The following is a 135,548-nucleotide window of genomic DNA, read 5'->3' as shown; positions in this document are numbered from 1 at the left end:
TCTAATAAGGCGGTAATACAGTAGGGCTGTCTTGTATCTAATCATGAGTTACATGTTCATTTTTACTTGTTCGGCTGCTATGTCACTACAAAAAAGCTTTGACTTTTGTAACCTGTATTTTCACGGAGCTCGACAAATGCAGCTGAAAATCTCAACCACCAGTGTATGCTGTGTAAATGGTTTATGAGAACAAGACAAAGTCAAAGTTCATTTTTACTTTCATTAATTTCCTCACTTGTTCTGTCTTTCTGTGATTTATATCTGCATGCATGAAAAGGGCCAGGCCTGAAACTCTTTACTGAGCACACCCTCCGGACACTTGATATACCGTGTAGAGCAATGCATCTCCAAAACTAATATTGTAATAAATTGGATCTGTGTCTACGTGTGTGGCCCAACAGTGGACTGTTTGCGAAGATGTCCCAAAAGCAATACCTCCATTTCCAGAATCAACAGACCCCAATTTAGCATTCCCAGATCCCCTGAAATGAAACTTTCATTTTTTTCCCCACAACCATCATCTCCGGCAAAGCATTGCGAGGGAATTGGATCTGTCTCAGCACAACCCCTCTCCACTCAGATCTCATCAAGCGTGGGTTGGAGTCACCCCTCTCCCACGGAAATTGCTCTGAACGGCAGGAAAATGTACATCATTGAGATGCCGACCAAAAACGGCTTCGCTCCCCTTCTCACACAGACAGCAGCCCCCCACTCAGCATTCGTCTTATAAATCCTTAAAAAGGGCCCTGACTCCAATGTATGGCAACACCATCAATATTGATGTGGGAGAAAGTTCTTCCAAAGCTGCCTCAGTCACAGAACATTAATATTGATAGTGTTGTGCACCAGCCCGGACGCTCGGTGTGACTCTAAAATGGTAATGGCATCTGGACCGAGGGTTAGAGGCCAATATCGTTGCTGAATATGGACATAGCTGTTTAGCTGCAAGCAGAACAGGAGGCCATGCCAATCACTGCGTCCTCTTCGTCAGCCTGACCAACCCAAGAAAGCTATGTCGGGGTTGCTGACAAACTTTGACTTTTACTTCATTTGATTTTATTCTTCCAGCGAACTTTCACATCGTGGACAGGCCCTGTGGGCTTACAGATGTTTTTTCATAAGGGGGATTCAATTAAGGTGTTGCATTATGGCACAGGCATTGACTGTGTCAGTGATTAATTTACCTTTTTTCTCTTGTGGAGTGCTTCTAAAGCACACATGTTACTATGCACATGGAGTGTTTAAAAGGAAACCAGTGCAAAGGTACTAATGGGCAGTTGAGGCTGGGTGTAAAACTGAATTAAGTGTCACAGAGACCAACATACGATAGAATAGCTTCATATTGTCATTGTACATGTACAGTAAAACAGTGGGTGCTTCAGACTAGCTGTGCAGGAAATTTAGATTTAAAGCATTAAAATCAGCCTAGTATAAAAACGGTTTTCGGTTTTATGGATAGTTTCATCCTTCATAACAACTGCACAGTAGTTACATTTTTATATCATTTTATTTTTTACACTAGACTGTACCCGTTATCCTTGTATGCGCTGGCTGTCCGCTAGGTCGTACCTTTTCTAATCCAGTTCCAGCTCCAAGCTGTTACTCCATTCATTAAAGCTGCTGTCCCTAAAATAATCAGGGGTCACTGTTGGCCTCCCTGGCTTTTTATTAGAACTTCATGTGCAGCACGTCTTTAAGCTCAGTTTTTAAAACCATATGATGCAACTGCAGCTTGAACACTCACAGTTTGCCACCAAATATTTGAAAAGTTCAAAAAAGCTAAGTGTGATTTCAATGCGTACATGAAGCTCAGGTAGGATCAGGAATTTTTCATATGAATCATTCAAACCACACAGCAGCATATTATTGACTAACCTTATGTTAAGGATGAATCACTTCAGATGTTCTCGTGTCTGAAGTTTGGTCCATTTTCAGAAATAAAAGAAATTTGAACCCAAAAACTACTACTAATGAACTAATACTAATAAAATGCTAATAACTACTAATGACATAAGACTCAAGACGCTGGCTGAAGTCATTGAACTGGACTGCTCAAATCTCTCTTTGGTGTTTTTACATAATTATTTGACAAATAGTAAGACTAAGGGCAGCACAGTGGCATGGTGACTACCACTGTTACCTCACACCAAGAAGGTCCTGAGTTCGACTTTACCATCTCAGCAGGGCCTTTCTGTGTGGAGTTTGCGTGGGTTCTCTCTGGGTACTTTAACTTCCTCCCAAGTATTTGATTAGTCTGTTACCTAGCACTAATTAGAAGACATACTTAACCTACATAACCATGCACCTGCACAGTCTCTAGGTGCAGGTTGCTAATCCAACTTATTAACATTAGCGAACTTAGAACTGCAACTCCAGTCTAACGCGTCTAGCTCCAAATACAGCTTCAGTCAGAACACTAATGTTAAGACTTTAAAATGCACAATACAGAAACTAGTGGGCAAGTTTATGGATTTTATGCCGCTGTATCCTTTTTTTTTTTAGCATTTGAAGATGCAGACTGAATCATGATAAATGTAGAGTGCATTTTCTTCAGGTTGAGCCGTTCTAGGGCTCTAAAGTCATAACACTATGCCCTGATTTTGGCAATTTGTACTTTATTCTATTCTCCTTTATTTCAAGAATGTAGGAGTAGTTATGGCTTGGGAGAGCGGTCATCCTCAAGTCAGAAGTTTGGTAGTTCTATTTCTAGCTCATTCAGTCTTCGTGTCGATGTGTCTTCGGGCAAAATACTGAAATTCCTAAAGTTTACTCCGTGTGTCAGTGCATGTGTGTTGTATATATAAAAAGTGCTTTATGAATAGTTGAATGTGACTTTGTAGGGATGCAATATCCTTTAATGTTAATCACTAGACGACCCTCTGAAGAACATTTTACAGCAAATACCTGATTTAATCATTCACTGCATGATTTTATCAAACTTAAATAATTGATAGACATGCTTTGTTTGCATGTGACTTCAGTGCATTTACCTGTGATGCATACTATTAAATATACTGTGCTTTTCATAATAAGAAATAGCCCACTGGCCCCAATGATATCATGGCTCCATGTTGTGTCCTCTGTTTGTGCAAACATTAGATTATGCTGAGGTTGTTTTCTGGGTCAGTAAGTTAAATATTTCAGATGGTTTATTTTTAGCGCCGTCTGTTTCCACTTTGTGCATGCTCTGCACGTTTGCGTGTTTGTGTGTATGCGTTGGTGCATCTCTTGCTCTGTCTGCAGGCTGCATTTGACCCAGTAAGTCATCTTCACGTGCCCCTGGGGTTTATCAATTGAGTGTTGTATGCAGAAACAGGCCATCACAATTAGTGGCCAAATAACTGTTAACACCTCTGATAGGGTACAGTGGGGTAACAGAACTCTTGAAACATCACATAGATCTGTACAAAGCTACTTGTATTTATTGTTGTTCTGTTGCTTTCACCAAACTAGTGCAATCACAACGCACCTCGGTATAAAATATCCAGTGTGCTTAAAGCAGTGGGGAAACCAAATCCCATTAGATCACTTGTACATGGCATTGAACTGTCACGGTGCAAAGAGGGCACTGTAATTGCTGCACAGACGAGTGGTCATTGAACTGTAAAAAGCAGGGAGGGTTTTCCACAGATTATGAAAAACAGAATGATTGGAAACTGCCCAGAGGCAGAGCTCCCATGATAATTTCTGACCCTACCATGTATGTGGAATCAATGCAGGGCTCTGTTGTTGACCTTTGCTGTTCTCTGCAACAAATACCGTTGCTATGTTCTGTAAAGACAGCCCTCCTACAGTATCTCTCCTACTCCTTTCTTTTCTCTTCTTCAGCTAACCTTTCTCTGACTTTCTTTGTTTGTAGTTGCTTTGATCCTTTGATCTGTCTCACTTGAAACTTTGTGGAAATCAGGTTTTGTATCTCTCTGAAGTACACCTCTCTTATCTCTGTTCATTCTATTGTTTTTTTTTGGTTTGTTGGGTTTTTTGTGTATTTGCAGTGAAGGAAACAGTATTGTTTCTGTGGCTTAAAGTTCAGAACAATGTATTGATTGTGTTGGAATATTACTTAACAATTAGATTCTGCTATTGTATTTTTTATTACTGAACAATCTGAAAGAAAACACATAAATAAAAAGGAAAAAATGCTTTGGAGCAAATTTAAATGCAGGAGAATGACTTGATTTAAGGGCTTTTAAAAACACTATGGAGTTAAGTATGACAACACTGTATATTTGCAAAAATGTTTTAGCAGAAATGAGCATACATATGTTTTTAAAGGGCAACAGAAAAAGGTTGTTTGTCCCACATTTATTCTGGCATTCTCAGCACAGGTAATCCCTGAAGTCTACATCATAATTTGTTACTGTGACTTTATAACACTAACTGTGCATGATTCAAAGGTGAAATAATCCTGGGTGTACATCTTAACCATTAACAATCTGAAATGAGTTCCTCCTGCTTTCAGGTCACCCTCCCTTTACACCAGCTTTCATCTCATTGGCTGTGCTTTAAAAACAGAAGGATGAACAGCAGTTAGGTTTCCTGCTGTACTCAGAGAGAGATTTGTGAGATACCTGAGATAGCGATGTTAGCAATATATTTATTCGCTCTTATCTGAGTTCGTGCACATCTAAGAGTAGAAAGTAACTCTCTGAAACAAGCATTAAGAGCAGTCAAGCTTTTGGCTTCCAGGGATTGTTAGATACATAGACTTACCTCATTTTAAAGTTTAAATATCTTCCTTTGGCCATTTGTTACAAATGCAGTGAAATAAACTGATATCAAGAAACCTCGAATGAAGCTGTCTGTTCTTAAAAGCCCTGTTTCTAAAGTAGTTCTAGCTGAGCAGTTCTTCTGTGAATGGCCTTGCAGCCGTTCCAGGCGATGCCACAGGGCTCCATTGTGCCTCTGCCAAGCTGTGACAGAACCATGTCCAACTTCTCACCTGCAGCATTGTGCACCCGGAGAGCTCAGTGCAGAATAATTGGGAGCTGAGATTCCAGGACAAGTTCCTTTTTGTCCATTTTGTGGGAATTACTGACCCGGAAGTTTGAGGTCACAGCTGTGGTAATTGTTGTTGGGTGATGCAGCTGTGTGTATCTGTCCCTACATGTGTGTTTGTGTGTGTATACTTCCATCTGTGTACTATTTTTTCTACATTACACAGGGTGTGTATGGACAGTATTAGCAATGCAGACTTTTTTTTAGATTGAGTTTTTCCCAGATTTGCTGCATCTGTCTTTAATCTGCAAAGATGGGAGCTGATTCTCTTTATGTGACATGCTACATTTTAAATTCAAGGAGAACCAGCAGCGAAGTAAATTTGTTCCACTAAATATGATGCGATGTACAACACAATCACTTCTTTATCCACTCAAAAGTGAACAGAATGATGAGAAATTAGACTCTTAATTATGGGGAAAATCAAAAACCGAGCCTGGCTCTTTTCCAAACGGTGTCTTCTCCATCTGCGCTACTGAGTGTTACTCTGCATGAAGTCACACTCGCAGCAGTGAAGGACACTCCAGATTAAGGTTAAGGGTATAAATAAACAGGTACTGTGGGGCACACTCGCTTACTATTCATCATGAGCAGGAAACAGTATACTATAGACATTCACGGACTCCTTGACTTTATTGTTATTCATTTTTTCCTGCTCATACATGTAGATTAAATGCAGGATAACAACATTTGGGGTTTCTTTAAATTTCTTGCACTGTACAGTTAAATGTGTTGTTGTTCTGCACTTTTAAACAATTTAAACTGTTCCTTAACCTCATCCTTAATTCCTTATTGTACATTTTAGTTTCCTACACTTGTTTGATCTTGTCAGCACTGGCTGGATATTTGTTCACACTAGTTTGGCAGTCTTTTTTATGAAATAGTGGCATTTTCTCTGACTGTGTCCAACAAAAGACATACTAGTGATGCACAAGTGTCATCAAAATCCCAGCTTGTTACCTCTAGTGGCCCTGTTATACTATTAGCACCCTTATTCCTATTGTTCAGACTTTGGTGCTGTTAATGTGGTACCTGATGTCATTAAAACTCCCCCGTGTTTGAAATAAGTAGACAAAAGTGAATAATCTCCATGATTTGCATGTAAGCAGCTTTAACATACATGAGACACATTGTAAAGTTGACTTTTTAAAAGTCATGCATTGTTTGCATCCAGTTATTGGCTTCCTCACCTCCTTATAATTATATATGATTAGATTTCTTGGCACATTACTGCCACAAACTGTCAGTCTGAGGAACAGCACAAGGCCAACATCAGGATTGGGATCATGTTGTGCTCTGGTCTCATTATGTTTGATACAAAGAAAACAGATTGTCCTAGCAAAAACATCGTTTGATGACATTACCAAGAGTCAAAAGGGTTATAGAATACCTTTAAATACCTTTCATTTCCACACTTTGGCAAAGTTTGAAAATTGATCCATGAAGACGCTGCAGCCAGCTAACTGTTTGGCATAAGATGGATGGCCAAAATCCCTGTTTGAGGAACTGGTGTGCCATCTGTAAAAGAGAAAATGGGGCCAAAGTAACATCATACAACAAAAAAAGAAATATACATAGACATATTCCAAATGATGAACAGATTAATTAATAATTATGGTGGTTTATGTGTTAAATCTACACAAATCAGAAAGTGTATAGATGGATTAGTGAAAAGTTTTCTATGAGAGCTGCATGGTTTTAACACAGTGGAGAGGTGGGTGGGCAGAGACAACCTCAAACTAGCCTCTCTCCAGGCCCCAAAGCATGGGACACCCTGGTTCTGTAGGTGCATGTGTACCACTGATGATATTGCTAAAGGTCTGTAGGTCTGGAAACAGACCACAAATCAACAGTAGGGCAAGTAGAAGCTGTCAACAAAAATTATACACATGCAATTGAAGCCATCTGTTAGCACAAAAATGTTGCTTGACGATGGAAACTTCTTGGACCTGGACGCACTGACCCCTCTTTGGCCCTGGAGGTGAAACCCCATCCCAGGTCAGGATAGCTGCTGCTGACACCAGCCTCCCCCCTGTCAGTCTACATGTAGCCTGGGTGTTCACTGCCTGATCTCCTCAGCAGTTGCTTGCATTAGCACGGCTTTGGGACACCACCACCTGTCATGACCTAGGGGAAAACTAAATACCGCTTTATTTTTAATTTCAACATTTTGCCTATAAACAAGCATCTCGCTATATGAGTGAGGCTTTGCTCTAGAGATGTTTACAGTAAAAATCTGATTTTACTTGATTCAAAAAGATCTGTTCAAAATCCTGTACTGAGAAAAAGACACGATTTTCTAGGTATAGACTAATCCACTTTACATTATGGGATCAGGGTTTAACAGGGGGTATTGACCCGTGGATGGGTCAGTTTACCTCGAGCTGTCAACAAAGTTGCCAGGTCACTGCCACTGACAGGCAATCTCTGTGCTCTGTAAAGTAATAATGGAAAAAATGCTCAAAAAAAAGGAACCACTTTTTGAAAGGTTTCATCACATGATAAATCTGACCAGCCAAAACTATTTAATTTTGATCTGCAGTGACCCTTCCCTGTGCTATAGAAGTGGGAAATTAATTTCCCCACAGAGCTACAAGTACATGTTGGTATATGTTTTTCCTTTATTTTGACACCTATCTGAATATTACAGCTGCATCATGTTAAAATGTGGTGATTAAGAGCAGTGTTTATAAAGGCTGAGGTACTCACAACATGGTGCCAGAAAACAGTAACAAAAGAAAAACAAGGTAATTTTCTGCAGCAGAACCATCGTGATTACACCGAAGACAGAAAGGAAGAGGGATACTGATGTAGCACTCTCATGTTAATGGACATAATACATTACACAAAGGCTATTACGCATGACTGGCAATTTGAAAAGGGCATAATGTAGCGCAGTCAGAGGATTTTAGCTTAGTGCAGTTCACAAAACAAGGAAAAAGCTTGAAAATATACATTTTTATAGTTTCTGGGTTTTTTTTTCATGGATTCTGGGATTAATTCAGTTAAAATATTCATGATATGGTGCATATTTAAAAACACTTTGGTATTAGTATTGTAGCCTGTGGATCCACCGGGCATTTTCCCGGTGGGCTGACAAACTTTTGGGCCATTGGCCCGGCCCGCTGTGCACCGGCCGTACAAGCACTGACAGCAGCTCATTGGCTCATTTTTATTAGTGACACTGTATTCTCCAATCTGATCTCTTAATACGAACGGCCTCTACCCTGCCTGCACTGTGCACTAACACAGGTTGCAGAAAAGGTTTAATGTGGAAGAAGGTGGAGCTGAAAATCTGAGAAAAAACAATAAAAACTAAAAATAGATGCAGCAAAATGTGTCAGATTAACAGACATGTTAGCTGTAGTAACAACAACAACTAGTAACCTCACAGTCACTGTAGGCTGCTGCTGCTGGCACCAGCTGTGGAGAAGTGAGGGAGATGAAATTAATGCAGTACGAAAATAGATGAAGGGACATAATCAGGAAGGGAGAGAGTCAAGAATTCAGGTAAAATGAGCCACTGCTAATAGCAAAAGTCTAGCTTTTAATTATTGTCACATGCCGCAGTGCAACTAAGAAATAACCTGAACCAGATAACTGTACCAACCTGATTAAAACCTGTTTCAATATGTGTAATCAAACAAAATGAAATATATACTTAACATGTGTCTGCATTATCTATATAGCATTTAAGGTGGGCCACCTGGACGGAAAATGCCAGGGCTCTGACACACACTGTCAGTCTATAAACAACAGGGTCTCCCGGCCATACCTCCAGGGATGGCTCGGTGACCTTTTCACATACAATGTGTGTAGTCGCACAAGTAACACAACTTGTTCTGGCAGAACTGATGGCCTCCAGGCTGGACACCAGCATGAGGTCCATGTGTGACTGACACACACACACACACACACACACACACACACACACACACACACACACACACACACACACAGACATGCTGTCACTGTCATCTCTGCATCTCTGGCTGACACACTCTGTGACCTTAGAGGAGACCAATGTTAATGCAAAAGACAAGAGATCAATGGGAAACAACTGTCTTAATAACCATGTGCACGAGTCTGAAATGCATAATATCCTTATGCTCATTAGATCTAACTAATATAATGTAATCTACGGTTGTCTAGACCACACAAACCCTTACAGTTTAATTAGCTTTGAATATTGTTGAAAAATGTGTGTCTGCTTCTATCTTAGGAACGCAGCCACAGTAATCATTTTGAATTGTTAGGTTTTTATTTTTGTTACTATAATTGTGTCGATGGCAGTAATGTTATTGCACATCTTAGATTTATTTCTCCACTATAGAGAAATATGTGCCATTTATTTGTCTAGTACCATAGATATCTGAAATGCTACACTCTAACAGTAAAGTGTTAGACTTCACAATTTTAAAAATGAAGCCATAAAAATTAATTTCTCATTCCTGGTGGACTCTTATTGCCCATCCTACTTAATTATTCACATTTATTCTTATTTTTTTTTAACATATCTTTTCTAAAGTTCTTAATTATCTTGTTTTTTGTGTTTTATTGGTAAATCGTATGACAAAATAACTTTTATTTACATTATTTTCAACATTTAGCTTTTTGTAAAGTATATATTTTGTGTTTTCATTAATAAATAGATCCTAGGTGCATTAAGATACACTGACATTACAAAGATGTGGGATTAAATGATAGGTCAATGTTTTAATTAGAAAAAAATGAGGTTTAATCCAGTGTCTGTTCAGGTGTGTGCAGCGAAGTACAACTACTTCACATGTACAAGTAAGACAATGTAATTGAAAGCCATAATTCAATGGATGTTTATGTATTTTTGACTTCCTTAAAAAACATAAAATCAACCTTGCAGGCTGACAGAAGAGGTGAGTACACCAGGAAAACAGCTGACTCAGACTCATCTGTAACAAAAGCAGAACAAAAAGCAACATTTTAAAAACAGGTGGCTGGGAATGCAGTTATTTTAAGCTCTTGCACTCTGAGTGCTGTATTTGTGCATGTTAGGCTTCTCTGTTTCATGGGTAGATGTTGAGATGGCAAATACTAGAAAGCTGAAAACGCTCAGCGCTCAGCCATAAAAGCTATAAAAATAAAAGAGTTCTGAGACATTTTACTGAGCGTGAAAGCCCATCATTGTCTTTTGATTTTCCTGCAGAGCTGACCTTATCTGAAGCAGCTGGTATGAACATTAGTTAGTCCTACCCCCGGTTTCGTTAGTCTTGGAGTGATGGCACACAGATGGGATAAAGCCTCGATCGCCATTGGATTATTAAGGTTTAAATTCCAGACAGTTTTTATTTGCCCACAGGGATATTAACTCCGATAAAATTAACTAACTAATAATTTTTTTTTCTTTACAAAATAATTTTAAGACTAATCTGCCAAACCTATCTTGTCCTGATTGCCTTTCTTCCTTTTTATCTCCTTTCGAAACACTTTGCTGTGCTGCTGAGTGTTACTATTCAAATACACTTGCACTGCCTCTGCACTATAACCAAGGACATTATTTCTGTCTCTGGAACAGCTCTGCCTCTAAGAAATGTTTGTATAACTGAGATGCCAGTCTGCCCTTCGACAGCCACCATCAGGATGCCCTTGACCTGCCAGCTGCTCAACTGGAGCTGGACACCAGCCTGCAGTCGTGCACTGTGGTTGTACCGAGCAGCTCCCTGGAGTGAATTTGTGTAAATGTACCACTGCCAGGTATAGTGGTCCTTAAAATGAGCATGCATGCTTGAGAAAGCTGTTCTCCGGGTAAGGGTTGAACTTGAATTACCATTTTCTTTTAAGGTCCATTTGTTGGAATATATACCTCCACTTTCGTCCTCGAGTTGAACCTCCGGGATATAAAATCTGTCATTAGAGGAAAGTCTTATTTTGCCAGTCAGCTGAATACAAAAGTCAGGTCACTTCTTGTTTCCGAGAGTAAGGTGAGTCACTTGTATGCTGTAAGAGGAACCCTTTGATATATTGCCACATTTTCTTAAAGTTTGCTGTCTGTCAAACAGAGAAAGAGAACATACCACAGAGCACATGTCACAGAGTAATTTTAATTCAAAATATTCTAACCAAAATTATTTATCATTTATATATTTCTCCTGTACTTCTTATCTAATGTAGCGCCAGCATTAAACGTCAAAGATCTGAAAATAGTGGGAAAGAAGATTATTTATACATATCAGTTTTAATTAAGTAGCAATAATCTGATGCAGAATGTAATTTTTATAAGTGTTAAAACGCTACCAACAGGTTTTAATCAAGGAAAACAGAAGGTTTTTTTCTACCCTGAGCTATATTCATCACTCCTCTTCCTCCCTGTCTCTGTCTGTCTGTCTGTGTGCTGGGCAGAAGACAGAAGTGGGATCATTATATGGTGTGGTGGCCTGTCCATGACCCCACAGTGGAGTGCTGTGCCCTACTGGGTGTGCCACGGGGGGTGGTGGTTAAAGAGCCAGCGCAACCTCTGAGATGTCTGGTGGAGTGTTATGTTATATGTGCAAAAATGTGTGTGTGTACTTTTTTTTTTGTTTACACGTATATTTGTGCGTGCGAATCACACGTCTTTACGTTCAGTGTGTTACTTTTCTACAAGTTCACAAAGCCCTATGGAATAACATGTACCAGCTAAAAAAAAAGGCATGCAGGGTGAAGGTCACGGCTAACGTGCGTGCAGTGAGGATCAATATGTGGATGTTTGGGGTTGTTTTTGTGCCTGTGTGCAAATTAAGTGGAACTGGAATAGTTTTAAGAGGATTTGTTTACGCTACAATGATGATGAGGATAGAATTATTGCTGGGTAACACTGTAAAGTGTGTGCGCTTATTGTCAGCTTGTACTGGATGTGTGTGACTGTTGTGTTGTGTGTGTGTCTGAGTGAGCATCATTCTGTGGGCTAGCTGCCGCAGTTTGTAGCTCCCAGGGAGATCTGTGATGCTCAAGTTTAGGGTTCATCTTCAGTTCAGAGAGAGGTTCAACTGCCGGTCAGCGGGCCACTGTTAAAGCTTGTTCTCTCTCTCTGCTTTGATTCCCTAATACCAACACCCCCCCAACCCCAACACCACCACCACCACCACTGCATACTTTCTCTCTCCCTTTCTGTACATGCAGCTCTCTGTTTTATTCAAATTCCTCCCCTCTCTGTTTCTCTTATCCGATAATTTGCCTTCTGTTTGAACCAGGTTGAGGGCCAATCAGTGGGCAAACTAGCTCAACAAAAACAAGATGATGCATTTTGTTAGGCTACCTTCTTAGCTGAGATCCTAAATGCTGCCAGTTTGCTTCATAAGGCGATAGTCCAGATTTGCCTCGTCTTAATATAGCAAATATGGCTCTTTAAGAAAGCAAATATGTGCGGGTCTCATGCACAAAGTCCTTCACTGCCAAGTTATTTGGTAAATTAAGTGTATTTGTTCATGCCTTAACATGTTTTCACTCTGACTTGCCCTTTTCGGTACATAAAGCATAAGCATAAAAGCAAAGTGCTTTTCACCGAAAGCCAAAGGTTTTGATTTGTTGGCTTGAATTGACTCAGCATTAATCCCTTTTTTCAGGTCATTTATCCACATCATACAAATGGACCTGAAAGCTTTTGTTTTGGTTTTATGATTGGAATTTTGATGAGGACATACAGTCCTTTTCTGCTTCACTAACATGTGCCGTGAGCCCGATGACCGTTATGTCTGCAAAATTTAATCAGAAACCCCTTTGTCTCTCATTACAGGAGCTGACCTCAAACAAAGTGCAGCTGAGAGTGTTGAGACTCGATTTGTGGGCTGAGCCACGTAAAGTGGCTGACCGGAGCTGGCTCACAAGATTAAAGCCAAATGGAGCAAATCACTTTAAAATACTGCGAAACATTAAAATCTATTCAACTATGTGTTCTCTACTTATCTCTACTGATTCTGTTTTTCACTTTGCAGGGTGTGCTTTGTTGGTGTCAGAAGCTGAACAGGTGTTGCCCTTGTTGACTTCATCGGTAAAACAGACTGGTTTTCACCTATTTCTCCTCTTGATGTTAACGCAGCTTCTGCCCAAATGCAACCGCTCTATGTGCAATAACCAGGTTCATTATTTCACAGCAGCTGTTTCCAGTCTGAGCAGAAATGTTCGGACAATTGCCGTTATCTCAGACCCGAACACAGAATAAAGATTTAATCAAGACTATTGTTCCAAAGCATATAACATGAGAGCACTTACAGAACAGGACCCAATTAAATCATTTTAATTGGTCAGGTGTTTTAGAGATTACTTAAGACAGACGACCTAGGTGCGTTTGAATGCAAAGCCTTTTGGAGATTATCTATTATGTCCTGACATTTAACCTGTCATCTGGCCTTTTCTTTTGGACAAATTGAGATCCACTATGTTGCTCTTGGGTGAATTTTATCACCACCCCTGCAGCTGAAAAAGTACTCAGTGAAGAACAAAAAGGAAAATCTAAATTATGTGTCTGTTTCTCTTGTCAGTAGAAATGCCTTCCTTCTCTTGAATAGAAGAGAACTAGAGGTCTCTTCTGGTGCTTAACAAGTTTTCTAAAAAAAAATCCAAAACTTTTGTTGTGAGCAAATTTGCATAGAAACTATTTCCTTTCTATTGAACTACACCTGCAAAAATCCAGAGGTTAAGAGGTCCCTGGTTGTGACAAGATGTTTTAGCCCACTGGCTTTCATCCAAGAGGGATAATGCCAGATTGAGGGGGTGAGAGACAGGGTAAGAGTTTACCACATGATACAGCCAAGATGTGACAATGGACAAAACAAACCCAGTCTCACATTATTGGCTTAGTTAAGATGAGATGCTGGACTCTTAATGCAGCGCACTGTGGCACTAGTGTGCAAAACAAAGAGGGAATCATACAAAATATTCAATACACTGGTTTATTTTCAAAGGTAAGATATACAAACAACAACAACAATAACAATGCCCACCAAAATATAATATACATTTTGGCATGATTTTGAGTTGACAATTTTGAATTTTAATGAAGCATAACATTACATCAGCCAGGGCGAAAAGTCATCACAAACCAGCTGATTTCAGTGCATGCCAAAATCAGCTGACGGCTCAGCTACACATTCATTTAGCAACCTAAATGCTAACATTTGACATTGGTTCAACTTAAGTTGCTTTAATCTGCAAACTGCTTTGCAACCTACACCCACAAGCTAGTTCTGACTTAATGTCAGCTACACCACTGATCATTGATGTTTGGTATATCCTTTGCTCGTGCTGCAAACGATTTTTAAAATATTGAAAAAAAAGATTATTGATAAATTATTTTATGATAATTGTGCGGACAGACATGGAAACTTTATAGGGAGATTTCTTTAAACATACATTTTTAGTTCAGAATGAATATTTCAGAGTTTTAGGCATGCAGATTTTAGACAACATGCAAACATTATTCCAAGTCATTAATTCGACCACCTCTATGCACAGGCAGCATTTTGTGGGGTTGGATCAAACTATGGGCTCAGCATTGGCACCTGGCGATGGCGTTGAAGCCATCTTATCAGAGCCCAACCTCTGCTGCCTCTGCTCTTTGGCTCCCACCGTGATATCGTATTGCTGAGTCTCACTTTGCATGAGAAATCGAAGTGCTGTCCTGTTCTTTATGGCTGCTGCCCGCGACCTTTTTCAGCCCAGCGAATTAACCTAGAGGCGTATCAGCTGCGCTGGCCCTTTTCTCCTACAGCCCGTCCTATTAACTGAGTGAGCTGCACGGTGAGGGTCACACTTAAGTAACCTTATCTTGTAATTGGGTTCAAGGTTAAGTGACCCTGGAGCATGGAGGTCTGGGGGTTAAGGTCACAATGTCAGGCAGAAGGGGGAACTTTTAATCACTGATGGGGCTCCAAATCAAGACCCGGGCTTCTGCTATCTGGGTAAGCCTGACCTGCCACCCCCGTCCCCTCAAGCCTCACCCTCACTCACCCATGTCCCACACAAAGATGTCCATGCACACTGGAACAGGATGGAGTTTAGGGGGGTCGCACAGAGCAGTTGCCAGGCAACCCATATTTAAACCAAGGTCTCACAAGCTTTTAACCTTAGCGCAAATCGATATAGACAGCAATTGGTCTAATATTCATCGAGCAGATGGGAAAATTAGGTGCAAGTCTGCCTGCAGGAGAGGAGACATGCTGTCCACCCAACAGTCACTGCATCGTTCAGTATACTCAAACTGAATGTTTCTGCAGCGAAAGAAAGGTTTAGAAAGGATGACAGCATGAAGAAGATGTGACATGCTTTTTACTAACGTGGCATCTCATCGGGTTATTTTCTTTTTCTCCTAAATTGTCTTTCTTTTCATCATGCATATGACTTTTCTTACATCGCCCCTTGTTTCTCCCTCTTCTCTGCTGTTACAGCCTCATTCATTTTGTATTTCAGCTTTCCTGTTGAGATTCTATGAGATATCCAAGTTGTTCTTTTTTTCTCTAGGTGAAATTTTGCTTTTTCACAAAAATTCAGAAAGGATTAGCAATAAATCTGAGACTAATTAATATCTAAAACCCCCCTCATTTTTACGTGTTTTAGTTTTCGGTTCATTCTGCAAAATTGCTTTGTGAGTATCAGTCAACTGCTCTCTATACAACATTTCACAGCTGTCTTTAAATTTTTCTCAACCACACACTCGTCCCTCCTTCCCTCCCATACCTCTCACTCCCTGTCTTTTAAAAAAGGAGATGGATGACCACTGATGGAGGGGTTCATGCAGCGTGACCCACAGACCTATCCATTGCCAAGGGCGAGGAAATCGCCCAGATTAAAGAGCTTGTAAATAATGGCCCATAAACATCTGCCTGTTAGTTTGGCCAATCCATCTCCGTCTCCCATCTGGTCCTCTCTTTCTCTCACACTCACACTCTCTTTTGATTTCCTCACTGTGAATGGTCCACAGGGCAAATGCATCATCAGACCAAAGTCAGTCATATTCCAGTACAAACAAACACTGAGACTGACCCTGGGGTCAGGTACAGTTCACATCCCCACCAGTCGATGCACCCGTGACTCAGCCCAAAGATAACAACACAGAGGATTAGCTTTGTTTTCTTTCCTTGGATTTCCTGTGTATGTTGTTTTGTTAGAATAGCTCATATGGTAAACGTGGATGCATGCATGTATTTATGTGCAACTAATTATTACTGCATGATTACAGTTATTTTTTTAGTCCGCCCTACTCTTTGCCAAACCTTGACTGGAGGCCTTGTTAACAGGGTTTCATTAGAACCCCACCCTAATTAGTAATTAGGTATTGTTAATGTCTGGATCCCAACATCTGCCTCAAGGACTGACCACTTCACTCTCAGTTCACGATGCAATCTGGCTCGAGCTGTGTGAATAAATCCCCAGCACAGATATTAACTACCTCAGATGTGGCCCAACTGCAGGTGGCAAATTAGACCAAACAAAGGGCAGATTGCCCACAGACTGAGGCTGCGTTCCAGCCGAAAACCCAGTAAATGCTTTGCCTTTTCTGTTGCATACAAGTTCTGAACAGTTTCCCAGCTGATTCAAACATTGTGTTTTGTATTTTTGTTCAGCAGGGACTATGTCAAAACAGGCACAAAACACCAACAGCTATTTGGATTTTTTGTCCAGTCTTTATTGGGCGGGTAAACAGCTCCCTGTGGTACGTGTATGCTAACAGCAGTTGCAAAGGCCATTGATGCTTTAACAAATAAGTCAGCGAGGCTCGCATTATACTGAGCATTTGATTTTGTTTACAGATGTGCCAGTGGGTCTGTGGGGTTATACTCAAGCACACCACTGACCTAAACGCCAAGGCAATGCTTGGATGTTACAACAATGACAATGATAACATGCTAATCTTTAGCAGGTGTTACATATTTTGGTTTATGGTTTTCTAACATCTGCTGTCTAACACGTAACACAGTATAACTGAGGGCGATTGCAGTTGATGGCATTCATTTTGCAGGTGTTTGTGGATCATAAACCAATGTGGGCAACATGAATGTCTGCTCCAAAGTTCACACTAATCCTAACAGATCATTGTAACACAATGCTGCAAACACACGGGTGTTTTACAGTGATATAGCATTATCTGATATTACAGTTCAGCCTATTTTAAAAGTGTTTGTTTGTAATCACTTATTGCAAACCACAGTATCCTTTTTGTAAAATGTAAAATAAGTTTCAGTTAGCTGCCACTACAACCTCAGCATTGCAGTGTCACAAAAGAAACTCATTAACATTGGGGGCCACAGAGACACACTGTCATCCTCAGTGGGACCAGTAAAACTCCCCTTTCTGTCAGTGTAAATAGGTTTAGCTGCACATTTAATCTCAGTAACCAAAAGAAGTGCAATTTCAACAGCACGCCTCCGTTTTACTACATGATAACGAAATGCTGCTCTGATGTTCTGGTAATTTACTGCCCAGAGAAAAAAATCTTATCTATTTATTTTACTGTGGACACATCATAAAACACTGAAAGTTGTGTTGAAAAAACATAATTTTTTCTGTCATTGTTTATCTATTACACTGTGGAGTTGGAAAAGCTGTTAATTTGATCAAAATACAGTTAAAAGTCCAAAATGTATGCCCTCCACCTTTTCCAAAGGTGTCCAGTTTGCCGGGCTGATTCTGGCCCGCAGGCCTTACGCTTGACAACCCTATAATAGAGTAAAATCACATCCAAAGTCCTTTGACAACCATCTATGACTGCATCTGTGTTTGCAACAGTTCATGAGATATTTTATACTGGACCAAATAACCAGCCAATATTTGTTGCTGCTAGTGTGGTTGAAATTAAATACAAAGCTATAAATTAGTGGACGGTGTGTGAGATAAAATTTGCATAAAATACGTGTCACCTTACATCAGTGCCATGTGCATGTGCGTGCACACACATGCAGTTATTGTGCTTACACTGGCAAAGCAGCTCATTGGCATTGGAGGGGAGTGGTGTGGAAGTAAATGTGATCTGCAACGCATGCAAAATTGAAAATGAGTGAAATGCAAGCTTGGAGAATCATCAAATAATGTATTGATCTCACTGAACTTCTTAATTGTAAAAGAAGCAATCTTTTTTTTTTTTTTTAATGGCTCAGCAAACGGTGTTCAACTCAGTATTACATGTTAAAGACACTTTTTATCTGTCCTGTGGAAGAACAGTTATCTGACCTAGGCTAAATACATAATCTAGAATTAGATGTTAATTTCTGTTTTACTTCTGTTAAGGAGCTTAACAGGAACCATGAAACCATGTTTCACAAACACCCCTCAGTAGTTTTAGAAGAGCCAGCCACTTATCATTCTGCTCTCTGACAGTCAATGTCACAATTGACAGCACACACTTACCTCAACAAGACTTATAAGTTTGAATGGGAGGCAGATTTTCCAGGCAGGTGAGCTGCAACTAAAGCTTCATGATCTCACATCACTGAGGGGGACACTGTCCTTCACTTCTCAAATGAGCCCTCTAACCTCACACTGTCAAAATGACTGATATGGCATCTTAGCTCTGGGTCTCACCCAAGGTAAGGTGTCCAATGATGACATCTTATGTGTCTTGCCTTTATTCAGCTCAAAAACTGCACAGTATTCTGCTCCAGATAGTTTAACTTTTTTTTGAAACGTCATCCAATTTTTCATTGTGAAGCTGCTTTCTCCTCCAAAGCCCCATCTTCTCACTTCCCTCTTAAAGTCATGCTTAGCTTCAATTTATGAGGTGCCATTCGTGACCTAGTGAGTGACCCCACACCTTAAACACATTCCAAAGGAGCTAACACATTTATTTGGCAGATAAATCATTGCTTACCCAATGCTGGTTGTGTGCAAGGTCACAGTTGTGGAAGGGGATAAAAATGAAATTATAGAGACAGTAGGTCAAGCTGAGTGCCAATATCAACGTCCTATGTGTTGGTGCTCATAAACAGTTTAGAAAGAGGTTTGATCCTCCCACTCTTTTCTATGGATTTAAACAAATGAAGCTAACAGCGAGCAGGTCATGGTCGGTGTCCTGTTGTAGAACTGAGCTTCATACAATAAACGACTACCGTATTGATCTTGATTTGACTGCACGAAGCAAAATTAACACATTAATTCCTGACACAGGCCCATTTTGAATTTTCTCCTGCCCAACAGTCAATGTGACTGAACAATGGACTCTAACAGTAACTCTTTAGTCTGTTTCATATGAGAGCTATATATAGTTGTAATATAAAGACATGTATAAAAAAAAAAAACTCCAGATATTTTAATTAATGAAATTACAGGAGATATATATGTAATCAGGCACATAACACATAATTTCCAGCTGCAGCTAGGGCTGGCTCTTGAAAACTCCCAGTTTCAGCCTTATTTGCATTTTTCACCTTGGCTCTCTACCATCACCTGTCTTACTGATTAATATTTTTCTCGGTTGCCATAACTCTGGTACTCTGATGATTTTCTAATGCCAGTGCTGTTTCCTGCCGTGACTCAACTACCCCAACTTCTTTCTCAGTCATGAAGCAATTTCTGCCCTTCAAGGGAGCTCTGTACTCTATAATTGTTTGTAATAAATGGTTGGTTGTTATAAAGCGTCTCTGACTGAACTGTGGGAGGAGGTGACTAAGAGTTTGATATCTAACACATTACAGTTGCTGTATAAACTGCACTGTTTTTCAGTTGTTGTTCTTAGGTTTTTCTCACAAGTGAGGCGATTGATCTAAGACGCTGTTCACAGAAGGTGGGCCTGGCCCAAAGCAAACACCTCATTATTATTTATTTGACTCTTAATGTTTACACAATTTACAAAATGAACACTGTGTTCTATTTAATAACATTTTAAACCAGCGACTGTCGTACATCAAGTAGACAGTAGGGTCTTTCCCCCATAGACTATCTCTTTTATTTGTGTAACCAAAGCCCCCCACCCACCCTGTTTGGCCATTTAAGGCACTTCCATTTTGGCTTATTGGACCTTAAAGTACTCGCTGTATTTAAAGCAAGTCACAAGCTACATAATGGGAGTGATCGTGGCTCAAGAGTTGGGAGTTCGCCTTGTAATCGGAAGGTTGCTGGTTTGAGCCCCGGCTTGGACAGTCTCGGTTGTTGTGTCCTTGGGCAAGACACTTCACCCGTTGCCTACTGGTGGTGGTCAGAGGGCCCGGTGGCGCCAGTGTCCGGCAGCCTCGCCTCTGTCAGTGCGCCCCAGCTATAATGTAGCTGCCATCACCAGTGTGTGAATGTGTGTGTGGATGACAGGTTGTGTAAAGCGCTTTGGGGTCCTTAGGGACTAGAAAAGCGCTATATAAATACAGGCCATTTACCATAATCATCTAGACTTCTTTCCATAGCATTTTCTTCTTGTCATCATTTCTTCTCTTTAGAAATTTTTGAACTGATACTTGATTGTGAGCTTTACAAGACTGCTATGAAGCAATGCTAATTGAAAAAGACATTGTTTCCTTGTCATAAGCACAGCATTACCCATGATAGTAACTGGTTGCATAATTATTATGCAATACTTTTTTTTTCTCGAAGTCCCATGCTGTGGTTTGCGTGCTGTGGTAAGCTTATTCTGACACTTGTGAAAGTAGATCATCCTCTTCCAGGGACAGAATGACAAAGCGAGTAATCCTATAGCTTTATACATTATCCTGTGCTGGTAAAAACCCTAGACTACAAATAGTGTTATGTCTGAATGATTGTACCATTCTCGGTAGAGCTACAGATCAAGATCTACATGCATGAATCCACCTCACCTCATTCTTCCTGGGTGGCGGTTTGGGGCGGGATCACCAGTGAATGCTAATTTGATTTGTCTGACCAATCACCCGACAGCATGGCTTATCCATGACCTCTGAACCAGTGAGTTTTCCAGTTGGCTGATCACCCCGACAACCTTCACTTGACCCGCTTTAGCCTGCATGGTAAATGGTATACTTGGGGGAGGGGCACTGATCAAACTGGGTCAGTGCAGCAGAAGCTGAAGCCCAGTAGCATAACTCAATTTGGGAATGTCCAAGTAACATGATGTCTGAGAAAAGAACACATTTTTATTAATCTGATTAAAAGAATTTCAAAGTGCAAAACTGCAAAACTATAAAATGATTACACATGAGACTAATATTAGTGATTTAAAAACAAATGTTAAAGAAGATTGGATATTTTTGCCATATGACATGCTGCAGACATCATGCGGAAAGTCCTGTTTAAATGCCAGCATGCTTCTAGTTTACGTACAGCCACAAGCAGCAGTTAATGACCAATCTGTAAACTTATCAGCTAATCAGCTGACTCAGCCTCTGGGAGAATGGCTGGAGAACAAAGAGTAAATATCCATTTCAAGACTTTCAGAATGCAAATAAAATGTAATAAAAGGCTAAATTGTTGTCAGACACTAGCTGATGGTTTCCAGATTCAGCAGAGACTCTGGCCAGAGTCATCCCTTGCACCTGATTTGTACTGGCCCTACAAAATGTAGCCTCAAAGCTAAATCCCCACCATGCATCTGATATTAAATGCATTAATGTAGTTTTTGTTTTCCTTTTTGTTTTACAATTTGTTTTGTTCTTTTTCATTTGCTCTTTCTGTTTGTTTTCAGTCATTTTTTCACAATAAAAAAAAGTTTTAAATACGCCCCTTCACAGAGGTCCCTTGCAAACCTCCACATATGATGAACTGGGGGTAGCAGACACCTTTCATTATTGCCACAACTTAATGTACATGTCAGCATCTGCATAAAAAGCAAGAATCTACTGCACAAAATACAGAGATGTCTACTGAGGCACTGGAAATGAGAACTGGCTGATGCAGGCTACGGTTAAAGCTACAATATTTTTTCTATTTGCAGAAGACTGTACTGAAATAGGGGAACTGCTGCATCCAACTAAAAAATACCAAAACATAACCATAACAAAAACACATTATATAGGCACACAATTGTAAGCACAGACAAAACAATGGATGTGTTCGAGGATGTGTATAATCCTCTGCCCGATATCGCTGATGATCGCAGGTATACAGTAAGAGGGATTTCCTGGTCATAACTCCAAAGCCCTGAGAAAGCACGCACGGCTTTACATGGAAATGCTGCGATCAGAGTGCTGGCACTCAATTAGCTACTGTTGTGGGTGGGGGTGGAGAGTGAGCAGAGGTCCAAATCCTCTCTTGCAGGCCCAGCTGGGGGGATTAAGAATGGTTCCTGTCCCGTGGCTGACCTCTTCAAAGCCTGTGCAGATGTCTTGATCCCCCCCCACACACACCCACACCGCACTCAAAAAAGCCCTCTTCTTTAAGCTTTCCCTCGACTTCTCAACCAAAACAAGCACTCAGGTGACACCTCTTATCACCCGGTGTTTGTGTATCTAATATCTCATCTGCTCCCACATGTATCTTGCTCATCAGTTCATATTCAATTCAATTCAATTCAAAGATGCCTTTTTTGCCCGGGATGCAGACATTACATTACTAAATTAAGCATATAATATTTTATATACAATTAAGTAAAATATAACCAAAAATGTAGACTTGCAGTTGAAAGGATGCGAAAAGAAATAATTAAAAACAATATAAACACTGAAAATATGGAATTTTTTTATGTATACAAACATATTTAATGATAGGGTTGTTGTTTGTTGTTATTTTTGTGTGTACAGTAAGAATGGCCATGATTGATTTCCACTTCTTACAGTGGCTGCACATTTCCAGGGTTAAACTGTTGAATAGTTTTTATTTTCATTTCCTATCAGTTGGCCTACCCTGAGCTTTCTCTGCCTGTTTCTGTCACAGCTTGTGTTTGGGAACTTATCACAATATCAATTGGGTAATTAAGTTGGAGACAACAAAGATGGACGGGCTGGGAGGCTTTTTTGGGGGTTTTTTTTGGAAGTTTACTTTACTTATAGGTAACAACAAAGTTCTGTGTGATACAGCAGAGTAATCCAAAACACAATAAAATCCTAAGAGCAAATGAATTGAAAATAAATAAATAGATCTAGCAGCCAAAAACCATAAGAGGAACTCAAGAACAAGAAGCAGCTGACTAAATACACACACCAGGGAGTGGGAAAATAAGATATGGGTGCACTCGAAGTAAAACGGAACAAAGGAAGTAAAAACACAGAAGAAAACAAAAACTAAGACCTCTACAGAAATCCAAGGAGAGTGAGGAATTTGGACTGAATGTAAGAAGCATGAAAAAAATAATCAAATATCAAAAACACACAGATGATAAGCACAAGCAGTGGCAGTATTGGGTAGTTTTCCTTGTAACACATGGTTTCACTTCACTCTGAAGAAGTTCTTCTATCTTCTGACTTTTGCTATCTCTGCAGCAGGGGCTAAGGTAAAGGACCAAGCACAAACATATTTGGACACTGCCCCCGGTGGCAGTACACAGCTACAACATTGAGACAATGGTTTGCTAATGTCAGCAAAGGACAACAAACACACAACCATCACAGGCTCTTAAGAGTCTTTCTGCAGGAGGACGATTCCTTTCTTTTCAGTGAGTTAAATTTTAATTCTCTCTTTTGAAAAGGGTATTTAAAAATGTAATGGGAGTCAGAACTTTCAGTGTTCTGGCCCCTCTTAAAGATTAGGGTATAAACTTTCATTACTGATAAAGTTTATTGTTAGGATCGGCTCAGGTGACCCTGAATCCTCACTTAGTTCAGCTGCTATAGGCTGGGGGCTTCCTATGACACTCAGAGTGTTTCTTCTTCACTCACATTTCACTTTCACTGTGCCTCCCTGAGCCTGGTTCTGTGGTTTCTTCTTGTTAAAAGGGAGTTTTTCCTTCCTGCTGTCACCAAAGCGCTTACTCATAGGGAGTCGTATGATTGTTGGGGTTTTCTTCGTATTGTTGTAGGATCTTTACCTTGCAGTATAAAGCACCTTGAGGTGACTGTTGTCTGGATCTGGTGCTATATAAACAAAACTGACCTGAAATGAACTGAAAATGGAATTGAATCTGTATAACTTGTAGGTATTTTGTAAATTAGCTTGTGAGCCTCTGACCTTGCCCCCAAAAATAAAGGAAATGGAAACAGGTTCTGTGACTATACTCTAATGTTATAAGCTAGTTTGTGATATCCAAACTGATGATCCTTTAATCCAAGGATCAGGTTTTGTTAAAGTAGTACAAACTTTCTTTTTCTTGATCCCTTTTTGTCCCTCTCTTCCCAAAAGAGGTTCCTTCCGGCCTCAGCTGTCCTTTAATACTGAGCATGGTCAGATTTCTCAATGACTGTAGCATGGAAATGAGTCTGTCACTTTCAATACACTGCTGCCCTTTGGTTTAAGTGTGTTTTCAAAAAAGAAGCCAAGGTCAAGAGGCAGTGGCAGAAACACTGAGTGATGCTGAAGGGCACATCTAGGAAATAAACACTTTCTATGAAGGTTGCTGAGTGGCCCGCTGAGATCAGGGGCTACGGTCATATGTTTACCAAGATAATGACCACCCAATCGGAGCGCCATTTAACACTAAGACGGACACAATGAACAATGAATGGATTTAATTCCTTTTGGGTGGCGTGGGGGCACAATCCCAGATTACTTTAATCAAAAGACTCTCACGAATCTGAAAATAATCCAAATGTGAGATTAGTTATGTAGAAAATTATATTTCGTTTAAGTCCCTGCCTCGATGGGCTGAGACTTCAAAGATGGCGCCGGTGAGGTCGGCTGCCGTCACGACTGCTCCGACCACTTTTTCTTTGTTTTTTAAGTTAGTTTTCAGTGTTTCTAAATTGGCAAAATCACCACCATTGGGTACATTAGGTATGACAGTGACACTCTTGTTTCTATTGGTTTACAATGTACTCACAATTCGAAGTTTTTAACTTCGGATCCGAGCTGGCCGAGTGAGATCTTGAGGGAGAACAAAGGGAAGCGGCGGCGGCCTAGAGGGAAGCGAGCCTGCGTCAGGAACAGGCTGAGAGCTCGTGCACACCGCACACCTCTGCCTAGCATCCTGCTCGCCAACGTCCAGTCACTGGAGAACAAGCTTGACGACCTCAGGGCCAGGGTAAAGTTCCAGAGAGACATTCGGGACTGCAATCTCCTCTGCTTCACCGAGACATGGCTGAACCCAGCGGTGCCGGACCACGCCATCCAGCCGGCCGAGTTCTTCTCGGTTCACCGCATGGACAGGACACGGGACTCGGGGAAGTCAAGGGGAGGCGGCGTGTGTTTAATGGTGAACAACAACTGGTGCAACAGTGCGAACGTTGTTCCTCTCACACGCTCCTGCACACCAAATCTGGAACTACTGTCCATCATGTGTCGTCCTTTTTATCTACCTCGGAAATTTACATCGGTCATTGTAAGTGCCGTTTATATTCCACCACAAGCGGACACGGTCACCGCCTTATGCAAGCTGCATGAGGCACTCACACAGCACCAGACACAACACCGGGACGCTGCGCTTATTGTGAAGGGGGACTTTAATAGCGCCAACCTCAAAAGCGCAGCGCCGAACTTTTATCAACACATCTCCTGCCCCACCAGAGGTGAAAGGACACTGGACCACTGCTACACTACGGTCAAGGACGGCTACAAGGCACAATCCCGCCCCCCGTTTGGCAAATCTGATCACGCCGCCATCTTCCTCATCCCAAAATACAAACAAAGGCTGAAACAGGAAGTTCCGGTTCAGAGGAAGGTCGCGCGCTGGACGGATCAATCGGTGGCCGCGTTACAGGACGCACTCAATGACGCAGACTGGGGCATGTTCAGAAACAGCTCCGATGATGATGTCAACGTGTTTACAGAAGCGGTTGTGGGATTCATCGGGAAACTAGCGGATGATACCGTGGAGACAAAGACTATCACAACGTTTCCCAACCAGAAGCCGTGGGTGGATAAAACCATCCGCGACGCTCTGAGATCCCGCACCGCTGCCTACAACACGGGACTCACGACGGGGGACATGGACCCGTACAAAGCCGCGTCATATAACGTGCGGAGGGCGGTGAAAGAGGCGAAGCAGCGCTACGGGAGGAAACTAGAGTCACAACTCCAACAGAGTGACTCTAGGAGCCTGTGGCGGGGACTAAGGACAATAGCGGCCGTGACTCTGGCAGACGAGCTGAACACTTTCTATGCTCGCTTCGAGGCTGCAGCTAAGGACTCCAACAATGCTAGTGTTAGCGGCGCTAACGGCTGCAGACAGGAAGATACTGCCAGCACCGGAAACGTGCTCATCATCTCCGAGCATGAAGTAAGGAGAGCCTTCAAGAGAGTGAACACCAGGAAAGCAGCAGGACCAGACGGCATCCCAGGTCGTATCCTAAGAGACTGCGCACACCAGCTAGCTCCTGTGTTCACTGAGATATTCAACATCTCTTTATCTCAGTCGGTGATCCCCACATGCTTCAAAGAGTCCATCATTGTTCCTGTCCCGAAGAAACCCCACCCTGCTTCTCTCAATGACTATCGCCCTGTAGCCCTCACCTCAGTAGTGATGAAGTGCTTTAAACGCCTGGTCAGAGACTTCATCATTTCTTCACTACCAGACACACTGGACCCACTACAGTTTGCTTACCGTCTAAATCGTTCCACAGACGATGCCATCTCTCATCTCCTCCACACATCACTCACTCACTTGGACACTAGAAGGGGGAATTATGTTAAAATGCTCTTCATAGACTACAGCTCTGCATTTAACACCATAATTCCCTCCACACTCACCACCAAGCTGGAGCATCTGGGACTCAGCTCATCTATGTGTCTGTGGATCTCCAACTTCCTAACTGGCAGACCACAGGCAGCAGCTATTACTACCTCCCACCTGTAGGTGGGGCAGTGTTATTGTATGTGTTCTGAGCTTATGGAGTAAAAGTCCGGACCTCCACCATAGCCTCGTCTCAGTCCTCTGTGCTTGGTCTAAAGTTATTATTGACCACAACCCACGCTACACGGGCAGTTGGAGCAACACTGCATAAAGTTACAACATAGTGTGCACTTCAGAAATCGTGTTGCCCTGAATCCAAATGATTTTTTAAATTTTAGTCTCTCTGTCATTTGTCCAATGTCAGAACAAAATCATGTGTTTTTCTCAAGGTTACGATTGACTCAGTCATTTTGATCATTCGCTGTCTGGTTATGTAGTCTATAACCAGTCTGCCTTTTAAAAATGTTGTTAATGTCCCCCAGGGAGAGATCACATTCATGCATCACATTAAACGATCGTGGCTCAAGAGTTGGGTGTTCGTCTTGTAATCGGAAGGTTGTCGGTTCGAGCCCTGGCTCAGACAGTCTCGGTCGTTGTGTCCTTGGGCAAGACACTTCACCTACCGCCTACTGGTGATGGCCAGAGGGGCCGATGGCGCGATATGGCAGCCTTGCCTCTGTCAGTCTGCCCCAGGGCAGCTGTGGCTACAACTGTAGCTGCCTCCACCAGTGTGGGAGAGTGAATGAATAGTGGTATTGTAAAGCGCTTTGAGGGGTCCCGAAAAGCGCTATATAAATGCAATCCATTATTATTATTAAACATGTTTCACATCAATAAAAGCTTTTGTGTCTCAGCTCATGAACAAGGTGACGCTGAATCATGTGAGCATGTCATTTTAAGTGGGAGCAGATGGAGTTGGAAACACTTCTAGAATAATTTAGAAGTGCAATATACAGATCTCTTGAGTGCCTGTCTCTTCTCCTTCTGATCAGTCGTCAGCTGCTTGTTTCTCTTCCAATCTGTCCATCTTCACTTTCCACTGTCACTTGCGTGTTTGTAGCGTCTGCCGCTCCATCCGTCCATCTCTGCATTTTTCCTCATTCCCTCCATCTCTCCCTCCCACCCCTTCATTACCCCCCCACCTCAGCACAAGGCTGTCAGAGTTTTAGGGATTCGGTGAGCTGTGAAATCGCACAAATTGCTGTTGCTTTGCGTCTGGCCCAGCAAGAGAGAGAGAGAGAGAGAGAGAGAGATTTTATGCTTCAACACTTCTGAACCTGAATCCCCCCTCCCTGGCTGACCCTTCCTCCCCTTATTCACTCAGACATGGACAAGCACACGCACAGCTGCAACACCGCGTTTCTGCCCACTACAACCCAAACACCCTCCCCCGGCACACACACACACAGTCAACTTCTTCACCCCACCATTACCACCACCTCTGAGCATGTAACAGCACCACCGCCTTTGCCACCCTCACGGTAAAGACACCTCCACCACTTTGCTTTAGTGTGCGGGTCACTTCACAGAACAACTCAACGAGAGCCTGCAGCCCTCGAGAGGGATAAAAAGCCTTCTCAACCTGAGGAGTGCTGTTTCAGCCACCTCGACTAAAAAGAGCAAACTCCCCCTCAACCTCACCCCCCAACACACACACACTGTGCCCCCAGGAGCACCTCTCAGATATGACAAAACTGACAAAGGTCACAAACATACATGTTGTAACTGTTTTTGAACTCTTTTTTAAATGATTTCTTTGGTTTTCTTGTTGCCATTGAGAAGTTTGTGCCACAGAATGTGGACGGGCATAACTTAGCTTACACTTTTTGGTCTCTGGTATTCTTTTGTTTATTCAAAATACTGTGAAGACTACTTTTAATTTACAGTGTCTTAGTTAGGTTACGTTTGACCTTGTGCAGCAGTGGTAAATAAGACACAATGGGCTCAAAGAAACAAATAACAAACATTACAATTCAAAGTCAAACTAAAGAAGGAACCAGCAGTTTGTGGATTGTTTTCATTTTTAAAACGTTTTGAATTAAAATAAACACCCCCCATAAAAATACTACATGAAGAACTTTTCTTGTTATTCACTAAAATAAGCACGGCGGTGTGCTGATTAGCACTGTTCCCTCACAGCAAGAAGGTTCTGAGTTGGACTCTCCCACCTAGCCAGGGTCTTTCTGTGTGGAGTCTCCATGTTCCCGCCATGCCTCCGTGGGTTCTCTCAGTGTACTCCAGCTTCCTCCCACAGTCCAAAGACATGCAATTAGTGGGGTTAGGTTAACTGGTGAATCTAAATTGCACATAGGTGTGAATGGTTGTGTGTCTCTTTGTGTTACCCCTGTGACAGACTGGTGACCTGTTCAGGGTGTACCCACCTCTCGCCCTATGGTAGCTGGTATAGGCTCCAGCCCCCCTACAACCCTGTTAAGGTTAAGGGGAAGAGAATGGTTGGATGGTAAGTCTTGTTTTCAGTATCCTGTTACTGAAAAGACACTTTTCCTCTGTTTTGGATCCCTTTTCACTATTCTGTGTGAAAAATGAATAAAACCTGAGTAATTAGTCACTGGAGCAAACACAAACTATTAAAATAAACAATTTAATTACTATCTGTGTGTATGCACAAAAAGAAATAAAGCTGTAAAACTACTTGTGGTTTTACTTCCCATAAAACAAAACTGTCTATACTGCCACCCAGTGGAAAAGGTTGTCTACTGCTCCAGGCGGAGATCTTGTCACACGAAACTTTTGCTTTATGGTCGCTCTGAAAGGAAAAGTCTGAAACATTTGAGTTTGAAACACCTATTCTGTCTATTTTTTTTAATTATCTATCTTATTAACATTATAATTTATATATGCATATGCGTGCATGTATAAAATAAGAACTCTGCAGACTTCAGGAAAAAAATTAATGAAACAATGAAGTTGATTAGACTTTCCAGGAGTTTCTCTGACTACTGTTCCGCATTTATCGTCATGAAAATATTTTTAACACCTCCAAATAAAAATATTTCAAGATTTTTTAAGAACTTCATAAACCTGCAAGTTTACATAAGTAAAATTTAAAGGGACGAGCAAAGGTAGATGCGGTTATTTGTAAGTAATCACTTTCAGGGACAAATGATGAGCACACATAACGTAAACATAAACATAAAGAGCAAAAGCATTTTAACAGATGGGATGGTGAATTGTTTAAGACATATCTACTACCGAGATGCAATGTTCTTCTTCTTCTCGTGTATTATTAACAGTTTTGTCACATGAAAGTTTGGGGCTATCCAAAAACAAAGGGACAGAGAAGGGGAATAACATCGCCACAAAGGACATGTCACGAGTTTCCCTGTATGACTGGGCATCAATCTTTATTTATACAGGGAAAATTCCCAAACCATACTTAGTTTTCTAGTTTAATCTTTTTTTACTTTCTTTCTTCAGCAACTCTAAGACTGAGCTCAGCACTTTACCAAAGTGTTTTTGTTTTGTTTTGTTTTTACTATAGATAGAATCATGAAATGGAAAAATAACACAATGACAAAAAGTATATTGCTGATTGGTACACACAGCAAAGAGTGTTGCACTTCCACCGTGGAGGTGCAAAACTTGCAAAGTAAGAAGCAAGCTAGAAAGGAAAGGTGCAGCAGAAGGAGGAAGCTGATCTCAAGAGGTGAGGTCTGAGAACCTCTTTACCTCCCAAATACATGTGCAAGAAAAAATACAAATCATGACTAATATATAGTATAATATTATCAATTTTTGCTTCAGCACCACATTAACTTAGTTTAACTGACATATTAATTAAATGTTTAATAGACATTAAATATTAACTTTTACTAGAGTATTTTACATCCGTCTCCAGACATGCCAGAGCCTCCTGAATGTCTCTCACTAATAAAATCAAAGGTTGTCAAGTTGTTGCTGACTTATTTTGGCCCGTTTGTTACGGTGGAATTTGGTAACTTTAAGGAATGTCGTTGCTATAACGAGACTGGACCACACATGGGCGCTGTGTATTTCATATAGGGTCTGTAAACTGATAAACTGATAGGAAGGGGCTGGTACGTGCACCAAAGGTTCTCTTCCACTTTTTGGATTCTCAGTCTCCAAAAAAGTTTGGAGTCAAAAACGTCCCAGAGTCTCCCGGTAGATACAAATATCGTGTCTGAAAACAAGAGGTTCTCTTTTTAAAAAAAGCTGCTAATAAATTGGTGAGTACATTCAACAGGTAATTACGTGAAATTACATGAATGTCAGGTGGTGGTGACGGGATGGGGGGGAGAGAGAGAGAAATTATAGAGCAAAATTTTAAAAATTAAAAAAGCAACGAAAAGAAAGAACTGCTGGGACAAAACGAGTCTCAACATGAGTCCACAAAGTGAAAACGAAACGAGGAAAACATCGTTGCGGGCTTCCCCGGTGAGTACATGAACCATATCCAAAATTAGGTCTGCGCGTACTGTAAGAGAGTGTCGCGCGAAAAAAAGGCCCGCCAGTAAAGTCACGCATGCATTAAAACAAAACAAAAAGAAAAACAGTTTTACATATTGTATTATTATTGTATTTAAACTGTTATAATATGATTAAATGCAATTTAACCGCTGGCTTTTACAGCCGTGGTTTGTGTGCTACTATTTTCACATCTCTGATAACTAACATGGTGGCTCTTTTAATGTGACTCCTGAACTTCTTTTATAAGCTATAAGCTGAACCTTTTATATTTGTTCGATAAAAACGCAAATGTCCACGTAAAAGCTGGGAAACGCAGCAGAAGCAGATTTCAAGTGTCGAATTATTTTAAAAATAAGCAGTACAAGTCTGAATTCACTGCCTTTGCTTTTTTGCACATACTCTCTAGTTTCTAAGGAAAGAAGAACCAGAACTCAGTTAATGTGTTGGTCAAATCAGCAGTTCACATTAAAACCTGGGGGGGCAGGGGGGTTTAAAGTGACGCTCATGTACAGCGCCCTCCAGTGACTATGGAGCGTTTGTGCAAGCCTCAGCAGCTGCGTGTAAACATTTCCTGATCAATCATTTTTCAATACAGAACAGCGGAGCAGTTTATTGGATTTAGGTTTTGAAATTTACAACAAGGTAAAATATAATAATTAAAGTATATTTTCTGACAGAGCAAAAATAGGAAGAACAACCTTGTGTCTCGTGTTACACTCGGTCACAGCCCAAGAAGAGGCGAGACCAGATAAAGTGGTAACTTCAAAAATGATACTTTGTAAAAACATATTTGTCAGTGGTGTAAAGCGTACACGTACACATGGCAGAGTGTGTCTAAAACACAGAATCGTGCTGTTGCTAAGCTGGTGAACATCTGAAGGCTGGCTGTCACTGCAGGAAGGAAGACGCTTTTCTATTGCTGCTCAGTTACCTGCTGCAAAACAAAGCACAGAACACAACAAACGAAGTGGAGATTCCTAGAGATCAACACAGCTGTTATATGAATGTGATACTACCCGGCACATCTATATACTGATGATTTTCTCTTGTATCAAAAACGTAAAGCACTTCTCACTATAATGCAGAGGTCTGGGAAATCTAAAAGGCCAGCAGGCCCACTGCAAAGACAAATCAACTGTCTTTTAGATTTATAAAGAAAGCGATCTATGTGCAAAACACAACAGGATTGTCCTGTGTCTGAATTTTTATAAGTAAAAGGTCTAAATATACTATTCGTGTTGTGTGTTAGCAAAGAGGGCTGCACATCAGCTGGAAATTTGTGCCCGGTGTTTTCACTCCCATTTTCTCAGCTGCATGATTTCATAAGATTAAACTTGGTAGATTTTGTCTAATCATGCTGAGAAACATGTGGACAGACAGACAAACCACACAGGAATTACAGGAGCCATCGTCACTTCTTTTCCTATTTACATTTAGGTGTCTAACCGCTAAATGGTGGTTAGTGTTTTGTTTGAGAGTTGCACTTGAGGAAGAGGAAGACGAGCAGTGCTGCTTTCAGTGAATGCTCGGTTTGCTTGTCAAAGCTCCATTTTGCTAATAATTTGGCTTTAGCCCTTACTAACCTTTAGACTCTTCAGACAGAGTAATAAAGAAAGATATATGACTGTGCAAACGTATTGTTTATTGTATTATGCACGACTTCCCTTGCACATCTTTTGCATGTTTCTTTTTTTATTTTATTTGCCTGTCCTGTCCGGCACTGGAGCAATCAGAATTATCGTCTGAAGGCTTTAGAAGAAGTCATGGGGTGAAGTGAAATTTTAAGCTTTGCTCTGTTCCACTGACTCTTTGTTATTTTTTTCACTTTTGTCTTTTAACCTAGTTAAAGACACTGCAGATGCTTGGCTTTGTGTAATTGTGTGGTAAAATGGCATTTGGATTTGACTAATATTGATACAATGACATTAAATAGACATGTCTGCACACCCACACGGTGATGTCAATCTGATTACACCCCCCTGATATAAAGCTTGATACTGTGCTCTTTTATATTTAAGATAATAAACTGTTTACACCTGGAATGCGACTCGAGAAAGCTGCTATTAAATGGGTGAGCTGCAAATATTTAGAGCTAATTTGATTACTGAAAGCGAGTGCCGAGGGGCTCAGCATCAGCATTATGACTCATATGGCTAGACGTATTGCAGTTTGCTGGAATCTTCTAAAAAAGCCCCAATTAAGTGTTATTAGGTGGTAAGTAGGTGTGTGATGGGGTCTTTTGGAAGGTGTCAAAATTATTACAGGAATGAAACATGTTTTGAACAAATGATGCATTATTAAAGTTATATTATTATATGATATTCTTCTAAGAGTAAAACATTTTACGACAGTCGGTAAAAGAATAAAATGTTCTGGGGTTCTAAATATGCTAAAATGGATTCACCCCTCGGTCTTCAAAAATCTATTTTTGTCCTGCTTTTTGTTAAAATTAGGTGACACAAATATGGCAGCATTGTCTTGATGATAATTTCAGTTTCCTGTTGACGTTTTCTCTCTAGTTGTCTGTTGCATATTCATAGTGGTGGGAAGCACCACACTGACTCTGCTCAAAGAGTCTGAAACCACATCCTTAGTCACGCTTGTGACTATGACGCCCGACAGCCTCAGCTTTGTTCCGCTTGGCGTTCTCACACAGACATCAGCGCATCTGTGACTCTGACGCTTCGCTCACCGGTAAAGTTGCGGGAGTTTTAATTAGAATACGGTAAGATCATAATTTATTTTTCTCAGTGAAAAACTGAAAATGCCAAGATTATGATCATCCAGTATTAATTTGATTATTTTTGGATTTAGAATTTGTTAAGAAAAGTATACGGTGTAGTGTTCTTGCTAAACCTGACGCTCATCTCGTCGGATATTCATTTTTAGCCACTTACTCACTTTGTCCAAGTTTAGAAGTCAGTTACAAAAAAGCTATTTATTTATATCTTTTTAAAACACTTTTTTTCTGCCACACAACCACAGCTTTTTCTAAATTCTTCTGTGTTTAATGCAGCTGTTAGCAGCGGGTGGCCCCATGGCTCCCCAACATGTGTTCTTTTTCTTGCTGTGGTGCCTCGCTCTTTTCCTTCATGGAGGTAAGCAAGCTCTTTGTAATCTTTTTGTTTTCTTACTTCATTGATTTCTGTAGTTATTGATCCATTTATTGTATTTCGGATGCGCTGACTGTACGCTGTGGGTTTGTCTTGTCGTGGTTTTTGTGGCTACATTTTTTATTAAAATTAATTTCTTCAATTGAGTAAAACTGAGTAAAACTGCAAAAAAAGAAATGCTTTGATTTTGAAGAATATTGTTAAACTGGAAAACTAATAAATGTTAATGTTTTTTTTTTAGCATCTACATCATTTTGCAATGTCACCTGCTGGACAGACTACGATGAGTTGTTGAACTGTTCGTGCGCAGCCTCTGTGCCGATGAATCCCCTTAACATCAGTGTCATTTGCAGGTAAAAGTTGCAGTGTGGCTATTTATGCAAACACTTTGTGGAGGCTTGTTTGAAATGATTGATTGGTTTATGCATTACCAGCTTCAGTAACTTTTTTATGGTATAGATGTGTTGTCAAATCGTCCAGTTTTAGTGCATAAACTGATTTTCATCTGTTTGCCATAGTTGGCATGAGGAGCTGATCGACCAGTGTTGCATTTATACCAGTGTTTGTGAATTAAATACAACAATAATAGGCTATCTTAGACTTTATTTCTTGGTCAATCCAACCACAAGTGGACACATCAGAACTTTCTTGTGTCTATATCATTTGGGTCCAAAATTCCCTGACTTTTGGTGTCATTTCAACTAGAAGGTTGAGGATCTCCCCTGCACACTTTGCTTAGGGAGAATTATGCAAAAAAGTTTTCCCATCTAATGTGTGTGTAGCCCTACAGGCCACTCCAACTGGTGACACTGACATCGCAATTTGTGACTTGCAATAGGGTGCAGGAGATGCCAATGAAGGACCACCACGTCCTGCACTGATGACGTATTTTGTTGTTGGGGTCTCGTTGGGGACACATCAGGACACATTAGCTTTTAGTCTACAAAGCAACCCTTACTTAGCCTATTGGTGGTTGTTTACACTTGCACGAACAGCCGTCTCCGTGTGAACTGATTGCCCAAGATGGGTTTAAAACAAGTGTAAGCCTTTAATCGTTATCTGTATGTCACAGAAAACAGGTGGCACGAACAAACATTTTTAGATTTATGTCTCATTAAAGAGACAGTATGTAGCATACAGTGTATGTACCAGAGAGACAAACTGCACTCCCTGGCGGCGACACTGTTTCAACACCACTGAAGTTTTAATCGCTTTAGTTCATATTCATTATATTTATTAAATATTTAGCGCTCCTCAGTTGATCAGTTGATGCTTTTCTTTTTCATATATGATAATACAAATAAAAAATGTTTGGGTTTTTAAAAATCACTTTAAATATTTAACAGTGGGCTTCAAAAAATGTTAATGGGCTAATGAATATTTATGTTTTTATTCAGGTGTATTTTGCTTATAGAAATATTAGCGCATGACTGAACCACCTGCAAATCATCAGGACACCATTAAAAACAGTCAGTTTTGTTTTTTTAGGGGTGAAGATGAAGACGTTGATGGCAGCTGTGTTATCCGACCGCCTCAGTCCTGGTGTCAAATTGATAAGCCCTTTATTGATGTTGCATCAGTTGGAACAGTCTGCAGCACGACAGTCAGTGAAGAAGGCAGCTCATTCATAAATGAGTCATCCAGCTGGAACCTGAGTGAAGTGGGTAAGTAAAACTGATAACTCCTCAGTCTGACATTTCACTATTTGTCATCTCTGCTGAACACATAAAAAAGTCATCAAAACTGTTACAGAAAACAGCCTGTTGGTCCTCCAGTGACATTTCAGTCGCATCAAAATGTGTGTTAAAGACAAATTAAGGCATGTTAAATATGTTCCCTATTTTGGTTATTGATCACCCTCCATACATTAAACAATTTTCAACACAGATTGAGAGTTCAGAAAATCCAGAAGTTACAAGAATCATTCTGGCAACTTTCCCAATTTACCCGAATTGTTGTTTGCCGGTGAATGCCCACCTGTCTGTTTTATACTCGAAATTAAAACAAAAGCTAAAAATAATGTTCAGCTGCCATTTCTGGGCATGCACACATTTTCATAATATTCCCCTGGGGCTTTGTTTTCACAGTGAAACTTAAGCCTCCTTTAAACGTTCAAGTTGAAAACGCAGCGGAATTCTACAACATAACCTGGAGCCATGACAGCGCTGCCGCCGACTGCCTCAGATACAGAGTCCGCATAAGAACGAGCGAAAACTTGTTGAAGGTAATAGCAATATAAAAACCAATAACTTGGACGTGAGATTGAAAAAAACATTACTGTGAAATTTCTCAAAAATTCTCACAAAATTCTGATGTTTTTTTATTTTGTTCCTAACAGGATCCAGTTTTCTCCAAGGAAAGAGTGTCAGAAATGCAAATTCTGATAAACCACAATGAACTACAACCACATACCAATTATACTGTGGATGTTCAAGCCACATTTTGTCCTACATATGTCCTTCAGGGTCCATGGAGTGAATGGAGTTCCACTACAAACTGGAAAACAGAGGCGTTAAATGTCAAAGGTAGCCTTAATGTTCAAAGTAGCATCAATATTGAAGGTGAAAACTTATCCGAATTTATTTGAAAGTGTTTTATGCGTTTACGTTCTGCATGTGTCTTCGTGCATACACTTCAGTAACAGGAAGGGTGTCATTTGTTTGTCTAAGACTAAAAATTTTAAATGCCTTCTTTCCAGGTACTTGGTGGCACATCTTCCTGGCCATCATTATGGTCTTCTTTTTTTGCCTGTGTCTGTGTTATTCCCAGAAAACGTAAGTATTTGAAACACTGTTTTGTTTGTCTTTTCTTTTTTAAACCCCAGCAAACAATCACGATTAAAAACGTAATCGTTTGCATTGTCAGATTTCCGCTGAAACTTCATTAATTGCACAAAAAAGAAATAACTCAGCAGAGTTGAAACAACTTAATACTGGAGGTCAACAGTAACGCTTCCAGTAAATGATTAACAAAGCTTTAATCTGCATTTTCCTGGCATCACCTCCCACATATAGAAAAACCACTGCAGCATGTACGTGTGCAGCTCTTGCACTGAAAAGGCTAGCAGACATAGGAAGTTATGCAGAGCATCAGTGTCAGAGAACCGAGAACACCTCGCTTATCAAGTGCACACGGTTACAAGAAACCTACACAAGTTCACAAAAGCACATGAACTCTGTGCTTACATTTGTTCTGTTTGTTTTTTTTGCTTTCTCTTTCTTACCTGTTTCAAATAATGATGATGAAATGTTCTTCTCAGTGGAGTGATCACACCTTTTGATATTGGGTTTTTGAAATTATTCTAACGCATCTCTCTCGGGTACAGATGAATGGCTAACACTGTGCCAGTGGCTAACACAGTGTTAGCCACTGGCACAGTGTTAGCCACAGCTGAAAGTGATTCTACACTGATAAACCTTGAACGATCAGTTTTAGTAGAAACTGTTTCAGGGACAAACTGTTGGATTCAGCTTTGTTTATTTTAAACCTGTGGCTTGTTTTATACCGAAAAATGCTCCAAGTGACACGACATGTGTCACATGTCATAATTATTGCAGAGAGCTCTATAATAAAAAAAAGTCCTTTGTTATTATTCCAGCCCAGAGAATCATCTCAGTTTAGGCAACAAACAACGCTGAAACGTGCGTCAAAGTTTTCCTCGTCTTACGGCGGTAAAGAATCCTTTCAAAGAATAAATCTAAATCCAGACAAGGATTAGTCGGGTCATGTCGCAGCGCGGTTAACAACTTTCAAGTGTTCATTTCATAGAAAGGAAAATTTTCTCTACTACTAATAAACTTATCATTTTGTCTTATAGATAACAAATAGTCAAATAGCAAGATGTGACTAATGCATTCTGCTTAACTCTGTACAGTCTTTCACATGACATCTGTTGTGTTATCAGCATTTCTAGTTTGTAGCTGTTGCCTTTGACCACAGCTTCATAACTGCTCAGCTCACGTACTGAAAACGAAAATCACCTCCATAAGACGTGACACTGAGCTATAAATGTCATTTTCCCTTCTCTGCCTGTTGTTTGGTTTTAAAATCATTTCACATTTGTCTCAGGTATTGGCAGAGAAAACTTCAGGTGATTACGTACATCCCGAGGCCGGATGAGTTTTTCAAACCCCTGTATCACAACTACGAAGGGAACTTCAAGGTAAGACAGCAAAACAAGGTCACTCATTGCGTTTTTGTGTAATTTCCAAATTAAGCCAGCAGGTGCTGCCACAGGGGGGACTTTCTGCACATCTGGACCCTGTTTTGTGGGACTTTCCCCAGACTTCACACTAAGGGACTCCGTGATGTGAATGAGTCAGTGTGTAGGGGCTTCAAGAACCTTTTCAGATATCAGTATGAAATCTTGTGGGTTGATATTTGTGTATAAAAGTCAAACCTGTTCCACCCCAGTGGAAAATACCACCGGTGAATCTATTTTGATCTTTGATTTGACATAGTATTAGACTAAAAACAGCCTGCTCTTCACCTGAAAGGCACACAAGTGAAAAGGTTGTGGTTTGCACTTTTGAAATAGTTTTGCTGTTTCTTTATGAATCGCTTCATCTTCTATTACCCTGTGTATTTACCCTAATGTGATTTATGCTATTTTTCTTTCTAAGCTTAGGGAAATGTTGATCGTTATTTCTCCCTTTTCTTTATGTTAACTCATTTCAAATCCAAGCGGATAGAGTCTGCACTGTATTTCTAAATAGCTGGGTTAAAATGTCTCTTACATAAAGCACCTTATCATGTCTGCTTTTGCTTCTCATTTGCTGCTTCTTTAGAATAAAAACAATCCAGTACAGCAGCTTCACCACATCTCGCTTATAAAGGAGTGTAGAGCACATTGAAAGAACCTGCTAGTATAATTTAAACATACCTTTAAAATAGACCTTTTACCGCAGAACGGTTCTTCCATTGCAAATGTTCCACATCCCCAGAAAGTATAAAATTAGCCCCGCAGCAATCTTGGTGACAGACCAAAAAAAACCCACACCTCCGCCTCAGTTCTCACTCTAGTTGATGAATTTCACCCGAGTACGAGCAACAAGTTGAATTTATTAGCTTTGGCCATGAATGCAGTTGCACACATTGTTCAGTAGAGTGCGCTGCTGCAGCAAATGTCAGAAACAACATCAGGCAAGAGGAGATTATTCTTACTTGGTTTGATAAACAGTAATTATTTTATTTAACTTTGAGGAATGTAGCTGATAACATACAAGATATAGTAGTTTAAAATTACAACTTTTAAGTTACTGATTTAAACCCATTTTTACAGTTACTTTTGTTTTGGAAACAGAGTCAATGTTGACTGCATACTGTCCCACTGTAACTCTTTATTTGGCACCAGTTCTTATCAGAAGGTGGCAGTATTGTTATTGGTAATTGAACCTTTTTCGGGGGGGCTTAAAACACACTTTACTGCAAACCACATTCACCTATTCCCACACGCTTTCATAAAGAATGCCTAGGGTGCTTTAAGCACCAAACAGAGTTGATTATTTTGCTCAAGGAACATTTGAGGAGTGGGGCTTTGCACTGCTTCCCTTCTAATTGTTGGGTAACCCACTCCACCGCCACTTACCCACTTTAAGTTCTTAAAAACAATCTTTGATTTTAAAGACAGTGTAGTCTTTTTCCTTTCTTTCCGTCCTTCTTTTTTTTGACTCTGTATTATGTCTTTCTCTCAGATATGGTTGTAGTTTGTTTGCAGTGTCTTTCACCCTTGTGGTGCAGAGTGCTTCCTTTCTCTCAGCGATTTTAAAAACATTGTTGTGCTGAAGAGCTTTTTTTCCAGGATGTGGTGGCCTATGCTTTGAGAAACTGATTCATGCTTATCTGGCCATCAGCTTGCTGCAAGCCAGTGGTAATTGCAGAAAGTTTACACCTCATTGCCACATATGGGTTGCTGTAAAGGAATGTGCATTTTAAGAAAGAGATATACTTTAGTAGTGCATTAAAGTAAGAATCACTAATATTTTCTTAGAGGATAGGACATATATGCTCCTTTTGAGCTACTCCTGCAGTCTTTCCACATGCGACTAGTCACAGCTTAATTCCTGTTTGTCTAGTTTGCTAAAAAAAATAATGATTTCTAATGGCTAAAATGTCAGATATTTTCAAACTGTATTTGTATTAGTAGGAACAAAAAATTTCAGGACCTGTACCATTTTAACATTTCTGGTCCTGGCACTAACAGTTAAATCTTTTGATCCTGTGAAAGCCCCAGACACTTAGGTACTTGTCCGGATGTCTCAACCACACTTGCAAAAGAACCTAAGATAAGGACAAGGTTCTCAACATTAAAGCAAACTTGTTTTGCTTTTTTAAAAGGTGATTTTTAATTAAGTATTAGTTCTTTGGTAAAACATGGTAACAGTGAAAATACTGAAATCCATTATCTACCACAAAAGTCAAATGAACTGATATTTCCGCCAGCAGTCTGGCAGCTTTGCTCTCCTCTGGGACCTCCCCATCCTTCCACATACATACACTGAAAGCTGGAGGTGGGGAGAGAAACGGCAAGACCCCCACACATTAGAGCAATGATAATAGATATGATATTCAAATGCAAACACTTCCTGAGTGGAAAAGTGGATGTAGTGGGTTGTAAAGCAGCTTCTGCACGACCTTTTGGATGTGCAGAAGGGTAGCAGCATGCTTGGCAGGCACTCACACTGCAGCCAGTGAATGACACTGTTAGGAAAGAGAGAAAGACTTTTAATTCTCATGCAAATCATTTGGTGCACACTGTTTCCTTGAGAAGATGACAAAGCACACTCTTAAACATTCAGCTGACACTTTTTTAGCATTTCTTTAGTCCAGCATTTTGATGTTTCCCCCTTTTTTTTTCTCTTACAGGAATGGGTGAAGCCTGTATTCAGTGAATATGATTACCTGAGGATCAGTCCAAATGTTCAGATGATGAGTGAGAAGCAGCATGACATACTTCACTGGAGCGACGAGAAGCAGCGAGACAATGAGGACAACGAGACGAATCAAGGTGGCGACATCCACCACATGCTGCAGCCTCACAGCAACATGCTGCTGCACTTTCCAGACGGTGACAGTTCACAGGGCAACAGCCACTCCACTGGACACATCTCCATCCATACTGTAACCTTATCTGGAGAAGATTTTGATGAGGAAGTTACATCACAGAGCTCCCTCAGAAGTTACCAAGATGGAACAAGCTTGGGTTCCTTTGAGGAAGACAACAGAGAGCATGCCAGCTATGCTTTAGAGGAGCCTCACATGTCCAGGATGAACAGACAAAGTGGGGTATTACCACAGCATGAAAACCGCATATCCAATGACCTACTAGTGGAAAACCTAAACTTCCAGCCTCATGATCAGTTTAATGAACCAGAGAGGGTATCCCTTGACTCGTTTGAGCAGTCAGAAGATGGCTACCCTCATGTGGACCTGGACACAATTGATAGTGGTTTTGGGGAGTGTGGCAGCCCCGGAGCATCAGACTCAAATACAGCAGATCAGATCAACTCTGATTTATTTCATCAGCACACGAACTCAAATTCAAATTATGTTAAGCAGTGGATGATAATGTAGCACTATTCAAGAAGACTCAAGCCACCTGGAGAATGAACTCCATGAATCACAATGATTCAAAGTCGACTGACTGCTACCGTTTCAGATTGTTGGGCTGTGGGGCACACGTTTATTTAAGACTTGGATTTGTTGATGATATTTGAATTAGAAAAAGAACCTAGTTGAGTGGTCATGCTGTAATGTTGTGTATTTTTTATAGTTGAATGTTTTTTTTTCTTGCACTATAGTCTTGTTCCGTTATTTTAAAAGAACAGCTCCAAGGGAGAGGAGAGAGAGAAAGAGACTCTATGCCTGAAAATATCAGTAGATAAAAATAAATGAAATAAATAATATTTAATAAAAATACAGTGATTCTGTGAAATGCAAATTCATTTACATACATACTTATAAGTGTTGATTTAATTTAATAATAAAATGCTGCAAAAGTCTGATTAGTTCCATGCTGACTCAACAGAATTTAACAAATCCTCAATCAAAATTCTGCTTTGATTTAGATTGCCTGAACATTTTTTGAAATCCAATTATTTTCTCATGGTCATGCATGCTTTGTTAGTTTGTTACTATCAAAGCATGGTTTGTTAGCATGCATGCTGCCTTATCAAGATATTGATAATGTCTGTTTTCCTTGCAAATGCATTTTGGCAGAAACCACTGAAAGTCATGCTTTGTGCAATGTCAGACAAAAGTGCAAATTTGGAGCAAAATGTTATCTGAGGATGATTATTTCACTGGTCTTCATCTCATTCATCAGCAGGAAGGAGACAAATGCGTCAGAAAAACTTCATCTCCTGTTGTAAAGAGTCTGCTTGTGTGTCTTCTTTCTTCAGACATTGTGTTTCACTTGAAAGTGTTAAATGTAACTTCATCCATATTTAAAACAGTTTAAAACATTGATCAGTAAAATAAAAGTGTCAACACAATCAATGAATAATAGATGAGATGTTCTATGGTAAATGTTTTTGCATTGTTACGGAGATGTCATTGCACCTCAAAATTTAATATTGTGTCAATTTTGCATCATACAAAGTTTAAGCATGAAAGTGCAAATTTTCTCAGACATAAGTCTGAAAAAATTTGTAATACATGTTACTACATTTTTTTAGTATCTTCTGCAAAAATGTATTGGGTTAAAGTAAATATCTAGATAAAGTTGATTAATAGTGCAAATTCATGGTTTGCAAATCACTGTGACATTGTGTAACTTTTAACTGATCAAGACGGAATCAAATAAGTTAGAAAGGATATTTAAAGATGAATTATGCTGCGATCACAATATTGCTTTAGCATGTCATCTTTTAGCATCCATATAATTTTCACATTCTATCAGTGATAGCCTTGAGGCGCTTTTTACTGTGACATAAAGACCCTGCAATATTAGAGAACAAGCCCCAACCATCAGAAGGTCCCCTATGAGCATCAATTAGAGACTTTGTGAAATAAGAACTCCTTTTTATTGACAGCATCTCCAGCAGCACCAGGCCAGAAAGGGCCAGCCAGAAAGAAAAACAACTTAAAACTAGAGAGTGAGATTATACAAATGCTACTAGCATGCAATAGTTGCATATAATGGGGCTACAGATGTAAGGTACTTGCAGTCATATAGCTCTTTTCTGTTCTTATTGACCACTCAATATTTGGAATGGTAAATGGACAGATTCTTATTTAGCTCTTTTCTACTCTCCCAGAGCACTCAAAGCACTTTATAACACATGCCACATTCACACGCATTCATCAGAGAGCAACTTAGGATTGCTTAGGTTAGTGACTTGCCCAAGGATATTTGGCATACAGACTTGGGGGAGCCAGGGGTTGAACCACCAGCCAAAGAGAGCTCCCGAGCTACAACCACCCAAGTGGACTGCAAGTCAAGGTGAGAAGGCTCCTGGTTTGACCCCGGCTGGGGTCTTTCTGTGTAGCAGTGGTACAACATTTTCTACCACCTTGCCACTCGAGAGGGAAGTAGGCATGAGTGGAGTAAGGCTTGGTGCATCATGGTCCCCAGTAACTGAGAAGCGTAACTTTGGGATGGTTCAGGGTCAGTTGATCCATTTACATATCTACTATTTGCTCGATGATATTCGAATGCAGTTAATAGGCTTGAAAACTAAAATAATACTTTATACACAGAGTTTTGTGTTGGTCATCCCATGAAAAACCTTTACAAGTCAGCTGATTTTTATTTAATGTTTTTGTACAATAGCTTTATTGAGTGTACCCATGTAAACATTTACCTCCACACTAAATATTTTGAGTTACAGGTTCTGAAAGTACATGTGAATGGGTCAAATTTTTAAAACAACTCTTGATAAGTACAGGAGACTTTTCAGGGCTGAGAAACACTCTGTTTAAAAGAAAAACAGTGCAACCAAATTTACACCCACTCCAAGTATCACAATCTGAAGCCAAAATCTTGTTTCTGTTCAGCACGATTATTTCTGTAACCGACACTGAGCATCAACATCATGTATATCATAATAGTTTCAGAATCAAAACATAACCAGTTTTTTAGATTTGTGAGGGGTGGACTAGCAAAGCAAGCACTGGTATTATAAGAGATAAGATAAGATAAGATAGAACTTTATTAATCCCTCGGGTGGGTTCCTCTGGGAAATTCGACTTCCAAAAAAGCACAGCAACGACCGAAGTTACAGTTACAGAATTGTTATATATATATATATATATATATATATACACACACACACACACACACACACACACACACACACACACACACACATATATAAATACAGAGACAAATATAAATAAAATATACAAAGGGGATAAATAGAATAAATAGGAATAAAATAAAAAAATACAAGTGAATTGCACATTTCAAGTATTGAGTCTATTGCACTGTTGACTATTTACAAAAGTATTGCACAAAGGTATTGTACAGTGAGGTGAAGAGGCACTACAGCTTAGTTGTTCCCCCCTCCTTTGTCCTCCTGTTTCCCCTCCCTCTCCCCTCCAGAGAGGAGTTAAACAGTCTGATGGCGTGTGGGACAAAGGAGTTTTTAAGTCTGTTAGTTCTTGTCTTGGGGAGAAGCAACCTGTCACTGAACAGACTCTTCTGATTGTTAATGGCCGTGTGCAGAGGATGCCCAGCATTGTTCATAATGTCCAGCAGCTTTTTTAGTGTCCTTTTCTCTGCCACTGTCACCAGAGTGTCCAGCTTCATGCCGACCACAGAGCTAGCCCTCCTGATCAGTTTCTCCAGCCTGGATGAGTCCCTCTTTGCTGTGCTGCTCCCCCAGCACACCACAGCATAGAAAAGTACTCCAGCAACCACTGACTGGTAAAACATCCTCAGGAGCTTCCTGCAGATGTTAAAAGACCTCAGCCTCCTGAGGAAGTACAGTCGGCTTTGGGCTTTTTTATACAGGTGCTCTGTGTTGCATGACCAGTCCAGTTTATTGTCCACCCACAGCCCGAGGTACTTGTACTTGTTGACCACCTCCACCTCCTCCCCCTCTATCTGAACCGGCAGTGGACCTTCTCTGGACCTCCCGAAGTCCACAACCAGTTCCTTAGTCTTTGAGGTGTTGAGTTGCAGGTGGTTTGTGTGACTCCATGCGACAAAGTTCCTCACCAGACTTCTGTACTCCTCTTCCTGATCATCCCAGATACACCCCATGATGGCCGTGTCATCTGCAAACTTCTGAATGTGGCATAATTCAGAGTTGTAGCAGAAGTCAGAGGTGTACAGGGTGAAGAGAAGAGGGGACAGCACAGTTCCCTGTGGTGCTCCTGTGCTGCTGACCACAGTGTCAGACGTGATCATTTACTGGAGCCGACTTCAAAAAGTGTATTTCTGAGTATGAGCATGTCGTACTTATATGTTACAGCAATTATATATGAGAGTAATGTTTGGTAAAGTGAGTACAAGAGACACCACCTTTAGCAAAAGGTAAGCCGAGCAGGTAATGAAGCAACAATTGTGAATTCACCATCTAATGGTGCACACTCTTCTGTGTGTTCAAATTGCATTCAGGATTTTCTCTGTGCATTTATCAAATCAGAATGAGTGATGGACATTAAAAGTGAAGTAAGTGAGGGAAAGGAGAAAACATGTGTGACCATAGTCAGTCTAATAGTTGCTTCAACAGGACTTTTGGACCTGGAATCCACAAGTGGGGATAGGTTAACTGCATCAAAACATCTCAGTTTAGTCTTCATGATTAATTTGACACATTACATCCTTTAAACATAATCTCTGGCTCTCTTCCACAGCACGTCTTCCTTCTCTCACCCCAACCGGTCGCAGCATATGGCCCCTCCCTGAGCCTGGTTCTGCCTGATGTTTCTTCCTGTTTCAGTTTCCTTCCCACTGTCGCTAAAGTGCTTGCTCAGAGGTGGTCTCATGATTGTTGGGTTTTTCTCTGTATGTATTATTACAATACACAGCCCCTTGAGGTGACTGTTGTGAGTTGGTGCTGTATAAATAAAATTGAATTGAATTGAATTAAACTTTCACCTGAGGCCACAAGTGAGTGAAGGATAATAAAACCAATAAAGATTCTGAATTATCATTGCCGTAATTGCACGTGTTTTCTTTATCAAACACCTGGAAAAATATGTGAACTACTGATATTTTTAAAAATGCATTTAAAAGTTGTTCAAACTTTACCCTGGAGGTTTTCTTTTGTTTTTTTTAAAGAATGTGCTCACAGTATCTTAATTTTTACATTTAGCTGCATTCACACTGTTACTTCTGTTTATTATGAACATTTCTGACTTTTCAATAAATATTATTTACCTTTTATAACATAATGAATTAACAGCAAGGCAAAGAAGGCAAGAAGAAATTGTTAACAACCATCAATAAACAGCTGCTATAAGAGAGCTGACTTCACATTCTGATTCATGAACCTTTTTCTGAAAGAAAATCAGGAAGGAAAAACTGGGAAAGTGTGACTAATTATTAGTGCCACATTAAGAAAAAAATGTTGTCCCTTTTGAAATTTTAAAGTTAAACATGAAATGGTGTTTTCAGAGAAAAGAGGGGAGGCTATTTTGAGGAAAGAAAGTAAAAATATGGAGATTACAGTTGTCCTTTCAACCCTAACAAATGCCACGGCTTGAATAACCTCTACAAAAAGACTTGTGTCCATCTTATTGTGTCTTGTGATACATACATCCCCTTTATTTGTTGTTGGCCAGAGGGGCCGATGGCGCGATATGGCAGCCTCGCTTCTGTCAGTCTGCCCCAGGGCAGCTGTGCCTACAACTGTAGCTGCCTCCACCAGTGTGTGAATGTGAGAGTGAATGAATAGTGGCATTGTAAAGCGCTTTGGGTGCCTTGAAAAGCGCTATATACAGTGGGGCAAAAAAGTATTTAGTCAGCCACCGATTGTGCAAGTTCCCCCACCTAAAATGATGACAGAGGTCAGTAATTTGCACCAGAGGTACACTTCAACTGTGAGAGACAGAATGTGAAAAAAAAAATCCATGAATCCACATGGTAGGATTTGTAAAGAATTTATTCGTAAATCAGGGTGGAAAATAAGTATTTGGTCAATAACAAAAATACAACTCAATACTTTGTAACATAACCTTTGTTGGCAATAACAGAGGTCAAACGTTTACTATAGGTCTTTACCAGGTTTGCACACACAGTAGCTGGTATTTTGGCCCATTCCTCCATGCAGATCTTCTCGAGAGCAGTGATGTTTTGGGGCTGTCGCCGAGCAACACGGACTTTCAACTCCCGCCACAGATTTTCTATGGGGTTGAGGTCTGGACACTGGCTAGGCCACTCCAGGACTTTCAAATGCTTCTTACGGAGCCACTCCTTTGTTGCCCGGGCGGTGTGTTTTGGATCATTGTCATGTTGGAAGACCCAGCCTCGTTTCATCTTCAAAGTTCTCACTGATGGAAGGAGGTTTTGGCTCAAAATCTCACGATACATGGCCCCATTCATTCTGTCCTTAACACGGATCAGTCGTCCTGTCCCCTTGGCAGAAAAACAGCCCCATAGCATGATGTTTCCACCCCCATGCTTCACAGTAGGTATGGTGTTCTTGGGATGCAACTCAGTATTCTTCTTCCTCCAAACACGACGAGTTGAGTTTATACCAAAAAGTTCTACTTTGGTTTCATCTGACCACATGACATTCTCCCAATCCTCTGCTGTATCATCCATGTGCTCTCTGGCAAACTTCAGACGGGCCTGGACGTGCACTGGCTTCAGCAGCGGAACACGTCTGGCACTGCGGGATTTGATTCCCTGCCGTTGTAGTGTGTTACTGATGGTGACCTTTGTTACTTTGGTCCCAGCTCTCTGCAGGTCATTCACCAGGTTCCCCCGTGTGGTTCTGGGATCTTTGCTCACCGTTCTCATGATCATTTTGACCCCACGGGATGAGATCTTGCGTGGAGCCCCAGATCGAGGGAGATTATCAGTGGTCTTGTATGTCTTCCATTTTCTGATGATTGCTCCCACAGTTGATTTTTTCACACCAAGCTGCTTGCCTATTGTAGATTCACTCTTCCCAGTCTGGTGCAGGTCTACAATACTTTTCCTGGTGTCCTTCGAAAGCTCTTTGGTCTTGGCCATGGCGGAGTTTGGAGTCTGACTGTTTGAGGCTGTGGACAGGTGTCTTTTATACAGATGATGAGTTCAAACAGGTGCCATTCATACAGGTAACGAGTGGGGGACAGAAAAGCTTCTTACAGAGGACGTTACAGGTCTGTGAGAGCCAGAGATTTTCCTTGTTTGAGGTGACCAAATACTTATTTTCCACCCTGATTTACCAATAAATTCTTTACAAATCCTACCATGTGAATTCATGGATTTTTTTTTCACATTCTGTCTCTCACAGTTGAAGTGTACCTCTGGTGCAAATTACTGACCTCTGTAATCATTTTAAGTGGGGGAACTTGCACAATCGGTGGCTGACTAAATACTTTTTTGCCCCACTGTAAATCCAATCCATTATTATTATTATTATTATTATTTATTGCACTAGGGTGTAACCATCAATATTAATGCAACTGTCCATTGTCAGCGACATCAACGCTCTCGTTCAGAACTGAGGAGAAAAAGTCAAAAATATCCACTTTTTGTTTTCTTCCACTGTAGGTCCAGATTTTCTGTTCCAACACATTTACAATGAAGCTGAATTCACTTAACATTACAGGAAGTCTGGTTCAGCGCTCTAATTAAAAAGTCCTATTCTGATTCTATGAATATTATGGCAACACAGAGTTTAGATGGAGCCTAAGGATGGGTGAGGGGATTCACCCAGTACTAACTACCCTGTTACCTACCCTGCCCCTATGGTAAAAATGAGCAGAGAAAAAGTCAAAAATAATAAAACCAACTTGTAGGTCCACTATGGTTGGGTGGTGGTGGCTCCTCTGGCACTACCTGTTGGCACTACCATTTCTAACTACGGACCTCAGGGACTGAATCTTCAGATGATGTCTTCTGCTCATCGCAAGAACTAGATGAAAAAGCACAGCAAATGCCCATTTGCCTCCCCATCTCTCTTTCCTATCTTGACGGTCACCGATGTCACCTGATATCCAGCCACACTCTATCATCACCTCCATCTTCGACCTTTCACTTCTAACTAAGGCAAAGGTTGCTTCATTGATATTACGTCATTACGTTTTACTCTTTTCCATGTTATACTTAACATAATTCGTCAAGTCAGTAACTATCAGTCACATATGAATTAGGATTATGTATTATCATTACAACACTTAATACCATTTCTCTTATTCAAAATCATGTATAATGACAGTTTGGCGACAAAGTTCTTATATTTTCACATTCCTGCAGACACACACAAATCTACCAAGGTCACAGCTGGATCCTGTCCACACACAAGATTAAGACATTAGAACAGTGATTTTCGCATTTAACATATTGGCCAAACTTACATTTTGATTATATATTTGATTAAGAATAAAGATGATTTACTATTAACAAATATGGTCGAGGTCGTTTTTAGCATCTGGTATCATTTCAAACATGAAAGTCTGGATGTTGTTTTAGACTCTTAGATGCAGGGAGAGGAAAGCTACAGGGCTTCAGCCACTCTCTGTCCCACCTCTCCCGATGACCTATCTGAAAGTGATACTTAGGTATTTCAGTGATGGAGTGCCTTCAAACAGTGATGTTGATAGCTTTGGTATGACGCTTGACCTTTGATTCTAGTCTAGTGTTTTGATTTTCTGTGGCTCATCTGCATGCATTTGCAAACATGCAAACAAAGCAAAGTTTTTTTTTACATGTACTGAGCGATGTCTGTTTACTGTGAATGTGTCTTTTCTCACAATCTGATGTCTATCAGTTTCCTCTCCATGTCTAGTTCTCATTCCTGGTTTGTGAATTGTTCAACAAATGAAAACCTGCTCTTTGTAAAGTGAACATCCAAGTCTAGAAATAATAAGAAATTAAAGGGAAACCAGTGGAGGATCTCAGTCATCTGTCAGGATTATATAATAAATAAAATAAAGTGTCTAATGTAGAGAGGAGCAAGTGTATTTAAACTTTATAGACAGTTAAAAGAGCTTTTGAATAATTTCCTACAGTTGCTTAGTGCAGCTTCTTTAGCTGTGGGGAAGTGTGATCCATTTTATGTGCTTGACAGCTAGAATCTAATTTTTGGAGAATGCAATTTTTGTTTTCTAACTTCTCCTCTCTACACCAGATAGTGCCAGATAAGTATTCCCAAGAAAACTTAACAAGAAATGCATCTTGGGACTTCCTGTTTACTTTTATTTGTGGTTGTGAAACGGGAATGTTGAGTTTAATTGTTGAATTGTTGTTAAATATGCACATAACTCATTGAAACATATTGGTATAATTGCAGTGCAGTAGTAAAACGTCAGTATTTTAACAAGATGATGTATTTCTGAAATGGATGATACAAAGGACCTGTATGTGCAGCGCGGAGCAGCCATTTTCTGGCGAGGTCATCTGTGTGTTCCGGTATTGCAAGTAAACTGAGATTGCTGTGGAATATAAGTGTTTATAGAAAATGTATGTAACACTTCCACATTTTTTAAAGGAGCCTTGTGTGATTTAGCTCTTTGTAATTTGTTCTGCACAGAGAGAGGCCACTGCCGTATTTTTGTGTTTGTATTTTATTTCATTTCCCTTATTCCTCGCACTGGCGCATCTTTTTATTTATCGTTTATCCTGTTACTTTGCCACGTTACCTCTCATACTGTTGATGTTCAGTACAAGTCCATATGGCTGCCGTTTCACAAAAGTGAAGGTCAAAGGACATTTTTGTTTATTCAGTTGCCATTGGCAATAAAAACTGCACATTAAGAACCCCAGTAATTGTGTCCTGTGTGGCTAAGCATTTCCCAGGCTACATTTAAAGGACCTTGTAATAAGAATAAAAAAGAATCTAAATCTAAAGTCCCCGCCAAGCTTGTTTTTACAGTTTTTGCAAACAGCTGTGTTGTTCAAAACTTTTTCCACACCAAATGAGATTTAAATCTTGATAAGGAAAAAGGTTCAGAGACAGCCATCCTCTCGAGCCTATCTCTATCAACTTGTGGTTGGTAGCTTCACTGAAGTGTGAGAAACCCAGCAAAAGTCACAAGCAAACCAGTGCAGTAGTTCTCAGATTGGTATTTGTGTTCAGAGCTGTGTCCAGGATCTTCACTTGTTCTAGTGCTTAATTATCATTCTAACATGAAGCATTAATTCTTGTTGGGTTTTTTAGTTCCCATTTATGGGTTTGTAATTGTTGAGCTTTGGATGCCCATTACTTTACTGCACCAGCCCTATTTTGGAGTCTTTGAGTATGTTATAGCTCCCTCATGGTTTCCCTCAGTGTTCTCTCTGTCTCATCTTCCTGCTTCCCCTCTGATGTGGTTCATTCATGTTTCATTCCTTGTTTCATTTATCTAAGCTGTTATTTTCTTGTTTATTTTCTGATAACTACTTTCCTCTTGTGCTTTGTTCAGAGTTTTACTGGAGGTCTGTGCCCGTTCCTTAATCACCGTTTGTGTGTACACCGTCCATTGTTTTATCCTGTTGGTTCTGTGTATCTTTTCTGGTTTGCTCTCTATATTTTGCTGAAGTGTTTGACTTGTTTTATTTTGTTTTTGGACCTTGGACTCATCCTTCAGCTTAATAAAAAGCTTTTTTTTCCTGCATTGGAGTTCCTTATTTGTCATGGTCTGGTTGGGCACCTGCAGGTCTCAGACAGCGGCTCCTCCTCCTTTAGGCGGAGTCAGGTTGCCCCTCCCTGGCTGACCACCTGTGAGCAATCGTGCCAGCGGTATATCAGACCTGCGCTCTCAACCACTCATCGCCTGAGTATCTGCTATTCCCATGTTAGTTCAGTGGAGCATCCTCAAACCTTGTCTTAACGCCGTGTGATGACTGACCTGTCTTTTCTTGTCCTCAGCGATAGCACCCGGAGTGGAGATCTTGTTCCCCTCGCTCCCGTCCTCCTGGACCTGGGCCGCCAGCTGCTCACACAACGTGGCCTGCCGACCCACTGCTCACCTACCTGCCTGCCTCCCCACGCCTCGACCGCTTCCGGGTTTTCCGCTCCACCTGTCCCCTCCATCTGAAACCAAGTAAGGCAATTCAATTCAACTGCGGAGGATTATTGGTTGTCTGCTGGATCCCTCTGATCGTGATCTCCTCTTGTTCCAGTGCCCCGGCCCCTACCTAGTCCTGTTTCTACCTCCCCGCTGTCCCCGCTGTTCAGCCGTCTCCTAGAGGTGTCTAGGTCGCCCTCATTTTCTCAGACGAATCCTACGCGCCACTAGTGTGGTGGCGTCGCCTTGTGTTTCACCTTTGTTTTCCCTGTGGGCGGAAATAAATCATTTGTTTTCTGTCACCTCGCTTCCGGGTTGGTTTCTGCGCCTGTGTCCATCCCTGTTCCCTCGTGCCGTTGAGCCGTGACATTATTCTGTAACCTACAGCACACAGAAATTACTTGTTTGGCTCAATATTTGAAACCTTAAACAAGCATAAATTGTAAACTTGTTGCACTACATTATGGAAGACCATCAAACCACCAAAAAGTAAATACATTTAGGAAGAATAATTATCTTTTTTTTCTTTTTTGACAAAGTTGATTTTTAAAAAAAGAAACTTGCACGTGCACTAAAGCGAATAAAAATGCAACCCTAAGTGACATAAAACAATGTCTCTTTAGGTTTTGTATCACGGAAAAAAAAACTTTAAAGAACCGGATAATCTTCAGAGACTGAACAGTTTTATTAGTACAATGAAACTAAATCAAAAGCACGTGCCCAAACCAAGAAGGCAAGAGGGGGAAAAAAAACCCAATGACGTAAAAAAAAAGACTTCCTGTGATGTGATTGATAAGTTTAAACCTCAGCTCTATGTCTCATTCACCGTCTGAGACATCAGTGGCACCACAGAGCTGAGGTAATGGCACATTTACTAAAATATCACTGAACTCATGTCAGCTGGTGAATTTATTCATTATGAAAAGTTATAAACTTGATGCATTTTATTTGTTATTTTCCTATGACAAGTGTAGTTTACGAAAAGATAAATTCTAATCAATTGTAATATAGATGAAATGGTACAAATTTCATAATACTGAAGAAGTAGATACATTGTAATGCAAAATTCAAAGAGGCTTTAAACATATATGTTTTATTCATATCCACAGAACGATACCTGTGTTCAAAAAGACATGAAGTGCTGGCAGCTCCTGTTTGGGCTTTGGTGCTGCGGCATCCTTGCAGTGACCAGCGGGATCGAAGGTATTGCTCATTTGTATGGAGATGTTTTTCACTTAGCTATGGGAAGTCATTAGTAAGGCAGCTTATGGTTTATCTCATCTTGTGGCTGTATCATATCATCCTTTTCTTCCTACTATGATTAACTGCATAGCTTTTAATGTCATACATTCCAGTTGTCAGTAACAGTAGGAGGTTCAGAGGTTATGTTTAAATGTCAAATAGTCACACATGTTAGCTATCATCATATCACATGTTGTTGGTTTTGAGCTTTGATTAATATTTTGATTATTAAATATGGAAAGTAGCTTGATGTTTATCAAGTAAAATTGATTTTTATTTCTATTACTGTGGAGAAATGATGTACTTTTTTTACTCTGCTACATATTTGACAGCTGGATATGCTGGTTATTTACCAATCAAGGTTTTAAATAAAAAAATAAATAGAGTGCCTTCTTAAGGATTGAACCTTTTAAGGGAGTGTGCACATGGGATGACTGAGCTGCTAGCAAGAGATTTACCCTCTAAACTGGTGATTATCAAAATTCAATCAATCAAAATTTATTTATATAGCACATTTTAAAGACCGAAGTACACCAAAGTGCTTTCCAGTAAAATCATGATACAGATAAAAAATCACAATATAAAATATAAATTACAGATATAAATAAAATAAATAAAATATAAAATAATTACATAATCTAAATGCAAAGCCAGATGTAAATTACCCTAATTAGCCCTGAATGCCAGGTTAAACAAATAAGTTTTTAGACGTGATTTAAAAGACTGAATGGAATCTGATGCGCGAATATGAAGAGGAAGAGTATTCCATAAGCTGGGTGCAGCAACGGCAAAGGCACGGCCTCCTCTGGTCTTCAGCCGAGACCTAGGTTGCACTAAGAGCAGTTGGCCCGATGATCTTAGTGCTCTCTGAGGGCTATACAGACAGAGGAGATCAGCTAGGTAGTCAGGTGCCATATTGTTTAGGATTTTATAAGTAAACAATAAAATTTTAAAATCAATTCGGTATTTAATAGGAAGCCAATGTAAGTTGGCCAGAACAGGGGTGATAGAATCATACTTTCTATTGCCGGTCAAGAGACGTGCTGCAGCATTTTGGACCAGATGCAATCGCTGAAGAAGAGAAGATTGGAGGCCCAAGTAGAGAGAATTACAATAATCCAGTCTTGAAGTGATGAAATCATGAATGAGTTTCTCCAGATCTTTGCGTGGTATATAAGGTTTAGCCTTAGAAATTAGGCGTAGTTGGTGAAAGCTGGTTTTTACCACAGTAGAAACCTGTTTATCTAGTTTGAAGGAACTATCCATGAAAACTCCAAGATTCCTAACAGCATCAGTGAGGTGGTTAGCAACAGGCCCGAGTGTGCCGGTCAGTTGTCCCAGAGGCATATTTCTATCAAAAACAATCATTTCTGTCTTCTTTTCATTTAAAGTAAGAAAGTTACGTGATAACCAGTCTTTGACATCCCTCAGACAATCAAACAGAGGATGTAGTGAAGATGAAACATCCCCAGTCAGGTGGAGGTAGATTTGAATATCATCAGCATAGCAGTGAAAAGAGACATTATGTTTTTCAAAAATGGAGCCCAAGGGCAGCATGTACAGAGAAAACAACACAGGACCCAATACCGAGCCCTGGGGCACACCACAGCGAAAAAGGGCAGAAGAAGAGGAATATTTTCCCATCATGACAGAGAACGACCTCTCAGAGAAATATGATTTAAACCATGATAGAACATTTCCAACCTTGCCAAAAGGATATCATGGTCAACCATGTCAAAGGCTGAAGTCAAATCCAATAGAATTAAGACCACAGAGCGCCCAGAGTCAGATGATTACAAGGTTAATTGTATAAGGCACAAAAACATAGGAGTATCCAGTGTGTGTTACCTTATCATACACAAGTATAGCATTGAAGTAATCAATACCAGAAACTGTGAAATAATAATTGAATATTTCTTTTCTTCTACTTTTTCTTTTTCTAGCTGATGTACCGTCATGGATGTGTGTGACTGACTATATACACAACATTACTTGTGTCTTCAACAACATCACTGCTATTCCATTGGGAAAGAACAAAACGAACTACAGCCTATATTTCAAGGAGAACTCCGAACACAAGTAAGTTTTTCTTAAATAAATACATAAAATACTTGATTCTTCTTACAGAATTGAAAGTGTGTGTTTCTGCTTCTAAATTCACAAACATGTCCATGTTCTGTTTTTGCTCCAAAAGCCCTTCTTGTCCACTTGTGGTGATGAATCACAGTTACTACTGTGAATGTCAACTCAACAATAAGCCTTGGGCGGATTATAATTCCTATGAAATTGACATTTGTGATGAATCTCAATGCATCAATTTAGAAAATGAATTTAATTTAGCAAATCACAGTAAGTATGAATTACATTTGTAGTTGTTGATTTTGTCTTAATATGTTAATGTGCTTCATTTTTAATGATAGTCTGAAAAAAATATTATGCACCCCCTTGATGCTTAGAGGAACATTTTGATATACCTAAATATGATTTGATTGATATTTCTAATCAGTTCAGCTGAAACCTCCGCCTGAGCTTGTGGTCCAAGAAACAACAGAGACTCTCAACATTACATTTAAAAGTCGATATGATAACCATTCATACCTTGGTGGTTACCTCATGTATGAAATATTACTTCAAACACCTGAAAGCAGTGAGAACAAAGTAAGATGAACTGTTATGTGCAGTATATTTACTAAGAATGTGTTTTATTCTAAAAGAATCAAACAATAATTGTTTCTTTAAACATTTCCACAGACTTTTACGGTTCCACCCCAAAAGAAGTTTGAATCTATTAATCGGAAATTGCACCTGAAAAATAGTGAATATTGCATTAAAGCAAGATATAGACCTCAAACATATAGTGAAACTTGGAGTGAATGGAGTCAACCAACATGCTGGGAAAACAAAGCAGAAGAAGGTAAAGGACACATTTTTCATAAGTAAAAAAAGGCCTCTGTTATCTGGAGCTTTCTAAAAATATGCTAACAGTAAAATTCAACTACATTTGCTTTAGCAATTTTATGACAATGATAAAGGAATGGATTTTTAGGTTTATTTAATGCTATTCATAATCACAAACATAGGTGGGACGCTGCTCGTGTGAAGCAGCCTTTTGTTGTCTTGTGAGGTGTTTTCTCTGAACAATGTTTATCAAAAACAAGTGCTGCTCTCTTCCCTTTCTCTCAGCGCTTTTGTAAAATAGCACAGATACTTGATAGATAATGGACTTGCTGCCATCTTTGTAGTGTGAGTCAATAATTCTGTGTAATTTCAGAACCAGAAACTTTATTATTATTATTGGCCAAATATCTGTTCCCACTGTGTCTGGTTTTGGGAGCTCTGCTGTTTGTATTCTACAGTCCAGCTGCAAGGTAATTCATCTAAGCTTTGGAATGATTGCATGTCTGATGAGGATAATGTGCCTCTTATTCATATTTTGTGTCTGTGTGGCAGGATGAAGATAAAAACTCTGTCCCACACGCCATCCCCGGCTCCTTTCTTTCAGCCTCTGTATCAGCAACATAAAGGTGATCTCCAGGTAAGGAGATAACATGAGTGATTTCTGAAGAAGCTTAATTTTAACTTCTGTTAAAATCAATTAAGTGCAGGAATCCTAACATAAGGGTCACAATGGAAGCACAGTGCAAAATGACACGTTAGAAATGAGATGTAAGAAGACCACATAATTAATGATAGATGTGTATAAGCTTTATACACATCTATCACATAGTAATGATAACTTCACAGTGAATTGGTCAAGGTCCATGGGTAGGCAGATAATCTGCTGTGGTTACCCCTAACAGGAACATCTCTGGCATCCTTATTTATTTGATGTGTCAGTCAAAGACAGCGTTCATAGTGTTTGTGACACTTTAGTAACATTCTGATGCTGCAAAAAATGTGAATACCAGCATATTGTCAAACTAGAAATGCAAACATGCTGAGTTTAGTGTAAGGATGTGTTCTGTCTATCATGTTGACCATCTGGTAACTGGTGATAAAAGAAAGCATTCAGCAAAATAGGATTTTGACAGTTCATCAGTCTTACTGAAATAAACCCAGTTGCTGGAAAGCAAACCCTCAATCGTGTGACGCAGAGCTCCAGATCTTTCAAAGGATAAATAAACTCTAACTACAAGTGACTTTAGATAAAAAGTCGGCGCATCATTAAGACATTCGTCCTGTGCTACCATATTCATACCAAGTTTTATGGCAAATCACACAATTTTTGCTAACACGATTCAGTTAAAAACAGTTCATGGAAGCACAATACTCAACTCTGCACTAGAAATATGAGTTGAAGAGTTCAAGGTAATCCCCTCAGAAGCAGAATGAGACCTTTCAGTCAGAGCAGGAGTGGATGGCCAAATGATAACAAACAGTGCTAAAGCCTCACAAACAAGCATGAGAAGTCTGTTTCTGTTCATGTAGCGGTTCTACAAATGTCCCTCCTTGAGTTAGTTGTTAGACTTTATGATACTGTGTATCTGGCTGCTGTGAGAAAAAGCTTTCCCCGGTCAATAGGACCAGAAATGAACCACTCAAATATGGTTGCAATGACAGATGGTAAAAACTGCAAGTAAAAAAATAAACACCCTAAGTCAAATTTGTAACGGCAGCATGTTACCATGACAAACCATTAAACATCTATACTGCATTGGTGCTTCATATTCTGAGAGTGCAGGTAGTACACAAGTGTGCTTTTTTCTACTGCGTCACACCTGATGCATCTTCATTTTGTTTAATTTGCAGGAATGGCTTTCTCCGAAAGGTAAAAATGTACTAATGCACAAAGCCGATGAGGGCATGATAAGTGATAGAGTGGCTGTTGTGCCAAAACCCAACACGAAGGACCCAGAAGAGACCCAGACCTTCCTAAACCCTCCAGTGATTCAGCTGGCATTCCCTCAGTGCCCGACCTCCTACGTTGGCCTGCCTGGGATGGATATGGCTCCTGCTCCTATAGCTATGGTCTGTCCAGCTAACACCTCTTATACTCAGCTCCCCTGCTCCGTCTGGGAGAGGGGCAGGGAGGCAGAGATTGCCTCCTCTCCACCTGAAGATGTCCTGGATATCAGCTGTGTTGACTCTGGCTGCAGCTTTGAGGATGTGACACAAAGCCCAGAGTGCAGTTTACCAAGCAGTCCTGTTGTTGAGACTCTAGCACCATGTTACTGTAGTGATTACTGCATTCTTAACAAAACAGCTGAAGGTGTTGTTCCTGTTTTACTGTCTAAAGAGAGCAATGTAAAAGTTTCATCTGATTCCCAGCATGAGCGCGAGAGTTAAAGCAGGAAATGGTTCTGTCAGTTTGTTTGGAGCCAGAAAAATTCATAAGAGTGGTGGCACTGACAGCCACGGCTGTAGACCACATGGCAGGAGAGATTCCATGAAGTGGCTTGAAGCTGGCCAGTTCACTTGTTGCAAGTTGCTGTGTGTTCTTGATAGCAGCGGGTTTGTGCTTGAACTTCATACAACATTTACATCTGTTCAAATGTATGTGATTATCATTTTTTATGACAAAAACATAAAAAACACCATATAACACATAGAGTAGGCTTCTGCTTTGGCTGATTTGCATATGTTAACACTTGACGCATTCTGACTGCAGAATGTTAAGACGTGAATGTTTGTGAATTCCACTAGAGCTTTGGATGATATGATTTTCTGTAGCTGTATGGGGAAAGTGTTTTGTTCCGTTTTTTTTTTTTAATTTAATCTACCTTATTTGCAATATGTTTATACTTTGCATTTAGCTTTTACTAAGAAATCAACAATAAAAGAGATAAAGATCCATATCTATGCTTAAATCAGTAACTTTGTTCTTGTTTTACTGACTTATGAGAGATGTTTTTGGATCTTTCCTGGATCATTATCCATCTCCAAGTTGTTGTGCAGGTGATGCAAATATTCAGTGGAAATGATTGTTTTGAAATTTTCCTAAGGGAACAATAAAGTGTAACCTCAATACGAAAGTTTTACTATTTATTTCTCCAGTCAACATAACCAGTGCTGTTTTTGTGGGTCTTTTAGTCTAAAGCAGCTTTAATTTTTAGCCTGCAGATGACAGTCACCATGGTGGACTGGGATGCTTTGTAACAGCCATGGAAATTGCTTTTTCGTTTTATTCAGCACACATTGGTTTCTTTAACTGTCACTTCTAAGGTGAAGAATGATGTTAAATGTGACAGATTGAGAGGATACTCTTTTCATACACATGCGTACAGCACACGGTGACAAATTTCTCCAGTTTTTCACACCAAAATGAGATCATTCAGAACAACTTTCTATTGATTTTCAGTTATTTCTACCATTTAATGGGATAAGTGGCCCCAAATAATGCCAGCAAAATTCCCACTCACAGCATAACAGAGCCTCCAGAGTCCCTCATAGTACTGATAGATTTCTCGTCTCTAATTAGTATGTAGCTTGGGAAGCAACACATATGTACCAAAAAAGTCCTTCTAGAAACAAATAATAATCGCACTTGCAGACCATCCAGGGGCAGAATTATTAGTTTTAGTGTATTTTATGTTCGTTTTAACTTTTGTTTTTAAATCACGTTTGTTTCAGTTAGTTTCCAGAGTGGATCTTCTTGTTTCAGTTAAGTTATTTATTTGAGAATATTTAGTTTTAGTTAGTTCAGTTTAGTCTTCTTAATCATTACTGTATGGAGAATATATGTCAGAGGTAAGATTTAGGAAAATCTGTAGCTATTACAATAAAGAAAAGTCTAACTTTTGAAATCAAGTGAAGGTAGTTTTAATGTTTTAGCTTTTTTAATTGTATTTTTTAATAAACTAAAATATCATTCACATCTAGTTTTAATTTTCATCTCGGCTTTAATTAACTATTACAACTTTGATGAGAGCATATACAATCCATTTGTAGAATCACCATCAAATTGACTTTAGTCACAAATAAGGTTTTGATTTTTTCCCATCCTGAAATTATATTTCTACCATCATTCACTGATGTTGTGCGAGTGTGTTAAAGATTTAAACTTAAAACTACAGTTCCCTGTGACTCCTTCGGCGGCTGCGGCCGAGCGGACGTTCAAACACCACCGAAGAAGAAGTCATTCGGCAGAATGGGGTGATTTAAATGTGGAGGTTTAACTGAGCTTTATATCGTATTTCTGGCCTCTCTAAGAATTTCAACACCAGACTGTGGCTGTAGATACTTTCCTTTCCCCCGGTGCTGTTGTCATCTGTTGGCGGCTCGTTGTGTGAGTAACTTTGGGTAATAACAAGCCCGACTTCTGCGGTTGTACACCATATTTGGCCGAAGAGGAAGCCGCGGCTGTAAACACTGACCCACGTTATCTGCGGCACCTGAAACGGAAGGGTGCAGGAGCACCAGAGGATGGTGGCCGAAAGGGACAAAGACATAAGAAAGCTGGGGTCCAAGTCAGACAAAAGTAAAAGTGAGCCGAAGGTGCTGCGGCTTTAGGTGGGCAGAGTGCGGCAGGATGAACTTTCCTGCTCTGTCAGCAGCGCTGAAAACAGCCGAACAACCACTGAGTCAAGTCTGGTGGTAAGTACAATGAGTCGATATTGAATTAGATGGAATCCACCCACTCATTTTTCTATTCATCTATCTGTTCATCACATGTAGGTGCAGCTGCTCCTGCACAAATTTCCCCCAAATGCCATGACACAGTGGCGGCTTTTCCCCGTCAACACGCCCACTCTGGTGAGCCCTCACCTGTTAAACAGGACCCCAGTGGCTATCATTGGTTGCAGGTGTGTGAGGCCAGTTTGCTGGACCAGCAGGGAGGGTAAGCATCAAGCCAAGTAACATTTGTCAAGAAAAACTATAAGAAAAAGATAAGCTGGGGCTGACTGAGTAATAACACTGACTAGGCAGAACGATGCTTCTCATGCATGTTTGCAAAGTAAAACCCCCAGATAAGGCTGTTACAGTAGAAATACATTACGTGAGAAACGTGATTCGTGGACAGACGCCTGAAAAAACAGTCAGGTTTTAAAACGAACGAGGTAGTAACAGGTAATTTAGCTTCCCTCCTACACAACTACAGGTTTCAGTCGTTTGTGGTTGGCAAAGTGTGCATAGATTTACCCATGAAGAACCTGGGGCAAAACAGTGAGCTGAGACTGATTTACTGATACTGCAGTTTTAATGCCAGTCTTTAATCAGTCCGAGGAAGGACCTCCAAACACACAAGAACTTATCACATGATTTTCACTACACAATACTGCCCAAAGAACCCTAGAGAAAATCTGCAAAAAAAATTTCTACTAGTCTAAATTATCCATTCATTTATTCTCGTCCACTCATCCTTGTCAGGGTTGCAGGAGCCTATACAAGCTGTCTTCAGTTTGTACAGGTTGCCAGTCAGCCATAGGCCTAACACTTAGAGACAGACAACCATTCGCACCTATGGGCAATTTAGAGTTACCAGTTAACCTAACCTCACTAACTGCATGTCTTTGGACTGTGGGAGGAAGCCAGAGTACCCAGAGAGAACCAACACAAGCACGTGGAGAACATGCAAACTCCTGTGTGGAGTTTGCATGATGGTGGAATTGAACTCAGGACCTTCTTGCTGTGAGGCAGTAGTTCTAACCACCATGCTGCCAGTCTAAATTGTGCTTTTTAAAAAAAAAAAAAAAAAATTTATATAGTAGTTTCATGCCAAGAGAGAGCATTTTGCCTTCGTTGATGGAGCAGTGTAGATGCACTGTGTCGTTGTGGATGTGGTGCAGGTTATGGATGAGGACGGTGAGAAGGACAGTTGTGCAGCACAAGTGACAGATGGATTCAAGGTGAGGTGGGATTACATCAGGTTTTCAGGTCTGTAGTCAGATTAAAGAGGAGGTGGAGGTATGCACTGAGGAGAAGAGGAATGAAAGCCAGCAGAAGCATGACAGAATTCATGTGTGCGAATGAGACAGGGAGACGGATGTTAAGGTGAAGCAGCAATGAGAGGGAGTGTTCGCCCAGGGCGCCAAACAGGCTAGGTCCGCCACTGAGCGGGTTGGTGTGGCAGAAGAGGATGCTGAGGATTGAGTGAGGTGGAGGCTGAAGAATAAAAATGAGAACTTAATGTATGCAGTACTCATTTTATACAAAAATTATCATGAAGCTAAAAAAGAGCATCGTGACAGATATCTTGAATGCTAGGAAAACAGGGAAGTGGAAAGAAAGGGAAACGAAACATGACTTAAGTGAGCAGCAGTCTCCAGTGCTTCACCTAACGAAGCAACAGCTGAACTGTTTTTCTAGAATTGTCTTATCTCACATGTAGCAGAAAGGAGGAAATAGTCTGCTCAGACAAACACTTTGCACTACTGGAATCACTGTGCATGGTTTAGGCCAGGGAGCGTTCCCAGTGTGCTGGGAGGGAGCTCAGCAGGGGTCTTGGAGGTTAAAATCGGCTAATATCCGATTCGACCGCACTGGGTATTCACAATCTCTCTTCAGGTAATGTTTAGAAGACTTTACGGCTGCAGTGAATGTGTGAAAACTGCTTTCGAGTAACATTATGAAACTTTTGAGGGAAGTACTGAAAGTGGCTTCTTCATTTTAATGATTCATCGCATCGATGCTGAAGCACAGACAGCGCTGTGTGTCTAGGTGGAGGCTTTTCACACCATCTTTGAGTGCGACCTGCCAAAAGAGGTTTTAGCACAAACGACAGCGCTGTTGAAAAAAGATTTTTTTTAATGTATTTAGATAAACATTTCATCCTCATAACTGTGCCCATTATTAACGGCATTTAATTTTACGACATTTTTTGATCACTTTAAATACATAAACAGCACATCAGTCAGAAGGAAAACATAAGTACACTTCTAGATTTAAATTGGAGTCATTAGTTCCAGATTAGGTGACACTGTCTAATTTAAATAATGTGCATCTAGGCTTTACTGCCACTTTAAGGTACTGGGGGTAAAAAAGTGTGGGGGCATTTCTTAGAATCTGGTCAAGAGCTAATAACATGTCTAAAATATATGAAACATATCATGACACTGTAAGAAACTCTTTCTTTTGGGCTGGCTTCGTTAACGATGTAAATTTCATTAAAATGTTGCAGGAGGATTTAAACAGCAGGAAGAAAATCCTCAAACATGTTGCAACAGAGACTGGTGCACATTTATGCAAAAAACTTCACGGAAATTAGGGCCGATTGCTTTCGTGGAAATAACCTCTGGTACCAAGAATATACTAAAATGAAAAATGTAACATGTGTTTGTGTTTTTGTTGAAAACAAATTTGAGAATATAAATTTCTCTTGCAGTGCCATTTAACGATCTATAGGCACTGTTTTAAACAGAATTATCAGTTTGCTTTTCTAGTTGTGGTAAAGAAGCCAAAATTAAAGCTGTAGGATTTATTTCTTTTTAACATAGCTGAGTTTCAAACAGCTCAGTTTGTTTAAAGCTTATACATCTGACACTGTTGATGGCTGTCACTGTAAAATCAGCCTGTGAAATACATCGTCTTTAAGTCCAAACCTCTAGAAATGTAGCTTGAGGAGTTAAGTCACCACATGATCGTAAAACAGTGGTAACAAAGACATTTAAATTATAAACATAATGCACAAAATATACATTTTTAATTCAGTTACTTGTATATTTTTTAACTATCAGCCAGAACTACAAGCACCACCGCAGAATGTGTAGTCTTTAAAGTAATCTTTGTGTGTTATTTTTGCATTTCAGGTATTAGATTGTCAATACAAGTATCTAAAAATTGTCTTTTTTCTTGCATTCCTTGAAGTCCTTCAAATCTTTCATTTCAGTGATGTGTTGTGTCATTAAAAACAGTGATCATGGAGAAGCCTGTCACTGAGAAATGCATCCTTTCTTTTCCCAGTGATGCTAATGACATATCTTTACAGCCTTCTTTCTACAGCCCGGTGCACAATCTTCATTTATTTGAGTTTTCGTCAGGATTTTCTCTTTATTGTCTCTGAATATTGAGTATTTTTCTTCATCACTTCGATGAATAAGTCACTGTTGCTAACAATCGGGCTATCCTGCCTACTGCCTTTCTAGCTTGAATACTTGGAAAAAGAACGATGGTGGGCCCGCTTACTTACCCAACAAAATTTATTCTACCCTTTTGACATTTGCTGAGTCAGAAAGATGTAGGTTGAAACCTCTTTATCAAGATGCCTTTTATTAATTATAAATATTTGATTCATAATTAGCTTTGAAACCAGCTAGTTCACAGAAGATGTTATCACAGTCACTACTTAGAAAACCACCAAGTTACTGTCCCTTAAGAAAGAATTCAGACCCCTGTACTTTAAAAAAAAAAAAAAAAAAAAAAATCTGTTTTGGTTTTAGTGACAAAGTGAACTTGTGTTTTTAGAAATGTTTTGCAGGTGGCTTTAAAGGTCACAGGTCATGTTCTGGTTAAACTCTGGTTAAGTAAATTCAACCAAAAATTAAAAAGACATCATCAAAGCACAGATCTCTGGTGGTTACAACACCATCACAACCAGAGATCTGTGCTTACTGTTAAGAAATAAATCATGATACCACTACCATGCTTCAGTGTAGTGATGCAGGTTTTGGCACTACTGATGGGAAAAATAAAGAATTTATATCCCTTTAAGAGATAAATGATAGATGGATCTGAATACTTTTGAAATGACTGTAACTTCAATTGAAAAACACAATTAAATATTGAAACTTTTAAACACTTGTGTTCAGACATAAAGATTTTTTTAGATTCTCATGAGCACTGATCAAGGCCCACTGATCAATGGCCATGACTACCATTCACAGATACTCTGAAGCTCCATTTCATAGATTTTTTTTTTTTTTTACTTACAAAACTTTTTGTATGAGGTCACAGCAAATGAATCCCCCCAAAATGGGCATATATAGATGTGACTGTGAGCACAGCAGCTTGAGCCACGTGCTTTTCAAAGCTTCTGTCTGTCAAAATGCTTCAGAGAAGATAAACTGAGGGGCGTGCTAAGCCCAGTATAAAATAAATAAGGATTATTTTGAGCACTGAATAATCAAAAAATACTGCACTGTACAAAAGTCTTGAGTCACCCCTCATTTCTTTATCTTTTGTTTCCAGTAAGTCGGGCTTCCTTGTGATGGTCATAAAGTGGTCTCGAGTGATGGATCTCCAGGTGTTTTGAAGGTCTTTCCAAGTTTTTCCTTTTGACATTGGCTGTTTGTTTTTTTTTTGGGGGGGGGGGGGGGGGGGTTGGCTCATTTTAAGCTCAGTTCCTATACCAATACATTTTCAAAGGAATGTTTGTCATCACGTAACAGACGGCTTAGCAGAGATCTATGAAAAATTCCAAAGATAATACAGTATAACAGGCATAAAATAATATTTTGGCATCAACAATGGATTTCAACAGAGCTGCTAATCTCAGCATTGTGTCCGTCATATCCTTGGACAAGTGGAGAACAAAAGAAGAAGAGGGCTGGTCTAAAACGCTGTCTAGGAAACAATCCAGCAAATATCTGACACAGAACCTGAAAGATCCATCTGACCCTTCAGATCTGGGGTCCCCAATCCCAGTCCACGAGGGCCGGTGTCCCTGCAGGCTTTAGATGTGTCCTTGATCCAACACAGCTGATTTAAATGAATAGATTAACTTCTCAACATGTCTTGAAGTTCTTCAGAGGCCTGGTAATGAACTAATCATGTGATTCAGGTGTGTTGAGCCAGGGTGAGATCTAAAACCTGCAGGGACACCGGCCCTCGTGGACTGGGATTGGGGACCCCTGCTTTAGATGATCCATCTGCTGTTCACTAAAGCCTCATCAGTAGAATGATGGTAGTCAAGAAGTCATTTTTAAGAAAGTGGGTTACGTTCCACCCTTAAAGGACTGGGGATAAGGGAAAGTTACAAAAGGTTTCTGTGTTGAAAAAAAGGAGACAGGGAGCCAAAATGGTTCAATTAAAGGGTTTTAGTAATGTTTCTATTAGTAATTAACCTAAAAGAGATAGACAATCCACTATCACCTTTTAAAGAAGGAAAACAAAACCCAGGAGTTGGTCATTAAACTGAGAAGCTAAAAAGGGTTAGTAACCAAAACGGACTCCTCTCCACAGAGCAAACAGCCACCACGCACAGCTCACTAGCTCAAAAAACCAACAAGGCTCTCCAGTGCTAGAGCGCACCTTTTTCAATTAAATACTCTTAATTGCCGATTAGTCAGCTGTACAAAAAGGGCATCGCCTAAGGCAGGAGAGACGGCAGGACACGCCCACACGAGTTGTGTCATTTATAATCTTGGCTGTATTCTGTGTGCTGTTGTTATATTTTTAGTTCTAAAAATTTTTATTACCATGAGTTTTCTCAGTTAGTAAAAAAAAATGTTGGTCTTGTTGAGGGTGAAAGGTAAGTTTGTATTCACTGTGAAACCATGAAGACTCTTTGTGTTTCCCTTCTGTAAAACCCTTTGCTTGGCACTCAGACATGATTCTCACCTCCTCGGGAGAGTTTGGATAAGCCATTCTTTAAATAAAGCTGCATAATGTATATCGCTATTGTTGTTTTTTACATTTTCGATGATCAGGATTCAGTGCAGTAGCAAATTCTTTACTACTGTTTGTTTCAGTTTGATTTTTCTCACAGGGGTCTGAAAGACTGAAACTCCTGAACTTGGTTTAAAGTTTTTCTAAGAAGTGTGAGTAGGTTTGGTTTGCTTCCTCTTCCTCTTCTGAAAAGGTGGTTACTGTACTTCCTGCCTTTGCACTCAGAATACACCAAGCAAAAGTGACTCAAGGATGTGTACTAATTTCATTCAGAAGTAATAATAATAATAGTAATAAGATAAGATAAGATAACCTTTATTAGTCCCACACGTGGGAAATTTGTTTTGTTTTGTCACAGCAGGAAGTGGACAGTGCAAAAGTTATGAGGCAAAAATTAGAATACAATAAGAATAAATACAGTACACAACTGTACAGAATAGAATAAAATAATATATACAGTAGAATAAAATAAAATAAATATACAATAAGATAAAAATAGAATACAAATACAAATACTATATACAACTGAGTAAAAATACAACGATGACAGAAAGGATTATTGCACTTAGTATTATGGTATGGTTACTGTGTTTAACCATGAGTTTGTCATGTCTTATGTTTTTAGGTTTTCTAGAACATGCATATATTCTGTGTTGTCCACAGTTTATTGTCTCTGTTTAATTTATTTGCTTTTAATTCCTCCTTTTTATAATTTTTTGGTAACTTTAAAAAAAAAATTAATGCTGTTTTAAAAAAAGTTGAATAAAAATGAAATGTAAAAAACAAAAACAAGCATATTTTGAATGTAAAGTGGTTATTTTTTTCTGAGTTTTCTTTATTGTTTTACTTATTTTACCTAGTGAATAACATTTATTACTAAAGATCACAACCTGTAGATCCTCTCTAGATATGACTAAATGTAACTGCTGGTTCAGATTACAGTCTGTATATCCTGTAGTTACGCTGTACTGATAGTTACATTAATTGTTAACCACATGTCCATCCATCCATTTTCTTCTGCTTATCTGGGGCCGGGTCGTGGGGCAGCCCAAGCAGAGAAGCCCAGACCTCCCTCTCCCCAGCCACCTCCTCCAACTTGTCCGGGGGAACACCGAGGCGTTCCCAGGCCAGCCGAGAGATATAATCTCGCCAGCGTGTCCTGGGTCTGCCCCGGGCCTTCTCCCGGTGGGACATGCTGGAAAACCTCACCCAGGAGGCATCCTTGCCAGATGCCTGAACCACCTCAACTGGCTCCTTTCGATGTGGAGGAGCATCTCCCGAATGGCCGAACTTCTTACCCCATCTCTAAGGGAGAGGCCAGCCACCGTTTGGAGGAAGCCCATTTCCACCGCTTGTATCTGCAATCTCGTTCTTTCGGTCACTACCCACAGCTCATTAACAGCACAGTTAACAAAATGTAACAAAAATAATCCAGATTAATGTCCTATTTGGGGGGGGGGATGAAATAAACTGCATAACCATGTGTTTGTGCTAGCAAAATGCTATCAAGTATCAAACCTGGTGATAAACGTCTGTTAAGTAACACTTCTAGCACGTTTTAAAATGTTGACTGCTTATTGGTTCTATATTCTAAATCTAAATAACTTTTTAGACTGACAGACTGAATGTGAAGCAAAAACTCCTCATTCTCAGACAAACAAGTTGATGTGTGAAGGTACTGCTACAAGAGTCCGTCTGAATTATACCGGATCACAACAGCTACGGAGCACAGCTCCAACCTCTCCGTATCATCAAACATTAATGCACAATAGACCTTATCATGTCAGTAGCAGACGTACATCCCTATGTCAGCTCCACAACCCATGTGTGACCATAACAGTTTATATTATATTTTTGCATCATTATTCCGTATTTTGAAATCCTAATGGATTAGAATTGTTGAGATAATCTGTGGTTCTGTTCTTACAGCGTTACTGTAACATCAGGTTTCATTTTAATTTTCAGGCATGCAGAAGTTGGACCCCAAAGGCCTTCTTCCTTTGACCACAAAGCAGTGGACCTCCACTGCTCACAACAGGGTGGACCCTTGGCTGCTGATTCTTACCTTCATGCAGTTGCTCTGACCCTTCAAACAGGACCAGTTTGCCTTGAGAGCCCCTGCCATCCTCAAACTCCCTCAGAGAGTGGAGCTCTTTGGCTCACCCTGACACTCAAACCCCTCTTAGAGTACAGCTGCTGCTCTGTTTGAGATGGTCTGGGCATCTGCTAAGGTGTAAGTTGTTTCAGGCAAGTCCTGCTGAAAGGAGACAGATCCAGGACAGACTGAATGCATTATGGGGCACATTTACAAACAGTCTGCACCAGAACAAAACCCTCTTTGGCTGTTGAAAATCTACTGTCAATATTTACTAAAGAGCTGCAATGTCACTTTTCCCACGGCAGGATGGTTCAAAGCTCTGAGTGCAGTGCCTTAGCTTTGGCTGTGCCCTGTAGCGCTTCACTAATTCCTCTTCCTGAGTCTTTAGTTTTGTTTCCTTTGCCCTATCAGTGTTGTGTGAATTTGCCCAGCTTAGTATATCAGGACGTGCATCTTTTGCCTGTGCATTCTGCTACAGGAGCTGAAGTGACAGATAGGCAGAAGGAGGTCAGACTGCTACCTCCATGACTGGACTATTGTTCCACATAATTCACACATAATTATCTACTTTCTCCATAACCAACCAACCAAATATAAGGCTGCTGCTACCTGTCAGTCACAGCTTAATGAAACTGCAGCCAAACAGGAAGGAACATTTACAAATACGTAGTACTTTGGTAGATGCAGCTCCAGTCAGTCTAAGAATAGCACATAAAAGGCTTTCTGGTATCTGACAACACAAGTGATTATGTATCTCTTTTTTAAGCAATACTTCTAGAGGTTCTCGTTTCACTGGAAACCATCAAAAAGCAAAACAGCACTGTTCTAAAAATACCGCGGTCACAAAATTCATCTGCTGTGTGAACCTCCAGATGCTGAGACGCTTCCTCTGCCGCTGCAGTCGGTACAGGATTTAAGAACGTTGGATCACAGACTCTGCACTGAGCCACAGCTGAAGAAGAAAATGGTAAGTATCACCAGATGTTGGAATTTTATCAGTTTTAACTTGTGTCAGTTTTCACTAACGTTTGCATGTGATGACTGGGAAATGTTTTCTCTTTATAAGGTTTATTGATAATTTTAGAAAACATAATTTGGGCCACCATATAATGCAAGTCTTAAATTATATTTACTCCTCAGTTGTTTTTGTAGTTGTCCTTTGCTCTTGTATGCCAGTGCTGTTTTTTGGTACTTTAGCATTTTGCTTGGTGAAGTCTGATGACTGGTTGATTCTCATCTTGACTTTCTGGGCTTGGCGGGTCAAACTGAAGATGATGTAACTTTAATACAAATAAGGTGGACTGTGCCACAAGGAGGGGAGGGAGTTGTAATTAGGGCGGCTGCTGTGTTCGCTTCGTATTACTCCTCACCCCCCACCCAATCCTGTGGCTTGTCATGTCTTTCACAAAGTTGTGCTGTGGACATTTATGTGCTTTTTGTGCAGAGGAGTTTTTTTGTTTCCTGTTCTTATGCTGTCCTACCATGGAAGCACAGCATGAGTAGAGGTCTCTTTTTTTCCTCTTGTACTTTCCCATTGTTGTGTATATTTCAGTGTTTTTCTGTAACGCTGCCGATCTCCGACTTGTATCCCCATGTAATGTCTGTGTTGTGTCTATATAAGGTCGGGGGTCCCATTTCACTGCAGGGCAACCTGCATGTGGCGAATAAAGCTTTGATTGATTAATTACTGTGAGACTCTTTCTTCCTGTGGTTCTGCATTCTGGGTCTTTGTCAAAATAAACTGAATTTTTACCAATAAACATTTCTCTTTAATTGTAATAACAGTTTAGCGGTTTATGTACTTCTGCAAATGTAAGCAGCTGTTAGATGTATTTGTAATGGTGTGTTGATATGGAGTAGTATTAGTCTTGTCATTTTTTGTCGTATTCTTTCCTGGTTGATATGAACCATGTAGGACCAAAGTTTGTTATTTATAGCAATTATTATATATAGTTTTTTGGGGAGGGGGAATGCCACATGGCGTATATACTAATGAGTTAATGTGCACGTCATTCTTTCTGTGCAGATCTCTTACTTCGACCTGTCTGGAGGTTTGTCCAACAAACACAGTGTGTGGAGGACAATGACAAAGCTTTTTACTAACGCTTTGGCCAAAAACATCAACTGGAGGGGAAGAAATAACAAGCACAAAGTAGAGAACCTCACCATCAAGAGAGTTATCCTCAGTGAGTGTGCTTCTACAGGACACACAAGAAAATATGGTGTATTTTAAACAGTTAAAGCATTTACTTACTTTCATGTGTTCACTTTGCTCCCCTTTTACCCCTGCAGACGCAGTCAGGCAGAACTCGTTCTGTAAGGATGCCGTGGACGAGGAGATAGAGAGGTATATAAAGCGATGGCTGCAGCTGGCAGGAAACCGAGATGGAGGAAGAAAAAGAAGACAGGAAAAGGGAAAGGAAGCGACCAGCATGGGGAACTACTGTGTAGAGTAGCACAAAATGCATCTGCAGCACATGTTATTTTGACTCTTACATCTACAGCATGAGATGAAAAGAAAAATACTATCCCTCCAATGAATGCTCACAAGGCTGGATTCATCATGTCGTGTTTACCTGTCATGTGATGCTACATGTAAGTTAGGACCTGATGGACACAACCAGAAACACAAACACAGTTACTTTTTAAAATATTATTTAAAAAATGCTTGCACTTTTACTGTTATAGCCATTGTAGTTTGTTCGAGTTCATCATGCATTACACTACTATGCATTTTAGTCATATCTCGGCATCAGTTTATAATGCCATTTCCTATAATCATAATCATATTTATTCATTTTACTCTAAAGATTATTAATTTCATGCAGGAAGATCTTGTAGTCATCACTATTAAAACATTTATTGTTTGGGACGTTTAAGGATGCTGTCTGTTTATGTCATGTGTGAGCATGTCAGTCCCAGCCACGAAACGCACTAAAGTGGTGATATCAATAAAATTACATCTTGTTGTTAATTTTTCTACATTATTTGCTAGTTGCTTATATTTTCTTCATAAAAACGACTTCTCCTTTTGCACTTGGTTTCAAATGTGCACTGTGTGGAAACTAGTGACATCTAGCGGTGGATTCGTGAATTACAACAACCCAAGCATGTGGTAAATCAAATTCAAATTTTATTTGTCACGTACACAGTCATACACAGTACGATATGCAGTGAAATGCTTAGACAACTGCTCGTGACCTAAAGAAAAAAAGAAAAGGCTATGAATAAGAGGAAATAAATATGAAAATTAAAAAGGGTAAATTTAACTAGGAAGGAATAAAATAAAATATAAAAATTAAAGTTAAAAATGAAATAACTGTACAACACAAATTAGAATGAAGGGTAAATTTAACTGGGAAAGAATAAGATAAAATATATAAATTAAAGTTAAAAAATAAAATAACTGTACAACAAAATACACAATACACAGTATAGAACTATATAAGAATGTATGAAGAAATATAAATATATATATACACAATAACAGCAGCAGTAGATTATCTGGTGACTGTTTATAAGTTTCCACTAGTGCCATCCTGGTGTTCTCGATGGGAGAGATTCTGCTCACTGTGCAGATATGAAAGGCTCATTATCAGCTTACAACAAAAAGAAGCTCACCAGTATTTTCAATTATGTTTAATGTGACAGCTGACATAATTGAAAATACTGCAGAATTATTATAACTATATTCCATTTCTGCTAATAGAATCCTAAATCTTACACACTGTCTTCTTTTAAAATGATCCAAGTGCCAGTCAGTCTACATCCATTAAGCCCATATTATCAAATTAAAAATGAAAATTAATTCACCCCACAATTGTAGAGTTTCCAGGTAGAAGCTTTGAAGCTCCCTCACATTGGACAGGAAGTTTCAGCTCTGAGGAGTCTGCTTGTCCCAGCCACTGAAAAGCATCAGTATAGCACGATGCTGGCTCACAGAGTTTTGCACGTTCGCTCATGCTTGTGCAGATTTTGTCTGGGAGATTTGGCTTCATCCATCATCGGAAAATGTCATAGATTGCTGCTACCCAGGACACTCAGAAGAGATCTCAAGAGTTTCACTTCATGGTAAAACGAATGAAGTTTTATTTTTTATTTTTTTATAAATTCACAAATGTGCCAGGAGGATTTCCAGGACTTATACATCGGGGAAACCAAACAACCTCTGGCGAAGCGGATGGCACAACACAGAAGAGCCACCTCGACAGGCCAGGACTCTGCAGTCTATTTACGCCAGTGATGAGGGTGTACACATCCTGGACAGGGAGGAACGCTGGTTTGAGCGTGGAGTCAAGGAGGCCATTTACGTGAAAAGGGAAAGACCATCTCTGAATCGAGGAGGGGCCTAAGGGTACATCTTTCGCCATCTTACAGTGCTGTGATTGCAGCCATTCCCCAACTCTCTGTGAATGATACTCATGGCCATTGATCAGTGGTCATTGATCAGTGGGTTTTGGTCAGTGGTTGTTGATCAATGGTCATGAGAATTTGCATAATTAAGATTAAGGAACTGACCTCCCAGCCCATTGTTCCTTCATTGGGCTGGTTTCAGTCATTATGCAAATGTACTGTTTATAAGATTGGGGACACCTGCAGTCAGCTGAGACTGAAGAAGTCACTTGGATGAGTGACGAAACTTTTCCCCCACAAAACGCTACGTCCAGATGAACAGAATCAACTTTTGGAGATTTACTTTCCTGGATGATTGAGAATGCATCAAGAAATTCACAAATACTTATGATTTCAGAGTGCATGGATCATTGCAGAATAGTTTGGCCAAATGAAACCAAAAACAAGCGAGGCCTCTGAAGCAATTATTGGCAAAGCAAGGTACATTAATTTATATAGCTCGATTCAAACACAACAATAATTTAAAGTGATTTACAAGAAGAATTAAAACAACTTATTTTCTTTTTAGAAAAGAAAATATATAGATTAAGAATAAGTAGAAAAAAAAGATCCATCCATTCTCTTTTGCTCCTTTGCAGTTAAACAACAAACAACAAACTGATCTGGATGATTTTACTTCAGAAATATTTTAAAGATTGCTAAAAGATTTAAAAAACTTGACTGTGGTATGGGTGATGAAATTATGCTAATTCAAAAGGATTAGGACATAGTTTTATCCCCAAAATAAACCAAATAGTGCTGAAAATGTTGATAACCTGTGAGTTTTGGATTGAGTTATTTCCTTAACTATGAATTTTAAAAAAAACAGTCTGTCAGATAAATCTCTAGGTTAAAGAAAAACTGCTAATAGTAACTGTTAGTGTAGTTAGTCAAATGACCAGTAGTCGGTGCTATCACCGTCAAGTCAATATTTATTGACCGCCACTTGTAGGCGAAGAAGATAATGATGCCCCTGCTGCTTCTGTTGTTCAGCTAGCGGTAATAGACACGGCATCAGTGACATTAAGAATGTAACACTATCATTTTATATTTTTAATCACTAAAAAAAAGCTTTAATTGGTGTGTTAATTGTTGTTTTTTGGAGGGCGCATGCGCGCGGCTTATCGCTTCAGTGAGCCAGCGCATCCTCACATTTAACGCTAGCATCTCCCTCTAGCACAGCCTGTCAGTACAAGTCAGTTAAAGGAAACATGGATTTGGTCAAAAACAGAACTTTGCACCCACATCTCCGCGACGACGAGGCTCTGGTGGTGGAAAACGCCATCCGGCTGGCCATAGACTCTGTGATAAACGTTTTGTACGGCGTAAACAGCTCCAAGAATTACGAGTATGAGCGGATGGTGGCCGACAGGGACAAAGAGATCCAGCGCCTGGAGTGCAGACTGACAGAGATGGAGCACGAACTGCAGGTGCTGCGCCGGCAGGGATGCACTTGCGGGCTGTTCAAGAACGAGCACAGCCTCGGCAGGTCCCGGAGCTCCGGTGACCGGCAGAAGGGAGATCAGAGCGACTTTGATCCGGGATGCGTTGACACCGAGCTGACAGCGGAGCAGCAGGACTGTGAGACGAGTTTATCGTGTAAGTAAACACGAGCGTCACTTCTGGCTTTGCAGGTTTAGGCTGGTGACAAATTACAGCCTGTCAGCTGTTGCCTTGAGTCATCCCTTTGTTAGACCCACTACAGGCCACTAGTTCACAAGAAGATGAGAGTAATTCAATTCAATTTCAATTCAATTTTATTTATATAGCGCCAAATCACAACAAAAGTCGCCTCAAGGCGCTTCATAGATACAGAGAAAAACCCAACAATCATATGACCCCCTATGAGCAAGCACTTTGGCGACAGTAATGTCTTTGACAATTCATAATTGCCTGTAAAGTCCTCGGGATCATTGACCCCGAAACGCTTCCAATCCCGACTGTCTGATTGGGATTTGAACCGAGAGAGGTTTTGTTGGAATTGCTCCATGAAGGAAAGTAGATGAGAATATTAAAATGAAGAAAAAGAAAACTGATCTTCCCAAAGGCCAATGGCCATGTCCTTTTACCCCTGCACTTCATTTGTCAGGGCAGGCTAGAAAAGAGCAGCTAGTGCATGCTGTGCAGATAAATCAATTTAAAAAATTAATCTACTCGACTCATTGCCACCCACCACCTTATTACAGAACATTTCTATAATTTCCTCTAAGATTTTGTCTGCTGTTGGGGACAGGAGTCTGTGACCTCTATGTCAAGCACCGGTTATGCAATCTATATGAGACTTGCTGTAATGTCAAGGGGCCATCCTGGGCTTTCTATTCATGCCATATTCATGGGGGTTAGATTTGCAGTCCGTACTTGGGGTGGATGTAATTCTGGAGGTAGAGCAGGCAGTGTTACTGCTGTTAAGAGAGGGGGTGGAGGAAGGCTAGACATTATAGCAGGAAGGAAAAAGCTCAGAGGAAGATGTATGAGCTTCTGACCCCCTCTCCATTATATGGAAAATTGTTTAATGTAGGGCTCTGAAGTTTTTAGGCCCATATGATAACTAGAAGGGGAAACTAGAACCTTTCCAGTGGAATTCATACACACCCAGTCCCACACACACAAGCTAGTTTGAGTTCTTCCTTTTTGCTGTTGATTTATATAATTAATATATAGAATAGAATTCAACTTTATTTATATACTAAAAGTGCACTAAATCCTATGTCTCCTGTCTTTATCAATTCACTTCCAGCCATACTGAAGTTGGGCAGATATTATTTTATTTATTTATTTTTAGCATGAAACCGAAAAACAGGGCAATGCTAGCCACGGCCACCAACCAGGTTTTAGAAGAAAAAAAACAGAGCCCACAGACCACAGGGAGGTGCTCATTTCTGAAGGTAGCATTAATACCATACTGAAAATGGGTTGAAATTGTTTTTAATATGACACCTGAAAAAACTACCAGCGGCCACAACTACCAAACAAGTGGTTATAAACTGAAACTAGGCAACCGGGTTTGAGAAAAGGAAAAAACAAAAAATCAGAGCACACAAACAAGTGGGAGGTGCTCATCAACAAGACTGCCATGGAAAGATGATTCCCTTCACAGGCTGGTGTCCTCTCTGACAATTTCAGAGCCCTAGCTTACACATTTTGCCCTTTTCAGGCTCCTCAAAGGCATGTCCTCCTCTCAGCTCTCATCTTCTCGCTCTCATGTCTGGTCCTCCTCCACCTCATCTCCTGAAGTATTATTCCACTTCACAGTTTTGAGTAAAACCATTTCTCACTGAGCCCTGAGATTTTTTTTAAATATATATAGAACATGAAAATCCATTGTAGTGAGTAATGATTTACGAATATCAGAAACTTGAGTGATTTTCTATAGAAGTCTTTTGGAGTATATCAGGGAAAAGGTGCCTGTTATTGTCATTTCAAGCTCTTGTTTTTAATGCTAAACTCTACTCACACTGAGTTGCATGTTTCATAATTTACATGAATCCATAGTTGTGTTATAAGCCCCCCAGTTCATCTTCTGTGTAAAAGAAGCTGTTGTAGCTCCTCCCTCTTTAAGGAGTACTGCCTTTTGATTGGTTGCATCTAGAAAACACAGTGTTTGAACGACTTGAGTACATGTGACTGTGGATATTATGGAAATATAACACACAAAATAAGCCTTTGTTTGTTTCCTTTCTTTACAGTGGGTTTTTTCACAAGACCCCCCTCACACGTTTCCTCCCACAGCCAGGAGTCAGCTCTTCCATCTTCCCCCAGCAGAATGGTCCTGGAGCACAGCTGCACCTCCCGCTCCTCCGAGGTTTCGGGTGTAACAGAGTCAGCCAGAAATATGCCGACATCTCCCAGCAGCCTCGTGGTCAAACAAGAGCCATGTGACGTCGACACGGTCTTAATCAAGTGGGAGATGAATGAACATCAGCAGAGCACGGGCAGTCCGTGTCAGGACAAAGAGAGTCTCAGTGTAAAAAGTAATGCACTCTGCATTTAATTTATTCACATTAATATTCTCAGCACTGGAAAAGCAAATCCTCTACTTCTCTTTGTTTTGCTGTTTGCACAAATGAGAAATATTATATAAATATAGGGCATTTTTTCCACCCGGTCCTGTCACATGGTGCCGTTGGGGGAAAATGACTCGTCTGTTTTAACAATGCTAAACTCGTCAGTATCACTGTTTTCTAACTGACCCATCAAACACTGAAGATCTAACATGGAAGTCTGGTTTTGGAATCTAGCAACAGAGAAGCTTGAAAATAAATACAGCCAAAGGAAAAAACACTGTAATTAAATACAGTCATAGTAAATATAATATCAACATTGGAGTGGTACGACTAAAAATATGTTCATCTCTAATGATCCATGTAGAAAAAATGGAGACCGGAGAAGGAAGGACGTTCAGGGAGAAACCACAGGCAGACCCGGGCGGAGCTGCAATGACTGAGGCAGAGCACATGAGGTGAGTTATATCAGAGAAACTAATGAGCTGATAATCCAGCGACGCCTCAGAGGGGATGCTAATACAGAAACATAATAATTATTTACTCGGGGACTTGATGATTTGTTGTATTTTTCTCTATAGTGTTGAAACCAAAGTGCTTGTTTTTGTCTAACTAGCAGTCAAAATGCAAAAGATTCAGTTGAATAAAAGAAAGAAAAGCAGCAGATTATTGATTCATCGTCACTGTGGGAGTGCAGACTGAAGTTCTCTACAACAGCAGCGTGCAGCCATCACCTTTAAACTCATCTGTTACTGAAAGTAACGCTGTCAAGGCTGTAAAGGTGGTTGTGAGAGTTGGGCACCTGTGATGCAATTGATTATAATTTAGTATCCTCTCATTTTGTTGAACTTATGAACTCATTATTATTATTATTATTCCACGTTTCTTATATCTGTTTCAAATGAACATCTCTGTAAGGATTTACTGGAGACAACCTTTTACTTCTTTATTAGGCTTTTATTGCGATACTTCCAGGAACGTGTTATGCAACCTCTGACCAACTTTATTTGAAGAGATATGGTGCATTAGATCATCTGTGGACCCTCTGACGACAACTTAAATGTTATTCTACCACAACAGAGAACAAATGAGTAAGAGAGCGAGAACTGGGGGAATATAGGGCAACCTCAGCAGTGCAGGAACTTAACACATACAGTGTGTTTCCTGTCTCAAAACGGGACTTAGTGGGATGATTACGCATGTAAGCACAGTTTCTCTGCGGGCTATGAGTCTGTGTTACCCTACTTAACCGAAGTCCGTGCCTCGTATCTTTTTTCTTTTTTTGGCTTTCAATTTTAAAAAATGTTTAAAGGTAATTCCTTGAGACACTGATACAGGACTACAGCTTGGAGGCTAACCAAGTAAACACAGAGCACAAGAATTCCCAGGGTGTTTTTCAGTTGATTAATTTATAATATCTATTAGTTTAGAAGAGTCTAACAGAAATAATTTTGGTGTAAAATCTTTTACCTCCTCAGGAACAAGAAGAAGAGCGTGCCAATGTCGGACCTGCCAGAGGAAGCTCAGAGACTGAAGAGGGCAGCCTGGAGAGCAGCTTCCAGACGATATTATGCTCGAAAGATAGCTCGCCAGCAGGCAAACCCATCACGATCCAGCCCCTTCCCCCACATCGCAAACTCTCAGTATTCACAGCCCAGCTCTTTTGTGGATAAGAGGAGGAGGACACTGATATCGGAGCTACCCGAAGAGTCTCAGACGCTGCAAAGGGAAGCTTGGAGAGCCGCATCCAGGAGGTACTACGCTAGAAAAATCGCTCGGCACCAGACGGAGACGACACAGTACAGAAACCTGCTGGAGAACATAAACCCATCTGGAGACACGCAGGGACCCAACAGGGAAGGACCTCACATGAACACTGGAGGAATAATGTGCAGCTGATAGACAGCAGTTTTACATTTTAGATGTTTCTGTTCAGCAGATTGGAGGGTCCCTTTTACCGCGGTGTGAAGAATAATGAAATCTGACTGTTTGTGTTTTGGTGGCTTTGAATTAATGATGGGAATTGTCTCAGGTCTGAATAACATGAACCTGGTGTTTCAAATGAGTCAGCTGTGCATTTCCTCAGTTCATGACCTCTTGATGATGTGTTAGGCAGCAGGATTCATCAGAATCCTAGTACTAGCAACATCGAACCTTCACATATCACACATTTCAAAAATATATCAAACAAAGAAATATTGGAAGAAATTGTCTTGATGTTCTTTAAAAATTATAAATTAATCCGGCTCCTGTCATCCTTCTGCATCCAGGAATTTTTGGTGGAGTCATGCAGTCTCAGACTGTTATTGAAGTTAACCTTCATGAGATCAACTCTACATTCTGATCTGTCTCCCTTCATGTCAGCAATATTTGCATGTACGAAACTCTTACTGGAAAAGAGCCTGAATAAATGTATCATGACTGAGGCAATATGCATAAATCCATGGCACTAACTAACATGGCAGAACAGCGCCCCTGGAGTGTAACATCTGTAACTACAGTGTGAGTGCATCAATTGTGGCTACAATTTTAGCTCAACATCTTTGATTTCAGTGTCGGGTAAAGAATTATTAGTTCAGACAATGCTGGTAAACTTTAAAGTGTATTTTTGGACTTTGTCAAATATTAAAAACACGATTACAAAAACTGTCCCTCCCCTTTTCCCGTTGAAATGAACTCTCAGCAGTTTCTGGGTTACACTTCAGTATTTGAAGCAGGCAAACAGGGTGAACACAGAAATGTTACATTTCTCATTTTGCAGTAAATGTGTACAATAAAACAAAGTGACAACGTTTCCATTTGTTTGTATTTATTTATTCTAGAATATTAAACACATCCGCAAACAATATCTGTCTGGAGTCCCAAAGTTTACAGCACACAGAGCTGCAGTAAAGCAGCTTGTTTAATCTAGAACATAAGAATGGTGACACTGTGCATGAATATATTTCGGTGTTCTGTAGTCGAGCCTCTGCCCCGGGGCTTCAATATTGTGGCTTTCAACGTGTCAACAAGGCGCTCCTCCTGCCCCCCAGCTAACAAAAACCAAAACAAGGTCTTGCAACAGAGGTTTGTCACCGCGGAGCGTAAATATTACGCACAGCTGATCTTGCACAAATGCGGTTACTAGAGTATAGTATATGGCTGCGTGTATTCATCACACAGTCTGAAATGTGAGCCGATTGACAGCTGCGGTGGCAACTGTTCACTGAGGACAGGCGTGCGTCCGGCTGCAGTTCCGCCTGCAGCTGCGGTGCTGAATAAAGGCTGTACTGGCTCACAGACGCGCTACTGTACGACCAGCACGCCCTGAGCGTCGATGCGGACCGTTTTCCCAGCAGATAACTGAAAGCTTTGTCGTTTCTAGTGAACAGTCGGCTTTTATCTCTATTTTTCCCACTTCACAGCGCGGGGAGGACAGGGATTCTCTTGTGTTGCTGCTGCCTGAGGCTGGATGTCTCAGTGAGGGGATGCGGGGTCTCTAACCCACTCGCGGCTTGCTCAGGTCTGGACATGCTGGGAGGCAAACGCCCATCATAACTGTGGCTGTGTGCTGCTCTAAAAAGCGACGCAAGGAACGGTCGGGTTAAATGAGGAACAAGTCTGTGCTTTAACGCTGTGTCGTGCTGGTCGCTGGCAGCAGGATTTGCATGAGGTTTATTTCGGGGGAAACAGCTTCAACCGTCGGCGCAGCAGGCTGATCCTCACACCAAAGAATTCACCGGATTTGGCTGCACGTTTTTTGTGCCTAAGGTTTCCATTTATTCTTATTTAAGGCCGCATGAAGGACCAAATCATAACTATACACGATTACTTTGGCGCACTGAATGGGAGCGCCTATAGCTCAGGCTTTTTGTCTGCTAGATAGCCCTTGTTGGTCAGACAGCTCATCTAAATTTAAAAACATGTTCTACGGTGCTGTTAGTAATAACAAATGTATTTTTCAATAAATTATGTATTTAAATAAGTTAGATTAAAAAAATATTGTCGACAGTGCCATTGCGCATTTTGGACCATCTTTCTAAATGCCCTTCACTTTTTTAGTAGACTTTAAATTGGACATTTTTAAAATGCAACTTTTAATTTGTATGTACATTTGGCAAATGTTGGTTATATTTAGGATTATATTTACCTTTTACGCTGGATACAATTTTCTTTTATACTCCTGTTGCCTCTTGAGAGCTCCCTGAGCATTTGGATACACCTGTGCACTTTTGGAGATGTCCATTTGGATTCGCGGCTCACTTTTGGTTTTGTTGGATTTTATTCACGTGAAAATAGTTTTCTTCGGATTCTTTTGATCTAGTCCATAAGAAAAGGGTCCGTTTTACCAATTAATCCCACCAATGGAGTCTGTGTAGCCTCTCAGAGATGCTCCATGACTTGGCAAACGCACGAAAAGCAGCAGCAAGTTCCTAAGAGTTCAGTTGCGCACTCACGGACAATACCTCTTCAGTATTAACTGTATGACTACTGAATGGACCAAAATAAGTTGAAACCATAGGGGTAGAACAGTATATTTCTGAGGAGGGGGCTTTACCTTTTAATGCCATTTTTTAAATTATTTTTTAATGGGATATTGGAGGTCATGTTTATTTAGGGCCCAAATGGCCATTTTTAGATTTGGGGGACTTTCTGGGCTTTTTAGAAATGATTTTGTCAAATTTGTTCACCCCTACATGAGCTACAGACATGGAAGTGTCCTTTTTGCAGGGATTGCTGGGAAGAAGAAGGAGGCTGTCGAGGTTGGGACTTTGGAGAGGAAGGTATAGTTAGAGCCATTGTCTGAAAGGTAAGCAATCCTCTGTTCTGATGTGGCCAATGGTGCCTAATGTTGGCTGGAAGGCAAGTAGAGCCTCTATAGTTATTATTTAGACAGAGAAATTTAGGTTTTAAGATGTATTTTGGTGTTTTTACTGTATAATAGATCAGGGAGGGTCAGGGCATTATGGTGTGCAGTAACAAGGAAATATGGAGGGACTGCTAGGGGGAGCCAGAGCTGGGGCAAGAAGGCAGTGTGCCGGGCCTGTGCTGTTAGGAGAGGATGTTATTCTTGTAGAACTACTTACAAACACGGACGAGAACTCCGGATGGCCCTTCATTGTTGTATGTTTCTTATCAAAGTAGTTGTTTGGCTGTGTTGGCCATCAAGGGAGCACTTCCCCAGAGGAAAGCCCCACACAGGCTGAGCTCTGTGAAGGGAAAGTATCCTGTCATTTAACACGAATAAGTAGCACAAAAATAATCAGAATAAGCATTGAAAATGTAAGTGGCGTACATTAGGAATAATATTATTGGAGTTTATTGTGTAAATTTGTGCTAGCCTAGCATTGGTGACGTTATAGAAAACATTCAAGATGGCCTCTCCTCTGCTTGGAAACAGGTGAGAGCCGTTTGACATTTCCTGATTACGTCACAGAGCTGCTTTGGTTACAAGGTGTCGCCAAATGTTTCTTTAAAAGTAAAAATAAATAAATAAATACAATTATTATAATTGTTCCTTTGCTGGTTTCTGCTCAGACGCACATTAATGCAGAAGCTGAGTCACAACTACTGAATCACAGCTTTCTGTCAGCTCCTGAGAAGTGTGCAGCCTGCTGGCTGTAAGGGCCACGCTGCCACTCAGCACTGATTGGTTAACCCTTTCAGAAGGCTTTAACCTCAGGAGCTTTAGCTTCTCCACTTTGTTCACATTTAATTAGGAGTTTTATTAATTGTCCTAAACTTATATACTTAAATATGATTGAGTTTCTTCTTCAAATTACTACGAATATCTTAGAATGATGGAGACCACTTGCTAAGAAAAGGTCAAAGGTCAAGATAAGATTAATTTCATTAACACAAAGGGTTAATTTAATGCCGCTAATAGAAGCACAGCAGTCGTGCTCTTTAATTGGTGCACAATTCACTGAGTTTGTTATTAATACAGCTCAGATTATACAAATGACTTCACATCAGAAACTGATCAGGAGGGCTAGCTCTGTGGTCGGCATGAAGCTGGACACTCTGGTGACAGTGGCAGAGAAAAGGACACTAAAAAAGCTGATGGACATTATGAACAATGCTGGGCATCCTCTGCACACGGCCATTAACAATCAGAAGAGTCTGTTCAGTGACAGGTTGCTTCTCCCCAAGACAAGAACTAACAGACTTAAAAACTCCTTTGTCCCACACGCCATCAGACTGTTTAACTCCTCTCTGGAGGGGAGAGGGAGGGGAAACAGGAGGACAAAGGAGGGGGGAACAACTAAGCTGTAGTGCCTCTTCACCTCACTGTGCAATACCTTTTGTGCAATACTTTTTGTAAATAGTCAACAGTGCAATAGACCTCAATACTTGAAATGTGCAATTCACTTGTATTTTTATTTTTTATTCCTATTTATTCTATTTATCCCCTTTGTATATTTTATTTATATTTGTTTCTGTATATATATATATATATATATATATATATATATATATATATATATATATATATATATATATATATATATATATATATATATATAAATAAAAAACAATTCTGTAACTTCGGTCGGTGCTGTGCTTTTTTTGGAAATCGAATTTCCCAGAGGAACCCACCCGAGGGATTAATAAAGTTCTATCTTATCTTATCTATTTTGCTGTAGTATTAAATAATCAAAGCTTTAAAACTGCAGTTAACCCTTTCATTACCTTCATTGCTTCGCGTAGCTTGTTGTATTATGTTGTGAAATGGGGCATCTTCTCCTCCAGATCACCTTCTGTGAAATTAAGGACACAGGTTGGAGACACAATACGACATCAGTGCAAATTTAGGAGGATTTAATTGCCATCAGATACCAAAAATGAAGCAGAATAGGCCTTTTATCAACGTCATGGTAGGAAAACAGAAAGTGGAGGGACATTTACTGACAGAAAAAATGTATTTCAGCCAAAAAATGAAAAAAACTAACCACTTAAAAATTGTAAATTCCTGAAAAAATGACATTTAAGAAAGTCTTATGAAGCTCTAAAATCATCCAACGTGATTTTCTAAGTGCAGGTTTCACAAGTACTTAGATTAATCAATCGTTTCCTGTTATTTTTGTTGATTACAAGCATTTAAACTGAACATTTAAAGTTATCCTAAAGCTAAAGGGTTAAAAGTGAGCGTCAGTGCTTTTAGTCCACAGTGGTGGTGCTGAAATCAGAAGGATGGTTGCTATGGGTGGTGTTTTTATTGTGGGCATATTACCGCCCCCCCCTGGTGGTCACGGGGATTTACAAAGACCGTGCAGTGAGTGTGGGGCCTGTTTCCACTCGCTCAGGCTTCTGGTCACCACAGCGCCGCTGATGTGATTAGCTATATTAGTTTGAGACGCCACGGCACCCAACAGGTCTTTTCTGACAATTGCAGGAAAATGAGAGGGCTGAGAGTGCAGTCTTTGTAGAAAACACCCACATATAGTTCTGTTAATAACAACTGGACGTCATCAGCTCTTCACAGCAGTCAGTTTAAACTTTAAACTTCCACAATCTTCCTCTGAACTGAAGACTGAAAGCACTTCCAGAGAAGCTGCTGTTACACAATGAACGGGTTTGTCAGCTCAGTCGGCCGTGCCATGTTTGTTTTTGTTCCTGTACTGTGGCTGAAGAGCGTCTCTGTCCCGCCCTGAAGCTACTCCGGCTGTCTCGGTGCGCGTCCTGTTTGCTTCTGAGGAGCTATCTGCTCGGGCCATAGAAACACAGAGAGAGCAGCCTGGTGCTGAATGCAGCTGAAAGAGAGAGAAGCTGTTAACTCCTTCACTGCTGAAAACTGTAGCCAGCGAGGGACAAAAATCTGTTTACTTCCTGGTTCAGAATCAGTGACATGAGACGTCTTTGTTGGATCCAAGCGTGCTGTCTGAATCTGTCTCTCTGTCTTTTGTTTCAGGAATCATCTTCATCAGGACCAGCATCCATATTTTCATTGTTCCAGTGTGAACTTGAAGAAAGGAAATTTGATGTAAGCTTCAGCAGCACCTTTGTGTCACTGTCGACACACAGCAGTCCTCTGTGACGTTGGAAACTCTGTGAAACTGCCATGAAATGCTTATTTTCTGTGGCTGTCACAGCACAGCGAGCGGCAGCTGTAAATAAATGCTGCTGTTACATCTGCTTTTCTATCAAACAGCTGAGACGTTAGACTTCTGCTACACCCAATTTGCCTGGTGAATCACAGCCAGGGGACATTTATTATTATTATTATTATTATTATTATTATTATTATTATTATTATGAATGAAGGATCCACACTAGGCTTCTATGACATAAATTATATTTCACTGCATTCTTTTGCACTTTAGCATCACTTAAATGTGTTTATACAGCATTATATTTAATTAGTGTACTACAAATTGTTGACAGGTCAACCAGCATAATATCACCAACCATGATCGGGACATTTGGTCTTTGCCTCACTGAAACAATAAGCTTTTTTCTTTATTAATATATTCATTAAATTTTACATGAATGCCATATATGGGAGCCTAAATATGTTTGTTTTATTAAAAGTAAAACTACTTAAAAAAATCCATCATAGTGGATATCAGTGAGAGCAGATATCCCTGCTCCACTCAGGTATGCAGCTTTGGTGATAACCACACAAGCACCACCCACTGGCTGTTGGTTTTGGTTGGGGACATAGCCGGTTAGACTGACTGTGAACTGAGGGAGCTACTCAAGATGAACACGAACCCTTTAGAACTGTGGATCATGCAAAGCTGCTCTGGTACAGGCTAAGGATAAGACTGAAGTTGGAAATGAGCAGAATAATGAAAACATAATTCCTTATGTTTGCCTTTTTTTGCATGTTCACCTTTTAGATCCATGGCTCTCTGACTCATAGCCAGAAACTTGTGCTAATAAAACAAGCACATTATGTCGATAACTTCCTCTCATGTCAGTCATATTGTAGTCAGTCTCATTATCAAGTGACACAAAGCCCACTGCAAACCAGGATCACTGGCCCTGAGAGGTTTGAAATCCTCTTCTTTAGCTAACTCAACAAAATAGATGGTGTTTTCTTATCTTTGTTTAAGAAAAATATTGAATGTACCAACTACAGATCAGGGAAATCTAAAGCACAAGAGTATATTTATGTCACAGTAAATTCAAAGACTGTAATAATCCAACTCTGAGGTCAAACATGTAATCTAATCTCTAACTGTCACAGATCACGTCCCACTTCTTGACTCTGACCTCAGCACCTGCACCTCAGCCATGATGGATGAGGAGATCATCGAGGAGAAGGCCAAGCTGAAGCAGGGTCTGGTCAAAGTGCTTCAGTGTGTGGCCACCATCTCTTCAGCTGCTGCTGTAGTTAACCCCATCTTTGGTGTTGCCGGTTCCCTGATCCGGGTGGTGCTGCACCACATCGATGATGAAGACATTCGTACTCTGAAGCGCGAGTTTGCGTCAGTCAACCGAGGGCTGGACCAGCTCTCCCAGCTGAACCGCAGCACGCTTGTGCAGATCAAGAAGGAAACGCTGGACGGCCAGTACAATCAGGTTGAAGAGAACCTGAAGCACCAGTTCAGAAAGTTCATGGAGATGGTGGAGGCGCGGCCGCAGCACCGCGAGCGCAAGAAAGACGACTTTGAGGAGAGTTACGCCAACGATCTGGGTGACCAGAACCTGCACACGCTGTACGACGGCGTGGTGGGGAAACGCAAGCTGTTCAGTAGACCCATCCTGGAGGTCTACTTGAAATACTCCCAAGGCGATCGCCAGACAATGGAGCGACTGTGCACACGCCTCACCTACCTGTTCTGCATCGGGCTCATCGCCCTCATGGGGTACGCGGCCGTCATCGGAGACGACGAGGAGGGCCTGAGCGAGGAGTGGGCTGAGAAGATGGAGCACGTACAGGAGAAAATGCAGGAAGCTCTTAGCAGGTGCAAGTGAAGAACCGTGAAGAGTCGTCGTCTCTGCTTCATCAGTGCTTTTCTTCAGTTTTCGGACTCGCCGGTCCACATTCCTTCTTTCATTTTCTCTCCCAATGACAACGTCTCCCTTCACTGCTTTAAAAGCCTGGTGATTGCTGCACATGTGAGCTGTGTGTGAGACGTGAGCATGGCCCGTTTCCTGCTGCTTTGACATCGACTGGCTGATTCTTCAACTTAAAAAAAATGTTACTGCAGTGGTTTCAGCTCATGGCAAGAAAAGATATGTTAATCATCCATGGGTTCAGTATGCTGCGCTAAAGAAATTGCACACATAATTATACAAAAAACATTAAAAAGTACATTTTTTTTCGTTCCAGGGCATCAAATACTCCCGTTCTCAGTTGCTCACACAAGGTGTGCAGGACTTTGCCAGATAGAAGACTTTAGTTCATGTCCTTCATTGGACATTTTTGCTTGCTGATTAATTTGCACTTGGCTTAGTTTAAGCAGAGTCCCTGTGGTTATTTATCTGGGACCAGTATAACCTGATTTAAAAAAAAAAAACACAAAACACTTTTAAAAAGTTTAACAACTTGACGCCAAAATAAGAAAAAGCTTTAAAAAGCTTTCCCTCCATTGAAGTTGCACATATGTCTCTGAAATTTCTGTTCAGGATTCTTTGAGCACCACAATCTTAGTTTGGTATCAAATACAGCCCCCTACCCAGTGTGTTTAAATGTGACACTAAAGTGTCCTTTACAAGTATCTGCATGTGACGTGTTGACAGTGAGTGCGCCGCCTTGTTATAGCTTTAACCAGTGCTCGTTCACATCTGCTCTGTCTCTGGGAGAGTCTGGTGGCTTTACGGGAAAATGAACAGAAGCATTTGAAACCTTTGGAATGAGAGCTGACTGTCAATGCATCAGCTCCATATTTAAACGTAATCTATTGCAGAGCTTCCCACAGCTTTACATGCAGTCTATTCCAGCCAAATGCAGTTTGTGAAAATATATTACACTACAAGAAAATCAGTGTGACGGCAGGAGAAACCAGCCTTCAGATGAAAGAGTTCAACTAGAACTAGAGACAAGCATCTCAAAGCCTCATATCTATGAATCTAATAACCGACTACTGTGATATAATCCTTTATTGAATATAATCAATCGTGTCATCTTAAGCAAATTATCAAAATCTGTGCCACAAATGTGTTTTACTTGTTCTTACGTTAAATTTATTTTACACTAAAGTGATGCTGCTGTGCTGAGTTCTTTATTTTCTTTCCTAAGTGCAGAAAATATTTGAAACATTAAGACACTACAGATTTTTCATGCAGCACTACAGCTGCCAATAACGAGCACTTCACTGGAGCAAGAAGCACTGAATATGTCATTATTTACCATTTATGAGGTCAAATTAAGCAATGGCTGCAGTTCAGTTTCCCCAACCTGTAATACACACCTGTGGTATTTGAGTTTCTAACAGAGCTCTCGTTCTGTGCAGCTGTGCCACTCTTTTCTATTTAATGTGCACTACAGCTTTTTAGCGATGCAGGAAATGCACCAAGTATGTAAGGAGATATCAGAGGGTTTCTTTGGTGGGAGGTTTTTAACATCTGTTGAGCCGTCATTTTCTTTAAGGCCATCCTGAGCAACTATGTATCATTTTTAGCGTTTTGTGTCCTTTCCTGTCTGAACAACAGTGCCTGAATGTCCCGGTTTTTTTGTATTTTTTATTAAGGGGTTTGTTTTAATGCAGTCTTCATGTTTTGAACAATTTCTCTTATTTTTCTAGAAAACTGGTGATGCCAAGAGTATCAGATGGTTGGTGGGTTTACTGCATTAGAACACAACGTCAGTTGTCACAGTGTTTGTTGGAAAAGTTATCCAGTAACACCTCAGTTAAAATTATTTTTTTAGTATATATATATAGCCATACTTTTCTCCTACTTTTTAAACACACAGACTCTGTTACAGACTGGTTTATGGTTCTGTTGCAGTGTGCCGCCATCTTGTTACAACACTATATGCTACGTAAATATAGTTAAAATTCTGTTGATATTTTGGGAGATCATATGGCCCTCTTTTTGGTATGCCCTGTATGTGAACATGTTGCCTTTTTAGTTCTGCAAATTTGATGCCTGATTGTATATGCACCATAAATAAACAATCAATAATACTGACTTGGCATATTGAATTATTTAACAGCATTATTTAACAGCATTAAGAATGTGTTTGTGATTAAGAAAAAGTCTATTTTCTTATGTTAAAAAGCTCCTGCCACTATGAAAGTGTGCATGTATTCGCACATACAGGTGACCAGACTTCCCTTTATTTGTGGGACGCATCATGTTTTTGTTAAAGCTCATCTGTTATCCTACATTTTGATTTGATCTAACAGTCTCTTTTCTGAGTTAACACTGCTGTGAAAAAAGCAGGTATGACTGACACGATCAGGTTAATCTGTCGCCCTCTACAGCCAAAGGGAGACGATTACAGGTCACCGCAGTGTCACAGGTTTTGCAGTTTACAGCAGAACATGATGGAAACTGTCAGTGCGCCCCAGGGCGGCTGTGGCTACACTGTAGCTTGCCATCACCAGTGTGTGAATGGGTGGATGATTGTGTATAGTGTAAAGCGCTTTGGGCTCCTTAGGACCAAGTAAAGCGCTATACAAATACAGACCATTTCTGGACTAGAAACCTACTTATAACTGAATTAACCTATTTTCTGATATTCGTGGATGGAACAGCAGATTTGCTGTATAAGATGCTCCTCTTTGTGCTGATTATATTTACTTGGAAGGTTGGCAAAGTTAGTCTTTTTGAGTCTCTGTTAGATGTAAATGGCCTGTAAATGGCCTGTATTTATATAGCGCTTTACTAGTCCCTAAGGACCCCAAAGCGCTTTACATATCCAGTCATCCACCCATTCACACACACATTCACACACTGGTGATGGCAAGCTACATTGTAGCCACAGCCACCCTGGGGCGCACTGACAGAGGCGAGGCTGCCGGACACTGGCGCCACCGGGCCCTCTGACCACCACCAGTAGGCAACGGGTGAAGTGTCTTGCCCAAGGACACAACGACCGAGACTGTCCAAGCCGGGGCTCGAACCGGCAACCTTCCGATTGCAAGGCAAACTCCCAACTCTTGAGCCACGATCGCCCACAAGATGTAGGAGGACTTAGCTGGCCTGCACAGAGCCCTGACCTTTTACCCAGTACTAGTCATCAGTACCGGATGTGATTTACTTTCTACAACAAGGTTCTGCAATCTGATGGAAAGCACTTCCAAAGTAGAAAAGGTTTGGAATTTATTTCAAGAATTTTTTTTCAGCAGATTTGGGACGATTTTAGTTATTTATTTATTTCTTTTACTTTTTTGTAGTCTAAAAATGCTGAACGAGCCAAAGAACTGGTTTAGATGTGTAATAAATGTGGCATTTAAAATGTATAAACTAAGAAAATGTGTTGTGGGAACACAAATGTAATAAATTGAATGCCATAAAAAGAATGTTTTTGGTCCCAAAAATTAGATTTTAGATATATTGTTAAAGATATACAAAGATGTAACTCATTGCTCAGTTACATTAAGGTGTGTAGTGCACAAAACTAAATAAAAAAGATCAAAACTGAAAATAAAACGCTCTTTAGTAATGTATCTGTGACATGAATTATTGTTTTGTTCCAGTTTCTTTTTTTTTTTCTTCATTTTAGTGAATATTTTACTCCTTAATAATGCTGACATTTTTTTTTAAATGTATTTAACATTTTTTGAGTTTTTGTTATTTTGTCCAAATACATAAAGTCAAAACCATCCATCAGTCATCATCATCTCCTTACACAACGTGTAAATTTCCCCGAAAACAAGTTATACCTCGTTTAATTTTAGCTATGAATAAGAACTTTGTTATTACGGTTCCTCTGTGCAGCAGGCGTAAGCTGAAGTGCAGTTTACTCATTTGTACGCAAGAGGGCGTTAGTACTTCACTTGTGTCATCATTACACCTGTTTTCTCGGCGCTCCTTCAGGGTCCACGGAGTCATATCTGTGTATCAAAGCTGTCAGCCTAATAAAAGCTGTTTCCATTTTTCGAGGCCAAATAACTCTGCTGGAAAACCCGAAATTAATTTACAAACTAGTGAAAAAAAAATCGCTTCAGGTGAGGTAAGCAGGGCGCATCGCCGAGCTTAAGTCCCTCTGGTATGGCCCTCATGCATTATTATCCAGATGAACAGGTTTGACTCACAGCTCAGTGTTGGGGGATCAAAACAGGAAAATGCGCATTACGGGCATTTGCAGTGCGGATTACTGAGACACAAAGATTTTGAGGCGCTTACCTGCGCTGCAGATTAATGAGTGCTTGTGAACCACCGACGCACATCCTCCGTCATGTGATGGAGCTTTTTCTTCTCCCCTCTTCGTGATACGAGGTCCTTTCGAAGAATCTAAAGAAAATTTGTATTATTTGAAAACTGTAAGAGCTCTCCGTCACATAGCGAGTATGAATCCGTACATATGATGTTTTAGCCTCGGCGCTCAGGGCGCGTCGTGTGCGCACTGAAAAGGCGGGGGTGTGAGGTTTAATTTAATCTCAGCCTCATGAGAATGATGAAAAATGACAACATATGGTCTTTAGTTTATAAGAGATGTTTCACGGATGTATATAAATTTATGGCAAATCTGAACAGAAAATGATGACATAGTGATGCGCAGTAGTTCTAAAAATATACAGTGGGTAGTTGTCAGATTCCCCTCCCTGATTATTTAAAATATCCTTTACCGTGATGACATTTTCACAGCAGTATCAAAGCTCTTAAAGGCTCTGAGCATTGGGGTTTCTAAACCTGCAGAAGGTCAAATAAATGCGTTAATGATCCGAAAACGCGGTTGAGGTGAAAAGGAAAATCAGTGCATCGTATTCAGACGCTAAAGAGACAAAAGACAACAGTTTTTCGATCGTCTTACCTCAACTTCTGGATCATTTTCACAGCGGCTGAGGCATAAAATGGTGAAATATCTGCGACAAGTGTGCACGAACGCTGCCCCAGAACAAGAAGAAGAAGAAGAAACGCCCACTAGAAAAGCAGTTTGATTAATTTCCATTCTGTTGAAGAAGTTAAACCTTCCAGTCATTGTGACCTGACTGAAAAGAAAATGGACCCACCACACATTTCACCCTGCGCAGTTTTGCGCTTTCCTCCTCCTCCTCTCTCTCTTTCCATCTATCTCTCCTTCTCGCGCGCTCTCTCCCCCTTTGCAGGCATTCAATGCGCATCTCCGCTCTCAGTCCGGTTTTGGACCCTTCTCAGCAGTGCATGAGAGAACCGTGGGAATTTTCTCAAACTTGAAGGGGGAAACGTGTCTGCAGCTGTTGGAGCTTATCAGCCGCGAAGGAGCAGTAGAAGCATTTCATTCAGGTACAGAAAAAACACTGTTACTATAAGAATGTCATGAATGTTTATCTTCCTCCCTCATCAGAAGGGTTAACATGCTCCAAGGTGTGTCCGATCCTCTGAGGGGATTTGCGCGTAAAAAGATCCACGTTGCGCATTTCTTTTGAGCGCGCATGGCAGATAGAAATGGTTCAGTTCGGGCACATGGAATTCCCATCCTTAGAATATTTACTTAAACCTTGTTGTTCATAGTTGGTATCTTATTGCGCTCATGTTTGTCTTTATTAATACAACAAATTACGAGGCCTTTTAAAATGTAAATGAATGATGATTTGTTGCAGGTTGTCGGTGACGCAGATTCGAGTTCAGACACAAATATCGTCTGAACTGGGATTGCACAGTAATTTATACATGTCAGACTGAAAGATGAAAGCGGGTTTTTAAACATCTGCGAATCTAAAATGAGTCAGAGCCAAGGGCATCTTCTCATCCAGGCCCCCATTTTGTTCACATGACATCATCATCTACATCCTTTTGGATGCGTAAAATGAAATGTAATCCAAGGACATAATGGTGCCCATCAGAGCAGGATTAAGACGCAATGTGACCAAAAAACAAAAAAACAAACAAACACCAAATCATGCTCTAAAAATACTGAATTTCATCTTGAACTCAGATTTCTCTCCTCCACTTGTGAAAGAAAGAGTCTTTGACATAAGATTAAATAATAATAATAATTCAGTGACATATTGTTAAAATAACAAGCATTCAGCAATGTCATTTGACTTGTTTGTCAGAAAATGTGTATTTATAGCATATTTACAAAATAAATATAGAGAGTTGGCTTTAATATATTTAGAAAAAAGGTCCTTACCAGTATGAAGCAACACAGTATTAAACTGTAGAGCATTACTGCTCTTAAATTCAGTGTACACACTACAATTACTAATCAGGTAAAGTTAAAGCTTTTATTTGAAAGCAACACCAGTGTCCTTCATTTTCACACACATGCAGTTCAGTTGAGCTTTGTTCCTTCAGCATCTGTTGTCTTAATATTATATGCAGATACAGAAGCGACTTTCAAAGTAAGGACCAGGGACCCCCAGGGGTCTGCAACAAATTGCTAACAAATCTGGAAATTGATTTTCTATAAATAATATGCCAACAAAACAAACTTAATGTGTCAAATAGTGTGTTCCGACCAACACAAAGCTTCACTTTGCATTGGACCATTTTGCACTCCATAATTATTCTCATCTAACAGCCAGTGGGGGAACCATCGCCTTTAAAAGTACAGCCAACAGCTGGAACAGTAACATTTCCAGAAGTTAGAAATGTTCTATACTCTTCTGTAAGCTACCTCACTTTTCTGCTCTCTTTATAAAAAGGGAAGTTGGATCATATTTCTATTTTTAATTCTTGGTAAATCCAGGTTATGAAAAAATTGCAGCTGACACGAGGTCAAAACAGTCTGAAGAAAATTATTTGCTGAAGCGGGATTTTTTTCATCTAAGCAAGCCGTTCAACAACTTTTGGTCTGAACAGTTAAATTTATTTTTATTTATATAGTGCCATATCACAACATATGTAAACATGTGAGCAGAGTGCAAAATGTAGAATCCCACACGTGCTTGGATTTTTCCATCCTTTCTCCCTTGGCCCTTTCTCTCTTCCAAAGGACTCATTGCACAACAAAAGGAACTTTTCATTCACAGTGTGGGAATTTTTCAGAAAACTAACAAAAAAACTGGAAAAGTATTTTCATGGTGCAGAGATTTATATTCAGACCATACTCCATCTAATCTTTGACTACTGCACTACCAGTTAAATAATCTGAGAGACACTTTACGGTTTCATGGTAAAGTCTGAGAAATGACCACTTTCTCCTCATCCTAATTAAGATCATAGATGGAAAGATATTATGAGATAATTTTTTGTATGATTATGATAACAGCATAAAGAATCACCGCTTAATTTCTAAGTTTCTATCTATGTTTGACATATTTTGCTTCTCTGTATCCCAGAACATGACTAATCCACTGGAGAAGGTTGTGGCCCAGAAGAAGGAGGCCATTGAGGCAGTGATGGATATGTTTCAGAGGGGGGCCGAGGTGCTGGCCAGTGCTGTGGGTGAGCTCTTTCCTCTTTGCGAGGCTGCTGCTCCTGTCCTGCGTCTGGCCTTAGATAATGTTCAGAGCAAAGAGGTCTTCTATGTCAAAGAACAGTTCCTGACAGTAAAGAACAAACTCGATGTGCTCTCGAGTCAGCTGGAAGACATAGACTGCGAGCTCAAGAAGGGAAGACTGGACTCCCAGTACTTCTCTGTTGAGGAGAACATTCGGAACCAGTTTAGGAAGTATATGGATATACTGGAAGCAAAAGAGCAGTTTAGGGAGGTGAAGAAGAGACTTTTTTTGGAGCACTTTGCCAAAACTAGAGGAGAGAAGAACCTGCTTGTGCTCTGTGATGCTCTCATGGGGACTAACTGCTTTGGAGAGCCCATTTTAGATGTGGTAGAAAGGTAAATTGTTCTATTTTGTCACATTTATGCTTCTGGATTTACAAATCCCCACTGCACATTTCTGTGGATGTCAGATGAAAGTATGATGAAACTGCTCTTCTGTGTTGTAGGTATGTGGCACGGAACCGCCGCCTTCTGGAAGATTTCTGTGTTCGGATGAAGGAGCTTCTCTGCTTGGGTCTGATTGCTCTTCTGGGTCACTGTGCCTTAACACAGGGCCAAGAAGAAGAGCAGGAAAAAATCCAAGAGTGGAGCAGCAAAATTGAAGAAGTTGAATCCAGGATGAAGTCAGCCATTGAGTCTTGCATTGCTGCTTTCCCAGAACAAGCAAAATTAGACACCGAACGCCTCCTGAAGGAAAACCACGAAGAGAATCTTCAGGATTCAACTCAGCAGCTTTTAGAGTTCTTGGTGAAAAAGTACGACTGGGTCAGCTGGTCAGTGCGGCTGATCAACCATTCAAGCAGCACCTATCGAAACTGGCGAGCAGGGGAGCATTTTCACCATGTGGCAGGGCAGAACTGGTTCGAAGTGCTCCAGGTGAACAACATCAACCTGGTGGTGTCCTACAGCACCAAACCGCAGCCTGTGCCCCACGACTGTATCAGGCAGGTGATGGAGGGTCAGGGGAAGAAGGGAAATGCCCCAGCTGTGGTGGAGGTGTTGGAGAAGCAGCTGTGCGGGTTTGTTGTTCATGCAGTCAGTCGTCACAAGGAGTCCGCGGCTGCGTGGAGCTTTCCGGAAGACTGTCATTACTGGGAGAGGCACAAGAATGTGGCTGTGTGTGTGCACTCAGAGTAAAGCTGCTAGATAATCCAGGTTTTAAGATTTTAAGGCAGAAAGGTTTATCCGAATGAAGACACTTAACATTTTTGTTGCTGAAGGAAAAATTGATGATACTCGGCATTGATCGTCAGATAATTTATATTAACACCAATCACACAAACGAAGCATTTTCAGGTATTAAGCCCAGACCTAATGCATTAGTCGTGTGGGGAGATTTACTCATATTCTTGCTGATTATTTCCAGTCGATCTACACATTAAAGAATACGTTTAAGGGGTGAATAGATAAAAAAATGAAGTTGAAAATATTACAAAGCACTTTTGTTGGCAAATAATTATGTTGCTTCTATGCAAACTGAAACGTGCCAGCGTCTCTGACTGAAACTACATTTAATACAACAATTCTTTTAGTTTCAGCTGTAGGGTTTGTTTGTAGTGACAGCGGACTGAATCAAACTGACACTGTTGCACTTATTTTTAACATTCATTTTGTGACTGGAAGGTTTAATAAATGTGAAAGATTTCAGAATGCAGCTTATGTTTTAAAATCTTCCTTTTTTAGTCTAGAGGTGTTTTTTTCTGAATGAGTTATGCCATAGTTTTACAGTAAAGCCCTTTTGAGAACAGAATTGATTTGACACTCCTACATTAGAGCTACACATGACTGGATCAGTGCTCTGCGTACGCCATCACCCAAACCGACACGTTAGAATCAATATTGGAAAACATCCGATCAATGCAGCTCGTTCAGAAAACTTGGTTTCACGTTTTAATGTTTTGTTAAAATAATATAACCACAAATGCACTTGCAGAGCTGCGCGAGCTCTTAGATACTCTCGGATATTTTCTACATAAACGTAGTTATAGCTCTTTAAAATCACTTGCATATTACAAACTGTATTGCTACATGTCTATCCATAATGCTAACAGTTTACTTCAAAAGCATTTTACCTCAGCTGCATGCAGTAATAACACCGTCTCCCTTGAGAAACGGCTTCTCTACCTACTTACAGCTTTCAGGAGATGGTTTTGCTGAGGCTGCATCTACAGCTCTCTGCTCCCTTTTTGTCCGTGCTCAGCAGGCTGGCCTACATAACCCTGACAGGGAGCGGGGAGGTTACTTTTTCAGGCGTGAAAAACAAGAGGCTTGGAGGTTGGAAACACGACAATGTGCCTTGTGTTCTAAACACAGTGAAAGCCCTCGATGTCGAACCAGACGCGCACTGCCGTCCAGTGCTCTGCCTAAAAATAATAACACGAGTTAACTGCTTCACATAGATCTTTATGTTTTATGCATCATTTCACCTATCTCAGTGCAATTTACTTCATCTGTTAGGTATTCTTCCTGACATTAAATATTCAGTTGTTTTGTCTGAAATTTAAAAATCAACCAAAGATTTTCCCAGGAAATTTTTATGAACTCAGTTTTTTTTTTAATCCACAGCATTTAGATAAAAACTATTGCTTGCTTAAACCGCATCTGCTTTGTTACTCATACCAAAACATCTTAACCCTCTCAAGGCAGACGTTGCCGATTTGTAACAGTTAAAAACTAACAACCTGATTGCCCCACACACATATTTTATGAGTGTATTTTACTCAGAAGTACCACTGCAGGACTTGGTTGTGCATTAGCAACAAAAAGTTTAATTTGAGCCTGAGAGGGTTAACAAAATTAGTGGATAATGAATGGCTAGCATGTCTTTTTATGCTTTATGATAATTAATGAGTCAAAACAAAAAGCAAATGGATGTGTAAACACGTGTAATCTAATATCTGTCTCCTTTTTCTTGTATAAATGTGATTTATGTAGCACTGTTAGTGCCTGTGCCCATTAAACCAAATCAGTGCACCCTCAGCAACACTGACTCTGGCTAATTTAATTGATATTTACACATAAGTCAGCATTTCCTGACTGCAGCTCTGCTTTGATAGTCCATGAATAACCTTTGGCTGAGCTAATATCCTGCAGACGAGCAGCAAAGTGCTTGACTTAGCAGGATGGTATCAGTCATAATGCTCAGAGTAGGTGCAGCACGGGTGGAGATGCCCTTCATGTCATATCTCAGTGGATCTGCAGGGTCTTTAGCTGCTCGGCTTGTGTGTCGTAAATCAAGCCTGTCAGAATCCATCAAGCGCTGTTCCTAAGACCCAGTGCAGTGCAGCAGGAAGTAGACTGTGTTCAAAGGAAAACAATTGATAATTCAGCTGATCAAATTTATGTATATAAAAAAACCTAATTTAAAAATTACGCATAGAAAAGCCTAATTAAAACTATTTCAGAGACTGTTAGGGTGCAGACTGTGGGGGAGGAAACATCAGACAAAATCAGAACTAAAATCAAATCAAAAATAAGTCAAGTTTCTCCCCTCAACAAAAAAATAAAATTAAAATTAAAAAAAGTAAAAGTAGAGACAGACGAGGACTCCAATGAGACCTATGTAAGAGGATTCAATTCTGTGATGAGTGTTTTTCCCAACATCAGGGCTTCATGAAGTCAACATGAAGAAACGTATTCATTTATTAAGTTGAATTGTATAGAAATTGATAATTAATTGATCATAGTGTGCAATGTGTGTTGCACTTCAGATTTACTATTTTTTTGGTTATTCTAATAACAACAGCCACATTCCTTATTTTGTTCATATGTCTAAGACCGGTAGATGAGGTCTAGGCTGGATGCTGTGATCATATTCCACTGGTGGAAATCCTGATTGGATGCAAGAGTAAAAGAGCTTGACCAGTCTTCTCCAAAGCTTTGAACATTTCTCAAATTAATTAGTAAACCAGCACTTTATTTGTCCTAAAACAAAAAAGTAATCTGACACATAATCTATCATTACATTTCTAATTGGCATTTTAGGAAAGAAGATTAAGAGGTTTTAATAAGCAGTTTATTAAAGTTGAACAGTTTCCCTCAGTTTCCCCCTGTTTGAACCCTGGATGCTACCCTAAAGAAAACCGTCTCGAGACTGTAGCTTCATATTTACCCTGCAGCAGTGGTATGTGTATTTCTGAACACTGGAAAGTGTAGCACTAGCATTCGGTCTTTAACCTCGTAGAACCTGGCCTCCACATATGGGGACATCACATTTTGGATTGTCTCGACCATAATACCAAATTTTTCTCTTTCAAATGAGCCATATTGCTGAAAGGGGCACAATTGTTGTTTCTCATTAAAGAGTTTTGCACATCTTTACTCAGTTGTGCCAAATAACAAAGAGAAATTAAAAATGCATGCCATTAAAGAGTTCAGGTCTTAGGGGGTTAAGCTAAGATGTTAAGCTTGGCAGTGGTATCGACTTAATTTTTCAACTTTAAGTAAAACAAACAAACAGAAAAAACAGGTTTTAGATTGGGATTGTTTCTTGTTGGGCACATCTTGTACCTGTCACTGGTCTAAGATCTGCAGTCGTCATTTAATATGGATGAGAACTCAACTATAAATAGCCTTAAACCACAAACGTCTTCACTCTAAATCAAAATGCTGGAGAACAAAAACAAAACAAAGGAAAACATATCACAGACTTCCCCGTGATGCTAAACACTCCACCTGCTACCTCGCTGGCACAAAGCCTTTTTTGTCATTACAAATCCCAGACAAGTGACTAACTGTTTTACCACCTTTGATCTGGCGCTGAAAAAACAGAAAATGTGGAGCAGACGGGCGGATGGGTGTGCCAGACAACAGTGCAGCCCTCAAACACTCACAGACACAGAACCAGTCTCTGTGTGCAGACCACTGAAACGACAACACACAATAAAACAAACAACAAGCTTGCTAACGTTACACCTGTGTCTGCTGACGGTTAGGGGGTTAGGGTTAGACCGGTTTGTCTGTTGTTATTGTGCTCAATTTAAATTTAAAATAATCCAGTCATGTTATATTCCCTTTTTTGTTGTTTTCCTCTATGGTGGCTGGATTTGGATGTTAAAATTAACATGACCACCAGCAGTATTTAACATTTCCTTGGTTTTCTCCCCTGTGGAGAAATGGAAAGCAGATGCAGCCGGCACTGTAAGGCAGTGGATTCATTAGTGGTTGTGTGGGCTTTGCCTGGGTAACAACTATTGATCCAAGAGGCTCTTCTCCTGCATAAAAGGCTCTTGCTGTGGTAAACAGTCAATCCTGGCTGTCATTATGTGGAAGACGGAAAGCATCTGTTTACTGACCAGCTGGCATCTTGCAGCAGTCCGACTTGTAGTATTTTGTGGTTGAAAGGAGGTTAACGCAAGATTTTAAGAATGAAAGAGTGAAACATGGCGGGGAAATGGTGGTACTAGCGGTGGTTTGCAGACAGAGGGCGCTATCAACAAACAGATCTGAGGGTAACTCTGTTCCAAAAGCAGTCTGTTGCTGATTTCAAATAAATTGACCCATTTGTCGTTGTCCATTTACAGTTCAAAGCTTTTTATGTTTCAGTATCTGGTGAACATTTCATTTCTCTCACCATTTTAAACTGACTTTTACAATTTGAGATTAAAGTCGTCATGGATGATGACCCAAAGCCCAGCCTTAACGCCATGCTTTGGAAGCATGTACTAAATTATGCAAGTCAGTTACAATGGTTGCCCAGACTTTAGACCCCCCCCCCTTTTTTTTCTAAGAAAAACAACCAAACTACATGTTCAGTTAGCATATCACAGATGATGACTTATAGCAGGGCTCACAGGGTTAAGAGGAAATATTTGCAGACATTTCCCTTTTCTCTCCTGCTCCTACAGGCTGTGACTCATAAAGGGACTTTTAACAGCGGAAAGATGACTTTATAAAACAAAAAACCTTCATGGCGAAATTCCGGAAATAATAATTATAGAAACTTGAAAATAAGTTTACAAACCTCCCTAAACAAAAACTCTTCCCAGCATCCTCTAACACAGTCCTTTCCATCAGGCTGACTTTCCTCATCTCCAAGAGGAGATACCAGCCAATATCAATATTTCATAAACAAATGAAAGACTGGATGGAGGCTAACATCAGGCTGTCCCTGGAGGAGACAGTCAATCGATGGATGGTAGGATAGCGCTGTGAGGCGGTGTCTGCCAATCCTGTCCACGCAGGATAATGGTATTACCCATCAGTCCGAGTGGCCCATCGACCAGCCTGCTGCTCTCTGAGTGGACTAATTCAATAAAAAGCATTAAAACATTTGTTCAGTGGCACACCGACTGCAGGTCCGAACCCAGATCCAAGAACTGAGTTTTTTTTAATGGTGCTGCCAGGTTTGAGTTTCTGGCTATTAATGTTTTATCCATACTGACTGCAAAATGAAGGATCTGAATTCTGACCAGTAGGGGGCAGTGACTCTGGATGCAGTAAAAGTCTGGGTCTATAAAAGTCTGAGAAAACGATCCTACTTCTCTCTTCATTTTTGACTTCAGGACACATTTTTCTTATTTGTTTATGATCTCTGTGCTTTAGTTTAAAGTGTTCTTACTACCGTACGATATAACTTAGAAAATTATGGGCAGTGGTTGAGTGAAACTCATGAAAAAGCATGGGTACCTTCTGACTGTGACTAAGGTTGCATCGCTTGCTGTCTTCTGTCAGTTATCCAATTTGGCCATGGCAAAAAAAAAAAAAAAAGCTGAAGTCTAGGCTTCCACAAACTATTAGGACTCAAAACACGGGAAGTTAAATGAACACAGCGGCTTTATTGCTGGAAAAACCTCCATAAAATAAACCCATAAAAAACAAACCAAAACCCTGAACATGAGAATTACGAACTGAAACAATGGGAAACTAGAACTTAAACTAGACCACAAGAAAACAAACCTAGAACTGAGAACTAGGCATTTAGACAGGAACACAAGACAAGGAACTTTCAAAATAAAACAGGATACCGGCATGGAGACACGGACTTGACAAGGAGCGACGACTGACCGGAGAGACACAGGAGATGAATGAACACAGAAACACGGGTGACTCAACAAGAAACGAGGAACGCAGGAAAGGCCCGGAGAGGGAGACAGAGACTAAACAGGCTGAGATAAACACTAAGAGAGGGAGAACGAAGATCACTGAGACTAAAGAAAACCAAACCATGAACAACAATAATCAAAGAATATAATTCCAAAGTCGGAAACAGAAATACTGGGTCGCAGGCCCAGTACCATGAAAGCTAGTCAGTTTTATATAAAGAGTAAAGAGGGTCTGTCAGAAAAAGGCGTTCCAACAGATGTGATGAGTCAGTCAATAAATGCATAACTCCTAATTTTTGTTCTATTAACCTCTGTGTAGTGATACCAAATATCATGAGCAACATGGGCTATTCTATGAGTCTCAGTGGATCTCAAGGTATAGGATTCAACATAGAGGCCACATAAAGGTGGCATTTGACACATGCACAAAGGTACATCTAACCATGTAGGAATGCCATCCCACTTCTGTTACTTCAGGTAATATGCAGCTGCTAGCCACAGTTAGCCACATATTAGAAATGAACAGCTGTGAAGCTAGGACTCAAATACAGAATGGGTCATTTAGCAAAAGTTTATTTTCTCTCAAGCAGGAGGTATCTATCTATCTCTCTCTCTCTCTCTCTCTCTCTCTCTCTATCTATCCCTTCTGCAGCAACGGCCTCTTTAAAGGGCTGCAAGATGGCTGACTGCCAATGACCCAATCACAGCCTGAGAAATAAACAGTCTATAAAGAATGCTGCAAACCCCAAACACAAACATTTCAAATTAAAAGTACATAAATTTAATATGATATGCAAACAAAAGCAAACAAACAAACAAACAAACAAACAAAAACAACACAGTATGAAAGTTTTCAGAATTAAAAAAATATTCAGAAATTACCAAAATTACAAGCTTGTATTTTATTATTTACAATTAGATATTAAATAAGCTTCATCTGGAAAGAGGAATAAATAAGTGGTGCAACTTTCAAATATGTAAAGCTCATTAACAGAAGGCTTACACTTCTTGTATTCATAATATAGTTTATTTATAATATATCTTATCTTATATTACCTTTTTCGCTTGAATTATGTTTCTGTAACATGTTAGAAGATTTTTAGGTTTAGTATTTTAGTTGATGTTTGTTTGATAGTCGACACAGATTCACAAATTTTTCAGTTTATGAAAAAAATGTATGGGATGGTAACATCTCATGCCTGGAAAGTCTCATACCAACACTCATGCCAAGCAGGTTCAGTTTCAAAGTTTTCAGTTCAGTTTTATTTGTGTGCAAACTGTTGCCACAGCAACAGTCGCTCGCGCCACTCTGTAGATTAACCTAAAGACCCTGCAGTAATACAGCGAAAACCCCAACAATCAAACAATCCCCTTTGAGGAAGCAGGCGTTGGTATTACAATTATTTTTGTATGTTGTTTGTTACACAAGAATTCTTAGTGTTTTCCAACAATAAGTGTTTAAAAATCTCTGCATACAATTCCTGACTATACATTACTTCACTGTAGCGTTGTTGCAGCTTTTATGTGCATGTTTTAACATATTGTTGCAGCTTTGCAGCAATGTGTGATCAGTCACAGAGGTCTGACTTTTTTAGTGAAAGCTTGAGGACTGTGGAAATCTACTGAAAATCTAAAAGATTTCATCTTTACCGGTTTTATAGATCTGCAAAGGACTTTAAGAGTCTGAATGCATCTGGGGAATCCATCTGTCAGAAAACCTTTTAAATGGAAATCCACTGGGTGGTGAACACGTGTCTTGGCCATCTGCAATGCCTCAACATTTCCCTCCCGTCTTCCAACACTCTCTTTTCTCCTCTGATACCAGTCTCCCTCTGCAAGACCCCATGTTGTCTCACTCAAACCCCCAGCGTGTTGCAGTCTGAACTCCCCCCTTGTGCACTCATACAGAACCTCAGATTCCTTTCCTCCTCCTTTGCAGCAGGTCAGCGACCCTTTCAGTAATGAAGAATCTCAGAAAGTAAATCTGTTCTTTTGCTTTCACTCTGTGTTTCTGTTGCTGACTTACCTATGTTTGCTTAATTGTGATCTACAGCTCTTTAGCCATATGTCCCCTGATTGTTAAATACATAAGCTAACCCCCCAAAAGCTGGACAAGTTTTAAATCTTTTGAGAAACAAAGAAAAAAGGACACTTGTACAGAATGTACTTATCAGGAGGATACTGATAAGTACTGACTGTCAGTGTGGGGATTATATCATTTTATATAATTTTAATATCATGTTTATTCTCTTATATCCTTTTTTATTAAGCTTTGATTAGTGGCATTTGATTAAAACATTTATTCAATATATTACACATGTAGTTTCAATCATGTTATTACACATATTGCAAAAATGTGTTCATAAAAGAGTTGGCCTTCTGTCTGGTAAGAGGTTACAAGCTTTATCTGGTGAGGTGAGAGGTGAGACAGAGTGCAGTGAGGTCGAGACAGTTCGCCTGCATACACAGACAGTATATAGATTCATTTCTAGGGTAGAGTTAAGACATATTCTGCTTGTAACTACATTTTGTGCCTGCATAAGTAACAGTTTTTGTAGAATGTGTTTCTGATGTTCCAGAGATAAGCGAGAATAAGAAGATCAACAGGAAGCACCTGGGGTGGAGACGGAGAAAATGTCTCTTTGAGTGTGTGTGTCAAAGGTTGTCAGCAGAAGAGCTGTGGTTACTGTAACTTATGCATGTTGTGTATCTGCTTTGACACATGAGGGGGCATTATACCCTGACATATAAAAACATTTTAAGTATGCTTTTTTGGGGGATTTATGCTTAGGATTGTGATGGTGTATTTCCTCCACACATGTGTTTAATAAAATCATTGTTTTGACGCACTTGGACCAGCAGTCGTTTGTCTCACACCTCAATCATGAATCGGGACATCAGTAATTTGAAACATTTCTTGGATTAGTTGCTGGTTTTAATGTGCTGACAGAAAGCAGTAATGCTTTTATAGTTCTAAAGAAACTTTGATATTGACTAAAAAAAGCACATCCTCTTTCTTTTGCCAAATCTGTAACAGCAGTAGGTGAGTGTGGCTGTGCAGCATGATCATGAGAGAGGGGGGCGGTGAAGTTGTGTATCATGATCCCGAGGGAGTGGGAGGTAAATGAGTAAAAGCGTGAGAAAGGGGAAATGAAAAAGAGGAAAACCAGGAAATGCCACGTCACAGGGAGCTATTGCCTTCAGTGGGCTAATCCCTCACAAGCGAACTCAAATCCTCATGAGAAGACCAACAAATGCAGTGAATCAGATGCAGGAGCAGCCTTAATGGTTTAAGGGCCTCAGGGAAATACCAGCATGAAGACCTCCAGTTTTAGAATAACTGAAAAATCTGAATTCTTGATAACTGGTTCATGTGCCAGTTTACAACTCTACCCAAAAAAAAATCTGTTTAACTTTCATATGTATTTGTGTAACATTTAAGTTAATATAATGTTTGTCTCCTGAATTTTTTAGAACTGGTAAAAAAAAGAAATTTCTTTCCTCATAAATATATTAATTTGTTTTAATAAATCTGTAAGTTTTATTCTAATAAATCTTATTTTTGCCAGAATCATGCTAAAATATATTTTTAGGGCAGTGCAGTAGTTAGCATTGTTCTGTCACATGAAGATGGTCATGGGCTCAAATCCAATCTGGTGGGTCTTTCTGTGTTCTTGCTGCGTCGGAGTACTCTGGATTCCTGCCACAGTCCAAAGACTGCAGGCAGTAGGGTAAGGTTCATTAGTAATTTATTAGTGACTTGCTCATAGTTGCGTGTCATCGGCCGGTTGTGTGGCAAGCAGGAAGTGGACCTGAATGCTGGACTCTGCAAACAAACATGAACTGAAATCACAACTTTTCTGGCAGCTTTAACAAAACAGAAGGCAGAGCAGAGCTGCAGCACACTAACTGGAAAAACGAACATTGGCAGACAGAAGGGAACATAACATGAGGAGAGATCACAACAAGGGACTGAAGTAAAACTAAGGCCTTAAATACACACGAGGTAACCAGCAAACTGGAACACACCTGGGAACACAGGTAAACTGAACCTGACTAACGAGACAGAAAAAACAAAACTGAATGCTCACGAGACGGGAACTAACAGAATAAAACAGGAAGTAACACACACACATACACGTTATTAAAATCAAACATTTCAAATTTAGGATATTTTCTCATACATTGTGTGTTATCTGATACTTTTTTCTGATAAAATGGAAAGTTTGTTTTCCTCTCAGAAATTTGATTTTCTTTCTGATATATTCATGAAAAAAACTGGAGAAGACTTAGCAGACGATTCTTTTGCAGCGATCGTCTTTCCACTTTGTTAAAGCAGATTTTGAAGGAACAGTTTATTTTAGTTAGTGTGGGAGGGGATTCTGTAGCAATCACACTGTGGTTTCTTTAAGCAACAGTATAATTTAGGAGCCAGGCAGAGCATGGTGATGTGTAACCTCAACATTCAGGGAGGGGCTGGAAGAGTATAAATTGTCCCCCAGGCTTATTTATGCATCTGCAGAGAGATTAGTGACTTACCGTGGTAATTCTGTATTGAATTTCCTATCCTGTATGTTAGTTTCATTTTTAAGACCTCGAAGCTTTGACATGGAAAAATAACATATGATGTCTAATTGTCGTTTCCTTTCACAGCTCCAAACTGCAATACCTTTCAGAAGTCAGTGGAACCCAACAGGAGGCTATAATGACCAAAGTAACTATAAACCAACTACAGAACAAGTTTTTTGAGGTTTTCAGAGAATTAGTAGTAAAACTAAACGATTGAGTGAAATGCCGCAAGAAGTAATTGGATTTCCAATTTACATGGAGCTTGAAGGTGGTTTGGCTCAATTTGTAGAAGGGCAATTATTGACTTGAGGTGAATTTTCTTGCAATCAATACGCTGCCTACTTTCAGCCTGTGATTCCCCATCTATTTCCTTAAATCCAACCCGAGTTTGTATCGATCTGCTTGAGCAACAGATGGATTTTTATCAAGGAGGACAGCCAGACAGCCACCAGAGTCCCTGTTGTGCATACAGATTGTTGGTACGTGACTCAGACTGGGCAAAGTTCACTTGTGTTATGTAGTGATCCTGTAAAAACTGTACACACCAACTCAATAAAAAGAAGGCTGGGAATAGATCAGGGTTTGATTCCAACGTTTTGGTCCACTGAATGTGGTTATTGTTAATTATTAAAACTCAGATTAATCTGAGACACTACTCTCAAAGTAACAACTAAGTCTTTGTCCACATGGTTCAAGTTAAGCATATTATTACTATTGAAAATGAGCAAAGGGGAACTGGTAGCAGCTGGGTCGCTTTCATTTTCCATGAACATGAAGTGAGGAAGTACTTGTTCCTCTGTCCTTGCTCTCTCTTGACTTATTTAGACCAAAGAGATGCTTCAGTCTGTCTCTTTATGCCCGCTTCTCTGTGACCTGGAAGCATCTGGACCAGGGAGGGAAAACCCAACATTACTCAGAATGCAGACGTGAGCTCCAAAACCCACACTGGACACATTCCTGTGCAAATACAGTGTATGCTGACATTCTGGGCTGACTTCATCACAAAACCTCCCTGAAGGACATTTAGATAGAGAAATTTCAGGCATCTCTGAAATTCCAGGCTCAAGATGGTGTTTATATGTAAGTGTGTTTTAACCCAAACAAGCTGCATGCAAGGCGCAGGGAGCTGGTTGGCTGCTCAGTGCACTGCTTTGGCGAGGGGTGAAATATTTTAACAAATTTGATCTCTCAGGCACCACCATCACGTGCCATTAAAGTGATGATCCCTTTGAATTGTTGAATTAAATTATGCAGATGTCTTTGTATCACGGGTCAAATTCTCTGTTCATAAAAAACCCCAAAATAACAAAAACTCTCATTTAATTCTCCAGAATATTCTTTTTGCAATGAAGTCTCCAATAGTCTTTTCATAGAAGAACTTACTCTCTCCATCTCCGCTCGTTTTCAATGATCCAACCGCATTAAAACCCCTGAAATGTAGACACCATGGCAGACATAGCATGTCCAACATATCCAACATACCTGCTGTGAAATATATTTATATTTTCCTTTTCTATCCTCAGCTTTTTGGTGTGCTGCTACTTGCTCTGATAAGTAAATGAAAAGATCATTTTTGCATTGGACAAACAAAAGAGTTCAAACTAAAAAGGGGCACACACACTTTTTTTTATTTCCTTCTGACTTCTGATTTTTATTGTCCTCCTCTGTTTATCTTTAGTTTTATAATCTCCTTCATCATTTACCAGCACTGTAATGAGCAGTATAATGAGGTACCTAATTCATGTTATCTAACAGTTGTTCTAACAGAAGTTTTAAAAATTAGATTTTTTTCCTTTTTGTTTATCACCTTTAGTATAAATCACCTAAAACAAAACCTCCTGCTGGGCCGTAAATTGGCACCTGCCCATTCACCTTTTCCTCCAAACAGCTACCAATGACGGTTTCCACTATATATATTTTTTCTCCTTTAGTCAGTAACCACAAGACTTCGCAGACATCTCGGTGACTGAAAACCAGCTCGGCTGATCCTACTTTTCAGTGGCTTTGGAGGACTCAATAAAGACCAGTGTTACTAGGATTAGCTGATAAAGGAACAACCACTTAGTCTGAGATGTTTTAAGTATAGAGATGTTCAGTGTTAAAGGAAACAATGCCATCAGCTGTCCAAAGGATTAGGTGATTTTGAAATAGCTTTAGATATGAAAAACCTATTCTGCATGAGATTTTTCAAGAATTATTGCAGTGAGCCGATTGGGCAATCTGCTTACAGAGTTCATGCTGGTTTTTCAAACAGCATTTTAACTTGTTGGTTGTTGCTTTTCCTGATAAATCAATCATAATGAATCATTTGCAGTTACATCTGGCATTACGATCTCCAAATGAGTCTGGCTGGCTTTGACAGCAATAAGGTCATATTATGGTCTACGTGCATTTGTGGCATTGACTGTGTCTGTCTTTATTCACACATTACGTCACATAATGTGGGATGTAGCTCAACTATAACACAGTTCATTATGAGACATTATGGACAGTTTTAAATCGCTCATCTCTGTTTTTACTACACCGAGCTCTTCAAACAGCTAAACATATCCCTTCCTGTCATTCAAATACACACAGCGCAGAGAGAAAAGTTAAAAGGTGATAATCTGGACTCGAATCAACTTTCATTCTGCTGTTTCGTCCCTCTGGCAATATCTCACAATCAAACATCCATCTCACCAGGAAACACATTTCAAAGGACCTGTCTGCCCTGCCCACCTTTATTTTCCCACGGGAGTCAGCCAATGACGGTTACTAAATCCTGTCTTTCCCACTAAACAACTTTCTATTTATGAAGCAATCCTTCGACATACTGAGCTCATACTCTTGTGTGGATTTTCGGGACATGGTAGAAAATGGCCGTAAGCACCTTCTGTCTTTTTGATGTGAGTGAAGCACGTTTATCTTGAGGCATGTATTCAACATTTTCAGAGGTTTGCTTGTAGCTCTGCCAAAATGAAGTCTGAATTTCAAATTAAAAATCGTTGGCCATCTGTCTTGTTTGTATCGAGCCTGTGTCTGCACCTCTATCTATAGTTTAATATACATAATAGAAATCTTATCTTCTGAATAAGTGCTTTCTCTTGTCTCATAATTAGAGCTATTGATATTTTGAAACACTCAACCCTTCCCAGAAAATGCTGTGCATCTTCTGCCATGAGATGAACCAATGGAGCTGAAGAGACATCTTGTGGCGAGGAGAAAACACTTGTCATTGACCAAGGTCAAAATGATAAAACATGGCCATGCTTCCTTGAAAAAGACAGCCATTTATCATTTTAGCTTCCAGACATAAACAAACTCTGTGATTGGATAAGTCAAGGTAAGACAAAATGGTCATGAGCTTTGTTTAACATGCCATTAATGCATAATATACAATCTACACAAGCTTTTTACTTGTGTTTTGCTGATTCAAATATTATTCAGCAGCAGGCAATGAAGCGCAATAAGCCCAAGTTTGTACTTTCATTAAAAACAAAGGAAGGCACAACTTTCAAAGGACTTCTCATTACACAAAATCAGGAATGAGACTCCTAAGTCAGCTTTCCTAACATGCAGTGTAAAGAGATGAAACGGCCTCTTTCCCCTCAGCTGGCTGTCATTATCGCAAATATTTCAGCCATGTTTCCACCTGGCAAGCCTGAAACCACAAACAACAAAGGCCAAACTTTTCTACAAATTCAACACTTTCTATTGATGCTGGAGCCAGACTACCTTTAATAGGCCGTGTTGTTTGTTCACTTGAAAGTAAATGTCAGGACACAGTGCATGTGTGTGTGTGTTTGCTGATCATTTTCTTTGCCGGCTTAAAGAAAAGAAAAAGCAGCATCCGAGGTCTTCCAGCTGAGCGACGTCACGCTCAGGCATCTGCAGCGAATGTTTACCAGCATCAGTCTGTACCACCCATCACACCACATACTGTTGAGTCCCTGCGAAACCCACTCTCTGGTTTCCGATGGTCACAATTAGTTCAAGTGTGAGATGTGACAGAAGGACGACACAGGAACAAGGAAGCCCAGCTGACCAGCTTCAGTTTGTCACACATTGCAGTTTCTCCTCTTCCTCCTGCCTCTTTATCGTGCCTAAAGTGGCACAGATGACTGCTTTAGAAAGCACAAAGGCTCAGAGTGAACTCTGAATGTCAGAAACACAGACCGCCTGTCTGTAGTCTGCGCTGTGACGGACTGATTCTGAAAGTGCTGCCCCTGCAGGGCAAATGTCATCCCGATTTGTAAAGCTTGACTCCACAGAGCTGTAACTTTCTATTGCTAATAATCAGATTTAAAGTAAAGTAGGTCAACATTTATAAGATCACCTAGGAGTCTAGCTAACTTGCTCTGGATCCCAACTCGCTGGGAGAACAGAGAGCTCACTTTGGTTCTCAAGCATGCAGCGTCTCACACAAGTTGGGGGAGCCGGTGCAGTGGCCATGGCAACCTTGTTCGAGCCACAACAAGAGGGGTTTTGTGCTGGTGGGCCATGTAGTTGAGCCCTACTGTGACTGGCCTCCTTTTTAGTCTCTTTCACACTGCCTTTGTCTATCTTTGTCTCTCTTTCTCTTGCATTCATACTCACGCACACAAACCAGTATTTTTATTTTTTTATCTGTTCCCAGGGTGCTTGGTGTCCCTGCATAGGGGAGTGTTTACAGGATGTTATCTGTGTCAGCGCTGGTCTCTCATCCCTCTGAGTGGGTTATTTTATGGAATGCTGGAACAGGATAGAGGAGTTGCAAAGGGGGAGTGACAAGAGCCTAGACAGAGAGAGAGAGAGAGAGAGAGAGAGAGAGAGAGAGAGAGAGAGAGAGAGAGAGAGAGAGACTATATATATATCCTAAGGAGGCTGGTGCTCACAGGCACAGCTGGACTACTGGATAACTGGACTGCAGCCCATTGGACATTTAACTAAAAAGGTGAGTTTTTTCATTCTTTTCTAATTATTTGTTGAGAATCTTCATCATTTATCATTATTTTAAAGAAAGGAAGGAAGGAAGAAAGAGAAACTCATTGCCTATATCCATATAAACATTTACATTTTTCATTTCATGCTCTCAACATTAAATGAAATTTTTAACTGGAATGCCACAGGTAGAGTGAGTCTTTCAGAGGATGTGGGCACTTGAAAAACCACATCCTAAGTGCGACAGAGCCGTTAAGTCTCCGTCGCACTTAGAGGAAAAACCGGAGTTTGATCAAGTGCCTGTGTGGGACTCGCCTTTTTCTCCTCTCTTTCTCTCACCAAAATATGTTTGATGTCAAAGAAGACTTTTTGGTTTAACAAGGGAGGTTATTACCAAGTAATTACCAAGATGTTCAGTAAATACTTACTCCCTGTTTTTGTTTTCCTTCATTAGAATGGAATCTAAATCTGTTATTTAATTCCAAATTAAAATTTTGAAAAGTTAATTTTTGTTGCTTGTCATTTGATTCTCATAGAAATGCACAAAAAAATCTGTTGGTATGTTACCAAATGAAGTAAATCTAATTAGCACAGTGATAGGAAAGGCTGTAAAATGACACCACTGATCTCATCACTGCAGCAGTCACTGTGAGCTGATAAACTGTTGTTACATATAAACTTGTATTTTTGTGGTTTTTTACACAAAAGTAAATCCTCACAAATATTACATCTGGGTGCATTCAATTAAACTGAGGCTGTAATGAGGAGGGAAATGTGGTTGTATTACTGAACAAGTGCACTGGTGGGGGATTTTCTTCTCTCAGTCTTGGGTGTGCCTTTTTCTGAGCTCCAGGGAACTAGAAATTAGTTAGCTCATCTCTTTTGGGTATTTTACATAGAAAAATATAGAATCATCATCGAAGTAAATCCCCTTTTTTACCCATATTGTGAACATCTGTGTTTGCTTTGGTTCTTGGCTATTGTTAGAGAAGTAAAAATGACATCCCAAAAGGCCAGCACTGCAGTGTTGCACAATATGTCCACGTCATAATTCATGAGTACACATACCATATTTGACATCTGTTCTGTTTTACCATCCATGACTCGTTTGTGTACTTAATTTTTTTTTTTTTTTTTTTTTGGACCTATGTCAATGCCACCAGGACTTAAAAACGAGTCCCTGTCATTAACTCGTGCTCTGAGGGCGCGGCCTGAAACTGGATGCCTACATGTGCTGACATGACCTGCTGTTTGCTTTTATTGTAGAGTTTGTTTGTCAGGAACATGTTCTTAGAGAACCTATTCCTGAGACTGCAAACACTCTCCTACACAGGAGCACCATGCATGCTGAGAAAGGATTGAAAAAGACAGAGAGAGACTTTATGTTACTTATATTTGCTAAAATAAAGAAAAAGCTGAGCCATATTTTATCTGAAATGCTAAAAAGTCTCAAATCAATGAACTTCACAAGGGTTTCGTGTTTCTTCTCCTTTCAGGCACCAGCAAAGCCTTTGGAAATCCTTTTAGATTAGTTACTGTGAAACATATAGTTCAAAGATGAACAGTGTGGCAGACTGGCTCGTGAACAACAGGGACAAGATAGAGAAAGGTGTGGAGATCATGGGGCAAGCCTCTGAGGTGCTAGCTGCCACTGTGGGCCAGTTACACCCCGTCTTGGAGGCCGTGTTTGTGGCCTCAGCCGAGCTGCTCAGCAACCCGGACAGCAAAGAGGCTCGCTACTTAACTCAACAATTCGAGATGGTGAACCAGAAACTTGAAGGAATCCAAGATGAGATTGATAAACTTGCCCTGGAGCTGCAGAGGACGTCGATGAACAAGCAAAACTTTGATCGAGAGGCACAGATGATCAGCCAGTATGAGAAGTTTCAGGTCTTTGTCAACGCCAAGCCAAAGTTCAAGGAGAAAAAGATGGAGAAATTCATCAGCCATTATGAGAGCACCGATATGGATTTAAACTTGGATGCCCTCTACAATTCTGTCACTGGGGAGAACACCTCAGGAGACCCTATGCTGGAAACTGTAGTTAATACAGAGCAGAGAAGCAGAAGAGCAGTGGAGGACTTCTGTGCTCGACTGAAGAAGCTTTTTGTGGTTGGCATTATCGCTGTCATGGGTTATGCTGCCCTCAAGGAAGGAGGAGTTGGGGAGGAGATGGTGAAGAAGTGGCAAGGACGAATGGAGGAAGTGGAAAAGCGAATGAAAGCAGCTGTGGATGACTGTACAGAGAACTTTGCCACACAAGCCAAGGTGGACATAGAGCATCTAGTTCAGGAGAACCCGGGCACTGCCGACCAGAACTTCACCAACACCATCTTGGATGCTCTTGCTAAGAAATACGACTGGGTGAACTGGTCCATCAGGGCCTTTAATGACCGGGAGCGCATTTTCTTTTTTAACTGGCTAGCTGGAAAGAAGTACCATGGAAGTGGGGGAGCCAACTGGTTTGACCTTTTGACCAAGAACAAGATCAAGATTGTGGTCTCTTTCTGTGTCAACCCCAAGCCTATTAACAAGAGTCAGATCCAGGAGAAGATTGAGCAGGAGAAGTTGAAGGGGAACATGATGGCAGTTGCTCTGTCTTTGAACAAAAGCTTCCCCAACTGCCTGGTCCATGCTGTCAGCCATTACAAGGCAGTGGTGCAGTCCACCAACTTCCAAGAGGATTGTTACTACTTTGGAAAACACAAACGAGCGTACTTGTGCATTCATCCTGAGTAGGCCAATGAAAAATGTAATGTGTACCTTCTTATTGATGAATTTATGAATGTCTTTATCAGAGACTTGAAAATATCTCCATTCAATATAGAAATGTATTCCTAAATCTTGCCTCTGTTGATGTGTAATCAGCTCTGTCTGGGTTTTGCTATGTGACCCATTGTCTAATGCAACAATTTATATTCTTATATGTGTAGCTTTGAGGTGAGAAAATTCAGAGCCAGATGTGTCCATGCCAGCTTTGTCTTAGCATTAGGGTCGTGAATCTGTTCCCACTGAATATTAGCCTGCTAAGGGTGGATGACTGAGAAATATGTGTTTGTGAGCTTTCAGAGATTTTAAGATTATATGTGAAAATCTACCCTTGGAAAAATGCTGGCTTTGGATGTTCTGAAGATGACATTCGTGACTATCAAAACTGGGTTTGGATGGGATTATTAGTCAGCGACTTGGTTCTGAATAAAAAAAATATTAAAGAGGTGTTCAACAATTAAAAGAATAGTTCTACATTTGGGGGAAATGTGTATATTTGCTTGCTTAGCCTTCGATTTCTATATTAAAAATCAAAAGAGAAATCCGTCCATTCATTTTCTTCTGCTTGTCCCTTGGGCCTACCTCAGCTGTCACAGGTGAGGGCCAAGGTAACATGGATCACCGCTATATCAGACAGAGATATATTCATGCTGAGAACCACTTAGAGTCACAATTATGTGTACTGTGGAAGGAAGCCAAAGCACTCATGAAGGCTTTAAGAATGATTTAAGTTCACATTAGAGCAGTAGAGCTCGTCTAATCTCAACAAAACAATCAAACAAACAAAAAATAACCACTTAAAAAAATTCAGGTGCCCTGTTATAAAAAGATAAGATAACCTTTGTTAGTCATACAGGTGGAATTTTTTTTGTTTTGTGTGTGCACAAATGACTAATACTGTGGTAGATAGTGCCATTAATATTACCCACTCTCCAAATAAAAGCCTATTTTTAAAAAAATCAAATATTTTGCTGTGTTTGGTGCTGTGTGGGAAACCTTTCACATACGATTAATGTTTTACTTTCATCCTTAATAAACTAAAATTACGGATATTTTGTCATCCTTTGTTATCGTCGTTACTCTCTTATTTAAAGGGTCGTGTTGCGTTCAAACGAACTCAGTCAGATTAGCTCTTTAACGGTTATAATGCTGTAATAACATGCCTTTGTTTATTAGATGGGTGGAGGCCGATCTGTATACAATATCAACTACAGACTATTATGCTCACAACTGATTTTCCCTCCACCACCCAGGATTTTTTCTTTTTTCTTGTACTTCTTCTGGGTTTGACTGGGTGTGTCTGCTCTCTGTAACATGAGAGCCACATGACCAATAGGAAGGCAAACAGTCTGGAAGTTAGAGTTCTTCCGCAAACTATATGAGGTGAGTCCGTTTCTCTTGAAAATGTTTCATAGTGGACAGGCACATTTTAACTGCGTGTGAGCAGAGACATTATAAGGGTCCTGTGGCGGTAGTGTTAGTGCTGATGAGTGGAGGATCGATTCAGCTTAATCGACTTCATGCCACTCTCGTTACATAATCGAGCTGTTTTTTTTAAACCCGCTTTTTGTTCACTGCTGTTAAAAGTCCTCGTATATTTTGTTAACGCGGGTTGTTTTAATAAAGCGGAGTGGGTGATTAGACGAATCTGCAAAATTTAATGCAGTTCAGGCAAAACTTTTATGGGCGTTGGTTGCCAGATCTGGTGCCACCGCTTTACTTTTTCCAGGAAGTGCTTGTTTTTTTAATCCACTGACGCGGCTGCGCTGTAACGCAAACCTAATCTGTGGTGTGAAGCTGCTGTGTTTGTTTGTTTCTCTGCCCATCAGATGTAAAACGATACAATTACAACCCTCGCGCGCGGACTGATCGATACTTCATCCATTAAGAGAGCGCATTTAACAGAGCGTTAAGTTTTTTCCCTGCTCAGTGGTCAGACTGAGTGGTCAGCTGTCAGATGGAGGGTTTGTTCTACTGTCCAGATGAAGCTGGCACTAAAGTCAGTGCAGATAGCGCATGCGCGTTGTGCGTTTCTTGCCACTGCACAGATCCTCATATAAATTTGCCATTGGCATATCACAGTGTTTAAATTCTGCACAGTAATAATAGATGAGAAGAAAACCGTCACCCTGGCTGATATTTTTATTATATTGCTCTTTGAGACCGTATCAACGCATAAGCAGCATATTATTGGTCAGTTCAGTCCTGAGCTGACAGAGCCAAAGCTTACGCCTCTCCAGTGGGTCACACACAACTGAAAGGTCATCATAGTATTAATGTAATACAAAAAAGATAAAGACACTTTTATAATGTTTGCTGATTTGTAGAATATACTGTATTTACCCTCCTCTTTGGTCTTTGAGTACTTAAAAAGGAAAATTCATGTTTGTATAACTGTGAACAACTTAAAGATACCTGAAATGTAACTAAATAACCCAAAAATCACAGAAATCATTTTGCATTTTCTTTAGATTTTTAGTGTAAACGCTTGATCTGAAAAGCCCTGGAGTTAGAAAATATACTGGTCAAATAGGAGCAGCAGAAGAATGACTAAAACAGCATCTAAATGGCAGTACACAGACTGCGGTGTGCATCTCTGTTATGTGAGCCGCAGCAGCTCTTTGTCTATGAAAATGTGATTTCTTTAAGCACTTTTATGTTTGAAGCATCTGCGTGGAGGTGTTTCATGCACTCAGACTGCAGTTACAAAACCCACGAGACCCCGAGAAGTAGCGAAACCGAGAGATAACATCAGTGGAAACATTTTTTATGCTTAAATCAAATGAGATGCAGTAACTGGAAATGCTCTAAACCCCTGCTGGAATTTCCTACTTTGCTGTTTTTCTTAATTTTTAGAACAAAATTGCACAAATATAACATCCTACATATGTTATATTTGAGAAACAGCCAAGTGAACAGCCTTCCCGTTTCCTCTTTGCTTTCTGGGTTGCTGAACATATCATATCCTTTATATCACTTTTTTTGTTGAAGAGGTTTGTGTTTGTTTATTCACAGGTGTGACACTTTGAGGATAGAGTTCTTGTGGAGAGTTAGATGAAATTAATCATATTTCTCCATAAATATGAAGCAACTGATTAGCTTAGTTTGTCATAAAGACTGGTAAACAACATGTCTGGCCCTTTCCCAAAGAATTCTTGGCCGGGAGCAGTGACTTTGACTCCAGGCCAAAATGTAGCCAATAAAACATAGCTAAACCCCAAATTCTTTTGCGTTTAAGTTTTTGTATAAATTAATCAAACAAGATGAACATTTACTGGGCACTTTATTAAGTACAAGTGTAAAAATCTAATGCAATCCAGTGCAACAGCTTTCCCCTCAAATAAAGATTGAATGTGTTCAGTATTTGCTGACATTGTCAAAAAGGCAATATGTCTTTTTTTATATATTACTTAGGTTATAGTCAGAGATGATTACATCTAAGTTTCTTTCATTTCCACCACCCTCTGTGCTGGTTATAACGTTGTTTTATTGTGAGAGGATAGCTTCTTATCTGCATCCTGCCAAGAAAAACGTAGGTGTGTTTTCAAAAAAGGCCAAACTATTCCTTTAATCTGTGTTCAGATTTGCTAAATTCTGATCACCTGTCTAGACATCCTTCGTGCTGGTGTCTGATAGCTGCAGAGGTGTGAGATGCATCAGCCTGAGAAATGGTGCTATCTACTGCAGTTTAGCCACATAACCCCCCCTGGGACAGACTTGACCTCAGCAGAAAGATAAATGAACCTACAGATTATTTTCCATTGTCTTGTTGCCGTGGTAACTTGCTGAGTTTCACTGGAAAACGCACCCTCGCCCAGCAAGTTTAACCTCTTTACGCTTAATCACTTCCCACGCCTGCTGCTCTGATATCGACTGAGGAGAAACAGCACTGCTGCTTCTCACTCAGCTCCAAATGAAACACACCATGTGAACAAGACCAGAAAGCTGAACTGAAGAGTGTGACGGCAGATTCTTTACCGAGAGCTGCAAAATAAACAGTCACAGTGGACTGTTTTTTTTCCACACAAATGAAAGTTTCTCCCAAAATTGCACATTTCCAGATTTGCACCAAGGACATGTCTGAACATGCCCAGGAAATCAGTTAGTGTTGCTCATGCTGTGAGTCCTGGAATTTGGAAATGTTCAGACTAAGACTTTCCAAGTTCAACAGGGATCCGGTTTTTAGGCTGAAATGAAGGGAAAACTTTTTCCCCCTGCATATCAATAAATGCACAGCATGCTTTAATTTGTGGAAGGGTTATTGCCATCTTGAATTTAACCCTTGATTTTACTTGCTTGATTAGCTTTAGGAAAAGTTCACTGCTTCGACAACGTTAGTCCTGCATGTAGAAAAGTGAAGCCCATCCAATATATGAGACTAAAGGATTCTTTACAAGCCCTCATATGTCTGTCATGACCTGTTTCACTTCTATAAACCCAGAGCATCGAGCACACACACCTTATGTGTGTCGGTTAGCAGCTTTGGTGCTATGGCCATTTTTAACGCTTTGGAAATGACAGACTTTCACTACTCAAAGTGAAGCTTTCAGAAATATCACACCGTCTTCCTTTCGTTCAGCTTTTATGGGAACTGATCTGTTGCCAGAAGCTCATGAACTGTCCTGACTTCACGTGTTACACTTTTAGAGACTTCCTGATAATTTTGGCCTTGAGTTTTCAGTTTTTCCAGACATGTTTTCAGTCTTTATGTTAAGCTAAGTTGCTGGCTACAGCTTCAGTATAATGTTGAATCTATTTTATAATTTAACCCTTTGCAAAAAAGGCAACAAAATAATGGATTTCAAACTCTTTCGGCATTTAATTGTACTTTTAACTTGGAAAACAGCCCATTGAACAGTGTGACTTAAAGAGGAGATAGTTGCATTTAACAGTCCAAGTACATAATTTAGTTCCACATGCTTTTATTCTCTGCAAGTTTGCCATGGTAAGCATGTGAGCTCTGTGTTTCTCCGTTAGGCTTGGCTTGGCGTGGCTTGAAACCAGTCAGTGCTCCTCCATGTTGTCTTTGCATAATAGTCACTCTGTTGAGGAATAGCTGTTTAAGTTGAATGTAAATGTAAATGTTGAGCAGGTACATTTTACCTCCCAGCGGTTAACATATGAATAACATGCAGCAGTTCAGCCCATACCAGTCCTCCGTCATTACTGAACTCTCTTGGCATTGTTGAGTCATTGCTCATTGGGTGTGACTAGCAGCCAGCACTGAAGCTCACTTGGCTGTTTCTCTCTTTCCTTATCAGTGTTTGCTGCGTAGTAAGAAGCACAAGGCCTACAGTCTACAGTCCAACAACACTGGAACAGAGCTGTAAGTAGAGTTAGAAGACCAAAAACCGACCCCTCAATCTCTGTTTTACTTTGACTGTTGTTAATATTACAAGAGGATCAGTTCTGACTGTTTCTAAGAATGTGATTGTTTTTCTTCGGTCTGAGACAGACGTCAGCAAAGATGGCAAATCCACTACAGAAGCTTGTGTCTGAGAAAAAGGACATGGTGGAGACAGTGATGGAAGTGTTTGAGCAAGGAGCTGAAGTGGTGGCCAGCATCGCCGGTGACCTCTTCCCCGTCTTCTCCATCGCAGCCCCGATTGTCAGGCTGGCTCTGGACAACGTGGAGAGCAAAGAGGCCGCATTCATGAAGGAGCAGTTTCAGAAGGTCAGAGATCGGCTGGATGTAGTGTCTGAGGAGCTTCAGCGGATCAACGAGGAGATCAAGAAGAGCGGAGTGGATTCTACGTACTTCCCCGTTGAGGAAAACATTACTAATCAGTTCAGGAAGTACATGGACATCCTCAACGCCAAACCTAAGTTCCGGGAAGTGAAGAAGAAGCTCTTCCTGGAGCATTTCGCCAAGACCGGAGGCGACAAAAATATTAACACCCTATACAACGTTGTGATGGGAGAAAGTTTCTCTGGGGAACCTTTGCTCGAGATCATCCTTAACTATGAGGAGAAAAATCGCCGGGTGATGGAAGACTTTTGCGCCCGTCTGAAGAAGCTCTTCTGCATTGCGCTCATTGCACTGCTGGGCCACGCTGCTCTGAAAGGATATGACGAGGAGGACGATCTTCTGAAAGAGTGGGGTGAGAAGATGAAGGCTGTCCAGGGTAAAATGAACGCTGTCATTGAAGACTGCATCGTCAGCTTCCCTAAACAAGCTGAAGAAGACTCCCGACGACTGGTGAGAGATCAGCAAGATTTAACCAACCAACAGCTAGCTGATGCTATGGTAGAGAAGCTAAAGAAGAAGTATGACTGGGTGGGCTGGTCTGTGCGTATATTTAAATCTCCTTCAGGCCTGTTTGTCAACAAGAGGGATTTCCAATGCGCAACGGGAAAGAACCGCTTCCAAGTGCCTTCATCGGATGAGAAACTGAACGTATGGGTGTCCTACAGCTCCTCGCCTGAGCCTGTGGACAAGAGCCACATCCAACAGCTGATCCAGTCTCAGAAGAAACTCACAGTGGTTGGGGTCGCTGAGTTCCTGTTCGAGAAGTTACCCGGCGACTGTGTGGTTCACACAATCAAATCCACCAAAGACCTGGCCTGCTCGTGGAGCTTCGAAGATGAACTTCACTACTGGGAGGAGCACAAAAACTTCTACGTCTGTGTTCACTCAGCTTGATGTTTTAGACACTGAACAAAACTCCAAAAGTCGCTCATTCTGTGTTTGTGTTTGTTTGTGTACCACATCATCATTTCTGCACAGATAATTGGTGCACCTTCATCTTTAACCTTCATCTTGGTTGCTCCTCTGGGCAGTTATTTTGAAGCCCTTATCTAAATGAATGGGTACAAAGCCAGATTATTTGCTTCAGTGGTCATTAGAAGATAAAAAGACGTTTCTTTCAAAAGAACGGTTAAAGTGATTTGTTCTCAGCAGTTATGCTTCTACTAATGAAAAGTTTGATAATGTTACAACTCATTTAATTGCTCAGTCTGGAGTGACGACACAATCAGTCGCTGTTCATCTCACCAGCACACGGAACAGACATTTTGCATATATAAAAGGAGAAGACATGTTTAAACAGTTACAGTGGTCATGAATATGGCTAATATGTTTCCCAGGTGTTGATTAGGGTCAAAACATCTGCAGTCTTTGCCATTAAGGAATTTCATAGACTTTCATAGGTTTGTATTCACGATTCTTGTAGTACCAGTGTCTGATATTATACAGTATATGCCTTCCCAAACTGCACTTCCACAATCATTTTTTTATGCTGAAATGTTCTTTTTTCTGACATTTATCCACAAGAAGTTCACATAAACTAGACTGGAGAAAAGGCACAAAGAATTGTGAAAACAAAAATACAGAGAAATGAAACAGCAAACATGGTGGTTGATCCACGGCTGAAATGTAGTGGAGCGTGATGTTCCACAGTTCAGGTTCATGATTGTGCTTAAATTGTGTTGTGGGAGGCATATTTTTTTGTTATCTAGTAAAGCTATAGGTAAGTGTGCCATTTTCCTTTTTTTCCTGCTAACTCCAAGCATAACGATAATAAGTGTGGTATATGTGTCACCTAAAAAAGCTAAAAAGTTTTTTAAACATTATTTTGGGACAAAATTCCCAAACTCAGGAAGTATTTTCTTGCTTTCCCTTGACCACAGAAATGAATCCTGAGGCTGTCATCCTGTTCAGAGAGAAAGGTTTCAAAATAGCCCAAATGTGCCTGAAGGCGTTGCTAAGGTGGCTGCAGAGTAGTAAGACTTTTTCCAGCGTTGACCAAACACAACTGAGCTTTGTTTCTTTCTCAAGACAGATACAAGTGCTCACCTCTTGGCTTACTTTGCATTAGTGTAAATTGTATCATTTTTTATGAAAGTTGTGGGTTTGAAAATTTTTACAGAAACTTTGCCAGGAGCTAATCAGCTAATATTTTCCACTGTTATGAAATTTGGGAGGACGTGGGACTTTGTTGTTACGGTTCATCTGTCACAGAGAGATTGTGCTGGTGCTGATAAGTGCTGACGTCGCCCTGTTGAGGACATCTACACCAAAGCATTTGAGAGAAAATGATTCCAGGCAGAGAGACTGAAATGGAAACTATTCTTGTTCTCAGTTGGTGAAATAATACGGTAATAAATGTCTTCACTTGAAGCTGTACAGCACACAGCACAAGAGCTCACAAAAGAAAAGGGCTCAGTTTTTATCCACACACCCTGTTACTGACATGCTGAGGTGCTGTTTTGTTTACAGACAGGTGCCTAAAATATTCTTGTGTCACAATTTTGCCTGTGAGGTTGTGCAACATAAACTGGAAGTTTGAACGTACTCAAAACCCGACCTTCACTTTGTTGAGGGTATAAACAGTTTTGGGTTTTTTTTTTGTGAGATCAATCTTGGGTTTGGGATATGAAATTAATAGATTTTTATTTAGATTTTAATACATAAATTGTATAATCTGACCACTATATGGACTCTACTTTATAAGGACAGTAGCAGCTGCTCATAGTTTTCCACACCACTATAACCAATCTGTGTTTCTTCTGTTTCTTTATTATTTTATGTTATTATATAAGTCTAATAAATTCTACTAATTATCAATAAAATTGTATGCAACACCGATTTGAATATAAAAATGATTGACAGAAAATTCTTATGTTGCACATCTGTGTCATATTATTTCCATACAGTGTTTTGAGGAAATTAGTGTCTCAGATCAAATTTTATGCACAAAAAGCACTGAATGTAATAAAGCTTCCAAGTAAACATAATCATGCATCTTTTCTTTGTTTATCTGAATTAATTTCTTGCAGTTGCAGTTTGCGTGTTCGTTATAAGATCCAAACTGTTTCTAACTGGAAAATGTTTTAATCTGGGATCGTTTTGGCTAATTAGTGTTAAGTTCTACAAAATAATTCAAGACCTGATTTACTACTAAAACAAAAAACATTATTTATTGACTCCAATGTTGTCAAGACATTTATTCATCAGAATATGTGTCTGTTACTCAAACTTTCTATATTTTTATTGAATACTTTGCTGATTCTTGAGGGTGAAATCTCACTCAAAATCTCAATTAAAAAGTCAGCATCAGCAGCAGAGTGGCTCCAGCTGACACTGGTACTTCAGCGGTCATTCGTACTGCATTTGTTGTAAAAGAACAAACATAACTTGTGCACTGAACTATTTGTTTTGTACTTTAAAAAAATCAACTTGATAAAGACATCCTCAAATTCAGTCACTAGTAAATATGAAGATGTGAAATCAACATTTGACTGGTCCACAGAATGAAATGTGAAGCTGAAACACAATCACCAAAAAACACCCTGATAAAAGTTACAGTTTTACCTCGTTCTAATCACAAATGTAAATTAGAGAATATTTATCAATCTTATCAAAAAGTCCATAAATTTTGATCTTAGAGAATCTGCTCTGAAGCTCCAGCTCTACTAAACTTGATGCAGAGATGAAGCCCTATTCATTAAATGTGATAAGTAATTGCGTTATTAGGACAAACCCAGTGATCTTGACCACTGCATTCTATATCTTGGTATGGAATAATTTCAGCACACCAGCCAGTCCATCCATTCATTTTCTACCACACAGGGAGTTAAAGCCTATTCCAGCTACAAAAAACAGGAGACATTGTGCACAGGTTGCAAGTCTGTTGCAGGGCTAAAATAGACAACCATTCAGACAGACGGAATTGAGAATCAACCTAACCCAACTAACTACATGTCTTTGGACTGTGGGAGGAAGCAGGAGTGCCTGGAGAGAACCCACACAGACACGGGAGAATACACCAGCTGGCCATCTGCTGACGTAACTACCGTGCCACCGTGCTACCTCCACCAGTCAAGATCTCAGGTAAGCAGCAGAGAGAGACCTTCAGTTATCTAGAAAGAGGAAAAGAGGTAATATTACATAAAATTCTGCCCCATTGAGACTGAGTAAGATATTTAACTCTCAGCTGTTCTGTGGCTATTTTACAGCTTAGAAAAAAAGGAAGGACATTATGGTTTTCTAGTTTGGAGACACCCAAAGTGCTCTGTAATTATGTGGTTGTGGCTTTTCTATCTTCGGCATACACTCATGTCCCAGCAGTCCTGCAACGCATTGCACTGTGGGTCAAGTGCCCCAGCAGAAATGAACAAGTGCAACAAAATTCCAGTGTGTCAACGAGATATTTATAGAGTTTAAAATAAATAAATAAATAAAATGAGTAAATGGAAACATAAGGAGTGTCACAATATATGATGCTTTACGCTTATTTTAATGGTTTAATTGAGGGCTGTCAGAAACATTTTAATAATTTATAGATGAAGGAGGAGGAGGAGGAGACCAAAGACAGACTGAAGTCCAACATTCAAATCTTTAATCAGTAATCTGAAAGTCTCAATGATTTTTGCTTAGCAAAGCGGGAAGCCATGGAGAACTAAACAAAAACTAGAAGTAAAACTAATGTGAAGGTGAATGATTTCAAAACAAAATGATCCAAGAAAACAGAGATGAAGAACCATTACCAACTGCTAAAAAATGAAGCCCCCACACAAGTCCAAAAACCTGCAGTTCCTCCAGTGTCCACTTGAGGTTGGCTCCAAAACTGAGTCAGTCCCCCACAGACTCCTGTGTTAAACTGTTGAACTTTACAATAGAAAAACTACCTTACAGGGGAACACCTCTGAAGAGGACAGCTCTCATTAGGGGTGCAATCTGGGACTCTCCACCAGCCGCTTTAAAACTGAAGAAGCAGCTTGGATGAAGGCAAAACATCTACAAAAACCAAACGAAGACTACTATTACCTGGATGACTGAGATCTTAAACAGACCAACTCTGAGAAGGTTTTACTGATCTTTGCTCAAAATGATTAAAACTCATAGAAAGATGAAACCTTTGACAAGAGCTTGTAAATTAGTTTGCTTAGTCTAGGTTGGGAACATGTGGTCTGGTGTCTCAGTCCTGTCTGTATATGCATCTACTCTTTATCATGTTTACGTTCAAGGTCGTGAATTTAATACGAGCAAGCTTCAACAGACTTTGATAGTAAAATGAACGGAGAGAAGACAAAAGGATACAAAGAGAAGTTTAAAGAAAACTCAAACAAAGCAACTGATGCAGCAAAATTATACACAACACTGCCTGTAACTTGGATTTAAAGCTTATAATATAATTTTAAAAAAGGCCATGGGAGAAAATCAGAAAGCAGAGAGAAAACTATAATTGCAGCAGGAACTTTATAATAAATTTGAAGGGCTCAGATTTTCTTTTGTTTGGCTCAATTTACCAAATCTGACATAAGTAGCAGACGGGGCCTGTTGTCAGGATACCTGTTTGCCAATGGAACAAGACTGAGACAGAAGGAGCTTAAACTTTCCCTCTGCTTCTTAGCAAACCAAATCTCTCTTAAGTGTTTTCCAAATTTCCACTGGCAATGGACTCTGTTACATCAGTGAGCTGAGACCTCACAGTCTGCTTCATCAGCAACTTCATCAGACAGTAAAGCTTTGAGAAAATGATCCTGAAAATGATCAACATGTACTGAAGGGTTGGCCTCACAACAATAACATATCTCATTTTACGTTGACCTCGAAAACGTGTTAGCAAATAACTAACAGACTGCACTGAAGGAGATATATGAAATATGACAACCAGTGGTAAATGGGGCTGATTTAAAAGCCGTTTAGTAAATCCAACAGAAACACAATAAAATCATCATTATGATTCTCATCCAGTGAATGCAAGCTTCAGTCTTTGCTCTGTACTAACTACTACTAACTACTGACTGAAATGTCTGGACCTTACAGATATGCTCATTTACTCCTTGCTAACTGTGGCTGTCTTCTTCTGCTGCTGTTAAGCACCTGGCTGGCTGCCTGTAGGGGCCCACAATCAAGCTAAAACAGCAAAATGCAAACTGAGAAATGCTTACGCTGTTGAACTAGCACAACTGAGCTGAAAGAAAATGAATTGCCATAATTCTTTAGGTTCATTGCTACAGGTACTCCTTAAAAAAGGCACATGAATATTTATATATGCTTACCAGCCACTTTATAAGGTTAACCTTGGACCTAGTTTTTGCTTTCAGAACTGCTTTAATTCTTTGTGGCAGAGATTCAACAAAGCGTTGGAAACATTCCTCAAAGATTTTGGTCCATATCGACATGATAGCATCACACAGTTGTTGCAGATTGGTTGGCAGCACATCAACAGTGCAATCCCCCAGTTTCACCACATTTCAAAAGTGCACCATTTGAGTATATCGTTGACTAATTTTGTATGTTCAAGACCTCCCTTCTCACCCCACATCTCCTTATCACTAAACTAAACAGCATAACTAGCACGTATGCTGAAGCATTTAGTAACAAAAGAACCAGATATGTCTTTTATAGGTAGGTGCAGACCAAAAACTGAGCTAAAAAAAAGTAAAACTGGACATATTCATCATGTGGACAGAAACACAACTCCAAAAGAACAACTATATGCAAAGATTCAAATATTTGCAAATAGAATTACTGCAAAAGGCATTTCAAACTGTATCCATGACCTTTGCCCATTGTCCTAAAGTGGGCAAAAATGAAAAATATGTTAGTGTAAACAACTACACTGTATTTTGGGGGAATTTTACAACTTGACTTGACCAATTACTATAAGGAGAATGACTTTATCGGCTCATTGGACAAAGATATTATAAGTAAAGACCTCCAAAATAAGAAACGAAAAAGACATAGTTATGCTAATTACTTTCTGAGGCAGTGATGATTTTTTATGAAACCCATATTAATCTAAGCTTTTGCTACAAAATTATGATCGAAGCTCACAGTGGAAAACTGTTAGAAATAAATATTTTCAGAATCACAAGGAGCTTTTTGACCTTACACTTGTGTTTTTTCACTTCTAGAGGCAAGTTTGTGTCTGCGCCCAGGTAGGTTAAAGGGGCTGCTGACCCAAAACAGTTGAATAGGCAAAGTGATGCTTTTAATCAGACCGGAATTACTCTTCCATGAATATGATTTGGCCACACAGTCCTGCATTGAGGCTGAACCATCAGGTGATCTCAGGAACGCAGAAAAACATCACGTGGCCACGAAAAGATTCGCCCGACTTGCAGGAATACATTGTGCTGCTACCATCACCTCGGCATAACCCACGACTCTGACTTAATTCAGTCTCAATAGAAAAAGAGGACATTTTGGTTTTAATAAAAGAAAAAAAGGTCACATATTTTAGTCAGGTGGTGCAGCTCAGATGGTGAGTGGGAGGGGCTAAGCTCTGACATGCATCCTCTGCTTCAGGGTCCTGATTGCAGCTCAGTTGAAGATTCAGACATGAATATGTTGTATTTGTGTCATGAGACCCTGAAGCAGTGTGTCAACTTTAAACCAAGTGGGAGAAACTTCAAAGAAAATCCAATGAAGTTAGGCTGTTCCTTCATGTAGTTGATGTCTGAGTCCATGGAGTCTCATCTCCTTTAAGGGAAATCTTTGTGGGTCAGCTGCTGTCTGCAACGTCCAATTTTACTTTTCTTACTCAGTTTCTATTAAATAGTCTGGCAGTGGCTGGGTTAATGCTGATTAGTTTTACAGCTTATTTTACTTCAGAAGAGCCCACTTACTAGCATTAACAAGGTTGTGTTTAATCATCTTTTTCCGTGGGAGAAAATATCGGCTGTTAATGTCAGGCTGTGTAAAGTTTGTATAGCCTTACATTTTACCTAACATGGCTTACATTTCAGATTCATGGCTCAAATTTATTTTTTAGTTACATTTAGAGTTATTACAGTATGAAACCGTGACTGTTTAAAATACTTGAAAGTTATTCAGCCATCGTATTGCAGTTGCTTTGAGCGTATAAGTGGCTTAGAAGTGGCTTACAGCTTTGCATTTAGATTTGTTAGACGAGCAACCAACATTAAAAATTATCTTTATAAATACAGGAACTAGCATTATTAACTTTTAGCTCTGTTTTTGTCTCCACCAGCTCTTGAATGAATTGTCATTTTTATTAACTGCTAAATACTCCTTTAGGACCGTCTAATGGCAACATGTCATACAGCTGATCCATTAAAAGAATCACACAGTGTATGGCTTATTTTAAATATTAACAATGGAGCACACAGTTAGTGGAATATGACTTTAATATTTGGACATTTCAGTCTTGTTTGGGAGTTTTAGGTAGTATGTCCAGGGTGTGTTCAGTTTGCTGTGCTGTCACCATGTGGCCAGTGGCCACAACTCAGAACATTAAGATTTAAAGGTTTTGATTATTTCCAAACTGATAAGATACTATGGTTCTGTTTTGTGGGTAAAGAAACGCAGATCACTTGACTACTACTCAAAGACTTTGCCTCCACATCTCCTTGTCCCCTTCACCTACTGTAATGTCCTTTCTCCTTACATACCAATGTCTAGGCAAGAACCAGCATGCACATGTGACACTGCTGACTGGCTGTCAAAGAAAATTCTTTACTATTGAGTGTTAGAGGTGGTATTGTTTTTTTGTTTTTTTTGCCCCAGGCTTCAGACTTTTCTTCAATTTTTAAATGTCTTTTTTAGTGTTAACTATAAAAAATACACAAATAACTCCTGGCTGATTAAATAGAAGATTAAGAGACAGTTTCAAAATAGCTTTTCATACAAGAATAAGCTGGTATCATAACTGACAAATAGAATACCTGAACAAAGCGTGCTCTCATGCTCTTATCTAAAAGATAAATTGTGTCTAATTGTTTCTAACTGTAGAAATTTCAATGAAAATTTCCTATTTTATAATTTATAAAGACATTTGCACTAACAACTAAATTTATTTCTCCAGCATTTCCAAAATACACACTCGGTTGCCACGACGCATCAAACAAAACAACTGCCCACTGTATACTCTGACTAAAATAAATGTAGGATTTGTGGTTTCTCAGTTTTTTATTACATCATGAATTGTTGTCATAGACTGATTCATTTTTGTTGTATTTATAATTTTTATTATTAAGATTATATTTTTAAGATTTGAAGGATTTTTTAAGCCCCTCTCATAGATCATTGGGTTGTTGATTTTCACAGAAAGATCAGAAACTGAGCAGCATTGTTGAATAGTGCAGTATTTGTGAGTGATTCCAACCTCCAATCCTGCATTCATTCTTTAAATACCACTTACAGAGACTTCTTACACCTCATCATTACATGAAAACACAGACATACCTGTGGTTCTACCTTAAGCCTCTGTTTGTAACCAGATTGTGTAACAGGCATTCAACATGAACCAACAAGCATCTCTGCAGCACCTGCTGTAATTTCAGTGGAAATTAATCTGAATGTCCTGATCAGTGTTTTGTAGACACATTAATTATTTCCACAGAATCCATTTTTTTTGCAGGCAGTTGAGTGTTTCTATTTTAAAACGGGATTAGTTTTACTTATTAAAAGTGGAATGACTTGTTAGTCAAAGTCATCGTGTAATTTTAAGCTGATTTAAATAAAGAAACTGTGATGACGGTTGCTGAATCAGAGTTCAAAGTTACGTGCGACACTTCACACTGGCTCACATGGTTAGCTAAGATTTGGACATTTTTCTGTTAGTTTTGCTTTAGATGGAATAAATACATGATTGAGTCATGGGCTTAAATTGTGTAAATCAGTTCAAATTGGCTTGGAAATACAAAACTGGATACATACAAAACAACTCCATAAACCATTCTCTCATTCTTAGTTTAATAATAACTATAACATTATTACTCAGAGATCCATCCATCCATCCATCCATTCACTTCCGCTTATCCTTTTCAGGGTCGCGGGGGGCGCTGGAGCCTATCCCAGCTGTCATAGGGCGAGAGGCGGGGTACACCCTGGACAGGTCGCCAGTCTGTCACAGGGCCAACACACAGGGACAGACAACCATTCACACTCATATTCATTCGCACATGCACACCTAGTGACAATTTGGATTATCCAATTAACCTATCCCCACAAGCTTTTAGGGGCAGCACGGTGGCACGGTGATTAGCACTGTTGCCGCACAGCAAGAAGGTCCTGAGTTCAATTCCCCCATCAGGCCGGGGTCTTTCTGTGTGGAGTTTGCATGTTCTCCCCGTGTTTGCGTGGGTTCTCTCCGGGTACTCCGGCTTCCTCCCACCGTCCAAAGACATGCAGCTTGTTGGGATAGGTACTCAGAGATATTCAGCAATAATTTTTCTTTATTATTTTTCATGGTTTTTTTTAATACTCTTCTAACACTTTGTGCTTATGCTTAGTTTAAAGGCAAAACATCTGACATAGTATATTTTAAAAGATTAATTAATTTAAAAAATCAAATAAAAAAAAATTATGGTTATCTTCTCAAAATAATGAAACTACGAGCACAGCAACTCACAGTTCTGCATGTGATATGCGGGTATACTTTGTGAAATTAGGACTCCACCTAGTGGCCATCAGTGTCATGACAAACTCACTATGAAAGAAATGCGTAAATATGTGCGTTTCTCTTTTTCCCTTCAAGCTTACAGGGAACATGTTCTGCCTGGTGGTGTAGGGTCCTGATTACCCCAAGTTTGTCTTCCAGAGTGTGTTGGGAGTCAAAGAGGAGTATGGACTGAAATGAACCACGTAAAGAAAGCTTTTCAAACACGTGGATATCCTAATTGGGCTTTCTTTAAGTCAGCAAAGATGCACAGAAAAAAATATCAGACACCAACTAGGGTGGATCAGAAAGACAAATGCAACAATATTGTCATCACCTATGTAGCAGGTTTATCAGAGAAACTCAGGAGAGTCTTCTCCAAGCACAACATCCCAGTGTACTTCAGATCCAGCCACATCCCAAAGACAAAACTCCCAAACACAAGCTTAACAACATATTGTATGATGTACAGTGTAGGGAGGAATGCCCAGACCTCTACATTGTAGAGACCACACAGCCACTTCATAAACGCATGGCACAAAATAGAAGAGCCACCTCCACGGGACAAGACAAAACGTGGCAATGTTCACATTTTGGACAGAGAAGAAAGGTGATTTGAAGGATGAGTAAAAGAAGCCATCTATGTCCACTGTGCACGACCATCTTTGACCAGAGGCGGTGGTTTATGACACCAACTGTCTGCCATCTATAATCTAGTTCCCAGATGCTTTTACTAGGGTGTAATCTAAGGGGTTAGCGAGTAACCAGCAAGTTACCACAGTTGTTTCAAACTATAGAAAAAAAACACTGTAATGAGTTTCTATTGTGTCTCATGAAATAACCATCCCATTCCATTTTCATTCGTTGCACACACATGTGCTCAAAATCAAGAAAGAACTGAACAGGGTATTGTAGAAATGCCCTGCAATAACCTGTCCCACAACCCAATTTATTTCAAGTACATAAAATCATTAACATTTTATAGGACACTCATTTGATAAGATTCATTTCCTTCTATTCGTGTGTATTACCTGCACCATCACACAGCTAGGCTACACTCTGTCTCAAAACTGTAGTCTGTGGTTTTTGTGCTCGCTAATAAATCATCAAATAAAGCCATTGACATCTAAAGACTTTGTCCTCCATGTCTCTATACAGAGCACTCCCAGGTCATTAGGCACTCGTCAGTCATGGTTGTTTGCAGGTGATTTTTTTTAATTAATTCGAGTTTGAAAATCTCAGTACAAGCTGCAGTCCACACTGGTATTGCAACAACAAGTGGGCTGACATTTCTCTGAGTGTACTATGTGTGCAAGGTTGTAATTATGAATACAAAGTTAATTTCTCATTGAGTTCATATGGTCTGCTGCTGTCAGTGCAGGTTAAAGAGAAGTTGAAGTCACTTCAGGCTGTAAACACATTTTCTGTTTAAAGTAGAAAATGAAGAACAGGCGGAATTTTAGAATGAATAATCACATGTTGTAGTAAAATATTGGCTTTAAGGTGGACCCTAAAATGGCCTGTATAGCGCTTTACTAGTCCCTAAGGACCCCAAAGGGCTTTACACATCCAGTCATCCACCCATTCACACACTGGGGATGGCAGCTACATTGTAGCCACAGCCGCCCTGGGGCGCACTGACAGAGGCGAGGCTGCCGAACACTGGCGCCACCTGGCCCTCTGACCACCACCAGTAGGTAACGGGTGAAGTGTCTTGCCCAAGGACACAACGACCGGGGCTCGAACCGGCAACCTTCCAATTACAAGGCGAACTCCCAACTCTTGAGCCATTCAATAAAGACACGAAGAAAACTGGTGAGTTTTTCAATTTATACAAACCCTACCCTTTATTGTGTAGATTCAACACAGAGCCTCATGCACCCTAAATCCAAAAGTGGAGAATGGATTTGTAGTCTGTCACATCAATGTTGTGGCACCTATCCCGATCATGCCATGTTTAGAGTGACATGAATTATGTAAAATGCTACTCTTTATATCAATATGTTTGGTTTGGACATTTTTAAGTGTGCTACTGGAAAGCACACAAACCATCTCTGAAATGGATGCGGAATCCATTTCAGACAATGTAAAAGTTACAATTAGTTGTGCTGCTGATTAAGGTGATGACTGCATAGGTTTCCTCACAATGACTGATCCCCATCCATATTTCCACTCTAGTGACAGCCGAAAAAGATACTAGCCTTTAAACATAGAGGAGTATTTAGCACGTGAAGAGACACATTTCATTCAAGAATTGGTGGATATCGAAAATAGAGCTCTAGAGTTATAAAGATAATTATTACTATTATTAATTAATGCTGATTGCTTAGCTAATAAATATGAAAGCCGAGCTATAAACCACCTATCCACTCCAAGTAACTGCAATACAATGATTTTATCTTCTCTCAGGTTACTTTGTGATCAAAGTCTGTTGAAACTTGCTTGTATTAGATTGCAAGACCTTGAACATGAACTTTATCAAGAGCATGTAGATACACACAGGACTGTGGCAACAGATCATATGTTCCAAACCTAGAATAAGCAAACACATTTTTACAAGGTCTTATCAAAGGTTACATCTCTCTATGAGCTGTTATCATTTTGAACAAATATCAGTTTAACCTTGTCAGAGGTTCTTGGTCATCCAGGTAATGGTAGTCTCAGGAGCTTAAAAAAAGGCAACTGGACTTCTTTAGTTTTTTTGCCTCTCATCCAAAAGGCTTCTTTCGTTCTGGAGCAGCTGGTGGAGAGTCCTCGGTAATAAACCCCTAGCTCTTTGGAGGTGGTTCTAAAAGGTTATTAAGCCACTTCTGATTTTTGTGAATCACAGGAGCCAAAATGTTAAAAAAAAAGAAAACGGCATTGATCATTGCTATCACTGGGGCTGACAGGTGAAACCTCTGTGAGACATCGCCACACCATCATGTGACCTATTGTGGCCACTCGAATGGACAATCTGTTTCATCTCATCTAATCACCGTGTAGGCTACTATTGGTGTGTAATTGTCATTTTCTTGTACAAAGAGAGTGAGATAACTATAAGCTCCGTATGAGGTCACACATTTTATTTGTCCTCATTATCAGGCTGGTGTCTACACAACTGTGAGAAGAAACCTCACAGCTGGACAGACAGAGATTATGTCGACACAATGAGTGTAAAAGAGCTGATTTTTTTCCTTCCTTTATAAAGGGAAAAGTTTTGTTTTATGAATTTCACAAAATCAGTATGGTTCCAACACTCATTTTATTTTTAACACTGATTTCTTAAGTGATTTCTTCTCTGCTTTCATGCTGATAAATCTGCAGGTCAACTCAGTGAGTTTGAATGCGTGCTTACCTCAGAGCAAATTATTGAAGAGATGAGTGCTCAACAATTGAGGGAAGACAGAGCCAGTACTGAAATCTCAATTGATAAAGAAGAGTGGGGAAACAAGTGAATTTCCTCCAACAAAGGTGAAAATGAACTTTTTTGTTTTGCTACATAATTCTATATATCTTGCTTCACATATTTCATGTCTTCAGTATGTATCTACAATGTAGAAAGTAGTAAAAACAAAGAAAAAAAACATTAAATGAGAAGGTCTGTCCAAACTTTTGACTGGTAGTATATATATTCTGTCATGGCTGTGTGCAGGCAGGAAGGAAGACAGGACCCAAAATGGAGGAATCACAGAGGCAAACTTAACTCAAAATACTCAGCTTTATTGCAGGAAAGCAACTGAACGAAAACTAACTAAACTGCAAAAACACAACAAACTAAACAGGCAGGCTGGCAAACAGAACACACAGTGAAAGTGAGGGTACAACACAACAGAGAGCAAAGGAAAACACAGGGCTCGTATACACAGGGGAGTAATCATGGAATGGGAAACAGGAGGAAGACAGCTGGGAGAGATTAGGGCTAACAAGACAGGGGGGAAGTAACACTGAACACACTGACATCAGACATGAACCTTCAAAGTAAAACAGGAAATAAGAAACAATTTACAAAGACGCAGACTGACACTGAACTAAATCTAGAATAATAATCAACAGAAATCATAATACAGAAATATACCAAAATATAAGAAACTGAAAAAGCTGGGTCAAAATGACCCATAACCGTGACATATTCAGTTACAGTGTATTATAAATCTGCATCACTGATTTGTGTCCTGAAATTACCTCTGGATCTTCTTTCTGCGGCCTTTGGGTTAAGGAGACAAGCAGAAACGACTTACTTAGTTACTTAGTTGAGATTTAGAAGCAGGTAAAACAAGAAAGGACACACACTCACACAGAACGCATTGCCAACCTTGTTATTGTTATCTTTGTGTATCATTCAGCATCACGCAGCACAGGCACTGGTGAAAAAAACTAAGATATGCAGTGGTCACATCTTACATCAGGCTCATTAGTATCTCTTTATTCATCTTAAGTTGCTGAATTTGTAGCAATACCACAAGCTTGTGAAAATCTCTTATGGTCAGACAGTCACACTGGACAACAGAGTGAGGGGTGAAAAAGTGCCCTCCTCTAAAAAGAGTGTGCAACACTCCAATTAAGTGATGTGCAGATTGAGACTAGCTGTGTCCCAAAACGTCGGCTGCATCCTTCGGAGGCCGCATTTGAAGGCCGATGACTTCACAGCCAGGCGACGAAGGCTGTCCCAATTCGTCAACTCCTTCAAATGCGGCCGACAAATGCGTTCTTCATTTCCCAGAATTTGAAGGATGGGTCGGGTGTGTCCTTCGTGGCCCACCATATCCCAGAATTCATAGCGCGGCCCAGCCAATTCCAGTTTCCAACAATGGCGGCCGCTACTAAGTTTTAATATTACTCTTATTAATCTTTCTGGGTCACAAGATAAACTTTGAACATATTTTCAGGCGAGAAAGTAACCATGTAAACTTCAAATATCTGCTTGGTTTATCAAGACATCGCATA

The 135,548-nt window shown here is 40.1% G+C and overlaps 7 protein-coding genes and 2 long non-coding RNA genes across 13 annotated transcripts; 7 read left to right on the top strand and 2 right to left on the bottom strand.

The window, feature by feature from the left end:
• The first annotated feature begins 30,910 nt into the window (after positions 1 to 30,910).
• On the top strand, positions 30,911 to 42,137 carry il21r.1 (interleukin 21 receptor, tandem duplicate 1). Its single transcript, XM_082552520.1, is given in 11 exon segments — positions 30,911 to 31,072; positions 33,625 to 33,830; positions 34,122 to 34,203; positions 34,460 to 34,571; positions 35,707 to 35,882; positions 36,306 to 36,442; positions 36,557 to 36,743; positions 36,917 to 36,992; positions 38,287 to 38,380; positions 41,083 to 41,784; positions 41,786 to 42,137. Coding segments are annotated over 9 exon segments (1,605 nt in total). The 5' UTR covers positions 30,911 to 31,072; positions 33,625 to 33,830; positions 34,122 to 34,142; the 3' UTR covers positions 41,846 to 42,137.
• An 11,008-nt stretch (positions 42,138 to 53,145) lies between these two features.
• LOC309716441 (interleukin-21 receptor-like) lies at positions 53,146 to 59,498 on the top strand. Its single transcript, XM_082550241.1, has 9 exons — positions 53,146 to 53,167; positions 53,418 to 53,511; positions 55,494 to 55,629; positions 55,745 to 55,899; positions 56,057 to 56,208; positions 56,302 to 56,464; positions 56,822 to 56,918; positions 57,001 to 57,085; positions 58,300 to 59,498. The coding sequence occupies exons 2-9, from the start codon at positions 53,442 to 53,444 to the stop codon at positions 58,834 to 58,836; spliced, it is 1,395 nt and encodes a 464-aa protein (XP_082406367.1). The 5' UTR covers positions 53,146 to 53,167; positions 53,418 to 53,441; the 3' UTR covers positions 58,837 to 59,498.
• Positions 59,499 to 60,620: 1,122 nt separating this feature from the next.
• LOC309717871 (uncharacterized protein) lies at positions 60,621 to 72,072 on the top strand. 3 transcript variants are annotated; one of them, XM_082552749.1, is made up of 5 exons: positions 60,621 to 61,083; positions 61,165 to 61,327; positions 70,003 to 70,097; positions 71,157 to 71,316; positions 71,423 to 72,072. In XM_082552749.1, the coding sequence occupies exons 2-5, from the start codon at positions 61,201 to 61,203 to the stop codon at positions 71,584 to 71,586; spliced, it is 546 nt and encodes a 181-aa protein (XP_082408875.1). In that variant the 5' UTR covers positions 60,621 to 61,083; positions 61,165 to 61,200; the 3' UTR covers positions 71,587 to 72,072. The 3 variants fall into 3 exon arrangements, with proteins under 3 accessions (XP_082408875.1, XP_082408873.1, XP_082408874.1); XM_082552747.1 differs by lacking the exons at positions 71,157 to 71,316; positions 71,423 to 72,072 and adding an exon at positions 68,080 to 68,386 and having other exon boundaries at positions 68,998 to 70,091; XM_082552748.1 differs by lacking the exons at positions 71,157 to 71,316; positions 71,423 to 72,072 and adding an exon at positions 68,080 to 68,409 and having other exon boundaries at positions 68,998 to 70,091.
• LOC309717872 lies at positions 65,734 to 67,179 on the bottom strand. Its single transcript, XR_014279836.1, has 2 exons — positions 66,274 to 67,179; positions 65,734 to 66,050 (listed from the first exon to the last, which is right to left on the bottom strand). It is a non-coding gene; the product is annotated as an uncharacterized lncRNA (long non-coding RNA).
• A 2,363-nt stretch (positions 72,073 to 74,435) lies between the features above and the next one.
• On the top strand, positions 74,436 to 80,317 carry LOC309716673 (uncharacterized protein). The gene is made up of 4 exons (XM_082550611.1): positions 74,436 to 75,121; positions 77,209 to 77,493; positions 77,891 to 77,981; positions 79,002 to 80,317. The coding sequence occupies exons 1-4, from the start codon at positions 74,734 to 74,736 to the stop codon at positions 79,420 to 79,422; spliced, it is 1,185 nt and encodes a 394-aa protein (XP_082406737.1). The 5' UTR covers positions 74,436 to 74,733; the 3' UTR covers positions 79,423 to 80,317.
• Positions 80,318 to 80,751: 434 nt separating this feature from the next.
• Positions 80,752 to 89,582, top strand: rpz (rapunzel). Its single transcript, XM_082550613.1, has 4 exons — positions 80,752 to 81,273; positions 82,234 to 82,312; positions 85,415 to 85,486; positions 86,696 to 89,582. The coding sequence occupies exon 4, from the start codon at positions 86,743 to 86,745 to the stop codon at positions 87,424 to 87,426; it is 684 nt and encodes a 227-aa protein (XP_082406739.1). The 5' UTR covers positions 80,752 to 81,273; positions 82,234 to 82,312; positions 85,415 to 85,486; positions 86,696 to 86,742; the 3' UTR covers positions 87,427 to 89,582.
• Positions 82,319 to 92,465, bottom strand: LOC309716676. Its single transcript, XR_014279500.1, has 4 exons — positions 92,378 to 92,465; positions 91,750 to 91,857; positions 84,196 to 84,263; positions 82,319 to 82,712 (listed from the first exon to the last, which is right to left on the bottom strand). It is a non-coding gene; the product is annotated as an uncharacterized lncRNA (long non-coding RNA).
• A 284-nt stretch (positions 92,466 to 92,749) lies between these two features.
• On the top strand, positions 92,750 to 97,956 carry LOC309716674 (protein rapunzel-like). The gene is made up of 3 exons (XM_082550612.1): positions 92,750 to 92,829; positions 94,830 to 95,326; positions 95,437 to 97,956. Exons 2-3 carry the CDS (start codon positions 94,833 to 94,835, stop codon positions 96,125 to 96,127), a joined length of 1,185 nt encoding a protein of 394 aa, XP_082406738.1. The 5' UTR covers positions 92,750 to 92,829; positions 94,830 to 94,832; the 3' UTR covers positions 96,128 to 97,956.
• Positions 97,957 to 111,297: 13,341 nt separating this feature from the next.
• On the top strand, positions 111,298 to 123,006 carry LOC309716742 (protein rapunzel-like). 3 transcript variants are annotated; one of them, XM_082550735.1, is made up of 3 exons: positions 111,298 to 111,514; positions 119,532 to 119,596; positions 119,726 to 123,006. In XM_082550735.1, exon 3 carries the CDS (start codon positions 119,738 to 119,740, stop codon positions 120,911 to 120,913), a length of 1,176 nt encoding a protein of 391 aa, XP_082406861.1. In that variant the 5' UTR covers positions 111,298 to 111,514; positions 119,532 to 119,596; positions 119,726 to 119,737; the 3' UTR covers positions 120,914 to 123,006. The 3 variants fall into 3 exon arrangements, with proteins under 3 accessions (XP_082406861.1, XP_082406859.1, XP_082406860.1); XM_082550734.1 differs by lacking the exon at positions 111,298 to 111,514 and adding an exon at positions 115,374 to 115,653; XM_082550733.1 differs by lacking the exons at positions 119,532 to 119,596; positions 119,726 to 123,006 and adding an exon at positions 112,998 to 114,812 and having other exon boundaries at positions 111,344 to 111,514.
• Positions 123,007 to 135,548: the final 12,542 nt, after the last annotated feature.

Source organism: Aulonocara stuartgranti (genome assembly GCF_965226115.1).
Source record: "Aulonocara stuartgranti genome assembly, chromosome: 11".
Taxonomy (NCBI): domain Eukaryota; kingdom Metazoa; phylum Chordata; class Actinopteri; order Cichliformes; family Cichlidae; genus Aulonocara; species Aulonocara stuartgranti.
This window is presented reverse-complemented; position numbering and strand designations above follow the sequence as displayed.

Excerpts from the sequence above, each read along its gene's own strand:
- LOC309716441 (XM_082550241.1), top strand. The coding sequence starts at position 53,442 with ATGAAGTGCTGGCAGCTCCTGTTTGGGCTTTGGTGCTGCGGCATCCTT. Across the intron at positions 53,512-55,493 it reads AGTGACCAGCGGGATCGAAG|CTGATGTACCGTCATGGATG; the intron begins GTATTGCTCATT and ends TTCTTTTTCTAG. Across the intron at positions 55,630-55,744 it reads AAGGAGAACTCCGAACACAA|CCCTTCTTGTCCACTTGTGG; the intron begins GTAAGTTTTTCT and ends TTGCTCCAAAAG.
- LOC309717871 (XM_082552747.1), top strand. The coding sequence starts at position 61,201 with ATGACACAGTGGCGGCTTTTCCCCGTCAACACGCCCACTCTGGTGAGC. Across the intron at positions 61,328-68,079 it reads TTGCTGGACCAGCAGGGAGG|CCCAAGCAGAGAAGCCCAGA; the intron begins GTAAGCATCAAG and ends GTCGTGGGGCAG. Across the intron at positions 68,387-68,997 it reads GAAGCCCATTTCCACCGCTT|GCATGCAGAAGTTGGACCCC; the intron begins GTATCTGCAATC and ends TTTAATTTTCAG.
- LOC309716673 (XM_082550611.1), top strand. The coding sequence starts at position 74,734 with ATGGATTTGGTCAAAAACAGAACTTTGCACCCACATCTCCGCGACGAC. Across the intron at positions 75,122-77,208 it reads CTGTGAGACGAGTTTATCGT|TGGGTTTTTTCACAAGACCC; the intron begins GTAAGTAAACAC and ends CTTTCTTTACAG. Across the intron at positions 77,494-77,890 it reads AGAGAGTCTCAGTGTAAAAA|AAAAAATGGAGACCGGAGAA; the intron begins GTAATGCACTCT and ends TGATCCATGTAG.
- rpz (XM_082550613.1), top strand. The coding sequence starts at position 86,743 with ATGATGGATGAGGAGATCATCGAGGAGAAGGCCAAGCTGAAGCAGGGT.
- LOC309716674 (XM_082550612.1), top strand. The coding sequence starts at position 94,833 with ATGACTAATCCACTGGAGAAGGTTGTGGCCCAGAAGAAGGAGGCCATT. Across the intron at positions 95,327-95,436 it reads ATTTTAGATGTGGTAGAAAG|GTATGTGGCACGGAACCGCC; the intron begins GTAAATTGTTCT and ends TCTGTGTTGTAG.
- LOC309716742 (XM_082550733.1), top strand. The coding sequence starts at position 113,059 with ATGAACAGTGTGGCAGACTGGCTCGTGAACAACAGGGACAAGATAGAG.